Source organism: Eulemur rufifrons, chromosome 12 (genome assembly GCF_041146395.1).
Source record: "Eulemur rufifrons isolate Redbay chromosome 12, OSU_ERuf_1, whole genome shotgun sequence".
Taxonomy (NCBI): Eukaryota; Metazoa; Chordata; class Mammalia; order Primates; family Lemuridae; genus Eulemur; species Eulemur rufifrons.
The window spans coordinates 16,867,735-17,011,913 of NC_090994.1; the positions used below are offsets into that span (position 1 = coordinate 16,867,735).

The following is a 144,179-nucleotide window of genomic DNA, read 5'->3' on the forward strand; positions in this document are numbered from 1 at the left end:
ATTCCACATTTTTGTTCACATATTTTTATATATATTTTCATAACCAGTTTTTCCAAATTCTAAGAATTTATTATTTCCATTATTTCATCTTTGACCCTTGAGTTACTCAGTTTTTAAAATTTCAAAATGAATAGATATTTTTCTGTTTTTTTTTTGAGACAGAGTCTCACTCTGTTGCCTGGGCTAGAGTGCCCTGGCGTCAGCCTAGCTCAAAGCAACCTCAAACTCCTGGGCTCAAGCAATCTTTCTGCCTCCACCTCCCGAGTAGCTGGGATTACAGGCATGCGCCACCATGGCCGGCTAATTTTTTCTATGTATTTTTAGTTGTCCAGCTAATTTCTTTCTATTTTTAGTAGAGACGGGGTCTCGCTCTTGCTCAGGTTGGACTCGAACTCCTGAGCTCAAATGATCCACCCGCCTCGGCCTCCCAGAGTGCTAGGATTTACAGGCGTGAGCCACCACGCCCAGCCTGCTACATTTTTTTGATTTACTTAAATACAGAAATGAGTTGAAATCACTCACTGTAATAAAAATTTACTAATTTTTTTGTATTTCTAAGAACTTGTTTTTAACATAATTGAGGCTATTTTGGTAGGTGCGTGTAAGTTTAGAATTGTGAGTTAACTTAAATTTTATATGTATTGATCCGTCTTTAAATTTTGTCTCAAATATTAAATTTTAAGATACTTACTTCAGATTTCTTTTGTTTAGCTCTTTGTCTATTTTTTCCATCTTTTAATCGCCAATTCATGCAAGTCACTTTGCTTTCAACGTTTTAGTCAGTAGATAGCTGGATTAAAGGAAAATCTGACTCTTTGAACTGACATTCAGTCTATTTATAATACATTGTCATTTTGAGATTTCTTTTTTTTCTTTTTAAGAGACAAGGTGCTCTCTTGGTGAGGCTGGAGTACAGTGGTATCATCATAGCTCACTGCAGCCTCAAACTCCTAGGCGCCAGCAATCCTCCTGTCTCAGCCTCCCAAGTAGCTGGAGGGCCACCATGCTCAGCTAATTAAAAAAAAAAAAATTTGTAGAGATGGGGTCTTGCTATGTTGCCCAGGTTGGTCTTGAACTCCTGGCCTCAAGCGATCCTCCCGTCTCAGCCTCCCAAAGTGCTAGGATTATAGGCGTGAGCCACCGTGCCCAGCCAATTGTGAGATATGTATTTCTACCATCTTGTTTTCTTCTTAAAAGATATTTTCTTCTGAAAATAAGCTGTATACAGAGATCATTACTTTTAATTTTCAATATAGCTGTTTATCATATCAAGAAATTTTATATCAAATTTCAAATTAGTGAAGCTTTCCTTTAAAGCACACCACAGTAAATCAGTGTTTTTGTTTAAAATGGAAAGTTTATTTGCTTAGTACACCAAATAGGATGCAAGCACTGTCATGACAAATATACAGAAATCTGCAGATCAACATAAAACAGTAATTTAGTTTAAATGAAGGGAAATCTCTTTGAATGTTATGACAACATACTCCCCGAAAGAATCTTGTCTTCAGTTAAGTTAATTATACATTTCAATAAAATAAAGGGTAATGGATTAGTGGAAGTTAGCTTGTGAATTTTTCTTAAAAATAAAACTCCAACTCTATTAATCCATGCTAAACACTATATAACTAAAATTTCCAAGTAAGTGCAAAAGGAGATGAAGCAGTTAGTTACCTTTTTTGCTTGAACAGTCCAGAGGAAAATGGTTACTACAAATACAGCAGGCAAACTGTTAGACTGACCGATCTAGAACATAGCGTACTCAACTTCAGTCTCGAATAGTGCTCAATGCTCATCATCAGTGTGGCACATTTTGGTCCATGATGTGGTTTAATGTCAAGACAGATCCCGGTTTGTTACAGAAACACATAGATTACTGTTGCTTTTTTTGTTTGTTTTTAAATATATATATTTTAAAAAGCCAGGTATATACTTCCACATACAAAGGCGGGTTTCCCCAAGAGGAATTTACAGGAAGTAGTCTGGGGTGCGCCGTGTAACGTGAGGCTCTCCACGACGAGGCGCTGGGTCAAACTGAAGGCTACAAATGGCAAAAAAGGAACCACAGAGTTAAAGGATTTGACTTTGCAAGCAAACAAATAAAGAACAAGACATTGTAGTAGGAACAGGAGTCCTGGTTTCCCACCAGTACTTTGTCACTTACGGCTGGAATGACCCTGGGCACATCACTGCAGGTTTTCCCACCCATTCTCTACCACTCCACAGAGCTATGGTGAAAATTTAAGCAGACAAAATATCTGGTCTGGTGCCTGGCGTAAAATATTTTTAACACTATTATCAGTTGAATGGAAGTGGTAAGAATGGACATACTTCTCTTGTTCCCGATTTTAGCAAGGAAGGATTCAGACTTTCATCAGTAAGTATGATGTTAGCTGTGGATTTTTCGTAACTACCCTCTATCACACTGAGGAAGCTTCCTCTATGACTAACTTGTTGAATGTTTTATTCCGAAAAGCTGCTGGGTTCTGTCAAATGCTCTTTCTGCCTATTAGTAAAACTAATATTTAATACTAAAATAGTTTATTACATTGATTTGCATGTGTTGAACCAACTTTGCGTACCTGGGACAAATCCTACTAGGTCATGGTGTATAATCCTTTTTATATGCTGGATTCGTTTGCTGGTATGTATTTTGCTGAAGCTTTTTGTGTCTATATTCATAAAGGTTATTGGTCTGTGTTTTCTTCTTCTTTTTTTTTTTTTTTTGAGACAAGAGTCTCACTCTGTTGCCTGGGCCAGAGTGCCGTGGCGTCAGCCTAGCTCACAGCAACCTCAAGCTCCTGACCTCAAGCTATCCTCCTGCCTCAGCCTCCCGAGTAGCTGGGACTACAGGCATGCACCACCATGCCCAGCTAATTTTTCTCTATATATTTTTAGCTGTCCATATAATTTCTTTCTATTTTTAGTAGAGATGGGGTCTCGCTCTTGCTCAGGCTGGTCTCAAACTCCTGAGCTCAAACAATCCGCCCGCCTCGGCCCCCCAGAGCGCTAGGATTACAGGCGTGAGCCACTGCGCCCGGCTGGTCCTGTGTTTTGTTATCCTTGTCTAGTCTTGGCATCAGGGTAATAATGTAGGTCTCACAGAATGAGCAGGGACGTGATCCCTCCTCTCCCGTTCTTTGGAAGTGTTTGTGAAGGACTGGTGTTAATTCCTTTTTATATGTTTTGTGGAATTCACTGGTGAAGCCAGCTGGGCCCAGGCTTTTCTTTGTGGGAAGTTTTAAAATTACTGATTCAATTTCCTCACTTGCTAAAGGTCTGTTCAGATCTTTTATTTCTTCTTGAATCGGTTTCAATAGTTTTCATTTTTCTAGGAATTTGTCCAGTTATTTAATTTGATGCCACATAGTTATTTATTGTATTTCCTTATGATCTTTTTATTTCATAAGATCTGGAGTGATTTTGGCAATGTGAATCTTTACTCTTTTACTCCAGTTAATACTTTTCAATTTTGTTGATCTTTCAAAGAACCAACCTTTATTTTCACTGGTTTTTCTGTATTGTTTTTCTCCTCTTTATTTCATTTATTTCCATTCTACACAGTGCTTTCACTGTATCCTATACATTTTGGTACACCGTGTTTTTGTTTTCATTTATCTTAAAGTATTTTCCAGTTTCCCTCATGTTTTCTTTTTTGACCCACTGGTTATTTAAGTGTGTGTTAATTTCCACATATTTTCCAGTTTTCCTTCTGTTACTGACTTCTGGTTTTATTCTGTTGTGTCTAGAGAACATATTTTGTATGATTTCATCTTCTTAAATTTACTGAGGCTTGTTTTAAAGTCGAGCAAACTGTCTCTGTCCCATGTTCATTTGAGAAGAATGTGTGTTCTGCTGCTGTTGGGTATTGTTTTACAGATGTTAGCTATACAGTTACAGTGTTGCTCAAGCCTTCTATTTCCTTGATCTTTTGCCTAGTTGTTCTATCCAACAGAAATAATTTTTTTTTTAAATAATTTCCTCTATTGCCTACTTTTCCCCTTGTGTATAGGTCACACTTTCTTGTTCCTTTTCGTGTCTTAGAATTTGTCGTTGGAAAACTGGACGTTATAGATAATATATTGTAGTAACTCTGGATGTTAATCTCCTTGGGGATTGCTCTTGTTGTTTACTTTGTAGTTTATTATTTTTGTTTAGTAACTTGGCTGAACTAACTCTGTGAAGTCTATTTCAGTCTCTGTGGCTATGCTCAGATTTTTTTTTTTTTTTTTTTACTTGTTTTAATCTTTCAGCCTGGTTACTGAGAGGTCACTTCTGGGTGGACATAAGCCACTTACTGATCGAAGGTTGTAACTTAAGCCCCGTGGCCCTAGATTTTAAAGCTCACTCTAACGACCACTGGAAATGTTAAGTGGCTTGGAGGTTGCTATCAAAGCTGAAGGAGTTTACGTTTTGGCTTACCATTCAGCCAGGGACTATGGCTTGGATTTTCCTTTTCCAATCAGTCCTGAGAAGGTGTAATGGGCATGCAGAGTCTACCAGATCGTCAGAGATGAGTGTGATTTTATTCTTAAGTGCGGTTTACCAGGAGTTGTTCCTGGATCAGAGTAATTTACGGTTCAGCCAATGTTTGATCAGAGCTTGTATTTAAAGCCTCTCAGACCAGAGAGGGTTACAGGGTTACACCCTTTCTTGATGAATCTATTCAGTTTCCTAGAGCTGCTGTGACAAATTACCACAAATTGGATGGCTCATACAGCAGGAATTTATTCTCTCAGAGTTCGCGAGGCTAGCAGGCTGAAATCAAGGGTTGGCAGCGCCATCCTCCCTCTGAAGGCTCTAGAGAAAAATCCTTCCTTGCCCCTCTAGCTCCCGGTGGCTTTGGCAATCCTTGGTTTGTAGATGCAGCACTCCACTCCGTGTTCTCGTGGTGTTCTCTCCTGTGTTTATGTTTCTTTTCCTCTCACAGAAACACCAGCCAGACTGGATTAGGTCTTCCTCTAATTCAATGACTTCATCTTGAATAATTACATCTACAAGGACCCTATTTCCAAAAACATCCCATTCTGAGTGGACACGAATTTTTGGGAGGACACTATTCAATTTGGTACAATCTGGGCGTGGCTTGGGGATGTTATTAGGAATACCCCACATCCTGCTCATTGCTCAGTGGGGTACAGCGAGTAGATGTGCACAGCCTTCTTGTCCCCCGTGTTGAAGGTGGTCCCAGGAGCACTTTTCTTGGCTACTTCTTTCCCTGGTGTTATCTATTAAGCTCCTTGTTGCTCTGCTCTTTTGCTTGTTGCCACCAGTATCATGGGAGCTATCAGAGCCCTCTTAATTGGTCTCCACTGTGATATCCACTGTTTTTGGTGAAGTACTCAGGCTTGGAATTCTCTACCTTCTGTTCTAAGTAAGGTAAGTCCCCTGAGGTAAGAGCTGAGGAACTTCTCTGTGACCTGCCTCTCCTCTAAGTAGAACTTCTGTGCCACTGTTGCGGGCTCGGTGACACCCTGTGTTCTGAGCAGGCAGTGGGGAAAGAGCACTCGGGGCACCCAGCGGTGTCAGCCTGCCACTCTCGCCTGGAGTTGAGCTTCCACCCTAGGAGAGGGACAGCGAAGGGGGCCTCAGCCTGCTTGACTGTGTCCACCAGGGAAAGAGCTTCTGTAACCCAGGACTAGGGGAGGTGAGGTATGTGGTGCCTGATCTCTGGGAGTGAAACAACAGCCCTAAGACTGGGAGCTGGGGAAGGGCTGGGAAGCCCCCATCTTTTTGACCAAACCCAGTCAGAGTAAAGCACCTGGAGTAGCTTGTGCAAGAGAAGGAGGAGAGGAGGAGGAAGAGAGGAGGGACCAAGTCATAGCTTAAATGCTACAGAGGACACCGATTACTACTTGTAATAGATTTTCTTGAGTGTTTCACCATTTGCTGTATGCCCTTAGCACAGTTTTTAAAAACGGAAAATATATTTTTAAAAATAATTTTCTCCAGTTAATGTTGTTTTGTTAGGGAGAGGATTTGCCACACTCCTTATCTCACCATTCCAGAAGCAGATATCTACCTCTGTTTTTTAATATCTACATTTAAATTTCTTCCTTCTGAAAGTGATTATATATAACTAAAATTTAAGGGCCGGGCACGGTGGCTCACGCCTGTAATCTTAGCACTCAGGGAGCCTGAGGCGGGAGGATCTCTCAAGGTCATGAGTTCAAAACCAGCCTGAGCAAGAGCAAGACCCTGTCTCTACGAAAAAACAGAAAGAAATTAGCCAGACAACTAAAAAAAAATAAAGAAAAAAATTAGCCGGGCATGGTGGCCCATGCCTGTAGTCCCAGCTACTCGGGAGGCTGAGGCAGGAGGATCGCTTGAGCCCAGGAGTTTGAAGTTGCTGTGAGCTAGGCTGATGCCACGGCACTCTAGCCGGGGCAACAGAGCGAGACTCTGTCTCGAAAATAAAAAATAAATAAATAAATAAAGTTACTTACAAGGAATATTTTAAAGTGTCATCTAACTCCATGATAGCAGCCTGGTTCCCACAACGATAACAGTAATTGGGTGCACTGAAAATGGTAACCACATTCCGATCATGACACCAATTGTATCCCTGCAGTATTAAAAAAAAAAAATTCAACATTTCATTATAAAATTATTATATTGATATAGAGAAGAAAAACTAAACTACCAAATTACAAAATTACAAGTATTCGCTGTGGCAATGTAGTCATCTATACTATCTTATAAGGTCTCTTTAAGTTTGTGTACCTGCAGACTACTATATAACTCTTGCACGCACGGTTCCATTACATGGAGTTCAGTAATTGTGCTGTTTTCCTTACTCTATGCTTGAGATCTTGGCTAGGATGTGTACTGAAATTTCTCCCACAGTCATAATAAATTTCTCAATTTTCCCTCATAAACTGTGCCAGTTTTTGCTTTATATATTAATCTTTTGAAGCTATTATTAGGTAAATACAAATTTAGAATACTTTCTTCCCAGAGAACTGGACCAGTTTTCTTCAGTAATGCCCTCTTTGTATTTCTAATGATACCTTTTATCTTAGAGCCTATTCTGATTCACATTAGCTGTATTTTGGATAATTATCTACTGGATATACCAATATATCATTTTCCATCCCTTACCTCTAATTTGTGGTATCACTATGTTTTAGATATGTCCAAAATAATAGCTGAATTTTGATTATTTATCTGAGAGCTGCAGTCTTTCAGGCAAGTAAAAATTTTAGTCCACTTTCATTTCTTATGATTCTTGCTACAGATTTATTTTTATAGTATGAATTGGAATTCTTTATTTATTGTACTCCCACTCCTCTCCTTGCCTCCACTGGGCTGGTGAAGTTTTCCCTAACATTTTGAAGCTACTCCCCACTGGTCTGGAGAAATTATCTTCTACTTATGTTCCCTTAGTAGTTATAAAAAAATAACATTATAGTGGAGAAATCTGGCAGACACCACCTTCACTAAGTGATCAAAGTTAACACCAGCAGTCGTGAGACAGTCAGATTTCCCACCCCTTGATGTGATGCACTGAGGAGGATACAACATCACTGGATGGCATGCCTGCTCAAAATGCATATCCTGAGTCTAAAATCGTAAGGAAACATCAGTTAAACCCCAACCGATGGATATAGTTCTACAAAATAAAATGCTTATACTCTTCTAAAATGTCAAGATCATGGAAAACAAGGAAAATCTGAGGAATTATTTCCATATCAAAGAAGAGTGAATGCAACCTGATCCTGCATTAGATTTTGTACAGTGTACACAAAATCAAAATTGTGCTATCAAAGATTAGTGAAATAATTCGCAAAATTTGAATAAAGTGTTTTAGATTAAGTAACAGTATTATATCAATGTGAATTTCCTGACTGTGATAACTACACTGTGGTTATAAAAGAGAATGTCCTTAATTTTACAAAATATACATGGAAATTTGGGGGTAAGGGAGCATTTGTCTGTAACTGATATTCAACTGGCTCAGAAGTAAGTGGAGGGAGAGGGGAAGACAGTCCTTTCCCTACTTGCTAAGATCAGCAAGCCTTTCTCTCTACCATCTAGATAATGGGGAAGTATGTTTTTTGTATTGTAAGTCATGAAGCCTGATTACAGAAATATATACTAACCTGAAATAAAGATCACCCTACAAGAAAAGTACATACCTCCATTACAAGCTGGTGAGCACGAGAAACCAGTGTGAGACCATTGGCATGGTTAAATGTTTCAGAAATGTCCTGTCCAAAGGTGTAGCCAGCACCACGTGGTGAGATACCCCATCCACCACGATCATCTGGATCTGACCATAACAGATCACACATTGGGCCCTGGACAAGAAAATCAAGCACATGTTACAAATTATTACCAGTCACATTTAAATAATTTTTATCTTACTCATAATGTGGTTATAGTTCGTGTTCTTTTTTTTTTAAACTCAAGTTTACCTCATGTGGAACTTCTTGTAAACGATCCAGGGCTCTTATATGATCCAGTGTGTCTATGGATGGAGAGAGGCCACCATGGAGGCAGAATATCTATTTGTGAATTTAAAAAGAAAATGTATTTGTTTTACTAATTGCTAAAAGTTAATGAAAACTAAATAATGGTTATAAACGTCAGTCCTTTTCTTTTCAAAATAAAATTTAATAATATTCACTGGAAAATGTCTACAATATAGTGGAAAACAAAAAGATCACATCATCAGAGAAAATGCTAACATTTAGATCTGTTTCTTTTATTTTTTCCTTCATAATGCTAGGTATTTTATATAGTGTTTCTCCCCTTTCTCTGGTGAATGGGATCCCCATCCTTATGACCTACCACTACATTTTCTTTTTTTCTTTGTTCTTTTTTTTTTTTTTTTTTAGAGATGGTCTTGCTATACTGCCCAGGCTGGAGAGTAGTGGCTATTCCTAGGTGCTGATCATAGTATACCATAGCCTCAAACTCATGGGCCCAAGACATTCTCCCACTTCAACCTCCTGAGTAGCTGGGACTACATATGTGTACCTCATCACTGGTGCATAAAATTTTTTGTTTCTCTTATAGCAAACACCCACTGATTCCTATTGTTGGTTATAATAATTTTTCAGTTTGCTCAGATTTTGAGTACATAATCATGCCTACTTACAAAAATATTTTTGTTTTTTCCTTAAAAAAGAGACGGAGTCTTGCTCTGTCACTTAGGCTGGAGTGGTGCAGTGGTGCCATCACAGCTCACTGCAGCCTTGAAGTCCTGGGCTCAAGTGATTCTCCTACCCCAGCCTTCCAAGTAGTTGGGACTACAGGTGTGCACCATCACACAGCTATGTTTTTTCTTCTCAATGTTTATATCTTTTAATTCTTTTTATTGCTCAGTGCATTGTCTAGGACTTTTTTTTTGAGACAGAGTCTTGCTCTGTTGCCTGGGCTAGAGTGCCATGGCGTCAGCCCAGCTCACAGCAACCTCAAACTCCTGGGCTCAAGTGATCCTACTGCCTCAGCCCCCGAGTAGCTGGGACTACAGGCATGCACCACCATGCCCAGCTAATTTTTTCTATATATATTTTTAGCTGTCCAAATCATTTCTTTCTATTTTTAGTAGAGACGGGGTCTCGCTCTTGCTCAGGCTGGTCTCAAACTCCTGACCTCGAGCGATCCTCCCGCCTCGGCCTCCCAGAGTGCTAGGATTACAGGCGTGAGTCACTTAGCCAGGCCTGTCTAGGACTTCTAAAACAAAACTGAGTAATACAAGTGTTTTTTGCCAAGTACCTATTTTTAGGTCCATTCTGTGGGGATTCTGAATCAAAGAGAATAATACAAGTTTTAGTTAAGCATTTTTCTCCAGATTTTGAAGAGAAGGTTTCTAATGTTTTACTGGTAAGTGCAGTCAGTGTTTCTTTATCCAATTAATGTTACTATACTTCATCTCTTAATAACAATTCTAAGTCATAAACAGATACAGGATTTTTTCCCCAAATGATTTTGGTCTGATTTTATTTTTCTGTGCTTGCCATGTCTGGTTTGGTATTGGGTTATATTAGGTGTACGGTGTGAGTTTTGAAGTTCTCCACCTTTTTCCAAGTTCTAGAACACAGAAATTTTAAGTTCCTTAAAGGTCTGGTAGAATTAGACTATAGAACTATTTAGACCTGGTTACTTTTCCAATTTCTTCTAAGTGTAGTATTCTATTTATACTGAACTAATTTCTGCAAAAGAATTTTAATAATTAGCATTTTGCTATGATAAATTTCACTCAGCTTTTCAAATTTATTGGAATAAAGCTATACCTGTTATTGTGATATATAAGCCCCTTTGTATTTACAGTTATGCTTTATTTAAATAAATGTTCATGAAATTTATCTAATTCTCTGCTCTACAGTTTTAACTATAAGGGGAAAAGGCAGAAAAGGCCAAAGAGATGCACAAATACATGTCATGTAAATCTAGACCCTAATATACCAATAGTAAATCTTTTCTTTTGTTTACCACCTCCCTCCCCTGGCAAGACACAAGCACACATATACACACCTGTCCATCTACTAAAGCTGTAAGTGGAAGATAATCAAATAGATCTGTAAAATATTTCCAAACATTGGCATTCCCATACTTTCGCAGACATTCATCATAAAAGCCATACACTTGGGTAATTTGTCGGCTTTCGTGATTTCCTCTCAATATTGTAATGCGTTCTGGATAACGCACCTGGAAGAAAAGAAAAAGAAACCCAGGGTATAAACACATTGTTACTAGCATCGTGTTAAGCACATTACCTCTGACCCACTTCTTTAAATGGCCCTTTTGGCCACTAGTAAATGGCATGTTAATTCTTTTTCAGAGTAAAAATCTTTCTCACTCATAATCAGGTTTTACGGATTAACATTTGAATCTTTAACTGATACCGATATTACTCTAAAAACCTTGTATCTGATTCTTTGTTTCTAGTATCTTCATCATCATCAAACTATCACTGGTCTTCTAAATTTTTACAGAACATTATGACTTCTTACTGGTGAATGTAGTAAGATCAGTGGTTTGAAACAAACTCCTTTACAGACTAACTTCTCCCCTTCTCAACTTTTATTTCCCACAGGAAGACTGGATTTGCCAATAAAAATAAACAAACAGGCACTTGCCAAATCTGGGCAAGATTTCAAATATATTAATAGTTTCCTTTCTATGCTAAAAGAAAAATGTAAGCATACTACTTTGTTAGGAACATGTCTGATAAGAAATACGAAAAAGTATCAGAGTCTGTAAATTAAGCAAAAAAGCTGCACATACCTACTTCAATTCATACATGTTTACTAAGCACCAACATTAAGTTCAGTGCTGTAAAGTCAGGTGCCAGGCCCACACAAGTACAGTCATGTACCACATAATGACATTTTGGTGAACAACGAACTGCATATATGAAGGTGATCAGAGCAACTGGCTGTACCGTACAGCCTAGGTGTGCAGTCGGCTACACCATCTAGGTTGTGCAAGTGCACTCTGTGATGTACACAGTGATGAAATTGCCTAACAACACATTTCTCAGAACATACTCCTGTTGTGAAGGAACACATGACTATATAATTTTTGGCTTCTGCTGTTTAGGGACTAATCGTACTAAGAGACACATAAAATAAATAAGACAAGGCAATAAATGAGCCACCTTGTAGCATAAATATGGCGTGGGAGGCTAAGTTTCATCATGGTAACATAGAGCAGAAGGAATACGGCTAACATGGTTGAAAGCTACACAGAAGTGAGATGAGCTGAGTCTTGGCAGAACAGGTAAGAAATCAGGGACGGAGTAATCTCATGGGAAATCAGATAAGGAGACAAATGGAGATAGTCTAGAGCATTGAATAATAAGGGGACTCTTTGATTTGATGTAGAGTTTATGCTACCAACTACTGGCAGGCAAATTAAGACTAAAGAGGGCCAGTCAAGGAGTTTGAGTTTGATTCTGTAGGCGACATGCAATCACTGAAGAGTTTGAGAGCAGAGAATGAACACGATACAAGTGTTCAATAAAAGAGATTTCATCTGGCAGCATAAACCAGGTGAGTTTGGAACAATCAGATCTTGGAGGCAGAAGCACATTAGTTACCAAGCTATTGCAACAATCAAAGTGTTTTACTGCAGACAATGAAACTGGGAAAAAAAACTCAATCAAAGTGTAAAGTGATAAATTGTGTGGTGATAGTAAAAACAGAAAAACACAGGAATGACATACTTTTCAAGGCAAGAATTAAAACAGACTTGTTGGCTGAGAACAGTGGCTCATGCCTGTAATCCCAGCACTGTTTGAGGCCGAGGTGGGAGGATGGTGGCTCACGTCTGTGATACCAGCACTTTTTCAGGCCAAGAGTTCGAGACCAGCCTGAGCAATGTAGCGAGACACGGTCTGTACAAAAAAAAAAAAAAAAAAGCCGGGCATGGTGGCATGTGCCTATAGTCCCAGCTACTTGGGTAGCTGAGGCAGGAAGACTGGTTGAGCCCCAAAGTTTAAGGTTGCAGTGAACTACAATGATGTCACTGCACTCCAGTCTAGCCTGGGGGACAGAGTAAGATCCTATTTCAAAAAAAAAGAAAAAAGAAAAAGACGACTTATTTATGACCCAATATGAATGATAGGTGACTAAGTCAAATATGATCCCGAGACTTCAACTACGGACTACCCAAGAGAATGATACATTTAACAGAAGTAGGCAGAAGTTTATGTATCATTTTCACCTCTCTTTTTTAAAAGATGTAAAACCAACTGCTATTTTAAGGGATTATAAACTGAATGGACCATAAAACATAACAGATGATATGCAATACTGACATTCTTGCCTTGAGCCTGGCTTAAAGCTTGAAAAAAAGAAAACTGAATTTCATTAATCATACCTTTAATGCTACAAGAAGAGTCACAGTCTCCACTGAATAATAACCTCTGTCTACGTAGTCGCCCATGAATAAATAGTTTGTATCTGGAGATTTTCCACCAATTCTAAAGAGTTCCATAAGATCGTGAAATTGACCGTGTACATCTCCACAGACAGTAACAGGACAGCGGACCTCTTGCACATTGGATTCTTTTGTTAAAATTTCTTTAGCCTGTTAGAAAATGAAATCAACAATTAAAAAAATGATTCTAATTACAAATTTAAAAGTATCACTTATCTATTAAAAGAAGATCTGAAGAAAAAATACTTCTGTGCCTCGTAAAAGCATAAACAAAACCCACAATGAGATACCAGTTTACTAGAATGGCTATACTAAAAAAGACAGATAACAAGTGTTTGCAAGGAAGTGGAGAAACTGGAACCCTCATACGCTGCTGATGGCACATAAAATGGTACAGCTGCTGTGCAAAACAGCCTGGCAGCTCCTGAGAAAGTTAAACACGGAGTTACCATATGATCCAGCAATTACACTTCTAAGAATATACTGAAGAGAAATGAAAACTTGTTTACACATGTTCATGGAGGCATTGTTTGTAATAGCTAAAAAGTGTAAACCACCCCAATGTTCACTAACTGATGAATGGATAAAATACAGCATATGCATACAATGGAATATTATTCAGCAATAAAGAAATGAAGTATTGATACAAGCTACAATTTTGAAAACATTATGCTAAGAAGCCAGTCACAAATGATCACATAATGTACAATTCCATTTACACAAAATGTCCAGAATAGGCAAATCTCCAGAGGCACAAAGTATAAGATTGGTGGTTGCTTAGAGTTTGGGAGAGGACGGGAGGACTAGAGGGACTGGGCGGGTTCAAGGTTACTCTTGGGGGTAATGAAAATGTTCTAAAATTGTGACGGATGCACATGTATGTGAGTGTACTCTTTTTTTGAAACAGAGTCTCGGCCGGGCGCGGTGGCTCACGCCTGTAATCCTAGCACTCTGGGAGGCCGAGGTGGGCGGATCGTTTGAGCTCAGGAGTTCGAGACCAGCCTGAGCAAGAGCGAGACCCCACCTCTACTAAAAATAGAAAGAAATTATATGGACAGCTAAAAATATATATATAGAAAAAAATTAGCCGGGCATGGTGGTGCATGCCTGTAGTCCCAGCTACTCGGGAGGCTGAGACAGGAGGATCGCTTGAGCTCAGGAGTTTGAGGTTGCTGTGAGCTAGGCTGACGCCACGGCACTCACTCTAGCCTGGGCAACAGAGTGAGACTCTGTTTCAAAAAAAAAAAAAAAAAAAGAAACAGAGTCTCGCTTTGTTGCCCGGGCTAGAGTGAGTGCCATGGCGTCAGCCTAGCTCACAGCAACCTCAAACTCCTGGGCTCAAGCGATCCTTCTGCCTCAGCCGCCCACATAGCTGGGACTATAGGCATGCGCCACCATGCCCGGCTAATTTTTTCTATATATATATTTTAGTTGGCCAGATAATTTCTTTCTATTTTTTTTAGTAGAGACGGGGTCTCGCTCTTGCTCAGGCTGGTCTCTAACTCCTGACCTTGAACCATCCACCCGCCTCAGCCTCCCAGAGTGCTAGGATTACAGGCGTGAGCCACTGCGCCCGGCCTCAGCCACTCCTTTTACAGCTCACTGGCCTGCTGAGACACATGCTCTCCCCTGCCCCAGCCAATCACTGGGATGTGACTAGAACGAAGGTGGAGTCATTAGAAGATGTAATTCCAATTAGAACTGAAGGGAACTTTAGAGATTATAAAGCACCTCCTACAGGGTCTAAAAAATGGCTCAGAAATGTCTAAGATGAGAAATGAAACAATAATTTCACCAGAAATAAAGTTTATTCCATAATTCAGCTTCTAATATTGTTCATTAAAAAAAAAAAAAACGCTCAGCTGAGAGTTTCAACTGTAAAAAGGAAGTCTGCTTCATTTATGACTACTATCATTTACCCTCTTACTTTCAGATACAGCAATAAAAAGTACCAAAATGTCATTATCCAACTCAATTGTTCTTTTAAGGGTACATAGTTATCTTAATCCAGCACAGGTTCTACAAAACTATGCAGATGGGTTAAGATATGTGATACAGAGCTGGGTGTGGTGGCCCATGCCTGTAGTCCCAGCTTCTAGGGAGGCTGAGGTGGGAGGATTGCTTGAACCCAGGAGTTCGAGGACAGCCTGGGCAACATAACAAGACCCTGCTGCTAAAAAAAGTAAAAAATTAAGAAAAAAATATATAATATGGGAAAAAATGTGTGTACTTTACAATACTTCCTTAGCTTTTATCTATAAAATAATGAAGAGAGTACTGTCAGGCCAGTGTGAGCTACTTCCCATCTCCCCAGACTATTTTACCTCCACTATACAAATTCCCTAATGTTTCTATTAATAAACACTTGATTTATAACTAACACTCTTCATTTAGATTCTTATAAGAAGATTACTTCGGCTATCATTCAGGGAAAGAATATGTTAGACTGCCAGAGGTGTACAGTTCACCTGATATTTATTTTCTTTCTCTCTCTCTCTCTCTCTAATAGATGGGGTCTTGATATGTTGCCCAGGTTGCGCTCAAACTCCTGGCAGCAAGCAATCCTCCTTCCTCAGACTCCCAAGTAGCTGGGACTACAGGCATGTGCTACTATGCCTGTTTTGACATTGATAATTTCTAATGTAAAAACTCTTGTGTGCTGAGGGTCCCCAAGACCACCTCCAGGTTCAGTGATTCAACAGGAAGATTCACAGAGCTCAGCGTACAGTCATACCCACGGCTGTGATTTATTACAATGAAAGAATACAAAGCAAAACTGGCAAAGGAAAAGGCACATGGGCAAAGTCCTGAGGAAACCGGATGCAAGCTTCCAAGAGTCCTCTCCCAATGGAGTCACACATACATTTGAAGTGGTGTCTATCAGGGGAGCATGTTAAACAATAAAGACTTAATGCCCAAGATTTGTAATTGAGGGCTGGTCACATACGGTATCCTCTGCCTAGCACATATGAAAATTCCAGACTCTCAGAAAGAAAGCATATGTTCAATATAAATTATATCGCTTGCATAAACAGTTTAGGCACAGTGAGCCATTCTTAACAGGGAATGGTAGGACCCGTCCCCAAATCTACGTTTCCAGACACCAGGCAAGGGGAACCTTGCAAGAAGATCTTTCTACAGATAGCAGTTCCAGTACTGCTCTGTTAACTCTTTTTTGCATATCTTATGATTCTATATGTTATTCTCAGGAGTGATTTTTAATGTGACTTTGCACCTGAAGTTTTATTATATCTGGGACACAGATAAGACCAAGTTTAAACCTGTAAAGTATATAGCAGTGATAGTAAATGCCATTTGGCAGGCATCAAGCTGTTGTCGCCGCATGCATTGCCGTATGCCTGTCCATTCAATCTTGCTTCCCTTCTCAACCATTTAAGAAATATTCTTTCTTGTTATAAAATCAAGTCGATCTTAGGAAGAGAATTGAGAAAATGAAGGTTAGGGAATGACATTCACATGTAACAGGAAGAACAAAATACTTTCTTTTCCCTTTCACCCATGTTTCAGGAATGCAGAATAGCCATGTTAACAAAAAGCTACTATATTAGTTTTGGACAGAGTCAGTATCCAAATTTTTCTTTCCCTCTATTTACACAAAAATAGATCTTCTTTAAGACATTATAGGTTATCTTTTACTCTCTAGGCAAATTCATCTAAAGAAAGCCATAGAATAGATTTATCTCTGAAACAGATGAGATTAACTGAAGTTAAAAAGTCCCACAGAATTATGTTAATACAAGCAGGGTGCCTGCCTCCTACAGTCATAAGGTTCTTCCATAAGTGACAACTGACCCTTTATCTCCTAATACAAGGAAATTAACCCCTCCTTTCAGTTTAACAGCCAAGTGTCTGTGTGCCCAAAAGACACAATCCTGAATGCCATAATCCCGAATACTGAAATCCTGAAAGATTAAAATCCCCAAAGTCTAAAGTCCTGAAAATCAAAATGCTAAAAGATCAAAGGTCCAAAAATATAATTCCAGACAAAATAAAAAAGTCTTTAGAAGATATTCATTTACATTTTTAAAAAGGGAATTGAGAAACATAAAAATACAACAGAAACACAACACAGGCCACTTTGTACAATAAAATAAGCAATAATAACATGCATATTTTTGCAAGCATTAACACTCAGGTATATTAAAGAGAGCTGCACAGGTATAATAGGAGATGAACTATATTCATAAAGAAATAGTCCAAAAAGGGAAACGTATAAACATGTATCACTATGGTTGGTAGCGGTGTTGTGCGTCCAGCTTTGTAACCACGGTCCTCTGGAATACCCTGATGAACAACTTACGTTTTTTCATGAGAGTGATGAAAAACTGCGACAGGTCACCACCGCATATGCAGACGCCTATAGAGCTGAGATCTCAAGAAATTTATCTTTCACAAATGCAGATGTACACAAAGGACATCTCTACATTTACTGAGGAAGTTTCAGCATTTTTACATACATGGACAATGCTTACAAAGTCAATGTTGTGTTAAAGCACTTTCATGGCGTCAAATTTGCAAAAAATGCATAAAATGAGTTAGAACTCTATAAAAGTTTCTGCACAATTTATACCTCCAGTATTAGAAATGATGTAAAGATGAAATACATGGTGTAGTGTATTGTAAAAATGCGACAATTTAAAATAGTGAAAAAAAAAACTAAGAAAAGAAAAAAAAAGAAAATTCAACACATGAAAAAAATGTATTATAGGGATAGATTATAGGCATTTGAATGGAGGTAGTTCATAAGCATTGGCCTAACATGATGCAAACTACCTGTGACTATGATTTTCAGGATTTCAGATGTTAGGGATTCTGATCTTCAGGGATTTCAATATTCAGGATGATGGCATTTGAGACTGTGTCTTTCAGGATTTTGATCTGAACCCCTGTATGGGAAGCAATGCCAAACTTTGGAAATACAAATAAGGATAAATCATATACTTTGTCAAAATTAAAAAAACGAGGTATGTGAATGTACATATTTCAAGATACACTGCTAGGTAAGAAAAGTTTTAGAATGTTATACCTATGGTTCCACTTTAATAAAAATAATACAATATATCACAAATATCGCCCCCACCTGTTTTTTGCATATGGAGAAGAATAAGGCCCAGAAGATTATATACAGAGATGCAACAATGGTTGTCTTTGAGGTGGGAGGGCAGTGTGGATAGGCAAGGTGGGTGCCAAAGGTGGAGAGCATGTGCTTTCTTTCCTACATTTCTGAGATGGTTGAAATTTTTAAAAAACAATTCTATTATTACTTCTTCAATTTGAAAAAAAATAAATAAATAACTTTTTTCCCTTTTTTTTTGAGACAAGGTCTTGCTCTGTTTCCGGCGCTAGAGAGCAGTGGCATCATCATAGCTCACTGCAGCCTTCAATTCCTGTGCTCAAGTGATCCTCCCCCCTTAGTCTCACAATAGCTGGGACTACAGGGACATGCCACCACACCCAGCTGATTTTTCTATTTTTTTTTTTTTTTTCGTAGAGACAGGGTCTTGCCATTATTGCCCAGGCTGGTCTCAAACTCCTGGCCTGGAGCAGTCCTCTCGCCTTGGCCTCCCAAAATGCTAGGATCATAGGCATGAGCCATCAGGCTCAGCCTGAAAAAAATGACTTTTTAAACTTCAAAACAAATTCCAGGCTGGGTGCAATGGCTCACACCTGTAATCCCAGTACTTTGGGAGGCTGCCAAGGCAGGAGGATCACTTGAGGCCAAGAGTTTGAGACTAGCCTGGGCAACACAGCAAGGCTGTCTCTACAAAAAAAAAAAAAAGAAAAATTGGTTGGGTGTGACGGTACATGCCTGTAGTCCCAGCTTCTCGGGAGGCTAACAGCTAGCTGGAGGAGTGCTTGAGCCCAGGAGTTCAAGTGTGAGGCTGAAGTGAGAGCTATGATGACATCACTGTACTCCAGCCTGGGCAACAGAACAAGACTGCCTCAACCAAAAAAAAAAAATCATCCAGATAGTAATAAGTTAATTACAAAAACAATTTTATTCAGTCATAAAAAGGAATGAAGCACTGACACATGCTAAAACATGGAAGAATCTTGGAAATATGCTAAATGAAAGAAGCCAAACACAAAACCACACACTGCATGATTCCACGTTTATGAAATATCCAGAACAGGGAAATCCACAGGCACAGAAAGTAGATTAGCGGTTGTCAGAGCTGAGGGGAAGAAAAGCATGGGGAGTGACTGCTAATGGGCACGGGGCTTCTTTTTTGGAGTGATGAAAATGGTCTGGAATTAGTGGTCAGAGTTGCAAAACTCTATTGAATATACTGAAAACTACTCAATTATACGTTTTTTTTTTTTAAGGTGACTTTTGTAGTAGGTGAATTACTACCTCAAAAAAAAAAAAAAAAAAAAAAAAAAAGAAAAAAACCCTCCACCAAAACCATACGTGAAATACTGTTGCAGCCCAATGAAGTTACAACAAAATTATTTAGTGGATTTGAATTCTACTCAATCATTTCTCTTTAATATCAACAGTTCTCACTTTGTATAGTTCCCATATGCATGAATTTCAGTTACCACAGTTAATTAAATAGCTCTAGGCCCCCACCAACATGGTTTAAATTTTAGTTACCACAGTAACTGAGTAATGACATAGAGTAAAAATTCTGCCGCTGGTTTATAAATTATTACATAAATAGGTGTGCATCATGATCAATGCTCAATCATGACACGTCTTTCAAAGTCTGTACTGGTTACTGCACATCCGTTATTAAGTTCATATACAAACAGCAAAATGTGTAGCTATGTTGCCTCCACGTGACATTTTACAAAAATGGAAAGTCAAAGGAAGGATTTGGCCAACAATGACACTGCAGCAAAGAAATGAAAAGTGCCAATGCTGGAAATGAAATTCAAATCAGAAGTGCACAGAATAGCTAGAATAGCTGACTGTGGGAATGCTGACACCGCTGCATCTGAACTAGATAGGCAGCCAGGTACTTAGCAACATAAATAAATAAACTTTGTAACATAAATAAGTGAAAAAGCAGACAGCGACATAAATGAGGAATGAGGAAAGCGGTGTGATGAAAGCATCAAGATATCCCACAGGAAGTGACGCTGGCAAAAATCTTGCTCATGGAATTCTCAGAGATATTTCATGACACTGAAAGCACAAAGAAAATGCTGGAACCGGATCCAAGTTAAGAGCATAGTAATTCACCAATGCATAGAAATGCATTCTCTACCTCATACATCATATGATGAGAAGGCAAGCACTGTTTAAGTTACTCTTGGTAAGTTTCTTAACAATGAAATACTACTTTAACATTAAAAAACCCCTAACTAATGAAATAAAACATGGGTAAATTTATCAGAATCTTATTGTACATCATAAAGTAGCATTTCTCAAACTGCAATCTGGAATTTCTACATCAGAATATCTGTGATGCTCTTTAAAAATGCAGCTTCTTGGATATACCCAAGACATAAAAAGAACCTGAATTTTTAGTTTCCTTCCCAAGTGACTCTTTTGCACACTTAAAGCTTAAGGAAAAGAGACAAGCTGACTACATAAAAATGTTAAAACTTGGGTAGTAAAAATTACACACACACACACAAAAACTAGGAAAGAATATTTTAAACACTAAAAATGAATAGCTTTCAATTTTCAAAGAATTTATAGAATCAAGACAATACAGCCGGGCGCGGTGGCTCACGCCTGTAATCCTAGCACTCTGGGAGGCCGAGGTGGGCGGATGGTTTGAGCTCAGGAGTTCGAGACCAGCCTGAGCAAGAGCGAGACCCCATCTCTACTAAAAATAGAAAGAAATTATATGGACAGCTAAAAATATATATAGAAAAAATTAGCCAGGCATGGTGGTGCATGCCTGTAGTCCCAGCTACTCGGGAGGCTGAGACAGGAGTATCCCTTGAGCTCAGGAGTTTGAGGTTGCTGTGAGCTAGGCTGACGCCACGGCACTCACTCTAGCCTGGGCAACAGAGTGAGACTCTGTCTCAAAAAAAAAAAAAAAAAAAAAAAAAAAAAAGATAATACAAAATTAAAACAAAAAAATCAACTCAATTAGGAAAAAAAAACCCATATTGTATACACTCTGTAAGTCTGATGAATCTACCCATGTTTTCTTCATGTATTTTGATATTATTTGTCATTTATTTTTATTAAAGTTCTTGTCACTTAGAATTTGTTATGGAATAAAAATCTATATAGTGAGGAATTAACCTCACTCAAAGAGAGGTCTGGCCTTCGCCCTTGAGATGTCCTGCCTGATAAAGAGTGTTTGTCTGGAGGCTTTGACCTGTGGACAGTCAACAACGTGATTTATGATGGGGGCTTTGGGTGAGCGGGTAACAGTTCAGCCACTGGAGGACAGGAAAGCAAAGACTCAGCACCTCCTGGACTCTGCCCTTGGCTGACTCTGAATTGTATTCTTTCCCTGTAATAAAACAGAATCACAAGTATGACAGCTTTTAGTGAGTTCTGTGAGTCCTTCCTGTGAAGTATAATACCTAAGAATGATTTTGAGAACCCACTGACCTTGCAGTTAGTGTCAGCAGTGAGGGCAGTCTTGGGGAGTGTTCCCTCTAATTCACAGGTGACTCAACTCTTAAAGTTGGTGCCAGAGGTGAGGACAGTGTTGGGAACTAACTCTAACTCTTGCAGAATTCTTTTTGATTACAAAAAGAAATTATACTATGAAGGTTTTCTCTGACTACCCTATTAAAAGAGCCTCTCAGCTTAAGCCCATCGCTCTCCCCTATCCTCTGCTTTTTCTTCCCAGCAAGAGTCACTCACTGCCTGGCACTCTATCACATCTGTTGATCATGTCCCCTCTTCTGTTCACAGCTGAACCTCCAGCACCTTGAACAGGGCCTGGCCCAGAAGGGCACAACTAAAGTTTGTTGAACGTATGGGTTAAATATATAGCAGCAGCATTTCTTCCACCACTCCTCTCTTTTCTTCCTCATTTCCCATAGGAACAAGTACCTCTTTTGCCATCGAAGCCAAGGCAAGACCGCACTGAACCAATTGTGAGTGCTCCTTATCTAGGACATAAATACCACGTGGAAATCTTTCAAAGGAAGATGAAACTTCATAATTATTTTCCTCTCTACAAAATGGGAATGAGAGCAAAATTAAACTATAGCCTACACATTATATTTTGCACACTGAAAAAAATCCAATTCTATGCTAAAAAGTTCAAATAAAGTTTCTCTTAAGAATGAACAGGCGGGGACACTTAATTTCATTTTCCCCACACATCCTCAAAATAAAATTACCTTTGTATAACATAGTCATTTAACAGATCTCCAACAGAGTTTTTGTACATTTTTGCTGTAATACAGCATAGCGCTTCTATAGTACAAGTCAGTAATCTCATGTTGCACCTCAGGATTTTTAAAAATTCTTTTCAACACAAAAGTATCTCAAAGGGTAGTTTACAAGGAATGACATGTACTAAATTAGGAAGGACAAAACAGCAAACCAAGTCTAAGCTTCAGCTCTCCTATTCCCTAGAAAGGAAATTGAGTCCGCAATGTACACATCTCCTTTTGAGGGTTAATAGGATTATTAAAGAAATTCAGACTTGGAAGGTAGCGTATACAAGTATCAGATAACATTTGGTCATTTATAAAGAGATAGCATGGAAGGAAGAAAAGATGTCTTCATGCAAGTTACTTTAAACAACCTAGATTAGGTTTACATTTCACTACATTTACTTGAAGGACAACTTAGAAGAAAATCAGTTTAAAACAAGTAAAAATTGCTATTTAATCTAACGTAGACTCATACATATTACATTATGTCTGTGCTTTTAATACCTTTCTTCTTAGAAAAAACTAAATTCAGAAAATAGTCAGAATTTAGGAAAATAAACTGGGCATTAATTTTATTGTCAATTTCTGGCATTTTGGTTTCCTTTCACCAAAGGACTTCATTCATGAAGTCCTTCATAGCACTTGTCCTGAAGAAAAGACTGTGAAGGAAAAACTTCTGCAAGATTATTAAATTAGAACAAAAGGCATAAGCTGCAAATAACTCTATTCAGTGAAATCACATAATGTATACATCTTCATTTTATCAATCTAGGTATATGACTTTACACGCATATAAAGTTAAGAAATGACGATTTAACAAAGTCTATTTTCTAGGCAACAGCAATAGTTCATGGCTGTCTAGTTGAGTTTAGTTTCTTACCTGTCCACTAAGAGAAGGTGGCTTAGATAAACATGGAAAACAACTGTTTGTTCAGTCAGTAGAACTGGGTCTTGACCTTATGTTCCACTGGAATCATGTCATTCTTTGTTATAGTAAGAAAGAAAGGAGCTATTTTCCACATCACTGCATTTCAGACTATTATCAGCGGACCTCCAAGGCTGGCACTAATCCTTACCAAGGGAAACTGAAAGCACCAGTTAGGGTTACTATAGGCTTTTTGGCTTTAAGGCCACTATTTTTTCCCCCCAGCTGCAATCTATCAGAGAGAATAACGTAAAAGATTTTTCTCAGCTCACAAAATCACTCATTTTTACCATGATCTGATCTTCATTAAGATGGTTTTGGGCATACAGGAATTTAAGCATGCTATGTCATATCAAGAATGAAGTAATATCCTGAAGATACTCCTGCTTCTTTCAAGGCTAACACCAGGACCCAGAAACATTTCCATCAGCTGAATATAAAATTTACATATTTATACTCCTACACATGCCTCAAAATTTTTCTCCATAGGCACTTTATTATAATCATCAGAATAAAGATCTGCCAGCATACAAATTGGCTAAATTTCCCTCTGCACCTAAAGTATCATCACCGAGATTCTTCAGTTACGAAATACAATTAATTAGGTCAAAGAGCTTAAAATTTTTACTCTTTCCGAGACAAGAGTTAAATATAGTTCTGGTCACATAGTGTCCTGAGCAGCACCAGACTAGCTCTCTAGGCACGCTATCTTTTTTTTTCCTTTTCCATTAAGCCCCTTCCATTCTAGGATAGGCATACTATCTTAAAATAACTGAGCTTACTGCTGATGCAGGAATGAATCACAGAAGCAATTTCTCTGCACACATAACGAGTCAAATTCACAATTAGCTTCAAAAGCTAGATTGCTAATTTAAGTTAGTGTTAAGAGCTACTCTTCTCAGAATACATGCCTTACTATTTTATTTAAACAACTTTTCACTAGGCAGAAATTAACCTCAGAAGCCAGACAGATCGTATCATTCATACACTTATTTTCTGCAGTCATTCACCCGCTGGCACTAGGATGGATTTTATTTTTGCCAATACCTCAAAATAGGCCTTTACTAGTACTACTTTGGTCTTGATTTCAGCTGACTCCTTCAGTTTTTAGGCAATCTGAATTAAAATAGAAATTTAATTTTAAGGGAAAAACCATCTTCATGTAATGTAACTTTCTATAGAGTATTATATCCAATAGAATAAAAAAATCATGTTATTTAAAAAATTAAACAAAATTCCAGCCCAAAGGAGCTTTTTAAAACGATGATTTATGTAATTAGGTTTGATTTTGTGCTTCATATCACAGGGACTGCTATTTTTCAGGGTTCTATAGCCACTATATAATATCTCAGAGAAGTCATATCAACACATCTATTTTTTTTGCATTTCTTCCCAAAAGAAAATAGGGTGACATTTAATACAAGATAAAAATTTTACCCTTTTTTTTTTGCCCTCCTTTTCAGAGATGGGGTCTTGCTCTGTGCCCAGGCTGGAGTGTAGTGGTGCAATCACAGCTAACTGCAGCCTGGAACTCCCGGGCTCAAGCCACCTTCCCCACTGAGCCTCCTAAGTAGTTGGGGACTGCCAGGCCTGGCTAATTTTTTTTTTTTGTAGAAAAGAGGTCTCATTATGTTGCACAGGCTGGACTCAAACTCCTAGCCTCAAGCAATCCTCCCACCTCAGCCTCCCAAACTTGTTGAGATTACAGGTGTGAGCCACCACACCCAGCTTAGCCTTTTTTCATTTAACATTCACTGAGCATTTATTTCTCGTAAGGACTTTTCGTGGGCAGTATCTTACTACTCACAATCAACCCAGGAGATTCGTAAACATTATCCCTGTGTCAGGGGCACTAGCAAGTGTGGAGCAGGATTTAAATCCAGACAAGCTGAACCCTACCCTTGCCATAAACAAGGAGGATAGGGGTAGGGATGTAAAATGCAACTAGGGACTAAGATTAGAATGCAAAAAATAGGCCGGGCGTGGTGGCTCACGACTGTAATCCTAGCACTCCGGGAGGCTGAGGCGGGCGGATTGTTTGAGCTCAGGAGTTTGAGACCAGCCTGAGCAAGAGCGAGACCCTATCTCTACTAAAAATAGAAACAAACTATCTAGACAACTAAAAATATATAGAAAAAAATTAGCCCGGCATGGTGGCACATGCCTGTAGTCCCAGCTACTCGGGAGCCTGAGGCAGGAGGATCACTTGAGCCCAGGAGTTTGAGGTTGCTGTGAGCTAGACTGACGCTAGGGCATTCTACTCAGGGCAACAGAGTGAGACTCTGTCTCAAAAAAAAAAAAAAAAAAAAATGTAAAAAATACATAGCTCACAAAGATATGCCTAAGTTTGCTGGCTATAAAACTAAGCATGGCCCAGAACAGTAGAGAGAAAAAGGAATACTATCTCAGTTCTCCATCGCATTGAAAACGCCTTCAAAGGGGTAGAGGATAAAGATAAAAGAATTTCACTTGCAAATTCATGTTTTGTGGATAAGTACAAATACTCTAAGAAAAAATGAGTAAGATATAAGTGCAAGATATAAACAAAGATACCAATAAAGACCTAGGAATTGTCAGTCTAAATTATTTAGGAGCTGAAGTAAAAATAATCTCTCCTGACAAATACAGAAAGCTTCCTTGAGTGATTGATAAAACTCAAGTGTGATTATTTCGAAGGACAGTAGTGGTACAATATTCTTCTTCAGGAATGCATTTTAAAATTAGTAGAAAGGCAAAAGGAAAAACTGATTTAACTACCACTCTGTCCATACTTCAAGTCTGTATCTAATGCTCATGGTGAGGTTAACTGACTCAGCTATTTCAAAACTGCACATTTCACTTGATGCTAGAGCTTGAGAGATATTTAAAGCATAAATTTTAAGACTCATGAAATTATAGGTTATCACAAGGAAAATGAATGTGGATTGAAGCTATCAGTAAACAGTTTATTTCAAAAAGAGAAAAATACCACTTGCTTGGCAGTTCTATTTACAGAAATAAATCCCCCTGTGTTAACAAACAGATATTTAATACATAAAGGCCCCACGCAACATTACACTTGTTAAAAATACTATTTTAATTTAACACTGGCTGTTACTCCTCCATCCTTAAGTAAGCTGCATAATTTTAAAAGTGTCCTAGTCATAAGACTGACAAGATCGTTCCTTCTCCAGGGCACATCTGGGGCACCATGACTTCCAAACATTATGATTGAGAAAATTTTTATAGACTATGGCATAAAATACCTCATTACTCCTTCACGGACTTCAAATGGGACTTTTTAACATAAAAATACATGAAAATTATTTAGTCCATATTATAAAAGATGAGAGACTCTAGACTTTAAGATGGAGCCAGAGGCCGGGCGCGGTGGCTCACGCCTGTAATCCTAGCACTCTGGGAGGCCGAGGTGGGCGGATCGTTTGAGCTCAGGAGTTCGAGACCAGCCTGAGCAAGAGCGAGACCCCATCTCTACTAAAAATAGAAAGAAATTATATGGACAGCTAAAAATATATATAGAAAAAATTAGCCGGACATGGTGGCGCATGCCTGTAGTCCCAGCTACTCGGGAGGCTGAGACAGGAGGATCCCTTGAGCTCAGGAGGTTGAGGTTGCTGTGAGCTAGGCTGACGCCACGGCACTCTAGCCTGGGCAACAGAGTGAGACTCTGTCTCAAAAAAAAAAAAAAAAGAAAAGAAAAGATGGAGCGAGCAAAACAATTAAGAAAACAAAGGATACACAATTCAGAAAGCTATGACCATACAATTATGACTTACACAATTAGTCATCTGCATGTTTTATTATACTTTGGAAAAGAACTTTACATATACTAAAAAAAATAACTTTCTGAAAAGTGCTATCCTGCACGAAAACACATACTCCCATTTATCATTTCAATCAGGCACTGTTACCAAACTTCAGACTTGCTCTGTCATTTCTTGAAAATTAACACTTTCCTTCCAAGAGCCACTCAACATGAAGACTGGTCACCATCTGTTTCCACCAAAGTCAACCTCTATTTTAAACATCACAGTCTGCCATCACGCCCACCTCACTACAAACAAATGCTTGCTGCAATCCGAGCCAGTGATTTCGGAAGGGCCCCATTCACCTGAGAAAGATTCTACGTTTATTAACAAGTTCATTAATACCAACGTCATCCGGGTTAATTTTCAGCGCATTTTCAAAAAGATTGCATTAGGACCAATTTTCGGGCTGTCTAGCGCCGCTGTGGCTAGTCCACACATGCAGAGGCAGAGTGACGTGAACTCCCCCGGAGACTGCAGGCGACCCGGACCAAACTTCGGGCGCGGGTGCCGGGGCCCCGTTCCTCCGCCCAGCTACACCGGACCCCGAGACCAGCGGTCTGAGGTGGAGCCGGAGGCGGCCGGCGAGGGCAGCTCAGCGCCCCGGGTCGTGGAGAGGCTCGGCCCCGCACACGGGTGGACGCCGGAGCCGCAGCCACAGCCCGCCAGGCCCTCGACCCGCTGCGCCGGGTACCCGGGGGACAGACCCGGGGAGGGGAGCCGCGGCCCGCCCCCACCCCGCCCAACGCTCCGCATTTGTTCTCTTTTCGCTCTTACCTTTTCGCACAGCGTCCGCACTTGGTTTTCGTTAAGCTGTTTACATTCGTTCAGCTGCTCGACCCACTGGTCCAGGTCCTTGGTGAACGCCTTGTCGTCCATGGCGGCCGATCCCCTTCCCTTGCCCCACCGCCTCCCTCCCCCCTCCCCGCCCCCACTCGCCCCCGCCCCGGGCGCCGCTCCCCTCTCCCGCCGCCGCCCGCTCCCAGCGGGACAGGAGGGAGTCGGGGAGCGCGGCCGCTAGCCCCGCGCCCCGCCCAAGCCCAGCGGGCGCCTCCGAGCGCGCGGCCTCGAGGAGACCCCCGCCCGGCCGCGCGCCCCGGGAGTCGGTGAAGGGTGCGGGGAGGTTGGGCGGAGCGGGACGCGGGGCTTCGGCGCAGCTCCCGCCGGACGCTAACTGCCCGCCGCCTCCGCCGCCTCCCTCCCGCCGGCCTCTCTCAGCTCTCGTCCCTCTTCTCTCCAGCTCTTTCTCTCCCCTCTCTCGGGGCTTCCGTCATCGCCCGGGCATTTCCGCCGGGAAGAGGCGAGCAGGTGGCGCAGCCGGGCGCGGCACGCGAGGAGTAAAACAGCGCCCCCGCGTGGCTCGGCGGAGAAACGGCCCCTGGGGCCAAGGGTCGTGCCTTTTTCCCTCTTCCCTTTTCCGTCTCCTTTCCCACTCCGGACCCCAGACCAAGCTCTCTTGGCTCTCGCTTCATATCCTGCTCTCTGGAGGAACTTTGCCCTCACTTGAGCGTCCTGCAGTGCTTCTTCAGCACTCTGGACGGGGAGTGGGGACCAATTGGGCTTTCTCTGGACAACGTTGTCTTCCCAGAGTCCTAGCACTCTCCCATAGCAGGCATTCAGTATTTATTGAGTAAAGATATTATTTCTAGCCTTGCCTTTAGCTGGGGGGCCCTAACATCTCGAATCCTCCCTTTCAACACTAGAAAGATGAAACGATTGTTCTGCTTGATAATCTGTGTCCCGTCCCGCTCCAGCATTCTCAACTGTTTTCTGCAATGTTTACTGAGTTGTAATGATTCATTCATTCCAGAAATATTTATCAAGCAGCTGCCAGCTGCCAGATACCTGGTAGAACACGTGCTAAACGACCATTCTGCCACTATTTGAGGTGCACATGATTGCGGCTGAACCCAAGTGGGGGGCAGCATCCTGCACCAGAAGGCAAGGGTTCCTGTGTTGGCTTTGCCAACTTCCTGCCTCCTTGGACAATCACCAACCTTCCTCAAGCCTCAAATTCTTCATCTGGGCCGGGCGCGGTGGCTCACGCCTGTAATCCTAGCACTCTGGGAGGCTGAGGCAGGAGGATCGCTCGAGATCAGGAGTTCGAGACCAGCCTGAGCAAGAGCGAGACCTCCGTCTCTACTAAAAATAGAAATTATCTGGACAACTAAAAATATACATATAGAAAAAATTAGCCGGGCATGGTGGCGCATGACTGTAGTCCCAGCTACTTGGGAGGCTGAGGCAGGAGGATTGCTTGAGCCCAGGAGTTTGAGGTTGCTGTGAGCTAGCCTGATGGCACGGCACCTCTAGCCTGGGCAACAGAGCCAGACTCTGTCTCAAAAAAAAATAAATAAATAAATAAAAATCTTCATCTGTTAAAAGCAATAAAGCCTACCTTTTCAGCTTGTGAAGATTACGTTTTAAAACTGCCTGTTGAATAGTACAGTATGGGGGCCACGTGATAGTTGCCTTATCCCTCCTAAGGAATAACTATAGAAAGCTCTAGATAGGTGGCATTTGGACTGAATTTTAAACTTTCTCCCCAGGCAAAGCCTTGGAGTGGCCTGGAGAAAAGGAAACGAGTTTTAAGGAATATTTGTGTGTGTGTGTGCGCGCCAGAGGACAAATGTGTGAAAGACCTTTGTTTCCAAAGCTGTAAAGACTCCTAGCAACAGAAATAGATGGTGGGAAATGAGGCTGGAAGAGCTTCCACTCTCAAGCAACTTGTAAATAGAAGCAAACCAATTGAACAGGACAAAAATAGGTGGTTCTACACTACTGGAGAGAAGGGGTACCTGTATCATTGCCACGGCAATTGCATTCTTGTCTATAAAGGCTTAAAGGAGGCTGGATTTCAGCTAACCCTGAAAAGCTCAGAATGAAGGTGAGAATGAGAATGATGTTTTGGGGGTTCCTAGAGAAGATGGACTGGGAACAGAAAATATACCTTGAGGAGAAATGGCAATTATGCATGATGGTTAGTGAGGAAGGTCCGTGAAACAGAAGCAAATGTGTTTGGAATTAATGTGAGAGCACGTTCTTAGAGCTGGTGAGTAGGGGAGTTTGTGAAAGCAGTCCTTCTGAAAATTTTAGTCAAGTAGTGCTATAGAATAAGAATCTTTTGAGTGCTTCCTATATAATAAGTATTTTACATATAACTTCCCCTTTAATCCTCCAATAACCCCAGGAGGTAGGTGTTATTATTACCCTCCATTTTACAGGTAAAGATAAAAGACACGCAGAGGTTTAGAAACACCTGCCTCTGCTGTCTGGAAGAGGGAAAGCCAAGAATTGTAGACCGGCCAAGGGGCTAGGTGATTGTGGTATCAGTTTTTGTTATTTTAGTTGTGAAGGCATTTTAATTAAAAATAAAAACTATAGGCCGGGCGCGGTGGCTCATGCCTGTAATCCTAGCACTCTGGGAGGCCAAGGCGGGTGGATTGCTCAAGGTCAGGAGTTCGAGACCAGCCTGAGCAAGAGCGAGACCCTGTCTCTACTAAAAATAGAAAGAAATTATATGGACAACTAAAAATATATATAGAAAAATTAGCCGGGCATAGTGGCGCATGCCTGTAGTCCCAGCTCCTCGGGAGGCTGAGACAGGAGGATCGCTTGAGCCCAGGAGTTTGAGGTTGCTGTGAGCTAGGCTGACGCCATGGCACTCACTCCAGCCTGGGCAACAAAGTGAGACTCTCTCTCAAAAAAAAAAAAAAGAAAAAAGAAAAAAAAAAAAACTATAATGTATAAACTTTTTTCTTTCTTTGCTCTTTGCCTCTGTCACGTTTGTATGTGTGCATATGTGTGTTTTCTCCTGCAGAACATAATGACCAATCTCCAATCCTTGCTAATTACTTGTCATGTCAAACTGCATTTAATATTAGGTTTGTAGGCCACTTCCAAATTTTGTTTGCCAGAAGTATTCTTATTTTTATTCTTTCTCCTTTGGGTCAGAGAATTTTAAAATTGTTAACTTCAGCTCCTTTGCCTTAAAAGTACATGTTAGGTTTTGTTCCTAAGAAATTGACTAGGCTTTTTAAAAATATATAAACATTGATATTTTTCTTGTTTTATACCATTTAAAATATGAAATATGAATCATTTATGTCTTGTAATGTATCCAGAGTTATATGCTACGTTAAAATTATACATTGTATTGTGCCCAGTGCAGTGGCTTGAGCTTGTAGTCTCAACTGCTAAGGAGGCTGAGGTGGGAGGATCTCTTTTTTATTTATTTATTTATTTATTTATTTTTTTTCTTTTTCTTTACACTCCTGGGAGGATCTCTTGAGGCCAGGAATTCCTGACCAGCCTGGGTGATACAGTGAGAACCCCATCTCAAAAAAACCCCATATATATATATATATATATATATATATAAAAATTATATTAGTCTAAATAAGATTCTTCTATACCATTGTAGTCCTCAAAAGATTAAAAAAAATTGACTTCTAGTTCAAATAGCTTCTGATATATGTAATATGAGTATAATATTATTGAAATTGCCACAGGGAGTTCTACATAAGAATCTCTACGGATTAAAAAATTAAAGTCAAATTGGAAATGCTTTCTCTGACTTTAAAAACAACAAACCACAATTAATAAAAAGATCATAGTTCTTGGCCTCTCTGCCCAAAAATGTGGTTTTAAAAAGCCTTTTCAAATGTATCAACCAAGAGATGAAATTATTTAAACATAAAGGAATCAGAGCAGATGCTATATTTAACATTTAGTCCTTCTTTGTTGACCTCAGGAGAAAGGTCAGTTCAAATTCCTTAGTACAACACCTTTATATCTTTATGTTTTATTTATTTGAGACAGAGTCTTGCTCTGTTGCCCGGGCTAGAGTGCCATGGCGTCAGCCTAGTTCACAGCAACCTCAAACTCCTGGGCTCAAGCCATCCTTCCTGCCTCAGCCTCCCAAGTAGCTGGAGCTACAGGCATGTGCCACCACGCCTGGCTAATTTTTTCTATTTTTAGTAGATACTGGGTCTCGGTCTTGCCCAGGCTGGTCTCGAACTCCTGGCCTCAAGCGGTGTCAGCCTCCCAAAGTCCTAAGATTACAAGCATGAGCTACCGAACCTGACTTTTTTCTTTCTCTCAATACACATATAAACCTTCCCCAATCTTCGAGAACAAGTGCCAAGACTATCTTTTTCCATGAAGCCCTTTCTCGTACTGACACCAAAAGGAACTCATCTCTGTGCACCTTAAAATTTCATACCTTTGGACCAATCCTTTTTTCATACTACATACTTTCTCCCTCATGTTAGTAATTTGTATGCATTTCTCATTTTTCCTATTTGACTATACAGTCCTCGACCACAAATGCATAGGTATATCACATTTGCAAAACCAAAAACACATAGTACAAGCCCTTTAGAGAGTGGGTGCTCAGTAAATATTTTCTGAGTAAATTTGAAGAAAGCAGCAGTGACCGTAAGAATGAAAGGGAACTGGTGGTATGAATAAAAGGATCGTTTTCAGCATTTAGGATTGGCCCAACATTGTATGTATTCAACACATACAATGTCAATGGAATGCTTTAAATATTCACATACACATCCTCCACCTAAATACCTTATTCTCACCTTTTCTTTTTTTTTTTCTTTTTTTTGAGACAGAGTCTCTCTCTGTTGCCCAGGCTAGAGTGAGTGCCGTGGCGTCAGCCTAGCTCACAGCAACCTCAAACTCCTGAGCTCAAGGGATCCTCCTGTCTCAGCCTCCCGAGTAGCTAGGACTACAGGCATGCACCACCATGCCCGGCTAATTTTTTCTATATATATTTTTAGCTGTCCATATAATTTCTTTCTATTTTTAGTAGAGATGGGGTCTTGCTCTTGCTCAGGCTGGTCTCGAACTCCTGAGCTCAAACGATCCGCCCACCTCGGCCTCCCAGAGTGCTAGGATTACAGGCGTGAGCCACCGCGCCCGGCCCTTATTCTCACCTTTTCAGCATGTTTAACTCATATATATTTTTGAAGACCTAGCTTAGGTTTGTCTCACTCTTAGAAATATTCCTAAATTCATTATGATGAGTTATATGGTCTTCCTCCTAAGACCTGTAACACAAGGCATAAGCACCTATCACACTTTTTGCTTCAATTTATTTTAATGGTTGGATTCTTGCATGCCTCTCCCACTCCACAGACTGTAGGTTCCTTTCAGATCAGAAATCTCATTGATTTTTCTGTCACAAATGCCTATCATACTACTGAGCTTAGCAATACAAGATGTTAAATAAACATTTGTTGCTGCTAACTTGGTAGTGTATTTACATTGCATTAATAAATTTTGTCTTTAAGACAGCAAGCATTGTTATTCCCAACCCAAATCATTTTGTGGATTGTTTTTCACTCTGAAATATCCAAAACAAACCCTTATGATGAAATATTATTCACTGATTTTTTCTACTTTGCCATTTGATACATAGGTTATAGGAGAAATGTTTTCATTACCGCAGGTTCTTGGATCAAGAACATAGAAGGCTGGGTAAAAAAAATTAATTTTTAGTCTGTCCTAACATTTTGCCGTGAAAAACTGGTGGAAGATTACAAAAGGAACATAGCTGCCTCAGCAGGTTCTGTGTGTGCATTTCCAATAGATGGCAGATTTGAAACATTGCTTTATTGTTCATAGTTTACTGTAAGACAGGTTAAGAGAGTAGGTATGAGTTCTAGGAAACTGCCACAGAAGTGAGTGGTCTTGGGATAGTTTTGCAAATAAGCGGGGAGGGAAGGAGGGCAGAAAGAGAGCTTCTCATAAGGGGTCTTGGGGAGATTCAGCTTCAGGGTATCATTTGAAGAGGTAACATGGCGGCAGAGTCGATTTTGAGGAAAATCATGTTTCCATTATATAATCAGACTTGGTTTCAAAACACCTCAGTTGGGAAGCAGTGAACGAGGAGTCATTAACTATTTATCATAACTCCCAATGTACAAAATACAGTCAATAATGATCTTAACCAAAAGAGAATCATTGTATGCACACAAACAACTGTTTGTCAAACGTGCAGAAACAGCAAATTACTGGATTGCACTTTTGCATTCTATATTTAAAAATATTTTTGCTTGAGACAGGGTTTTGCTCTGTCACCCAGGCTGGAGTTAAGTAGCCTCAAACTCCTGGGTTCAAGCGATCCTTCCACCTCAGCTCGAGCAGCTGGACTACAGGTGCTCAACACTATGCCTGGATAATTTTTTTTTTAAATTTTTCGTAAAGGTGGGGGTCTTGCTATGTTGCTCAGGCTAGTCTTGAACTCCTGGCCTCAAGTGATCCTCCTGCCTCAGCCTCCCAAAGTGCTGACATTACAGGCGGGAGCCAACACGTCTGGCTGTGGAGATTTAAATCTGACCTTGTATTCTTTTCCAACCAATGATACTGAAAGTTATTAAACGATGTTCACAAAGATGACTTGAGGTGCAGAAATATCTTGATGGGACTTCCAAATAAATGAACTTACAAAATAAGCAAAATACTTCCTTTTTTTTTTTTTTTTTGAGACAGAGTCTTTCTAGAGTGCAGTGGCATCAGCCTAGCTCACAGCGACCTCAAACTCCTGGGCTCAAGCAATCCTCCTGCCTCAGCCTCCAGACTAGCTGGGATTACAAGTGCACAGCACCATGCCCGGCTAGTTTTTCTATTTTAAGTAGAGACAAGGTCTTGCTCTTGCTCAGGCTGGTCTTGAACTCCTGACCTCAAGGGATCCTCACACCTTGGCCTCCCACAGTGCTAGGATTACAGGCACGAGCCACCGTGCCCAGCCCAAAATACTTCCTTTTTATAGGGTTGACGTAAAGATTAATACACACTCAAGTTAAACAGCATACTTTTAGCATGAATCAGATGTTCAATGATTGCTGTCAGCTAATCTTTAACCAAACATGCTCAGTTGACTAGACCATCTTCTCTACACAGATTCACAGCAAAAAAAAAAAAAAAAAAAAAAAAAAAAAATCTGTCATAGCCTAAATTATTTAATAAAAGCAAAAAGTCTTTAAAAGGAGTCACAAATCTGAATGCTGTTGCTGTTTCTCATGATAATAAAATGCAGTATTTTGAGATGAATGGTTGTACAGGATATTTCAAAGGAGACTTCTTATAAATAAAACAGAGGAATTCTTGACAATAAAGCAGAAAGCAGAACTTACCCAAGATATGAGGATCTATATCCTTACAAAATTTTCCTGTCCACATTGCATTAGTAATCAACAACCCCTTCATTTCCCAGTTTATTCTCATTAGCTAGCAATTGCTAACTAGGAATCTGCAGTTATTGCTCTTAGAATTCGATTAATCAATTTAAAAAATACTGGTCTACCCAGAGACTCAGGAGGCTTAGGTGGGTGAAACTGCTTGAGGTCAGGAGTTTGAGACCACTCTGAGCAAGACCCCATCTTTACTAAAAAAATAGAAAAATTAGGCGGGTGTCATGGCACCTGCCTGTAGTCCCAGCTACTCGGGAGGCTGAGGCAGGAGGATCGCTTGTACCCAGAAGTTTGAGGTTGCAGCGAGTTATGATGATGCCTGGGCAACAGAGTGAGACTCTGTCTCAAAAAAGGGTACAGAGCCTTATTCTTATCTTAAAGCCTTATGTCATTACTCTGGTAATGTCTTTGGGGAAGACATTAGCTTGAAATGACCTCAATCAGTAGTTTTGGATATATACACACATTTAAAAAGCATATTCCCAAACAGCTTAGAAGTGAGGTTGGCACACTTTGGAAAACCATGGCTCAAAATGGCTCTGATGACCAAAACATTGACATCAAAGATGCATTAAAATGTTCTTATATATGATTTTTAAATATTTAATCTATATTCCTAAAGGTTTATATAGGTTTACCAAAATACTTTTTTGGAAGAATTTTCTTATTGGGAAAATGGGGTGCAACCTCCCATTTGGCTATCTTCATTGATGATTACCTCCTCAAAGAGGCCTTCCCTGAACATCTTGGCTTATGTATCATTCAGTCACTCCCTATTAGTTCTTAACGTATCAATTCTCATGATATGAAATTATTTATTCACATTTATTACTTGTCTCCTTTGACCGGAATGAGAATTTCATGAGGGCAGGGACTTTGGCTTATCATATGAAACTACAGGCAGTAATGAAGTCTGTAAGAGTGAGGGGGAAAAAAGGGATGGAGGTGAGAGCAAAAGCAGCTTGAGTGGAAAAAGAGGAAACTGTGCCAGCAGTTTCTTTAGTTATCTAATTGTTGTGGTTTTAATGTGTCCCCCAAAGTTCCTATGTTGGAAACTTAATCCCCAACGCAACAGTGTTGAGAGGTAGGACCATTAAGAAGTGATTAGGTCGAGGGCTCTGCCTTCCTGAATGGATTAACACTGTTATCACCGAAGTGGGTTTGCCACTACAGGAGTGGCATCCTTATAAAGGACGAGTTCTATATCGTGCTCTTTTCTCGCCATGTGATGCCTTCTGCCACGTTACGTCCTCACCAGATGCAGCTCTGATCTTGGACTTTCCAGACTCCAGAACTGTGAGCCAAATACGTTTCTATTCTTCATAAGTTACCCAGTCTGTGGTGTTCTCTTATAGCAACGCAAAATGAACTAAGACACTAATGAAGTCAGTTTTTTGTAGATTACTCTTCATGTAATGGGTATGTGTAAACCAAGAAACGTCCATATTTATGCTTACTTTACAAAAACACAAACAAAAAAACCTCTGAAATTAGAGGGAATCCAGTTTATTCAGATAATTCTTTTAAGTTCCAAAACAATATTTACAAACAGGGTTTTTTGCTTATAATGTTTGCTCAATTTAAATCTGTTTTATTTTTATTTTCACAATCGGAACACATACTTGAGGGGAAAAATACTCCATTTTTACATATTCTGTCAAAGTGCAGGTTTTTAAATGCAACTGAATGTTATAATAAGGTTTTTTTTGAAGAAATTAAAACCCATGAAATAAAAATATCACAAATACAATGTTAACAGAATCTGAAAGTTGTTTAAAAAGTGAGTCTTTAACAAATGGATGGCATATTTGACTGCTTCCCAATCAAGGTGTTTTGAAACCAAATATGAATATTAATGAAATATCACTTTCCTCAAAATTGGCTTTGTCCTGACTTTACCTCTTCAGACAATACTGTGAAGCTGAATCTGCCCCAGACTCCTTATGAGAAGCTCTCTTTCTACTTCCTTCCCCATCCCCTCTTTATTTTCAAAACTATCTCAAGACCACTCATTTCTGTGGCAGTTTCCTAGAACTCACACCTATCCTCTTAACCTGCCTTACAGTAAACTATAAACAACAAAACAATGCTTCAAATATGCCACTTCTTTGGAGGCCTGTGCCACACAACATAAAAAGTTTGCAAAAACACTGAAGCTTTGCTATCTGTTTCAGCCAAAGCAAATCTCTTTTCAAATTTTAGGATCAACTAGCACTTGAGAAAGGTCTATCCGATTGTGAGGGCTTTTTCTGACTGGGGTCTTAGAAAAAACAGAAATAGTTATTGAGTAAGAAAGGTAATGTATGAGTAGAGATGTTGCTCAAGACAACAGTGACATACTACATCCTGTTGTCTTAAGATAGTTATTACTGAGAGATTTTTCACTTTTGCAGAATGTTAAAAAAAAATATGACTAGAACATTAAAAAACTTGTATTTGTGTCATATTAAATTACTGTAATAAGACTATAAACATTATTCTCTATTATTTGCTATAAAATCATTAAAAGGAACCACTAAAATTGTGAAATACAAAAAATAATCTTGTAGAAATGGCTTGTTCAAAAAGGTGTTAAAAGTGCTTCGAATTCCAATATAATGAATTAAACAACTGTTTTTAACATAAAATTAAAAACAATCTCTAGGAAACACTGAAAGTATGCAAACTAATTTTTTTTATTCAAAGTATTTGACAAGTAAAAATTATAAAATACTGAAATTAAAGGAACTCACCATGTTAGACATAGAATTGTAAATTATATGAATAAAGTATTAAGAATGATAAAGTTATTGTTCTCATGACAAATAAAAAAAAATTCCTACTTTCAGCTCAATCAAATGGCACACCGCCATAAACAATGTATTGAAAAATATAAAAAAAAAATCAAAAACAAAAATCTTATTTTAAAGATTTTACCACTACTGCTTAACCTTAATATGAAATGTTGTATTAACTCCCTTTACAATTGCATGGAAATAATTTTGGTATTTAAGATGTTAGAAACTGATTTATTACCTTATGTGATACACTGTTGCATTTATACATTTTATAGAGGACTACATAATTTATATTTTCTACCACATTTATACATATTTAAAACTTGTTAAATGTTAAAACAAAAAAATACATAAGTAAAAAGTAGTTGGAAAAACTTGTTACATCTCCTTTATTTCAGTAGACAGAAGACTATTTTCAACGTCCTGGCTGAAACGGTTCTTGTTGCCATGGAGCTGGAAGAAAAAACCCACAAAGATTTATATGAATTAATGATATAGACTACTCGTACATTATAGTATAGTGGAAAGAGCCATTAAGTTAGAGCCAAGGAGGTCAGAATTCAAAGTGCACATCTGCCCCTTAGTAGCCATAGGAGCCTGAGAAAGTTATTTAAGGCTCTCTGATGAGTAGTTTCCTTATCTGTAAAAGAACAGTATCTCTATCTCTCTCTCAGGTATCCTGTGAAAATTAAATGTAATAAAGAACAAAATGTGCCTGACTGGGCTCATTTAAGTACCACCTTCCTTTAGTTGCATTTTCTGGTGACGAATACAAGCATCATGAGCAAAACAGTGACATCTTTTTAAGGATGCAGTTCCTGTAAGTGTGAGAAGTGATCTCTATGGATTATTTGCACTCATGAAAACTCAAAGATGTGCAGACTGGGTGCAGTGGCTCATGCCTCTAATCCCAACACTGTCAGAGGCTGAGACGGGAGGATCACTTGAGGTTGCGGCTGGGAGTTTGAGTCTAGTCTGGGCAATAGTGATACCCTGTCTCTACAAAAAAACCCAGAAAAATTAGCCTGGCATGGTAGTTCATGCCTATAGTCCCAGCTACTCGGGAGGCTAAGGCAGGAGAATCGCTGGAGCCCAGGAGTTTGAGAGGTTGCAGTAAGCCATGATGGAGCTACTGCACTCTAGCTTGGGCAACAGAGAAAGACCCTGTTTTTAAAAAACAAAACAAAAAAGATGTGCTTATGACATTGCAATTGCCTCAATTTTTTAAGAGTAACTTTTGGACACTATAATAAGCAAAACTGTTTCTTTTTATTTTCACTGGACTAATTAGGGAGGTAACAGTATTTTTGAGAATCATAGCTGGACTTGATTCTGTAGCTATATACACAGATATATATATATATTTTTTAAGAGTCAAGAGTCTTGCTCTGTCACCCAGGCTGGAATGCAGTGGCATGATCATAGCTCACTGCAGCCTAACAGAGAAAAATTTTCAACTTCCAGAGCAAACTACCAAGTTCTTCTACTAATACCTTTCAAATAACTCCATTCACTTACACCAAGATATTGTATTAGAAAACAGAGACAAAGAGAAAAGTTGCTTTATCTGATTGAAGTTTCTTTTCCTACCTTGGTCTCTTACTCTGTTTTCTTCCAATTATCAAAATAATGTATGCTTCACCGGGTGTGGTGGCACACACCTGTAATCCTAGCACTCTGGGAGGCCCAGGCCAGAGGATTGCTTGAGCTCAGGAATTCAAGACCAGCCTGAGCCAAGAGTGAGACCCCATCTCTACTAAAAATAGAAAAAATTAGCCAGGTGCGATGGTGTGAGCCTGTAGTACCAGCTCCTTGGGAGGCCAAAGCTTGAGCCCAGGAATTTGAGGTTGCTGTGAGGTCATGGCACTCTAGCCAGGACAACAGAGTGAGACTCTGTCTTAAAAAAAAAAAAAAGTACGCTTCACAGTAGAAAATATAAAAAATACAGAAAAAGATTCTCCACACACCCCAAATTTTACTACCTGGAGATAAGTCAAAATGTTGGTGTATTGCATTTCAGTATGTCTATGCATTTCTAGTCACATACTTAAATTTTTATAATATAGTTTTTAAAACTGTCATGTCATTAAAAACTACTAACTCTTTCACGGCTCCATTATATTTCACTGTATGCATTAACTATAATTTACTTAATGATTCCCTACAGTTTGGTTTTACTGAAGGACATGTTAGTGATATTACCAGGTCTTTTTAATTTTTGACAACTAGATTTCCACCTGACAACACAATGCAACTCTGCTCGACCTACAGACAATTCTACAAATCTGCATAGAAAAATGACTGCTCTCTGTGTATATTTATGCATCTCACTTATTGTGAATACCATTTACATAAATGTACAAAGTAAAAATTCAATGAACAAAACATTAAAACTTGTGAAACTCACTATACATCCAAGAAACTTCTGGAAGCACAGCTGGATTAGGAGGGTAAGAGTCTGCAGCTTCTAATGGTTGATGAGAAGCATACTGTGAAGAAATCGGCTGCTGAAAACTGTAAGAAATAGGCATCTGAGATTGAAAATACCCATTCACTGGCACAGAGCCATATGCTTGAGGCCCACCAGCAAAATAACTAAAACATTCAGAGTACAGAAGATTAGAATGTGTGCTTTGGACAGTACTTGCAACTGCAGTCAACATCCCAGAAGGAGGTGGTTGTACTTCGTATGATGTTATCCCTTGGTACATCTGGGTAATAGTGCTGCCACTGCTGCTGCTGTAATGATAAACACACCAAGCATAGTATGGATGTGAAGTTCCAAATGAATGCTCTGAAGAATTATGTATTGGGGTGCATGCAGACTGTGGAAGTTCCTCCCAACATGTGGCAGCATTCTGAGTTAGGATTTTTGAATTTTCATCATTTTGTTGTTCAGAAAAAGAGTACTCTGCTGTTTGATTCACATTAAGGGTTATGTGTCCAGATGCTTCAAAAGAAATAGTACTGGGATTCAATGTATCCTTCATATATTTCTCTTCTGCCTCAGATTTTGCAGACTGTGTTTTACTTATTTCCAGAACAGGTATTTTTTTCTGGATAAATACAGGTTCTGGAGCAGTCATGCATGTGGAATTTTTAACAGATGAATTTACTATTTCGTTATCTTGAAGTTCAAGGACTGTGTTCTTCATTTCTAGATTGGTATGGATATCTTTCACAAAATGGAAAACAGGCTTTGAGAGCACTGATGCATTAGACACAAGAGAAGCATCAGCTCCTGGTTTTATGTCTAAAAGACAAGTTTGCTGTGTGAAATCTGGAGAATTTTTAAGAAATTTCTGTGAAAATGTCTCATGGTCCTTTGAAAATATGCCATCTATACTTTTTTGGTCACAAGCTGCAAAAGCAGTGCAATCTTTCTTATCACTTTTTGTTTCAGCAGCACAAAAATTCTTATTTTTCTTCTTCATGCTATTTAAACTTCCCTGTTGTCCAGTGAAGTGTTGTGAAGTATCAGATGAAATATTACTTAAATCTATTTTGCTTTCTGCCTTTAACGAGCAAGTGTCTTTCAGGTTCTTTAAAGGTAAAAGTGATCCAGGTAGTAATCTTTGCATTTCAGTCTTTTCTGGTGATATGTGGTTTCTTTTCAAATTGTCAGAGGAACTCAATTCTATTTTGTCTTCATTTTTGGGATGAGATTCTGTAGTCCTATTAAGTGTAACAACACATACATACAAGCAACTTTAAATACACAGTGTCACAAAATCTTAACACAAATATTTGAAATTTCTATTCAGGAGAAGAGTTCTTAAGATTCACATTTTTTCATTCTATTGGCAGTAAACAAGTAACATTTTACCAATTTTATTGCCTTCGTTTGAATTTAGATATTTTTCCTGAAGATGATATCCTTCACATTTTTTAATTTTTATTAATTTTTTTTTTGAGACAGAGTCTCACTCTGTTGCCCAGGCTAGAGTGAGTGCCATGGAGTCAGTCTGGCTCACAGCAACCTCAAACTCCTGGGATCAAGTGATCCTCCTGCCTCAGCCTCCCGAGTAGCTGGGACGACAGGCATGCGCCACCATGCCCGGCTAATATTTTCTATATATTTTTAGTTGTCCAGATAATCTTTTTCTATTTTTAGTAGAGATGGGGTCTCACTCTTGCTCAGGCTGGTCTCGAACTCCTGACCTCGAGTGATCCTCCCGCCTCGGCCTCCCAGGGTGCTAAGGATTACAGGCGTGAGCCACTGTGCCCAGCCTCCTCCACATTTTAAATGTATTTCTAATACTGTAAAATAAACTATTTTATCCTTTAGACATTTCCCGATAGAGGCTTTTTAAAAGTAGGAAACTATCACTACTGAATTCTACAGTATAGTTTCTAATTGTATATACCTCCAACCCATTGACAATCTTCATTACTTATTATAACTAATAAAACTACCAGCTGTTCCCCACCCCAAAAGATCTCTTCCCTCTGTTATAACAGACTAAGATGTTTTTGTCTGTTCATCGGTAAGACTAGGAAAAGCAGACTTCCAAAATTTCCTGCCAATTTAATATCCTTGGCAATCTTACCTAAATTTAGACAGCCTCAAGCCGGCTGAAAGCAGCATTCATATGGGAATGTTTAGAGCTGGACAGTTAATACAGGTTCCCAAGGTAATTCTCACTAGAGTCTTGAACTCCTGGGCTCAAGGGATCCTCCTGCCTCAGCCTCCTGAGTAAGCTGGAACTACAAGTGCATGCTATCATGTCCAGCTATTTTTTTAAATTTATTTTTATTTTTCTAGAGATGGGGGGGTCTCATTAGAAGTAATATTTCTCTATAGACAAGAGAAATTCATCTTTGGCCTGGAATTTGTATCTCCCACTTAGGAACAAAAGCCCCATATTTTACTGAATCCAGACTCTTCAGAAGGCATTTTAATAATAACTTATTAATATGTGGTCATCCAATCCCACATAATACTTTGCGATCCCATAAAGTATTAATTTTGATTTTATTGCATTTCCAATGTTTCAGTGGCATCTTGAACTTGAGACTGGCAGTTGCCACGATGCTCTGTCCATTTATGTCACCCTCTTGGGGAATATTTATTTCTATGAAGATAGCCACCCTACCTTACCTTATACTAGAATTCATTTTTCTCCAGTCAGTTTATTGTTTGAGAAACAAATAATTCCTGTACTTAGTTAACGAAGCTAAGATGATTATAAAACTGTTCTTATATTATCTAATTAAGCCTACTCATTTTTATGTCACTACACAACTATTCAGTCACATATGCCAGGAAAAGGATTCTAGAAATGAAGTAAATGTTATATTTAAAAAGGCAAAACCGGCCGGGCGTGGTGGCTCACGCCTGTAATCCTAGCACTCTGGAAGGCCGAGGCAGGTGGATCACTCGAGGTCAGGAGTTCGAGACCAGCCTGAGCAATGTGCAAGACCCCGTCTCTACTAAAAATAGAAAGAAATTATCTGGCCAACTAAAAAATATATATAGAAAAAATTAGCCAGGCATGGTGGCGCATGCCTGTAGTCCCAGCTACTTGGGAGGCTGAGGCAGCAGGATCGCTTGAGCCCAGGAGTTTGAGGTTGCTGTGAGCTAGGCTGACGCCACGGCACTCACTCTAGCCTGGGCAACAGAGTGAGACTCTATCTCAAAAAAAAAAAAAAAATAAATAAAGAGGCAAAACCAAATAAGACAGAAATGAGGTTGCATATTTCTTTTTATTTTATATTATTCATTATCCTTCACAAAATGGAAAAAAAAAAAAACCCCAAGCTAATCACAAATTCAAAATCTTACAGAGCTGAATGACACAAGAAATGGTCTAGTGGTGCCACTTCATATCAAAATATAAAGATAATTTATTCAGTTTAAATAATCAGTCTTTGAGATCGTTTTCTTCCCATTTTACGGTATTAAAACATCCTTTTATGAAATAGTCTATTTATTTATTTATTTATTTTTGAGGCAGAGTCCCGCTCTGTCACCCTGGCTAGAGTGCTGTGGCGTCAGCCTAGCTCACAGCAACCTCAAACTCCTGGGCTCAAGCGATCCTTCTGCCTCAGCCGCCCACGTAGCTGGGACTACAGGCAGGCGCCACCATGCCTGGCTAATTTTTTCTATATATTTTTAGTTGTCCAGCTAATTTCTTTCTATTTTTTTTTTTAGTAGAGACAGGGTGTCACTCTTGCTCAGGTTGGTTTCGAACTCCTGAGCTCAAACGATCCGCCTGCCTCGGCCTCCCAGACTGCTAGGATTACAGGCGTGAGCCACCGCACCCGGCCAGTAGTCTACTTAATATGTGTGTCTATGACACATACACTATTTATATTAACATTCCCACTTATGAGTTGGCAATTTCATACCCCTTTAACAAATTCTGAAATTTGCTGGTATGTGAAATCCCTAAGTTTATAATAGTAAATCATCTAATCACCTGTTCTATTCTTTTATGCTTTTTAGTAAACCAGTTGCTAAGCCCCATCAATTCTTTAAGTAATGTCTATCAAATATGAACTTTCCTTTCCCATGCTGTGAAACAATCACCCTCTTCTAAGCCTTGGCTAACTTACTTCTTTCTTCTAATTAGACTCTCCTTAACCTTAAATCACTGAATCACTGAAAAAACACATTTCACATGACATTAGCCTTTAATATTTACAGAATGAAGTTCACACTCCTTAGACCTAACTCAAGACGTTGTATAATTTGAAACAAACTTCTCTTTCCTTAGCTTCCTCTTGTTCCACAAGTTAAATATATGAGCCACTAGACTTAAATAGTTGTTTTATTCTAATTCTTTAACATTTGCCCAATTTTGTTTAGTTTTTCTTCAAACAGGGCTGATGGCAACTCCTACCTTGGATGCTTAAATGTTGTCGTTTCTCTGATTTTTGTGACTTCTTTCATGTTCACCTATGTTTAAAAGATACAAAGAAAATCTACATTGGTGATGACAAAATATAAATATTCATTATTTCAATATTAGGTATCTGCAACTGCTTGCTCTGTAATCACCTAAAATTAAACTCAATAATCACTTCCCCCTCAAGAAACCAGTGATTCTGCTGGACTTCCCGTATTTTGCATGTATTTGGAATAATTTTTATTTTTAAAGAAATCTGCAATATTCTTCTTATCCCCACATCCTAAAACTGATCTTTGCAGTCCTTTCATGACTGTTCCCTCTTTTATGCCTTTAGTAAACCAGGTGCTAAGCCCCACTGATTCTTCAAGTAGTCTGTCAAATATGCAATTTTCCTTTCTTATTCTGTAAAACAGCACTCTTTTCTAAGCCATGATTGACTTACTATTCTGTACTTCTACAGAAAAAGTATATGACTTACTACTTACATAACTCCTATACTCAGAATGTCATCACCCTTTAAATCATTGAAAAACCACATTTCACATGACATTACACTTCAGTATGTACAGAATGAAGTTTAAACTCCTTAGGCCTATATTTAAGACATCTTATAATTTGAAATGACCTTCTCCATCCTTAGCTTACTCTTACCCACTAAGCTCAATTGTTCCAGACTTATTTTTTTAATTTTTAAAAATTGTCTTATTGTTTCTTTTCCCCCTCTAGTCCTTGACTCAGGACCAGACTTAATTTTATATTATGCCAAAAAATACAGAACACTTCATGAATTTGTATTATCATCCTTGCACAGGTACCACACTAATCTTGTTTTGTCCAATTTTAGTGTATATGCCGAAGTGAGCATCAGACTTAATTTTTTAAACTAATTTCTCAAATGATGCCAATAAGGATTCTGTCTGTGCTAACATTATTTTCCATAACTTAAAGACCCTCTTCATTTTTACCTTCATCTGATAGTGCTTTTTTCCTTTAAGGCAAAGCTTTGGTCTGCATTCTTTCATGAAATAAAGAAATCTTTCCTAACAATGTAAGTTTTGTTTTGTTTTGTTTTTTTTTGCTTTTCTCATCAATACCTACAAAACTTTTTTTAGTATCATCCTGACTTTACACTTTTTTTTTTGGAGATGGGGTCTTGCTATGTTGCCCAGGCTGGACTCCAACTCCTGGGCACAAGGGATCCTACTGCTTCAGCCTCCCAAGTAGCTGGGACTACAGGTGTGTGCCACCACACCTGGCTCCTCAATTTACTCTTGATGTGAATACACTTGTGTTCTTGCTGTGTTTTTGGAAGTATGTTCATAAGCTGGTTATTAAGCATTTTCTAATAAATATAGTGTAATAGATGGAGATTAGATGTCCTAGTCTATAGAACTAGTTTAACAGATACAATTAAGAGAGCAGAAAAAGAATCCTACTTTTCATTTTGTATATATGTTTATTTCTTTACTTCTGAACTAAGTAATTCTTGAGAAGTTGTAAGAGAAGCCTTTGAGTGGAGAGCAGGGGCAACTGTCAGTATGGGTTCTGGAGCCAGATCGCCTGGTTTTAGGTCTGGGTGCTCCCATTTACTAACTCTGTGACCTTGGGATAATCATTTCATCTTTCTATGCCTCGGTTTCCTTATCTTCAAGTATGATAATAAGTAGTGGATACATCATAAATATTTTTGTGAAAAATAAATGAATTAATAGTTGTACAATCCTTACAACAGTGCCAAGTACATATTAAATGCTATATAAAATTTGTTTATATAGGATTTCTTCTAACTCCTTGATAATCATCTATAGAAAAATATCTGTCCTCCTTTCTCCATCTGGATAACGGCCAAGAAGATAGGCTTCATTAGCCAGTTTTTAAAATTCCCTACATTGGGCGTAGGCCTGTTTTATAGATAGAGGCTATTCAATAAATTCTGGTCACTCACTTAGCTCACATTCATATTAAACTTTCCCTTAAGAAGCTATTAAAATTCATACCTTTGCGAAAAATCTTTCTAAATTTAAAAATTTAATTTTCATGTTTAAAAGGTAGACATTTTAGAAGTCTCCCATATATAGTATCAACTGTATAATTTTATAGATAATATGAATTACTTAATCCAGTATTTTAGTTAAATAACTTGTATTATTCCGCAAACTGTTTGCTGAAAGAACACTTGTTTTAAAAAATACACACATTTAAAAACATTTGTACCTTTTGCTTCTTACAACTGGAAACAGTAGTACTTTTCTCTTGTTCCTCAGAATCCTCACACTTGTCTACAGTGATAGGTCGTTTTTTAGAGCAATTTGGAACATTTTTAACGATACACTCTGGAATTAAGGGCACCTTCATAGACATACTGGATTTACTGACATTTTCCCCAGGTTTTATAACATGAACATTCATCTTTTCTTTTCTCTTTGGCTGGAAAGTCTTCCTTCTGTTACATAGCATTTGGCATAGAATAAAGGAAATGGCTAATTTAGGATTTTTAGTACATATAATCTTCATATGTTCAATCGTTTTCATGACTTTCATAATATGGGCCACTTTTCCTAAGTCTTTTTGAGGGGCAGACATTGTATTTTTGAGCAATGTAGAAAACTGACTATAGTTGTATTCTAACTCTGTCACAGTGCTTCCGTAATTGATAGATGCTATGCATGGCACAAAGTCAATATATGTGGAAATGGAATACTTAGACTTCTTTAGGAGCTTTTTTATTTCTGAAAGTTCTTCAAGTTCTCTTGAGAACAAGCGAAGAGCATATGAGCAATTAACAGCTTCACTGTATTTGTAGATAATATCCACATCTTTCTGAAGTTCAGAAATAGCAGTCTCTATCACTTTCCAAAGGCAAACATCCGTTGAGTCATTATCTTTAAGAAATGAAAAAGAAGCCATTTTTTCTTGGCAGTGAATCAGCTCAGGAAGAAGTGACAAATCGAACCACAGCATACCTCGGAACCTCTGTTTGTCCAGTTTCTTTGCTATTGAGTTTTTAAGAAAGTGAACTGTTTCTGAGACCATGACAATTTCAACATATGTTTCAATTGCTTCAGGTTTTAAAATTACAGTCCTACAGTTGTGGTTTTTCATGTCCAAAACGTTTTCTTCTGTGATAAAAATATTATCTATATTATCTTCTTGTAGTATCTGGAACTGTTTTTTTAAAATTTCTAAATGATCTGTACATCTCAAGGTGAGTTCCTGTAATTTTTTAAGGTCTGCAAATTCAGCTTGATCCAGTATTTCACTAATACCACAAATATCTGGGTGTGAAAGCCAAGTACCATTAAATCTATAATTTTCTATGCTAATTGTTGCTTTGTTTAGATCATCTGACTTTCTGGAAGCAACCACAGTATTCTTCTCAAGCCCAATATTGGAAATTGGTTCACTGTTTAAATCTTTAGACAAAGTACCATGTATCTTCTGCAACTTTGAAAAAGCACACTGATTCATTTTGAGTAGCATTTCTGTATTTTTTCGTGAGTATTTTTTGCTGAAAGATCGTCTTTTCTCTTTCCAAACAAGACTTTTTGCAGCATCAAAAAAGATATGCTCCAGACCATAAAGAGATATTTTAATACTTACTGCCTCATTGTTCTTGATAAAATTAACTTTTGAAGAGATCATTTCTATGATAATCCACAGATGGTCTTGCTTTCCTGGATATGAATGAACTTTAGGAGAGTCTCCATATATACCGATCAGCTTTAAAGTACTTTTTCTCAAGGTTTCTAGGTCTCCTAAACTGTCTCCAAGGTTAACTCCACAGGTAAATGGCACAGAAAGAGAAAAGTCAAAGCAATCAGCACAATGCTTCATTATGGCTTCACATTCATTAATCTGTCGTTTATATTTTAAGAATGCATAGTATGAATTATCTCCCCTTTTCGTTTCTTCAAACAATTCAATTAATTGACCATGGTAAGTCTGTAACTCACAGAAGGCATTATATTTTAACCTTCCTTGAAAAGCAGGATAGAAATTGGACTGCTGTTGATATCCACGTGGTCTGCCAAGCAGCTCACCGTACAATGTCTCATCATACCAAAGCAAGCTTCGGAATGTTGGTTCACCTCCTAAAAGTCTTTTTTTGTTTTCAATGAATTGAATAGTTTCCATCATCATCTGAAGTTCTACCCAAGTGTCAACAGCACATGGTTTTAATTTGCACTTGCAATTACTCCACAGGTTTTGTTCTACCAACAGTTCTCTTGAAATCACAATTTCTTCAAATGAGCATTCTTGCTTTCTTTCAAAAGCTTCAACAAATAAAGGGAGAATATTTTGACAAACCAGAGTTTCTTCCTGTAGAACTTGCAAAGATGATGCTTCATCTGCCCTTTGCAAAATTTGAGATAGCTTAGGTATAAGGGCCGTATGATTAGCTGAGCAATGTTTTTCATCTAATTCATTCACGTATGATGTAGGTTTCTTCTGCTGAGTAGTGACTTTAGAAGTTTCAGAGTGAGCATGCAAAATAGGTATATGATTAACTCCTACAATATCTGGTTTGGAAATATAGGCTGTTTCTGCATGTAACATCGAGTCAGACTGAGAGTCATTACTAATTTTAATTTCCCCCTTCTTTTCTCTTTTGTTAAGCTGACTAAAAACTATGTTATTCAAAGAAACTGCCTTGGTAGTATTTTTAGTGCTTAGATGAGAATCAATTGAATCAATTAAGTTATTTTTAAGTGTTCCCTCATTTAAGTGGGAGGGTTCTTCTTTTAAGATATCATTCTTTTGATTTTTGTACTCACTGACAGTTGATCCTTCAATGATGCTTCTCTTGTAAGCTGAATCTTTGGCTTTTTCTGCTTGTTTAACTTTGCACATTTTCCTGTCCTGAATGTCCTTCTTTACAATACATTTTGAAGAAGACCCCTTTATGTTATCTTTTAAGGGCAGAGAACTGTCATTGGAAGATAGTTTCTTCATTGTATTTTTGCCGTAACTTTTACTTTCTTCAGTTGCTGATGTTAGATCCAACTCAGACTTCTTAGTAACATTTGTTTCATTCCCATCTACATGGAAGCAATTACCTGAAGAGCATTGCTCTGTCTTTAGAATCTCCTTTCCACTACATATCTGCTGGTAGTGGGATGTTGCACAAGAATCTGTAGCAAAAATTCTCTGTTTATCCAGTTTCAAAGATTCTCCCTTACTATCTGTCACTGAAGTGGTTGAAAACAATTGAGGAATATTGTATTTTTTGCTTGCTCTCAAATTCAGGTGTAATGGGTCCATAAAGAAGTTTTCTGTAACAATGCTTCGTTCGCAGCTCTCAATAGGAGCTGTCCATTTTTCTACAGGAAAATTTACTTCCATGTTCCTGTTACAACCAGATAAAATAAGGTTATCTTGCTTGCACGTATCAACATTTAAAAAGTGCTCCACATTTGATTCTAAGACTGAAATAAGTATGTCAGTTTTCACCTTTGTGTGAGCTATACAAGGTGCATCATAATTTTGGTCTGTGCTATAACTTATGTTTTCTTTTGTGCAACTTAAAGATACTGAATTACTTTCATTTATTATTTCACTAGCCTCACAATTGTGTTCTTTAGTTGCATCCTTAGTATTATCATGGGCTGAATGGCTCTTAAGCTTTTCATATTTACTAATGTTAGATAGAAACTTGGTATCACTCTGATTTTCTTTTTCAGTTAGTTTCTCATCTGAGTGGTCTGAGGAAGAGAGATGTCCAGTCTTTCCAGAAAAAGGCTGAAGTTCTGATAATCCTGGATTTCTCATGTTATTACTATAAACTGGCTGATTTGTACTTTGGGAAATGGGGGATAGGGACAACTGTGATTCAGGATGTTGTTCTTGATCACAAAATTCTCTCACATGAATAGTAGTGTGACTTCTGGAGACACTGCTGGCCACATTTTTCTTGGAAAGGCACTGTGTGATTTTCTCTTCACTTAGTTTGTAAGACTTGTGCTTTGACCCATGGGTTAATGATTTATCAACATCAAATCCTAAAGCTCTTTTCTCTCCCTGTTTGTCATATTTTCTTTTTGACAAAAAATGCTTAGTAGAATAGTATCTTCTTTCAGACACAGAACTATAACCTTGAAGGTCACAACTTTCCCAGAAACTATTGCATATTATTGCATATGATTTTGGTAACGGACCCTTTCTTTTCTCCCCCACTTTAGCTATAATCTGCAAAGATGTGTGAACTCTTCTATGAGCCTTCTTTAAGTGAACAACAGCTCTGTCTAGTTTTCTGGAAAGACATTTACTTTTACATAAAGATGCTTCACTATTTAGAATATCCAGCACACTCCTAATGTGCTTTTCTGACTGTGAAAATGTTTTAATTCGTCCTTGGGATAATAAAAAAAAACACTCAGATGGGTCTGAACTGGTTAGCCTCCTTTTCTTTCCACAAATTTCATGCAGTCTTAAATCTTTAGATGATATGCTCTCATCTCTAGAAGATGTATATAGCTTCCTCTTGCTAGTTCTTAATTCCACTTCCTTTTTACTTCTAGTATCGTTACAGTCAGTTTTTGATTTTGTAAAGCAACACCTGCTTCCATCATTTATTGTGGCAGAAGGTTCAGTAAACAAAGATTCACTGTTTTGTCTTTCAGACGTATGATTCACATGTGTATTTTGACTCAAGTCAAAAGAAAGGGAGATTTCAGATTTACTCACTAGTCCTGATGCTTGCAGTACATTATCAACTTTATCTTCACCTGGATAACCTGAATTTTTACCAGAAGGCTGAGAGTAAATTTCAAATTCTAGAGCTTCTCCTCCTTCCTTATTTATTTCTGGTTTTGTGGCTTCAGTTACACATTTCCAAAAATTATCTTTCAATTCAAGGGAGTCAGCAGTGGGGCTGAATGCTGGCCTAACTATGTTAGTAATTATAATTTGTAGATCTGGAAGTAAAATTGGGTTGAGGAGCTCTGTTTTGTTTTTCTGTGTGGAGGAATAAAAACAATTACTTTTCTTAGAAAAATGCTGATCATTATTCTCCCTTTTTATGGTGCTTTTCAAAATTTCTTTCTCCCCATTGTTGCTTCCTAATAGACCTTCCCAATCAATACGGGACTTCAGAGCCTCATATAAGGCCTCAAATTCCTCATAAAGTGCATTTTCATGGCTATTTGTATCTTGCTGAAATAGACAAGCATCATCACACTGTTCTGATCCTACTTCAATCTCATTTTCCAATTCCAAATTTTGAAGAACTGAGTTCTCACTTTTTGACTGATGAAATGAGTCCTGTAATTTATTTTTATCTATATCAATTTCACAATTAGAAACCTTATGTTTTACTAATGAACCAAAATCTGGACCCTCAGAAGAACAAGTTTCTTTAAATTGGTATCTGTGGAGATCTTCAGGATCTGTGCTTAAGGTAGGCATAGTAGTACTAGCTATCTGCATTGAAGCATTGGAGGATATACAAACTGAAGAACTTGAAATTTCAGGAAATGTTGTGGCAGCCAAATGCTCTACACTTCTTCCAGTATTTTGAGTATCTTTTTGTTTTGCAGCATTAATGGTATCTTCACTCTCCAACAATGCAGTTTCTGTTCGTACATATTTTCCTCCCCAAATCAAGTTAACTGTAGTAGAAAATTCTTCAGAACTCAGAATCTCTACATTGTGGTAATTTTTGTTCTCCCTCCTTTCATCTATATTGGTGAAATTTTTGTTTGTATGAAAACTCTGTTTCTCATCTCCATATATACTCTCTATGTTATTTTCTGGAGATGAAGCACTACCTGTCTCTTTTGCCTCATTTTGGTTTTCTTTACCATTATCTCCTTGTTCTCTGAAATTAACGTTCAGGCATGTATCATTGTTCAACTGTGCAATAAAAAACACAGTGTGATCTTGACCTTCAGTATGATGAGTTTCTTTGCAGTCTCTTTGAATATTCTCTAATGACAGAGGCTCATTTTCATTTTTTCTATGGACACATACATGTTCTTTAGTTATGTTACAATTTGAATTTTCATGAGCTGTTTCTATGTCATGAGATGAAATAACTGTATCAATGTGCATTTCTGTGGCCTGAGGAATGTCTTTTGCTTCTTGGAAAGCATCAGTCATAACGTTAACACAATTTTGAGTTGTTTTTTCCAATTTCAGTTCCATAAGCTTTTGAGCAATGGCCAAATTTGTGTGAATATTATCTTCACATTCCAAAGAATATTGAAGATGCTTTTGTGAAAAGCTCCCTACACCTGGAGTAATACTTTGTAATTCCAATGCTAGATGTTGTAGTTTATCCTTATCCTTTGTGGCAGGTGTGGAAGATTTCTGTATTTCTAACTCTTGAGTAATTAATGTTTTATCACGGTTTTTCCCCAAAGAGTCAAGACTCTCACTGTCTTTGTATTCTTGGAGCAAAGAAACATAATTATCTACTGGATGGATTTTTGTTTCATCAGTGAAATAATCAATTTTTTTCCCCAAAGTTTGCTTTTCTCCATGTTTGAAACTGTCTTCCAGGTCAGTGAAGTTTCCCATCTTTCCAATATTTTGAATGTATTCATTTATGTTTTCTTTCTTTTGGAATGGAAAAACTGTAGACATTTCATGATCAGTGTGATATACAGTTTTCAAATCCAAAGACTGTGATTCCTGAGAGACTTGACTACTGTACTCTTTTGCACAAGTATTCATTGACTCGTAAGAGTTACGTGGCTCACTGTGTTGTTTAAATAAAAGTGGGATGTTACTTTTCTGTTGGGCTCTCTGGGCTTCTATCCCATTACGTTTTTGGTTTTCAACTTCTGAAATTACATTTGACAAAGAAACTGGGAAAGAAAAATTCTCTTGGTTCTTACATTGTCCCGTTATGGTAATTTTATTGGGAGTTGTAAAGCCATAGTCCTTGGAGCCCATGTTAGGAGCCTGAGATTGTGAGTCATCCAAAGAAATTTTAAAGGCAGGGGCATCAAAACAATTAGTAAGAAGAGAACAATCACTAGTGATGACTTCTGATGAGGCAGAACTAGTTGGCATAGATGACAGGTTTAGTTCTGAATTAACATAACTTAAACTCTTCTCAAATGGCAAAATTTCATTTAAACCTGCAGTATTCTGTTTTCCCATGCTTTCTTCTCTCCTCATCAGTCTTGGGTCTTTGATGAGTTTTGACGTAGTAACTGTGCTTGAGCCAATATTGTTTTGAAGAGGAAAAGCAGCAGAAACACCACTTAAAACATCTTTAAGACACGTCAAATTTAATAAATGGTCACCATTAACATTTTCTTTGGTATCACTGGAAATAAACGAAAGACCTGAATCATGTGCATGTACTTGAGAAGTGTCTTTAATTTCTCCTAAGTTGTGCTCTGTCTGTCCATGGTATGTTTCAAGTGTAGAAATGGTTCCATTTTGTACATTTCCACAGGAGTTAGAAATATTTGAGTTGGAAGAATTTATTTCTGAATTTAGTGTACTGCATGAACAGTTTTTCTGAACAAATGGGTCTACAGGTTTCCTGAAATGCTCAAAGATGACAGTAGCATCTTTTCCTTTTCCAATTCTTTTGGCCACTGTACAGTTATTCAGAGAGCATGCTCTTTCTGTGGAAATAAGAAAGAAAAATTCAAAGAAAAAGTGTTTCTGTAGACAACTGTTAATACAAGTAAACTATGTCAAGAGTGATTTCATTTGAAAATTATCTAAAAACCTAATGATGGTTAAAATGTACTCTCAGGGCCGGGCGTGGTGGCTCATGCCTGTAATCCTAGCACTTTGGGAGGCCGAGGCGGGCATATCGTTTGAGCTCAGGAGTTCGAGACCAGCCTGAGCAAGAGCGAGACCCCATCTCTACTAAAAGTAGAAAGAAATTACATGGACAGCTAAAAACATATAGAGAAAAAATTAGCCGGGCATGGTGGGGCATGCCTGTAGTCCCAGCTACTCGGGAGGCTGAGGCAGGAGGATCGCTTGAGCCCAGGAGTTTGAGGTTGCTGTGAGCTAGGCTGACGCCACGGCACTCTAGCCCGGGCAACAGAGTGAGACACTGTCTCAAAAAAAAAAAAAAAAAAACCCCCCAAAAAATGTACTCTCAGAAAAATGCAAACAGAAGTAGGTAAGTAACAAACCAATAAAGTATAAATGATGTACCATGAAACTGTCCTAATCTAGGAACCTTAATAAAAAAAAAAGACTATGTGCTATAAAAAATTTAAATTCTTACAAGAAAAAGAAAAATTAAATAGGAATAAAAACATTTTCCCCATAGAACTTTTTCATATTAATCTGAAATATAGCATCTACATGCTAGTAGGCAAAATTGTCTACCTCTACCTATTGTTACACCTTGCTTCTTTCTCCTCCACCAAGGCAGAACAAGCAAGAAAAGAAAAGAGGAATGGGGGGAGGAGAGAACCCAAAAAGTTCTTTCCAGGAGCCAAAGCAAACCATTGTCACTTTCCCATAGTGAAATAAATATTCTTGCAAATAATATACATAAAAAAAAAAAAAAAACCCTGGAAAGTGTAAGCAAATTTCCTTTTACCATGTGTAAAAATTATATTCCTAAAATTTCATAAAATGAATCTCAAATAATGAAGGAACTTACAAAAATGCATTATTTAACAAGTAAATAATTTCTCATAAAATGTTCACAAAACATTTACAGGTAACACTACAAAATATCCTTACTATAACAGAAATTAATGATGAAAAATTGCTTATGAAATCTATGAGATATGTGAATCTGTTAGATCATTGAAAAGTACTATAGACACAAATTCAAATATACTAGCAACACATATAAATGAACCAAGATCCAATATATAAAAGAATTCCAATAAATTAATAAAATAAAAAATTAGTCTAATTACAAAAAGTAGGTAAAAGATTTGACCAGAAACTTCAGAAAGGGAAAATCTAATGCTCAATACACCCATCAAAAGATCCAAAGTATTTGGGGAAAAGCAAAAGATAAAAGCAATGAAATGCCACACCTAACTAGAGAAGCAAAAACCGTAAAAAAAAAAAGTCTGACAATAGTAAGTTTCTCCATTAAAAATTAGAGAAATGCAAATTAAAACTACAATGAGATACATATAATCATTAGACTGGCAGAAACAAACCACCTGACAACACTGTCTTGGGTTTAAATTGCACATTCCTACTGTAAATATATACTCTATAGAAAAATTCCTGCACATACGCACTGAGACACTGACGTGAGGGTTTAAAATAGCAATGATTGGAATAAGAAGAAAACTGGAAAGTGCTCAAATACTCCCAGTAGAATAGTGTATACTCATGCAATGGAATACTCCATCCATCTATAAAAATTAATAAGCTATAGTTATACATATCAACATGGAAAAATCATATGAACATAACACCAAGCAAAAGTCATCACAAAAATACCTGCACTATGATTCTGAATCTGTAAAATGGAATACAGGTAAAACGTAACTATTTTCCCTAGTGATTCACAATGCATTAGAAAACAACAGCCAGAAATATTAACACCAGCACAAAGGCCCCTGAAATACAATACATGCATCTTACCAGTCTTCTTAGGAAATCCTGTTGAGAGGAATCTCAATGATGTCACAAGGTGTCCATTATCTACTTTTTGACCAATAAATTTTACTGTTAGTACTGCATATGGAAGACACTGCCTAGGCTTATCTACTGGCTTTGAAAGGACATCATATTCATAGAAGTATGCCTGAAAGATAAAGAAGAAGAAAAAGAACAAGTTTGTGCTGATGAATTTTGGTAATCAGACTTGAGTAGTAAGCTCATAAATTAAAAATCTCTGTATAATGGCATGATGTGATTTATCTACTTCCACATACTCCCTCCTGATGCCTTCTTCAACCCTAGTTTTTCTTTTGAAGATGTATAAAATTCCCGTTTACTCCCCACCACATATTTTTCTTCTTGGTAGACTACCAATGTTGGCAGAAGCAGACACAAAATCTGTTGTTAAATAAAAAATATTTTTCCATTAAAATTTAAACACCTTGCATATTCTCTGAATCACTGTATTTTATTTGGTAGGAAAAGTTAATTAAGAAAATAACAATAATACATTTTATATGAGGGAGCATGTATGTATTTATGGGGTACAATGTGACATTTTGATATACGTATACAATGAGGAATAATTAACTCAAGCAAACAAACGTACCTATTACCTTGCCCATCATTTTTTATGGTGAGACATTTGAAATTTACTCAGTAATTTTGAAATATGCATAATTATTACCTATTGTCACCCTACTGTGCTGCTTTGTTCAAAAGAGAAGTTGGTTTGTTTTGCAAGTTAGGAATTTACGGAACATCTAAATAAAAGAAGCCACTGTACTTTGAACAGAGTTAAAGGCAAATTTTCAACCTTCTTTACATGACTACAAATACTAAAACAGCTTTCACCGTTTGTTAAGATTGTATTATAATAAATGAAGGAAGAGATTTTCTCTAATTTTTGGGAATTTGTTTTATGTCTTCTATCATACAATGTGAAGTATGTGACTTTCAAGTAATCAAATGAACCGTAACATTAACATACTGCTGAACTATAGGCTTGTAGCTCAATGGCATCTTTCAGAGAAGGTATACTTCTTGACATATGGCAATCAAATTTAGGAGAAGGATCCAAAGAAACTTTGTTTTTATCCACAGAAGGCTGAATTTTCTTCACTTTTCCAAAGAGAACCTAAAAACAAAACAAAACAAAACAGTCCGTAAGAATACATCTAAGTACTTCTAAACTCTCACATTTCAAACAAAAAAGACTAACACTGATTTTTTAAAGTAGAAAGATGAATGGAAAGATAATCCATTTTCCAGATGAATGAGAAGACTTAACATGGTAATTATGTCAGTTCTCCCCAAATTAAACTCTTAAGAGTGTAGAAAATGCCAATACAATTTTCAGCAAATTTACTTTTATAAATGAGTTTTAGTCTAAAAACTTATCTGGAAAACTAAACAAACAACAGCACAGGAAACTTTTTGAAAAATGTGGGTTAGAAATACAGAATGATGGAACAGGACAGGTTAACTTGCAATTGCAGATATAAAAACATTTTTTAAAAGGATGGTACAAGAAAAGGCAGAGGAATGAACAAAAAACAGAACAAAAAGCCTAGAAGTCAGTCCACATATATGTAAAAAATATTTAAAATATAGTATATTATTAAAGGTACCATTTGAAATAAGTGAAGCAAGGATAGATAATTCAATTCATGGTGTGTGACAACAGGAAAAAACTAAATTCCTTTTTTTAATGTATAATGAAAGTAAGTATCAAACAAGTTAAATATTTAAGTATTAAAAACACAATGAGGCTGGGCTGGATGGCTCACACCTGTAAGCCCAGCACTTTGGGCACTTTGGGAGGCTGAGATGGGAGAACTGCTTGAGGAAAGGATTTTAAGACCAGCCTGAGCAACAAACTGAGACCCTGTCTCTACAGAAAATAAGAAAAATTAGCCAGGAGTATGATGGCACATGCCTGTAATCCTAGCTACTCCGGAGGCTGGGGCAAGAGGATCACTTAAGTCCAGGAGTTCGAGGCTGCAGTGAGATATGATCACCACTGCACTCCAGCCTGTGTGACAGAGTGAGACCCTGTATCAAAAAAAAAAAAAAAAAGAAAAAGAAACCCCACAAAAAACCAAAACAAAAATCCCCCAAACATAAGGAAAATACTGTAGAAAGAAATACAAGGAAAGAGTTATCTAATCTGAAAGTGAGAAATCTTTTCTCAGAATACATGCCAAGAAATCATGAACCAAAAACATACAATATACACATATATACAATATACACATACACAATATACACATACATTTTTTAGAGACAAGATCTCTGTCGCCCAGGCTGGAGTACAGTGGTGTGATTATAACTCACTGTAACCTTGAACTCCTGTGCTCAAGTGATCACAATATTCTAAAATTTCTGTATATCACAAATGAGTACAAAAATTTAAAAAAACAAAAAACCACGGACATAATCAAGTGAAACTCGAGGAGCCAGAAAGAAGTATAATGAATATTACCAAAAGGTACACATTTTGAATAAAATCAGCGATTCTATAACTATTTATTCATTTGACACAGAGTCTTGCTCTGTCTCCTGGGCTAGAGTACAGTGGCATCATGGCTCACTGCAACTTCAAACTCCTGGGCTCCAGTGATCCTCCCGCCTCAGCCTCCCAAGTAGCTGGGACTACAGGTGCACAACACCATGCCAGGCTAATTTTTTTTTTATTTTTTGCACAGATGGGGTCTTACTCTTGCTCAGGCTGGTCTTGAACTCCTGGCCTCAAGCAATCCTCCCACCTTGGCCTCCCAGAGTGCTAAGTACAGGTGTGAGCCACCATGCTCAGCCAACTGCTATTTTTAATAGGTTAATACATTAGTTCAAAAGTCAAAACAATAATAAACATAATGTGGTATCCTGGACTAGAAAGAAACATTACTAGAAAGATTGGCAGAAGCCAAATACAGTCTCTATTTAATTGTGTTGTACCCACGTTAATTGCTTAGTTTTGACAAATGTGCCATGGTTATGTAAAATGTCAACAGGGAAAACTGGGTGAACTGTATATAAGAACTCTTTGTACCAGCTTTGTAACTTTTCCGTAACTCTAAAGTTATTTGAAAAAATAAAAACATAAAATAATAAACCATATAGAGGAAAACTGAGCTCTCAAGGTGTGTTTTAATCAATTGACAATGCTCACAAATCAATCAAAAAAGGGAGGCAAACCCAAGAAACTGGCAAAAACCATTAATAGGCAATTCACTAAATATAGTCAACAAATACATTTAACAGAAGGCTTAAACTCAGGAACAATCATAATAAACAAAAAAACTAATAATGAGGAACTAATTATCACATATTAGACTGGGAAACATTTAAAAAATAGTACAAGTTTAGTAAATGTGTGAAGTAGCAGGTATTCTCACACACTGTGGATACAACTGTCAATTAGTACGATCTTTCTCAGGGCAACTAGGCATTACATCCCAAATGTGTATAAACGTCCATACTTCTGACTCCTAGGAATAAACCAATTAATTCTTAGCAAATGATCATTTGTGTGTGTAAAAAAAAAAAACCTACAAGTATGATCAAAATATTATTTAAGAGTGTAAAAACAAACCCAAAATCAAACAATATACAGAATGTGCTGGGCAAATTTATGGTAGAGGTATATGGTGGAATACTATGCAGCTGTTCAAAAGGATATTACAGAATACTTATTTAATGGCATGGAAAATTTTTATTTGATCAGTGAAAAATCAAGTTATATAGTATATAAAGCAAGAACATACTTTAATTATAATTATATATGCATATCTATATACATGAATAGATGACTAAGTATATAGATATAAGGAAAAAACAGGGCTTTTTGGAAATTTTTCAGTATGTTACTTTTCTAAAATCAGTATCTATTACTTTTTAAAAAGTTAATTATGTTTAATAAATTTGATATTTGAGGTAAAAAAAATTTAAAGACTCATATGATACTTGGGAGGCTCAGGCAGGAGGACTGCTTGAGTCCAGGAGTTTGAGGCTATGGTGAGCTATGATCCTGCCATACTCCAGCCTGAGTGACAAAGTGAGATCCTGTTTCTAAAAAGAATAAAAAAGAGGCCGGGCGCAGTGGCTCACACCTGTAATCCCAGCACTCTGGGAGGCTGAGGCGGGCAGATTGTTTGAGCTCAGGAGTTCGAGACCAGCCTGAGCAAGAACGAGACCCCCGTCTCTACTAAAAATAGAAAGAAATTATATGGACAGCTAAAAATATACATAGAAAAATTAGCCGGGCATGGTGGCGCATGCCTATAGTCCCAGCTACTTGGGAGGCTAAGGCAGAAGGATCGTTTGAGCCCTGGAGTTTGAGGTTGCTGTGAGCTAGGCTGATGCCATGGCACTCTAGCCTGGGCAACAGAGTGAGACTTTGTCTCTAAAAAAAAAAAATCATAGATATGAACCACTGATTTTATATGGATGTACAGACATCCTAAGTTGTCTTTACATAAGTGCGAATGCCTTACTATGATTTTAATAGTCCTGACAAAGCTATTAACTAACTAAAGAGTAAATCTTAACCAATTTATCTGTTAATGCTTGAAATTCAGGCATGAGACTTACTTTTAAAATTTTTATTAGTTTTAGAATTTTAGAAAAGTTGCAAAAATAGTTCAGACGTCAATTCTAGGAAAACAGTGGAGTAGGAAGCACAAGAAATCTGTGCTATTATCCCCCTAGATAATAACTATGCTAGCAAAATCTGTCTGATTTTGGAACTCTGGAGGCTACTGAAGGCTTGCAACTTTCACGGTGGGGTTTAGATCGTGTATAGATTGAGTATCCCTTATCTGAAATGCTTGAGACCAAAGGATTTCAGGTGTAGAATACTTTTCTGGAGTATTTGCATTATACTTACCAGCTGAACATCCTAATCAGAAAATCTGAAACCCAAAATGTTCCAACAACCATTTCCTTTGAACATCACACTGGCTCTCAAAAAATTTTGAAATTTTGGGTTTCAAATTTTTGGATTAGCAATGCTCAACCTGTATTGTGGTTGATTTCAGTCAATTTCAGTTCTTAGCACAAGAGTAGCTATCCTTCAGCCACCCCAGTGGCCCCATGGCAGGCAGCTGTGCATGTGTTCCCTGAGCAGCCTGCACACTGCTTGTGGGTGCTAGACTGGGTGATAACAAGCATAGAGGATATGTGCTATGATCACTTCGTTACTGCTTCTGATAACAGAGGTGGTCAGCATTGTTCTTGCATCTCTCTCCATTGTTGAAAGCCATTCTCTCTCTGGCTGAAGTGATCTCTAAAGATTAAAAAGCCAATGCCTTTTTTTCTCCTCTTCATTTTTGTCTTTTTCCCCTTTTGGAAGCCATATCCTGAAGATGATGACATTCAAAAGCAACCACATATATGACAGAAAATAGAAAGTCATTACACCAATAGACAGGTAGGTGCAGGCTCAGAAAAGACCTGAGAAATTTACACATTAGGCTTATCATTGGCACAGAGGCAGCCTACAACAACAAACGCAGAACACAGAACAAAAAGAAAAACAGCAAGCCTTGGGAGGAGTTCTGATTTCCAGAGTTATTACATTGTTAGAGTCAAATGTCTAGTTTTCAACCAAAAAAAAAAAAGAAAGAAAAAATCCAAAAGGCATACAAAGAAATAGGAAATTATGGCCCAAAGGAAACTGTCCCTTAAAAAGACAGTCCCTTAAAAAGACCTAATATGATAGCAGATATACTAGACAAAGACTTCAAAACAACTGTTTTAAAGATATTAAAAAAACTAAATATGTGGAGAAGTCAAGAAAACAATGTATGAACAAAATGGAAACAGCATTAAAGAGACAGAAAATGTAAAAAAAAAAACAAACCCAAAAATATATTCTGGAACTAAAAGGTACAATAACAAATGAAAATTCACTAGAGGGGTTCAAAGGCAGATTTGAGCAGGCAGAAGAATCAATCAGCAAACTTGAAGATTGGAAAATGAAAATTATTGAGTCTGAAGAACACAAAGAAAGAAGACTGAGGAAAAGTGAACACTGCCTAAGTAAGGGACCTGCGGTGCAACATCAAGTGGACTAGTATGTGCTTTGTGGGAGTCCAAAAAGGGAGATGTTGAAAAGGTCAGAGAATATTTGATGAAATAAACGCTGAAAACTTTCCAAATCTGATGAAAGACATGAATATAAACATTCAAGAAGCTCTATGAACTCCAAGAAAGACAAACTCAAAGAGACCCACAGTGAGACACATTATAATCCAACTGTCAAAAGCCAAGAGAAAAAAATTTCAAAGCACAATAGAAGCAATTCATAATATATAAAGGATCCTCAATAAGACAACAGGCAGATTTCTGATCAGAAACTTTGGAGGCCAGATGGCAGTGGGCTGGTATGTATTCAAAGTGCTAAAATGAAAAAAAAAAAACCAAAAACAAAAACAAAAACAACCCTGTCAACCAAGAATCCTGTATCTGATAAAACCATCTATTAAAGGTTGGGGGGAAACTGAAACACTCACAGACAAATGGAAGCTGAGGGAGAGTTCGTTCCCACTAGACCTGCTCTACAAGAAAGTTTGTTATCAATAGACTGTCCTGCCAAAGGGAATCCTAGAGGTTCAAATAAAGGACACCAGACATTAACCTGAAGCTCTAAAGATCTCAGTAAAGATAAATACATTGGCAATTGTAAAAGGCAGCACAGTAGTCCCCCCTTATCTGTGAGGGATAGGTTTTAAGACCCCCAGTGAATGCCTGAAACTGAGGATAGTACCAAATCCTATATATACAGTCATGTGCTGCAGAAATGACTTTTCAATGACAAACCACATACATAACACTGGTCCAATAAGATTACAATATATTTTTACTGTATCTTTTCTATGCTTAGATACCTTTACAAACAAAGTATTTATCACTGTGTTACAACTGCCTACAGTATTTGGTACAGTAACATGCTGTACAGGTTTATAGCCTAGGAGCAACAGGCTACACCATTTGGGTTTTTGTAAGTACACATTATGTGACACATTTCACAGAACATAGATATATTGATAAGCAACATATAACTATACTCTGTTTTTTCTTATACACATGTACCTATATGATAAAGTTTAATTTATGAATCAGGCACAGTAAGGGATTAACAATAAATAATAAAACAATTATAAAAATACACTGTAATAAAAGTTATGTGAATGTGGTCTTGGTCTATCTCTCTCTCAAAACATCTTATTCTTCTGTATGATGGGTAACTGAAACTGCCAAAAGTGAAACTGTAGGTAAAAGGGGATTAGTGTACTCTTTTAATAACAGTGCACAACTCTTTTTGTTTTTTATGTGATTTAAGAGAATAATGCATTAAAAAATTAAGTCTAAAAGCTAGTATTATTATAATTTTGGTTTGTAACTCCACATTTGTTTTCTATATAATTTAGGAGATTAATGCATTAAAATCATTAGTTTTTGTTTCTGGATACAAAATGTATAAAGATGTAATTCTGTGACATCAACAACTAAAAGCAGAAAAAAGCTATTGAAGAAGCAGAGTTTTTGAATGTTATCGAAGTTAAAATGGTATAAATTCAAATTTAAGTGTTACAACTTTAGAATGTTAAATGTAATTCCCATGGTAACCACAAAGAAAATAGCTAAAGAATATAAACAAAAGAAATGAGAAAGAACTTTAAATATTTCACTACAAAAAAATCAGCTAAACACTAAAGAAAAGAGTAATACTGAAAATGAGGGACAAAAAGCGGCCATACGCGGTGGCTCACGCAGGTAATCCTAGCACTCTGGGAGGCCGAGGCAGGCGGATCATTTGAGCTCAGGAGTTCAAGACCAGCCTGAGCAAGAGCGAGATCCCGTCTCTACTAAAAATAGAAATAAATTATATGGACAGCTAAAAATATACATATAGAAAAAATTAGCCGGGCATGGTGGCGCAAGTCTGTAGTCCCAGCTACTTGGGAGGCTGAGGCAGGAGGATTGCTCGAGCCCAAGGAGTTTGAGGTTGCTATGAGCTATGCTGACGCCATGGCACTCTAGCCGGGGTAACAGAGTGAGACTCTGTCTAAAAAAAAAAGGAAAGAAAATGAGGGACAAAAAGCTATAAGACCCATAGAAAACAAATAATAAAATGACAGAATTTCCCCCTTAACAGTAATTATTAATACTTTAAATGGAACTAAACTCTCCAATCAAAAGATAGAGACTTGCAGAGTAGATTAAAAAAAGGAACATGATTCACCTACAAGCTTTCTATAAGAGACTCATTTTAGATGTAAAGACACAAATAAGTTGAAAGTGAAAGGACAGAAAAGGATATTTCATACAAATATGAAGTAAAAGAGAGCAGGGACAGCTATACTAATACAGATAAAATAGACATTAAATCAGAAAAGGTTACGAGAGCACAGAAGGATATTACATATTAATAAAAGGTTCAATACATCAAGAAGATATAACAATTATAAACCTTTACAAGCCCAATAGACTATCAAAATATATGAAGCAAAAATTAACAGAAATGAAGGGAGAAATAAACAGTCCTACAAGAACAACTACTGACCTCAATACTCCACTCTCAATAATTAAGAACAAAAAACAAAAAGGAAAAAAAAATTTAACACACACACAAGAAAAAAGAAAAAAAATAATTCATATAGAAGACCAGGAAGGAAACAGAGGACTTGAAGAACACAATAAACCAACTCGATCTAACAGGCATATACAGAACATCCTACTCAACAACAATTAAATAGTATGCATATGCTGCCTATGAGAAACTCACTTCACCTATAAAGACACACAAGACATGGAAAAAGATATTCCATGCAAATGTAAACCAAAAAGGAGCGAGAAAAGCTGTTCTTGGATCAGATAAATGTAAAATCAAGAACTGTAGGCCGGGCGCGGTGGCTCACGCCTGTAATCCTAGCACTCTGGGAGGCCGAGGTGGGCGGATCGTTTGAGCTCAGGAGTTCGAGACCAGCCTGAGCAAGAGCGAGACCCCATCTCTACTAAAAAATAGAAAGAAATTATATGGACAGTTAAAAATATATATAGAAAAAATTAGCCGGGCATGGTGGTGCATGCCTATAGTCCCAACTACTCGGGAGGCTGAGACAGGAGGATCCCTTGAGCTCAGGAGTTTGAGGTTGCTGTGAGCTGGGCTGACGCCATGGCACTCACTCTAGCCTGGGCAACAAAGTGAGACTCTGTCTCAAAAAAAAAAAAAAAAAAAAGAACTGTAAAAAGAGGCAGAGAAGGTCATTATATAAAGATAAAGGGGTCAATTCAGCAAGAGGCTATAACAAAAAAATGTATTCAACACTGGAGCACCCAAATATATAAAGCAAATATTAATAGATCTGAAGAGAGACACAGACTGCAATAATAGTAGGGGACTTCCAACACTCCACTTTTAGTAATGGATAGATCATCCAGTCAGAAAAATCAACAAAGAAATATCAGAGCTAAACCACACTCTAGACCAAATGGACCTAACATTTATAGAACATTTCCATCCAACTGCTGCACAATACACATTTGACTCATCAGCACATGGAACGTTCTCCAGGTTGAATCATATTAATGTCAGGTCACACAAGTCTCAAGAAATTAAAAAAAACCCAGATTATATCAAATAACTTTTCTGATCACAATGGAACAAAGTTAAAAATAACAAGAGAAACTTTAGAAAGTATATATACATATGGAAATTGGAAACAGTACACATACATGGAAATTATACAACAAGCTCTTGAATGACCAATGGGTCAATGAAGAAATTAAGAGGGAAATTTAAAAATTTCTTAAAACAAATGAAAATGGAAACAACATAACAAAACCTATGGGACACAACAAAAGCAGTACCAAGAATGTAGTTTATAGCAATAAACATCATAAAAATAGAAAAATTTCAAATACACAACCTAATGATGTACCTCAAGGAACTAGAAAAGTGATAAGCCAAATACAAATTAACAGAAGGAATCACATAACAGAAATCAGAGCAAAAAAAAATAAAATTGAGACTAAAAAAATATCAAAACAATGAAAAATTGGATTTTTAAAAAGATAAAATTGACAAGCCATTAGCTAGACAAAGAAAAAAAGAGATGACCCAAATAAATAAAATGAAATACCAAAAGGAAACATTATAATTGATACTCACAGAAATACAAAGGATCATTATAAACTATTAAACAAATGGATTAATTCATAGACTTATAACCAACCAAGACTAAGCCATGTGAAGAAACAGAAAACCTGAAGAGACCAATAACAAGTTCAAAGCATGAATGAAAAGCAGAGCTTGAGTCCATCCTTCGAAGTGAGGTATCACAAGAATGGGAAAACAAGCACCGTGTGTACTGGCCATCAAATTGTTACTAACTGATCGACACTAAGGTACTCACATAGTAGTAATATTCATTGAGTGCTGGTTAGATGAGAGGGGGGTCGTGGGGGTGGGGGTGGGGGTGGGTAAACTCACAACAAATGAATGTGAGTGCACTGTACGGGGGAAGGGCACACTTGTAGCCCTGGCTTGGGTGAAGCTAAAGCATTACATGTGGCCAAAATTTTTGTATCCATATAATATTCTGGGGGGAAAAAAAAAAGTATCACAACAAAGAAAAGACCCAGGACCAGATCTGGCTTCACTGATGAATTCTACCCAAGCATTTAAAGAAGAATACCAATTCTACTCGAACTATTCCAAAAAATTGAAGAGGAGGGAATACTTCCAAACTCATTCCATGAGGCCAGCATTACTCTAATGCTAAAATGAGATCCAAACACAACAACAAAAAACCTACGGGCCAATATCCCTAAATGAAGGTGGAAACAAAAAACCTCAACAAAATACTAGCAAACTGAATTCACCAACACAATAAAGAGATCATTCATCACGATCAAGTGGAATTCATCCCAGGGATGCAAGAATGGTTCAACATTATGCAAACCAATAAATGTGATACATCACATCAACACAATCAAGAACATAAACCATATGATCATTTCAACAGATGCTGAAACAGCATTCAGTTAAAATCCGAGATTTCTGATAAAAACTCTCAAGAAATTGGGTACAGAAGAAACATACTATGACAAACTCTCAGCTAGTATCATACTGAACAGGAAAAACCTTAAAGCTTTTCACTGAGATTTGAAACAAAACAAGGATGCTCACATTTTCACTGCTTCTATTCAACATAGTTCTGGAAATACAAGGCCAGAGCAATCAGGCAAGAGAAAAGAATTAAAGGCCATCCAAATTACAAAGGAAGAAGTCAAATTATCCTTATTTGCAGATGACATGATCTTATATTTAGAGAAACCTAAAGATTTCATCAAAAAACTCTTAGAACTGATAAATTCAATAAAGTTACAGGACATAAAATAAACATACAAAATTAGTAGCATTTCTATATGCTAATAGTGATCATTCTAAAAAGGAAATCAAGAAAGCAATTCCACTTACAACAGGTATAAAAAAATAAAATCCCCGGTAATAAATTTAAGCAAAGAAGTGAAAGATCTCTACAAGGACAACTATAGAACACTGATGAAAGAAACTGAAAAGGACACACACACAGAATGGAAAGATATTCCATGCTCACGGATTGAAAGAATTAATAATGCCCATACTACCCAAAGTCAACTACAGATTCAATGCAATCTCTATAAAATACTAATGACATCCTTAACAATCCTAAAATTCCTATGGAACTACAGAAGACCCCAAACAGCTAAAGGAATCCTGAGAAAAAGAAAAAAGCTGGAGGCATCATACTACATGACTTCTAATTATACTACAAAGCTATAGCAACCAAAACAGCATGGTACTGGCATAAAAACAGACACACAAACAAATAGAACAGAATAGAGAACCCAGAAATAAATACACACACTTACAGCTAACTCATTTTCAACAAGGGTGCCAAGAACATACACTGGGGAAAGGACAGTCTCTTTAATAAATGATGTTGGGAAAACTGGATATCCATATGCAGAAGAACACAATTAGATCCCTATCTTTCACCACATAAAAAAATCAACTCAAAATGGATTAGAGACTTAAATGTAAGACCTGAAACTATGAAACTACTAGAAGAAAACACTGGAGGAAATGCTAAGGGATACTGGTCTTTGTAAAGATTTTTTGGGGTAACACCTCAAAAGCACAGGCAACAAAAGCAAAAATAGACAATGGATTACATCAAGCTAAAAAGCTTCTGCACAGTAAAGGAAACAATCAGCAAAGTGAAAAGACAACCCACAGCATGGGAGAAAATATATACCAACTATCCATCCAACAAAAGACTAATTACCAGAATATATAAGGATCTCTACTGGTCTTTTACCCATTTTCAAATTGGATTATTTGGGTTTGTTTGTTTTTGCTATTGAGGTCAAAATAATGTCAACAAAACCAAATAACCCAAAAGTAAAACAAACAAAACACATACACACACAAAACCCAATTAAAAAATAAGCAAAAGACCTAAAGAGAAACTTTCCAAAGGAAGACATACAAATGGAGAACTGGTATATAAAACAATGCTCATTACTACTAATCATCATGGAAGTGCAAATCAAAACAATGAGATATCTCACCTCAGTTAAAACGGCTATTATCCAAAAGACAAAAAATAACGGATGCTGGTGAGGATGTGGAGAAAGGGGAACACTCAAACGTTGGTGGAAATGTGTAGTAGTATAGCCACTGTGGAAAACAGTATGGAAGGTCCTCAAAAACTCAAAATAGAACTACCACATGATCACACAAGCTCACTGCTGGATATACATCCAAAACAAAGAAAAAAAGTGACAAAGCAGACCACCACATATACTGGGGAAAGAAAACCCTATTTAAGAAATGGTGGGGGGAGGCCGGGCACGGTGGCTCACGCCTGTAATCCTAGCACTCTGGGAGGCCGAGGTGGGTGGATCACTCAAGGTCAGGAGTTCGAGACCAGCCTGAGCAAGAGCGAGACCCTGTCTCTACTAAAAATAGAAAGACATTATCTGGCCAACTAAAAATATATACAGAAAAAATTAGCCAGTCATGGTGGCACATGCCTGTAGTCCCAGCTACTCGGGAGGCTGAGGCAGTAGGATTGCTTAAGCCCAGGAGTTTGAGGTTGCTGTGAGCTAGGCTGACGCCACGGCACTTACTCTAACCCGGGCAACAGAGCAAGACTCTGTATCAAAAAAAAAAAAAAAAAAAAAAAAAATGGGGGGAAAACTGGAGAGCCACATGCAGAAGAATGAAACAGGACCCCTATCTCTTGCCATACATAACTATTAATTCAAGATGGATAAAAAACTTAAATGTAAGGCATGGAACCATAAAAATTCTAGAAGTAGGAAAACTCTTTTGGACATCAGCCTAGGTAATGAATTTATGACTAAGATCCCAAAGGCAAATATGGCAATAAAAAAATAAATGGGTCTTAATTAAATTAAAAAGCTTCTGTATAGCAATGGAAATAATCAGAGTACACAGACAACCTACAAAAATGGGAGAAAATATTCACAAACTATATATCCAATAAAGGGCTACCATCTACAATCTACAAATAACTCAAAAGTCAGCAAGAAAAAAGCACTTTTGTCCATCAAACAGTGGACCAAAGAAATGAACAGAAGTTTTTCAGAAGAAGATGCACAACTGCCCAACAAACATGAAAAAACGTTCAACATTTTGTTCAGGGAAATGCAAATTAAAACCACAATGAGATGCCACCTCTTCCCTGTCAGAATGGCCATTATTAAAGTCAAAAAACAATAGATGCTGGCATGGATGCAGAGAGAGAAAGGAACACTTATACACTGTTGGAGGGACTGCAAATTAGTACAACCTCTATGGAAAACATTATGGAGATTCCTCAAAGAAATTAATGTAGACTTACTATTCGATCCCACAATTCCACAACTGGCTGTCTACCCAAAAGAAAAGAACTAATTTTATCAAAAAGACACCTGCACTTGAATGTTCATCGCAGCACAATTCACAACTGCAAAGATGTGGAACTGAGCTAAGTGCTCATCAATTCATGAGTAGATAAAGAAAATGTGTATACATATGCACCTCCATTAATTACTATTCATGCATAAAAAGGAATAAAACATGTCTTTTGCAGCAACCTGGACAGCACTGGAGACCATTATCCTAATAAAGTATCTCAGGAATGGAAAAAGAACCACCACATGTACTCACTAATAACTGGGAACTGAACGATGGACACACTTGGCCATACAGAGATGCAAAAAACATTGGAAACCAAGAAGGGGCAAAGATGGGAAGGACATGAGGGTGAAAACTTACCTACTGGGTAAGATGAATACCATTATGGTGATGGACGCACTAAAAGCCCCAACTTAAATATTATAAAAAGTATCCATGTTAACAAAAGCATTTGTACCTCCTTAATATTTTGAAATACAAAAAACAAAATCAGTGTATCAAAGAGATATCTGTACTCTTGTTTACTGCAGCACTATTCACAGTAGCTAAGGTATGGAATTAACCCAAGTGCCTATCACTGGATGAATCGATAAGCAAAATGTGGCATATACGTATGATGGAATATTAGTCAACTTTTAGGAGGAAATTTTGACATATGCTGCACCATGGATGAACACTGAAGACATCAGGCTAAGTGAAATAAGCCAGTTACAAAAAGACAAATACCGTATGATACCCTAAGTATATGAGACACTTAGAGTAATGAAAATCAGAGAGACAGGAAGTAAAATGGTGGTTGTCAGGGACTGGAGGAAAAAGGGGAACGGCAGTTGTTTAACGGGTATAGAGTTTCAGTTTGCAAGACGAAAAAGAGTTCCGGAGATGGACGGTTGGTGATGCCTGCATAATATGAATGGACTTAAAATCATCGAAGTTTACACTTAACTGCTAAAATAGTAAATTCTGTTATGTGTATTTTACCACAATAAAAAAATTGCAAAGAAATATGTACTTATTATAGGATATCTGGAAAATGCTAATTTAGAAAACTAGAAAGAACAGAAAACTACATTGTCATGATCCAAAGATTTATCACTGACAATTGAGTACATTTCTTTTGGCCTCTTCTTAATCTGTAAAGTTTACATCATCTTGATGATACCCATATTTTAAATTTTAATATTTAAAACAATTAACATGATTGCATAAGCATTTTCTCATGTCTTTAAAAACTCTGTAAACCTAATTGCAATTGGTGCATATTATTCTAGAGAAAGGATGTACAATAAATTCATGATGCACTATTGTTGGACATCTTCATGATGACTACTTTTTTCTACTATGAACAACACATATGAAAAAGTTCGGTGGTTCTGTATACCCTGCACCCAGCTTTTCCTAAAGTTAACATCTTACATAATCATGGCATAATTATCAAAATTAAGAAATTAACATTGCTGTATTAACTAAAATAAACTGTAAGAGTTTAATAACATTAAACCAAAATTGTTATAATACAATGTTTTAAAGGAGAGCACTTAAAACATTATGTGTTAATTATGATATGAACAAATGAGTGAAAGAAAAGAGGGTCAATCAGGAGAGAAAAAAATATATACTGGGAAGACAAAGATGATGAAGGCAGCCTTTGCTTACTTGGAGTTTTGCTTTGTGCTGCACACCCAATTAAAGAGTCAGGAATATGGAAAATTTTTGAATTATGATGACAAAATAATAATTACTTATTTTATAAAACGTAAAAACTAATAATTTATATTGAAAAGGAAATATGTTCAGGTCACTTTAAAGCAAACCCTTTACATATATGTAATGTATTTGTTTTATGCTACCTACCTTAAAAATTATAATGCTTTCTACAGTAATGCTTTGACTATGAGCATAATTCAAGGCAACATCCACATGTCTAAATATATAAATTCCAAGAAGAGGATTTCCTAATATCTTCAACGTAGATGCTTTAGTACTTATCCCATTCTGACATATCTCTGTCACATCACTTTGTGGAAGTGCTAAAAAGCAGAAATGTTCTTCAAGTTCTCTGCCATGTCTTCCACTGTCACGCATCTCTGACCTAAAAGAAAACAAATAATGTATGCAGTTAAAGGCAAATACCAACAGAATTTTCAAGAAGATAATTATTTCAGCTTACCACAGTTAGAAAGCAAGAATTCGTAATATTCAGAGGTATCACTACCCTATGATGATAAGTTAGACTGAAAATCATCTAAGGAACAAATTCAAGATTACTTGTCCAGGATTTATGAACATTGTTATCACTGGCCTGTAACAATAAGGGCTAATATTTTGTGAATGCTGCAAATATAACCAGTAGAAAGTCTTTAGCTTTACATGCATTTTGTCATTTTGTTCTCAACTCCTCACAAAAAATTTATTATTATTGTTGTTGCTATATACATTTTAAAAATAACGAAAATGAGGTTCACATGGTTAAATCTTGCCAAAGTAGCAAAGTGACAGAGTTGGAATTATATAGGCCAACTCTTGTCAGGTTCCAGAGCTCAACTTCTTGCTAATCGTGTTACGGAGGGAAGAATGTATATTTCCTAAATGACATCTGTTTCTATCTACATACTGCCCTGTATCTTTACCTACATAGGTGTGTGCATGCGTGCACACACACACAATTATTAGGGACATTCTCCATTCTTCAGGGATCTAGACAATCTGGAGAAACAAACTAATATTTGATTACAGGCTCCTATCTTAGCAGTAAGAAAATTATGAATCATCCTCAGAAAAGGTTATAATCTGAAATAAAGATACTCCCGATTCTACTACTTCCATAAGAAGACCCATTTATACATATAAAATATACATCCATCTCCCCTAACTGACAGACTAGATACGGTGTTCTATATGGCTGTTTCAGGAGTAAGAAGTAACAGGAATTGCCACATCAGGTGGTACAACAGAGGTTCAGACACTAGGGCAGAAATCTAGTTCCAAATGATTATTTGCAATGATGAACCTACAGAACCCAGCAAAGGAATGTATATACCACAAAAGGAAAATTGTTCTTGAAACCCACATGCTTCTAAAATTTATTTCCTGGAACACCACTCACAGAATTCGTATAAAGTGTATCATGCATGTAAGTGTATTAATATTTATTTTATTTGCAAGAATAACTTACCGTTAACAGTAGACAGAATCAGAAAACAAATGGTAACATTTACAAAGCAAGACTGGCTTATTAGATCATGACCACTTCTCTCCTAGCACCCAGAAATGTCAACCTGAACTTTTAGCTCCACAAGTCTGCATTTCTAGCTCTTGCTTTCAACTTCGTATCAGCAGATTCTATGAACCACTAAGATTGTTGACTGTTAAACTTTAATTCCTTAAATTAAACTGCTAAAATTTAAAACTTTTCCCCATATTTGACTTCTTCATTGGTTTTTCTTGGAATGTGGAAAAACATTAACTTTCTGAGCAATGCCTATAAGGAATTCCCACATAGAAACACTAACAATACAACAGAGGATGGGAGGGAGGGAAGAAACTGAAGTATAAAGGTTCTTACTCTACAAATGAATATTATATTATCTGAAGATACACCACGATAAATTAAAGATATATAATGTAAACCCTACAGCAGGGTTTTTCAGGAGTGTGCGGCACCACTGACATTTTGGGCCAATTTTTTTTTTTTTTTTTACCTAGTCATCTTGCTGGTCATTACATCACCTTAAGGGAGTTAGGGGAATGAAAAAAATATAACAAAAATCTGATCCAGGGCTACAAAAACCACTGTAAATTAAAGTAGAAAATATTCCTTGGAATTTTATATTGTTAATAATACTGATAAATACTTTTAATTTCAAATATGCTTTCAGAATTACATTTGAAAAACATTTAGGCCTAAATATGACTCAGATAATAAAAATGACCAATAAAAATAGCTTTTATTAAATAGAACTATTTCTGGATGTCACACTGTTAAATGACAGAAACTCTAAGTCTTAAGACTTCCATATCAGAGAAAATAGATAAAATGAGCCTGAACAGTCTTTTGAATACAGTAACACGTATTCACCTAGGAATATGAGGAACTAGCATAAATAAACTGCTGTATTACCAAGAGGCAATACACATCAGATTCAATGCTAGTAGGATATTTTTATTATCTTAAATATAATACGTGAGAGTTAAGAATAACTTTCCAGACATGTCTTCCCAGGTTTTTTATGTAGCAGTAACAATGAGGAATAGGTGTCAAAACTTGTCAAACCCTGAACTTCACACATAGCTTAAACTCTGGAGTACAAAGCTGAAAATCTACCAAGCACTCCAAGTGTTAAAATTTGTAGTTATACTCTTGCTTGTGGGTTTGTCATTTTGGTCATTTTAACTATTTTATTAAATATTAAGTAAATAAATATAAAAGACTTAGATGAGGAAACTCATATTGATATGAAAATCATAAAGTTAGTATAGCACAACTATCGTGGTAGAAATAGGATTGGAATCTTGCATATCTTTCTGAAGACTTTTAATTAACTCTGTCTCCCGACTGAAACCAACTACAACAGAGTAAAGGTGTTAAGTGCCTCAGATGGAATGCCTCTGTCATAGTTAATTATTAATACATCATCCACAGTAGGTTCCAAGACAACCTGCACATAGTAATCAATAATTTTTTATTGTGTAAATGAAAAACTGGAGAGTTCTAACTGAAAACAAACATACACAAGAGGCATTTAGTTACTGGGGGTGTCTAAAGGACAGAATGCAAGTATTCAAGTAAGTGTGATTTTTAGAAAAGAGTTAAAGAAAATGAGGTTATTTCTTTGGAGAGCTTGAAAGGGAACTTAATAGTTTCCAAATCCATCAGATTACTAGTGTTAAGTACCCACTGTCCAGGTGGCCCAAAGTGTAATACATAAAATGAAAATAAGACAGCTAAGGAGAAAATGGAATTCAACAAAACCTAAGCACGAAGGCAATGTGAGAAATGCGCTAATTCACACAAGTCTAGAGATGAGTGTACTCATTTTCTGCAGCTGCTATAGCAAATTACCACAAACTCAGTGGATCAAAAAGCATAAATTTATTATCTTACAGTTATGTAGGCAGTAAGCCAGATGTGGATCTCACTGCGCTAAAATCAAGGTGTCATCTGGACTGTGTTCCTTTCTGAGCTTCTGCGGGAAGATCCATTTTCCTGTTGTCAATTCAATTACTAGCACTTGTAGGACTGAGGTCCCCCTTTCCTTCCTGGCAGTTAGCTAAGGGGCCTTCTCAGTTTCTAAAAGCTACCGACATTCCTTGGCTCATAATCCCCTTCCTCCATTTTCAAAGCCAACAAAGGCAGGCTGAGAGTCTCGCTCAAATCTTTTTTTCTTGTATCTCCTTTCTCTGGTCCACTTTTCTGTCTCCCTCTTCTGTTTTTAAAAATTCATGCGCCACTATACAATATAAACATGTAATGGAAAAATAAAATAAAAATGGAAATTGCAAAAACAGAAACTCTCATGTGATTAAGCTGGGCCCACACAGATAACCCAGGATAATCACTCACCTACACTTCTGTGACCTCAATCATATCTGCAAAGTCCTTTCTACCACATAACACATTCACATGTAGACATCTTTGGGGGAGCATTATGCTACTTACCACAGTAACAACTAGGCCTACAGGCTTCCTTGCTCACAGCCACCAAGAAAGACAAAGACTTCATCTTCTCAGGATTTGCAAACAAGTCTCATGCTGTGTTCTACTGAACTATAATCACTACACCTGTACATCAGTAAACCAATAAAGCAAGGGGAACTGGACAAAGAATGGTTTAGACTAATTATGTAAGACAATCTAGAATTGTTTGGAAAACTGCAGTCTAATATAGTCTACTCATTTGGCTACCCTTTATTTATAGAAACCACTCTTCCAACACACACGGTTTCAAAAATACTCATGCCTACAACAAAGCACTTTTAATCCACCTCACAGAAGGGAACAACCCAAAGTTTCATCTAATTACATCTAACTCCAGATCCACACGATGTGAGTGATATGCCTTCATTCCCAACAGGTCTGGATATAGATCTATATAATCAAGATCTATTTAGGCAACATATGGTTAAAAGCTCAAATTACCTATACTCAAAACACACTGGGGGAGAAAAAAGAGGATAACTACAATTAAATAAACAAACATGAAAAATGACAACAATGGTCAGTGTTAACTGGCCCTTAGCATAGAGTATATCCTTCCTATATAGTAGTAGCTGGCATTCCTCGCTCTCAAAATTCCAAAGGCTAGTAACAGTAACCATAGCGTAAGAGCTTGTTTAGACAATGGTTGAAACTAAGAATTTCTGTCTCCTGGCAATAAGCTTCTGAGAGCTTCCCATCACCTGAGGCCCTAAAACTACTATGGCCTTTACCTACTGGATTTCAATTTGAAACTGTTTCTTCCCCCCAGAATGCACTTAAAATACAGTCATCCATTGCATAAGATGTTTTGGTCCATAATGGACTGAATTTACAACAGTGGTCCCATAAGATTATAATGGAGCTGAACAATTCCTGTGGCCAGTGACGATACAGCCATCATAATGTCTTCGCACAATGCGTTAGTAACATTTGTGGTGATGCTGCTGTAAAAAACCTACTGTACTGCCAGCTGTATAAAAATATTGCATATATAATTATGTATGGTACATATACCTTGATAAACAGCCATGTTACTGGTTTGTATATTTACTAACTATACTTTTTATTGTGAGAGTATACTCCTTCTACTTGTTTTTTTTTTAAAAAAAAAGTCAACTGCAGAACAGCCTCAGGCAGGTCCTTCAGGAGGTACTCCAGAGGCGGCACTGTCATCATAGAAGACGACAGCTCCATGCACATTATTGCCCTTGAAGACCTTCTAGTGGGACAAGATGTGGAGGCAGAAGGCAGTGATATTGATTATCCTGACTTTGTAGGCCTAGGCTAATGTGTGTGCTTGTGTCTTAATGTTTAAAGGGAGGGATATATACCTACATGATGGGTGCAACGCGCACTATCTGGGGATCAGACACGCCTGGAGCTCTGACTTGGGGGGAAGTGCAGTACATGGACAACGTATGTAACCTCCAATTCTGTATCCCCCATAACAATAAGATGAAATAAAAAAAAAAAAAAAAGAAACTAGAAAAAGAAGAGTAGTTAAATCTAAAAGTAGACAAAAGAAACAAAACAATAAAGATAAAAGCAAAAATCAACGAAAGAGAAAAGAAGAAAAAATAGAGAAAAATCAATAAAACCAAAAGCGGGTTCATTGAGAACAAAAACTTCTGACCAGACTGATTAGCTATTGATCAACCTCTCTCCAGACTGATCAAGGACAAAAGAGAGAAGACATACATTACACCAATAACAGAAATGAGAGAAGTGATGTTACAATGGGTGATGATTCTGATCTGCAGCAGAATTTAAGAATCTCTGTTCTAGTTCATGAACCCCAGACTGACTGAAAAACTCTCACCTAAATTAATGCCTACAGTTGCCAGGGAACCATGTTGAAAAATATGCGCAGACAATGTAAATCCATCATCACTTCCAGACAACAACCCGAAGCACCTAATACTGATGGCTAATCTGTAGTATCATTTTCATAAAATGAAGGATAACTTTATTTTAAAAATGTGAGCTGCTAAAAATTCAGCACAATTTCTAACAACTGCAAAATCTGTAACCATAGTTGCAGTATATAAGAAATAAGTAACTCAGAAAATGAAGCTTTCTGAAATGCCCTGATGAACAGGGAAAGGTGAAAGGTACAAGAGAAGTAAAAAAAAAAAAAAATTTAGAAAGGAAAAATTTCAGAAGTTCTGGGCAATGGATCAGGAAGTAAAGGAAGTTAAAGACACCTTGGATCATCACTCTTAAAGGCATTCTCTGTCAATAAAAGCTTGTGTTTACCTTCAAAAAAAAAAAAAGTTTAAGAAGTAAAAAAAGAAAATTTTAAATAGAAAAAAGCTTACAGAATAAAGACATAAAGAAAATGTTTTTGTACAGCTGCGTAATGTGTTTGTCTTTTAAGCTAAGTGTTACTAAAAAAGTCAAAATGAAAAACAATTTAAAGTTTATAAAGTAAAAGTTACGGTAAGCTAAGGTTAATTTATTATTGAAGAAAAATTTTTTTATGGATTTAGTGTAGCCTAAAGTGTACGTTTATAAAGTCTACAGTACTGTAACGTCTTAGGCCTTCACATTTACTCACTGACTCACCCAGAGCAACTTACAGTCCTGCAAGTTCCATTCATGGTAAGTGCCCATACAGGTATACCATTTTAAAAATATTTTATACAGTATTTTTCCTGTACCCCTTCTATGTTTAGATCTACAAATACTTACCACTGTGTTACAACTGCTAATATAATAGTATTCAGTACAGTAACTTTCTGTACAGAGGTTTATAGCCTAGAAGCAGGAAGCTGTACCATACAGCCTATGTGTGGCGGTACATCTAGGTTTGTGTAAATACACTTTATGATGTGTTTATACAACAACAAAATCACCTAACGATGCATTTCTCAGAACATATCCCTGATGTTGAACAATGCATGACTGTGTATTTTCACTATATAAAGTTGAGTAGTTCCACTTACCAGACTGAAAATATTTAAAAGGAGGTATCTGGGAAAGACCTAAGGCAACATATTTGTGTTTTACCACATACTTATCTCCTGCTAAATCTCGTTCCCTATAAAACCATATTTCACACTAACTTCTAAAAAATGAATTCTCTACTTCAAGCTCATCTTGCCAAGCTGAACTATGAAACTAGGCCACAAACAGAAAGGATCTTTTTCATTTAATGTGAATTTTCTATGATTTAAAAAAAATGATCTTTCCTGGGTCTTAGCAAGGTACTCTAATATGTTCAGGTTTTTTTTGTATAATTAAACTACAGCCACATGAAATATATGGTCTTTGCCCCAAGTAGAGATAATCACCAACCTCCCATCTGGGAACAGTAAGGATACTTACTGCCTTCTTCCCCTGAATTAAATCCATATTTTAGAATCTCTTACCTGAATGTGCTTCTTTCCCCTATACCAAGTTCAGTTCCAATTGAGATATCACTGTCTTCAAGTACAGAAACACATTCAAAATGGCTTAAAAATACACTACCTTCTCAAAACAAGAAGTTCAGAAATCAGGCAGTCTTCATCAGGGTTGACTGATTCTGGGACTCCAGATATCATCAGGGATCCAGGTTTTTCCCATCTCTGACTGTCCTTAGCTTTAGAGTCATCCTAACACTAGTCTTACTACTATCCCAAGAGTGCCACTACCAGTAGCTGGTTGGCTTCTCTTTCCCAGAGACCACAGCCAATCTTTCCTCAGCAGCGTGTCAGTAGTCCAAAGTGGTTTAGTTCTTACCATTCTTGGAACCAATAATTGATAACATGGCTAAAATTAAACATGAGTGACTCAGACTACTCATCTGGGATGGAAAGTAAATTCAACCAAAGACATCAAGCTGAATACTGACAATGTTTAAAATGACATCCTTTCACATTAATTTGAAATGTTTAAAAGTTATCTTAAAACAAAAAAGGGCCAAACTGATACAAATACGGCAAAAGAATTAAGGAGAACTGAATTCAGATTCTCTCTTACCCATTAAAGGCCAGCTCAAGTTTCTTAACTCCTCAAAACATGTCTCAAAATTCTTCGGAAGAATAATCAATCTCTTGCCAATGTACTTGTATCTTTATCATGACATTATTTTATATTTAGCTGTATATCTTCTGTACTAGAATGTAAGCTCTTTAGGGCTGAGGAGAAAACTTTATTCATTTTCTCTAAGGGTATCAAATATAATGTCTGACACAGTAGGCACGCAAGTGTTCAATGAAAGATCAAATACACACGTTTAGATTATAAATGTGTTTGTGCTGACTTCACATGTAAGGGGTAGATAGACTACAGATAACAAGTGGAGATTAGTATCTTTTTGGAGCTATTGCTTTTCCTGAGACTGCAGATTTATGACGTTGTTATTTCCTCTAAGAGAAGTGATGACAATAAAAGCCAGAGGTAGTCAATGTTATTTATACTTTCTCTTTTCTTCCTATTCTATTAGTCTCTTCTGCTAACCAATCTGTTTACTTTCCTTTTATTTTTGTTTCCACCTGTGCTGTAAGGCCACTTAAGGATACTTCCTAGCATCATTTCCTAGCATCATTTTTAAAAATGAGATAAAATGGCCGGGCGTGGTGGCTCACGCCTGTAATCCTAGCACTCTGGGAGGCCGAGGCGGGTGGATCGCTCGAGGTCAGGAGTTCAAGACCAGCCTGAGCAAGAGTGAGACCCCGTCTCTACTAAAAATAGAAAGAAATTATATGGACAACTAAAATATATATATACAAAAAATTAGCCGGGCATGGTGGCGCATGCCTGTAGTCCCAGCTACTCGGGAGGCTGAGGCAGTAGGATCGCTTGAGCCCAGGAGTTTGAGGTTGCTGTGAGCTAGACTGATGCCACGGCACTCACTCTAGCCCCGGCAACAGAGTGAGACTCTGTCTCAAAAAAAAAAAAAAAAAAAAAGAAAAGAAAAAAAAAATGAGATAAAAGTTTAACTTAATTTGACACTGAAGCACCCACTGTGTTGCCAGACTCCATCTTACACTGTGGACACAAAAACAAGTAAAAAACAATACATTAGGGGAATAAGACACAAAACTAATATATTGTGGTAAGTCTTACAAAAAGATTATAAAGTACTATCGGAAACAAATGAGTTTTTGTCTATTTGGGCAAATACCTAAGAAAACAGTAAATCCTATACCTGTTGGTCATTTAGAACATTGTAACATGTCTTAGACCATTGAGTAGTTGTTCTAACTTTTCTGTAACACTAGTAAGGAGAAATAACTGGTTGAAAGGACAAAATTTCAAATGCCTAAAGGAACCAAAATCAAAGAACAGTGCCAGGAATTCATTTTTGATGAAACCGTTCTTTCACTCTAGATAGATCGAGGATATATCCAGTCCTTTCCACTGTGAGAGCTGTGTTTTTTAGAGGGAAGATAATGTGCCACAATGAACTGTCATTCCCACCAATTCCAAATCTCCAAACTGACACCAGTGTGGCAGCATGTCTGAATCAAGAGGAACTGATTCTAAAAAACACAGAAACCAAAACATTCCTAAGTAAGTTTCACGTGTGGGTCTATCAAGCTATACTTAAGTTCTAAGTTAAAAGTGTGAAATGGTAAAGGAGACAAATTCAGAAGAAAATGAAAATGCTAAAATAAATTGTGCTCACACAAGATCTATAAATATAAAATGCTTACTTATAATGAGAACTTTACATATGCTCTTACTCTTTCTCATGAAATAACAATAATGTAATGTACTTTCCCAAAAAGCTGAAGAGGAACTTTAAAAAATTAAGTGTCAGAAATAGTGACATCAACCCAGAAAGAGTGGTTCTGGTGGAATAGCTGCAAACAGCCAGATACAATCCTCTCAAATTAAAACATCAATTCAGTCTCTCAAGGGTTGGGTTCAAAAGGGAAAAAAAAGTTATTTTCTGATTACTTTAACTGCTGTTTTACCTGTGCGGTGAGGTAGGGATCCACAAAATGGCTGCTTAATACATGTGTTCATGCATACTGCTTAAAAATTTATCAGGATTAAAAAGTTGGAAGAGGGTGTTTGATATCTGACTTCATTAACGTATAAAACTTACTAATCAAAGCTCATATTTAGCTTTCAATGTTATGAAGGGCAACACTGAAGGTAACAATAATGATCTGCACTTATTATCTCAGTAATACTTATTAAATCACAAATGGTGGAAATAAATTAGCATAAGACTCCACACTAAAAAACAAACAAAACAAAATCTCAAACTTGTTTATTAGATCATAGCTTACCTCTTAGCTCTAAAATTTTTTTCCAGTTGCTCATTGTGAACCAGTTTTGTATCCCCAAACTGCCATGATGACTGTAGGTCACAGGTTACATCAAGCCTGCACTGGTTAAGAGTATCGTGTATGAAACTATACTCTCTAGTATTGGTGCAACAAGGTGACAAGTAAACTAAAGAAAAAAAAAGGGAGAAAGTAATTATTTGTGTTTAAAATGACATTATTGTACATCCATACAATATCAAACCCAGCAAAATAACATTGGTACAATCCACAGATCTTATTAAGACTTTACCAGTTTTATACCCACTCGTGTAAGTTCTATGTAATTTTATCGCACACAGATTCATGTAACAACCACTAGAAGATACACAACTGTTTCATCACCACAGACCTCCCTGATGCTACTCCTTTATATATGTATGTTCACACTGAAACTCCCCACCATCTCTATTCCCCTCCCCTGTCCTTAAATCCTGGAAATTACTCATGTTTTCCATCTCCAGACTTGTCATTTTAAGAATGTTTTGTAAATGCAATTTTGTAGTACGTGACCTGTGGAGATCTTTTTTTTTTTTTGAGACAGAGTCTCACTTTGTTGCCCGGGCTAGAGTGAGTGCCATGGCGTCAGCCTAGCTCACAGCAACCTCAAACTCCTGGGCTCAAGCGATCCTACTGCCTCAGCCTCCCGAGTAGCTAGGACTACAGGCATGCGCCACCATGCCCGGCTAATTTTTTCTATATATATTTTAGTTGTCCATATAATTTCTTTCTATTTTTAGTAGAGACGGGGTCTCACTCTTGCTCAGGCTGGTCTCGAACTCCTGACCTTGAGCGATCCACCCGCCTCGGCCTCCCAGAGTGCTAGGATTACAGGCGTGAGCCACCGCGCCCGGCCGAGATCTCATTTTTTTCACTTAACACATTGCTCCTGAGAGCCAATTAAATTGTTGTGTGTATCAGGAGGTCATTTCTTTTCATTGTTTAGTGGTATTCCATGGATAGTTTTAACTATTCACTCACTGGAAATCTGGGTGGTTGTCAATTTTTGGCTACTACAAATAAAGCTGCTACGTACATTCATGTACAGGTTTTTGTGTGGACATAAGGATTCACTTCAAGGATAAATGCCCAAGAATATGCTTGCTGGGTCATAAGGTAGCTGCATATTTAGTTTTTGTTTTTTATTTAGAGATGGGGTTTTGCTGTATTGCCCAGGCTGGACTCGAACTCTTGGGCTCAAGCATTCTCTGGCTTCAGCTTCCCGAGTAGCTGGGTCTAAAGGAAGTGCTACTGCACCACGTTGCATGTTTAGTTTTTAAAGAAACTGGCAAATTGTTTTCCAGAGTGGCTGTGCTATCTTACATTCCCACCAACAATATATGAGTGATGTGGTTTTTCCACATGCACACCAGCATTTGGCATTGTTAGTCTTTTCTTTTTTAGCCATTCCAACAGGTGTGTGGTTATTGCTCATTGTGGTTTTCACTCATTGTGGTTTTCGTACGCAGTTTCTTAATGGCTATGATGTTGAGTATCTTTTTATATGCTTATTTTCCACCTGTATATTCTCTCTGGTGAAAAATCTGTTCATGTTTTTCCTGTTTCCTCATTGATTGTCATCTGTACAGTGACAAGCGTATGTCTGAGAGGAGGCACAAAATAAATGAGTACTTGGAATTTCCATTAACAACCAAGGGCAACAATTTATATTTAAGTTTCTACAATACTAATGTGGACCTCCTACACTTAATATTGTAGTTATATAGTAAGGCTTAATATTTGATAAAACAAGTTCACTTTATTCTTCTATTTCAAAATTGTTTTAACTATTATATAGTTTCTTTGTCCTCCCACATAAATGTCAGAATAAGCCTATGTACAAAATGTCTCGCTGGGATTTTGACAAGAACTGCAATAAATATACAGATATATTTGTGGGGATTTGACACCATTATTTTAAGGCTTTTAATTCATAAACACAGCTCATCTCTTCATTTATACAGTTTTTGTTTGATTTTTTATCAGCATTTCGTACTTCAAAGCACAAAAATTCTTTACATTTTGTTAGATTTACATCTAAGCATTTCATTTTATGAATTATTGTAAATGGTATTGTTTTTCATTTTGATTTCCAGTTGTTCTCTGCTAGTATATAGAAATACAATTGGCCCTTGAACAATACGGGCTTGAACTATGCAGGTCCACTTATATGCAGATTTTCTTCCTCCTTTGCCATCCCTGAGGCAGCAAGACCAACCCCTCCTCTTCTTCGGCCTACTCAACGTGAAGACAAGGATGGAGATGATCTCCCACTATGCTGATCTACTTTCACTTAAAGAATAAATATATTTTATCTTCCTAAGGCTTAACATTTTTTTTCTCTAGCTTATTTTATAACACAGTGTTTAATACATATAACATACAGAAAGTGTTAATCAACTATGTTACCAATAAGGCCTCTGGTCAAAACAGTAGGCCACTAAGTTTTGGGGTATCAAAAGTTTTACGTGGATTTTTCACTGTGGGCGGGGGGGTTGGTACCCCAATCTCCATGCTGTTCAAGGGTCAACTGTGCAGTTTGTTTCTTGCAATTTGATCTTGTATCCAATGACCTTGCTGAACTTACTAAGTTCTACGTTTTCCTCTTTTCTTGGTAAATTCTTTGGGATTTTCTACATAGACCATCTGTCCTCTTCAAATAGGGATGATTTCATTTCTTCTTTTCCAATCTATATGCCTATTAATTGCTTTCTTTGTGTGTGCTGGATAGAACTTCCAGTATTATTTTGAGTAATAGTGGTGAAAGACAATATTCACCACTGGGTTTTAGTGTAATAATTCATTTTACATACTGAATTCAATTTGCTTATATTTTATTTAAGGTATCTGCATCAGTGATCACTGGACACTGGTCTGTGGTTTTTCGGTATATTTGTCTGGTTTGGGAAACAGTAATACTGACCTCATAAAATTATTCTCTCCACTTCTATCTTCTGTAGAATTTGCATTCTTCTTTAAGTGTTTAGTAGAATTCTGTCAGTGAAACCATCTGGGCCTTAACATTTTTTTTCCAACAATGAATTAAATTTAATAGACATAAAGGTTATTTAAATAATCTATTTAGCATTTCAAGTGTTTTGGTAGTTTGTACTTTTCCACAAAGCCTATAGATTGGTTAAGGATAGCCCATTTCATTCTTGATAGAAGTAATTTGTGGCTTATACCTGTTTTTCTTTGTCAGTCTTGCTAGAGGTTTGTCAATTTTAATTATCTTTCCAAACAATCAGCTTTTTCTGTTTCACTGATTTTTCTTTCATCTGCTAACTTTGGGCCTACCTTGCTATTCTTTCTCAGGTTTCTTAAGGTGGAAGGCTAGATCACTGACCTGAAACCCTTCCTCTTTTCTAATGTAAGCATTTTGTGATATAAATTTTTTCTTTTTTCTTTGAGACAGAGTCTTACTTTGTTGCCCAGGCTAGAGTGCTGTGGCGTCAGCCTAGCTCACAGCAACCTCAAACTCCTGGGCTCAAGCAATCCCTCTGCCTCAGCCTCTCGAGTAGCTGGGACTACAAGCATGTGCCACCATGCCCAGCTAATTTTTTCTATGTATTTTTAGTTGTCCATATAATTTCTTTCTATTTTCAGTAGAGATGGTGTCTCGCTCTTGCTCAGGCTGGTCTCCAACTCCCGAGCTCAAATGATCCACCCCGCCTAGGCCTCCCAGAGTGCTAGGATTACAGGCATGAGCCACCACACCTGGCCCCTAAATTTTCTTGTTAGCAATGCTTTAACTATGTCCCTCAAATTTTGATAATGTTGCACTTTCATGTTTATTCAGTTTATGTATTCATTCCCTTTGAAGCATCATGAATGTTTAGAAATGTGATATTTACTTTCCAAGTATCTGGACATTTACTTATTTTTCTGTTAAATTGATTTCTACTTTTCATGTGGTCAGAGGACAAACACATTTTGTATGATTTTGATTAAGTATGTTGAGATGTGTTTCATGGCCCAACATATTATCTATCTTGTTAGTGTTCCCAGTATGCTTGAAAGAAACTTACTGATTTTAGATATTTTCTGTTCTCTAATATATGCACTCAGTGCTATAAATTTCCCCCAAAACACTGCTTTCACTGCATCCTACAAAATTTTTCATTTCATTCAAGGTATTTTAAAATTTCTCTTCAGATTTTTTCTTTGATCCATTTATTATTTAGAAGTGTGTTGTTTGAACTCCAAGTATTTTGAGATTTTCCAGTTATCTCTTACTGATTTCTAGTTTAATTCTACCATGGTCTGAGAGCAAAAATTGTATGATTTCTATCATTTCAAGTTTCTTAAGGCGTGTATTTTGGCCCAGATGTGGTCTATATTGGTGAATGTCTCATGTGAACTTGAGAAGACTGTCTGTTTTGCTGCTGTTGGATGAAATAGTCCATGGACGTCCATTATATCCAGTTGTGTGATGGTGCCGAGTTCAACTATGCCTTTACTGATTTTCTGTCTGCTGGGTATGTCTATTTCTAATAAAGAGGTATTGAAGTCTCCAACTATCATAATGGATTCATTTATTTCTCCTTGCAGTTCTATTAGTTTTTTGCCTCACGGAGTTTTTATTTCAAATATTTTATTTTTCAGTTCCAAATCTTCTATTTGGTTCTTTATCATATATTTCATTTCTTTGATGAGATTTTCCATTTTTCATTTGTTTCAAAAGTGTAATTTCTGTACAAACATCTTTATGACGGCAGCTTTAAAAGTCTTGTCAGATAATTCTAACACCTGTGTCATCTTGGCATTGGCATCTACTGAGCATCTTTTGTCATTGAAGTTGAGATTTTCCTGGCTGGTGGTTTAAGATGAGTGATTTTTATTATATCCTGGTCATTTGGGGTATTGTTATAAGACTCACGATCATATTTAATTCTGTACTTTAGCAAGCCTTTACTAAAACCATGCTGTCAGGCAAAGAGAGGCACTGACTCTTTATTACTATGCAGGGCTGAAATCCTGGCTCTCCACAGGGCCTCTACTGACACCCTCAGGGTTATCCTGTTACCACTGAAAAGGGGTGGAAGTTCACACTCCTCACTTATCCTCCACTGCCACCGTGGGAAGGGACAGATGCCGTGTTACTGCTGGATGTGGCTGAAGTCCAGGGTCTCCACTTTGTATTCAATGACTCTACTCCTAGTGGAAAGGGGGCAACTCATCACCACAGAACAGGGGTGGAAAGCCACTGACACTGCAGGAACAGGGGATGGGAAGCAGAAGAATACATTACTGCCATGTGGTAAGCTCCCTATTTGATCACTATTGGCACCACAAGGAAGGAGAAGGGTACCTTGTTCCTGCTTGGTCAGGGTAACTAAGAGTCCATGCTTCCCACTTACCCTTTTCTGACACCACCCCAACAGGAAAAGGGAGCAGCACGTTTAATGTCAAATAAGTTTCCGTCTTTCTAGGCCGCCCATTTTTCAGTCCTTTAGAAAAAGAGAACAGGCTTTTGGGGGGGCTTTTTTGAGGGGGTGGTCTGTGTCAGCTGGCATTTCTGGATTGGAGGCATCCAGTCTGAGATATGGAGGAAACAAAAAGAAAATCCAGGGAACTTACTTCTATGTCATTCCCTGAGTTCCAGGGTCATAGCTGGTCTTTTTATTCTCCATCTTTCAAAGTCTTCGGACATTTGTCTCGTATATAGTGTCCAAAGTTTTTAGGTGAACTTAGTGAGAGGGAAGAGAGATTTGTCTACTCCATTCTGTGCAGAGCCAGAAGTACATGCATGTTTAAGGAATTAAAGATCTGCCTTAACCTAATTTTATATAGAGTCAAAATGAAAGATGAACATGAACTAAGAATCAGAGAGATGCAGTAATAGTTTAAAAAAATCCTATCTTCCATAGACATATTACCTTTCCCAGCTGTCCTCCTGATCTTGGGAATAGTGAATTTCTTCAAAGGATTGACTTCTACACCAGTAATTAACAAAGGTTCACTGGTTGAACTCATTTTCCATAGTGTCTTATGTTTAGCAATCTCTTTCATTTCCATTTTGTTGGTGGCCTAAAAATCAACCCAAAGTTATTAAGCAAAAGGTCAATAAATACATAAAAGGCAATGGCAGTAAAATCATTTAAAAATTCTTCAGAGGAACTGAATAAAGATATATTCTTGGTCACACTGTCAACATGTTTCCATCTAAATTTTCCACATTACCCAAAATAGAAAATAAATTAACAACTTTGGTTTCTACATAATATTAAAAATATTTAAATTTTAGTTTCTAACAAGACCTTTTTCTTGTAATTCGTGTAATTATAATTGGGTAACCAAAAGCCTCTGTGTTCCTGAAAAGCTTAAAGACTTCCAGACTTAATTTTTATTAAACATTTGGTAAAATTCTTAATATTCCATTTTTAAAAAGTATTTTTCATATATACTTCTGTGACTAGAATAAGTCAGAATCTCTCTCCCTTTTCTTTCTCCCTTTTTTTCTTTCTTCCCCCTTCTCTCTCTCCCCAATCTCCACAACCCCCTATACAAACATTGATTCTTAACCTCTCAAATAGAACTCAAATTGGATACCAAAGGAAAGCTATGAAACCCACAGAGAAATATATGTAAGTAGGTATTTTTCATACCATTTCATAATATGCTTGATGAGCCTCCTCATACCTACCAACTGCTTAGTTCAAACATTAGATCACAATCCAATTTAAAATATGCCAAAATTCTACAGAAGGATCACTAAGGATAAGATTCTATAGGAGGCTCACAAAGGATGTTGTTGAGCCTAAGAAATACTGACTTATAGAAATGCCCCATATATTTTGAGAGACAGATATGATTTCAGAAGTCAAGCAAGGCTTTGCCCTAAAGGGAAATGTAAACGTGTTAGTTCGCATATCAAAAGCTGCCTTGCCTCAGGAGGGCGTCTCAATGGTCAGTAGCAGCTGCTTTCCAGGGCAATGCTGCAATCTGGGCCTATGGCTCTCACCTGTTTTGAAAGACAAACCAGGTCTTGCCTAAAGCCAAGGGATGCCGGAGCTGATCAACAAAGACAGGCCACTGGAGATGAGAGCTGATAATAAGATATGCTGCCCGAGCCAGGCCCAGACGGAACCACGCAGTTAAAGTAAATAGCATAGGAGACAGTTCATGTTTGACTTCTGAAATCTCTGTTCTAATACACAATAACCAGAGCCACGATGTCTGTTTTTGCTAAAGTAATAACCTTATCATAAAACTTAGAAGTTTGCCCTAAGAAGATTTTATAACTCATTGTTCACCTAGATAGAGTTAGTTGAAGGATCTGTAGTAGCCTTATAGAAGACTTTGACCCTAAACCAAACTACCTATTATTATGTAAATCCCATTACCCATGGCAACCAAAAACCTGTACCTGCCCTATAAGTATCTGTGTAAAACTTCAGTCTGGGTTGCATTTCTGCGGGAAGAGATGTAGCCTTCCGGGCACCCTGCTTTATCTATCTTCATAAATCTTTACTTTATAAACTGTATCTTTGGCTCTGTGTATTATTTTTATTTGTTTCCTACTATTTTTTCATCCTTTGCGACGAACCCTGTCTGAGGGACCCAAACTTTTGCGGGGAGCGTAGCTAACTCCCCGTAGGATTTCTCCCCCCAATCCTCTCCTCCGCCCTTTATGAAAGGGGATCTTGAAATCGAACATGGATTAGAATAGAAAATGAAAGAAGAAAGGAAAACCAGTCTTTCATCTAGCCACACTGACAGACACTAGTGGGGTTCTGCATTCTCACAAGAATACCCAAAGAATACCCAGCTCCAAAAATAGTTGTCAAGACTGTCATGTTCACCTGGCAATTTACTGAAGGGAAGAAGGGAGAACAATTTATTTTAGAATGACTGATACTTCAAAAACTCCTGAAATAGTCATGATGTGTATCATTAGCACATAAAGGTATAAAATAATCAGTTAACTACAGTTAAATTACACATTCAGGAAAGCTGTATGGTTTCTTAAAAAATATTTCTACAGTAGAATTTACTAATATAAGAAAGACTTATGAAATTCACTGATTTTGTTCCTCAATGCTTAGGAAAATACTTTGCCACAGAAAGGTAAGTTTACAACTGAAGAAGAATAAATATTCAGGGAACAAAAGTATTCAATATCCTCCATTAAATAAGTTGCTACCAGTAGTTTTTCAATTATTACCATTCAAGTAGGAATAATTCCCCTTTAACTTCAGCCCAAACAACTCAGCCATGTTAAAGTGATAACAAATTCATACATTTCTTTACACTTATTACCACAGACCTGTAACTGTTATATTATTTATTTTATATATATGAAAAAATACGTTATATATTATAAAATATACAATAGTTCTAAACCGTTACATATGTGTTTTTATGTATGTAAAAATAAAATGAAAAAGTTTGACTCCTGAGGATTCGTGCTGACGCTGTCTTCTGGAGTCCTAGTCTAGGTAAGTAACAGGGAGTAGAGGGAAAAAATCAATTCTAAAAACTTCAGGAATAATGTAAAGGGAAACACACACAGGAGGTCCTTAGTAGATATCCAAATGAATAAAAACAAAAGAACAAAAAACAGAAAACATCCATTCATATAGGTTTTAAGAATATATATATCATGGCCGGGCACAGTGGCTCACGCCTGTAATCCTAGCACTCTGGGAGGCCGAGGCAGGAGGATTGCTCTAGGTCAGGAGTTTGAGACCAGCCTGAGCAACAGCGAGACTCCTCTCTCTACTAAAAATAGAAAGAAATTAACCAGACAACTAAAAATATATAGAAAAAATTAGCGAGGCATGGTGGCGCATGTCTGTAGTCCCAGCTATTCAGGAGGCTGAGGCAGAAGGATTGCTTGAGCCCAGGAGTTTGAGGTTGCTGTGAGCTAGGCTGGTGCCACGCCACTTTAGCCCAGGCAACAGAGTGAGACTCTGCCTAAAAAAAAAATACATATATTATATATATTTATATATATATAATATATATATTTACACACACATATCATGAACTTTAGGCCAATATGTTTAAAGACCAAAGAATTCTTGGAAAAACATAACCTACCAAAACTGATTCAAGAAGAAATAAAAAGAATAAACCTATTATTAAAAAGAAATTAAATCAGTAATTACAAATTGATTGTAAAAGTGAATGAAGATAATAACACATAATAAGCTTAGTTAATCCCAGATTTGCAAGTGATTTAGCAATAGAAAATATTTACATTTTATTTACTACATAAACTCATTAAAGGAAAAAATCAAGTGATTATCTCAATACATGCAGAAAAAGTATCTAATCAAATTCAAAATCCATTCAGTATTTTTAAAAAAGCTTTAGCAAACAGGAATTGACAGAAACTTTCCTAACTTGATGACAGGGGTCTACTGAATATTTACAGAAAATTAGTAAATGTCAGAAGCACTCCCTTTAACATTAAGAATAAAATAAGGATACCCACTATCACTGCTTAATGTACGGGAGGTGCTCACAAGGCCAGAAGACAAGAAATAAAAGGTATAAAATGAACTAAAAAGCTGAAAGGGGAAAAAAGAGACTGGGTTCTATGGGCTTGAGAATTTCTAAGAATGAGAGTGAGTCTCAATTTCTAAGAGGAAATCTAGATTCAAATACCAGAAAGATTACAAAGGAAATGTCTCTTAGAAAGGCAGAATGTCACAATGGTTCAAATTTTGGTGGTATCATGAAGTAACAAGGTTATGCAGGGCAAAGTGCCTAACTTGTCTGAGGGCATTAATAGTATCTATAGGATATATGGATACAAAACCTGGTACACAATAACTGCACACAATTAACTGATAACATAATCCTGAAGCCTGTGCTACAGAACCAAGTTCTGGAGTTTGTCTGCAAGCACAGTATTGCAAAGACAAATAGGTTAGAAGTGATGTTCTAATTCTAGCTCTACATTAACCACGGACTGAACCTTGGGCAAGTCACTAACAACTTTCAGTGCATTTCTCTGTACATTATGAGTGATAATACCTTTTCAGATACAAGTTGGTGGCAAAGGAAATAAACCCCTTTTATGTAAAATTGCCAGTCTAAAGACTTAATCCTTTCAAGGTCTATTTTAAAGGGACATTTGTACCATTTCCTAAGACCATTATTAAAAATTAGGAACTTGAATACTTGAGACCATTGGTTATAGATAGAGATTACAAAAAAAAAAAAAAACCCTGCAAAATCTTTTACCTAATCATTACTGAAGTCTCTTTAATAATAGAACTTGGTGTTTCAACTGAACAACTTAGAGTCTCAGAGTTCTCTTAAGAATCAACTGCTATCAGTTATGAAAGTTTCCTAATAAAAGGCAACTCAAGATGATTTTATATATACAAAACATTAGAATGTTTTTCTCAGTTATCTTTCCAATGTTCAAATAAATCATCTTTTTAATTTGCCTTCAACATCTCTAAAAGTTTGCTAATATCCCTTAACAAAAAGAACGCATCAGTTTTAAGATCTTCTGACAAATAACATTGTTCTGTTTTCATTTATTTTTATAATTACCTTTTATTTGTGCCAAGTAATACTAATTTGAATACTGAATTTTGGGCTCTATCCAAAAATGTACTTTAGTTTTAAAAAGTTTATTTTAAGATATTAAAGAAATTATAATGATGGTATGTAGATAATGGAAAAAAAATCATCCCTCTTCTGGTAATCTCGGCAAAGAGATCCTGATAAATACTCCTAGAACTTTAGTCACAAACACAAATTCCGAGTTCTTCTGTAGAGTTCTAAATGGCTGATACATAGGATTATTTCTGATAAAGTTAAATCAGATCACATATATGATAAACTACATATACGCTTAGATTACATCAACAAGAATTCCTGCTAAGACTATACAACAAAGAGATGAAATATACCTTAGCCCAACTTTTCATTTTATAGATTAGAGGTTGGCAAACTACAGCCTGGGGGCCAAATCCAGCTCTCTACCTATTTTTGTAGGACCTACAAGGTTAAGAAATGGTTTTTACACTTTTAAATGATGGGGGGAAAAGTAAAAAATATTTCATGTCACATAATATGAAATTCAAATTTCAGTGACTATAGTAAGTTTAATGGAACACAAGCCACAACCAGTCCACTCATTATCTATTATCTAAGGCTGCTTTCCTGTTATAAGAGCATAGTTGACCAAGTGTGTCATAGAACCTATGGGCCACAAAGATCATAATATTTGTGATCTAGCGGCTTCTAGCCCTTTACAAGAAAAAGTTTGCCAACCCTGTTATACATGAAGCAACTTAAGTATCAAAGAGTTGGTATTAAATACAATCTAGGTCTCATGATCTCCATGTCAGGGTTCTTTCTTCTGCACTCCATTGTCTCAATCATCTCTCCACTGTATTCTGAATTTCACCTCTACCCACTTTGCTTCTCTGTATTCTTCCCAACAACATTTAAACAGGCCTAAACGATAATTTAAAAAACAAAGTAAAATTTACCAGAATCATACTTGCTCTTGACCAGTTCACCTCCCTCTCCCTCCTCAATCTATTTTAATTTTCCCCTCCACTACTCTACCTAAACAGTAATCTTCAAAGTCACCAATGATTTCCACATCAGTCTCTTACTCTCCTAAGTACATTTCCGGCTCACAACTTACTTGGCCTCTCTCTGATACTCCTGACCAATCTCCGCTCTTCAAATACACTTCACCAGACTTCTATGACTTCACAATCCTGATTTTACAGCTACCTCTCAGGTGATACTTTCTTAGTCTCTCAATAACTCATTTTTCTGTCTGGCCTTTATTATTGTTTTGACCAATTTTTACTTGTAAGAAAAAATAAAATATTCTCTTTAAAATTTTATTTTTTAATATTTCATCAAGCTATAACCATTTAATCTCGATAAATACAAACAGAAATTTGTGGTTTTAATTTGCATTTCTTTAACTATCAGTGAGGTTGAGCTATTTTTTCTGTGCATCATTTGTTTCTATATTTTTGTCCCATTTTTTTCTTCCAGACTGTCTTTTAGTTAATGATTTGTCAGGACTCTATATACAAAGAAATTAGTTTTGTCTGTCACATGTATTTCAATATTTTTGTATTTTAATTTTGTTTATGGCATCTTCCTCCCATCAAAAAACTTTAGTTTTTGTGTAGCCTAATTTTTGAATCTTTTATTACACATTATGAGACTGTATGACAGTTCCAGGTTCTCCATATTTTTACCAATGCTTGATGTCAGCAGACTACTTTTTGCCACCCTGAAAGGCACAAATGTTATCTCATGTTTCACTTCCATTTCCCCAATTTTTGATAAGACTAATCATCTACTGAATATACTGTATTCTCACATCTGTGAAATGCCAGTTCAAATTTGTTGGTTTTTTTTTTTTTTTTTTTTTTTTGACACTGTCTCGCTTTGTCACCCTGTGGAGTGGAATAGTGCAATCAGAACTCATTGCAACCTCAAACTCCTGGGCTCAAAAGATCATTCTGCCTCTGTCTCCCAAGTACCTAGGACTACAGGTTCCCAGGACCACATTCTACTAACTTTTTTTGTAGAGCAGGGTCTGACTATGTTACCCAGGCTGGTCTTGAATTTCTGGTCTCAAGCGATTCTCCTTCCTCTGCCTCCTGAGTAGCAGGGACTACAGGTGTGTGCTACTACACACAGCTAATTTTTCTATTTTTTGCAGAGACGTGGTCTGACTCTTGCTCAGGCTAGTCTCGAACTCCCGAGCTCAAGCAATCCTCCCTGCTGAGCCTCCCAGAGTGCTAGGATTACAAGTGTGAACCACTGCGCCTGGCCTGCTTTTCATCTTTAAGTATTCACTGTCTTAAATTCATTTTTGTCTAACAAATTAAGGCTCAATTTTTCCATGTGAATATCCAATATTTATTTTAACAACCTTTCCTGTTTCTATTTATCTGTAATGCCATCTCTGACGTAAATCAACTTTCTATATATACATGAACTTTGGAGACTCTGCTCACTTTCACTGGTGTCTTTTTGCATTCCTGTAAAAACACCAACATTGTATCATATCCTGACACACATTTCGGCACATGAGAAGAAAAGAAAAAAAAAATCTTGTTCTTCCATAACATCTTTGTGCTTACAAACACATTTTAAATCTCTCACCTAACAACAGATCTTGTTTAGGTTTAACTGCAATTTCACTGAACATAGACATCACTTTTGGGGAGGAGTGACATTTTTATATCAGTTTTCCTATCTATAAACGTGGTATATTTCTCCACTTATTTATGTCATCTTTTTTTTTTGAGACAGAGTCTCACTCTGTTGCCTGGGCTAGAGTGCCGTGGTGTCAGTCTAGCTCACAGCAACCTCAAACTCCTGGGCTCAAACGATCCTACTGCCTCAGCCTCCCGAGTAGCTGGGACTACAGGCATGCACCACCATGCCCGGCTAATTTCATATATATATATATATATATATGTATGTATGTTTTAGCCATCCAAATCATTTTTATTTTTAGTAGAGACAGGGGTCTCACTCTTGCTCAGGCTGGTCTCGAACTCCTGACCTAGAGCGATCCTCCTGCCTCAGCCTCCCAGAGTGCTAGGATTACAGGCGTGAGTCACCGCGCCCGGCCTATTCATGTCATTAATGTCTTTCAATAAAGTTTTGTAATTTTTTTTCTACTGAGACTTTTACAAATATTTTAAAGTATTCATTCTAAGGTACTTCATAATTTTGACATTACTATATATGGTATGTTTAGAAATTATATTTTCACTATTAAAATGTTTAAAATAATGTTGATAATAATAAAAATGGCTCTCACATAACAGTAGGTACCACTTTTGTAAGTGCTTTAGATATGTATTGATCCATTTAATCCTCACAATCTATGAGATACTCTTACTGTTCGTTCACTGTCATTTTAGCTTGTGATGTGAATAAATAAAATAGTGAACATAAGAGCATTTACAAAATAGATCAAGTTCCACAAAAAGGTCAAAGTCACCCTCACTACAGAGATTGGTGAGAAAACAGTTCAATTCTTCACTGAATCAATTCTCTAGTTCTAGTCCTTCCCCCAACTTTCTCAAATGCATGAGTTCTGATGGGCTGGACTGAAACAGAACCATTCTACCATGGAGTAAATTAGCACAGGACAACTTGCAACCTATTCCTCAACAAGGATGATTACCTGCATTACCTATCCTTACATATTAGTGGTGTTTTGTTTTTGGGCCCCCAAATTAAATATAACTAATGCCTTCCTCTAAGTTTTTGCATTAAGAACATAGTGAAAAACAAATGAGAATGGCAAAAACGTAACCACTTGGCCTGCTTAAAGCCACTTGTCTTCCCTATGCAGATATAAACAGGGTTAAGGCCCTGGAAATTAGATGTGTTGCTAAAAGGGTATGAAATATGGAAGTTAATTGTGCTACCAGGCTGTGAAAGATGAGGAATAGATCAATCAATCAATATAGCCCCAAACTGAGTGCATTTTCGGCGCAAGCAGATGGAAATTATATGCAAAAGGAATTGGGAATTGTTGGGAAAGCACAGGGGTAAGATTAATCACTAATCATTATGGTTATGAGACTTTTTAAAAGACATCTGGGAAATACAAAGGAATAATAAGATGATTAAAGATAATGACACAATTTTCAAGGGAATTAATAACATAAAAATCTTTGAAGAGAAAGAATAATATGACCCCATTTAATCCATGTAGAAAACGCTAGTTACTTGCCCCAACAAAGTAATCTCTGAAATTAGTCACATGTAAAAAATCCACACAATTCATTTTGGTTAATGTAGGAAAATAACTATACATATAAATTTCTAATTAGAAACTGATAAATTTCTAACTAGGATTGGCCAACACTGAATCAACTTTTCCTCCCTCACTGGGTTGTTTCCTGGATAAAAAGCAAAAGTATTCCTCTGATTCTCTTTTAGTGTCAATGAAGTGTGTCATTTTTGCCATTCAGATGTTCCCCTCATTTTAAAATATTAAGTGTTCTGTGTTAGTCCAAAGAGGTCAATTGTAGCTTCTTTTTCTACATCTTGGCGTGGAAAGTACAACCACTGATCATTATTCACCTTTTATGGTCTGCGGAACCTACAATTAAAAAATGTGTTGCTAAGGTCAGCAAGGTAAGGTTTTTAAAAAACAAAAAAAGGTTAACCATTTGATACTGTAATGGAGTTATGCAAAAAAAACACTAATACAGTTATAATTTTTAAATAAATGTATGTAATTATATATCCTCATAAAAGCAGAATGTTCATTTTGAAATTAATCTTTATTTAAATTTGAGAAGGTAACTAGCAATTAACCAATCTTTCATACCAGCACAGCAACAAGCTAATAATTTGCATTCTTACTAACGTTCCTATAAAGAATGGATTTTAATATAATTTACTTCTAACATTTAAAATTCTACCTGATTTTAATAACAAACAGGCTTCTCAAAAATTCTTCAGGAAATGTTTAATCACACAATCAGTATTTTGTCTAAAATACTGAAATAAAGCTGACAGTGATTACACAAAGCAGACCAAATGGAGGCTTAAGGATTTAAAAAACCATGTGGGCAAAACTTGTATATTACCGAGTCCCCAGGAGAAAAGAAACTGGAATACTGGTCATAGTACCCTAAGCAGAGAAATAAACTTGGATCATTTTTCTTGACTCCTGGGATGCTATGCTTTGTCAGACTAAAAATTTTAGTTTTACTTTTGGATTGTCACATTAAATATAAGATGACAAAAACAGAATAATTTTCAGACTCAGCAAATTTGTAATAAGTGAAATAATTTTCCTCTAAAAAATTAGCATGTGTAATTCAGCTGAATTGTTTTTAAAAGAAAATTATTTGAGTATTCATGCCATAGATAAGAGTAATATTTTTGGTGGCAGTTTGGTGAAGTCAGACTACCTGGTTCCAAATTCTGTCTGCCCCTTACTGACTCTGCGTGCAACTCTGGACCAGTACCTAATCTTTCTGTGTCTTGGTTTCTTCATAGGTAAAATGAGAAAAAAAATCAGTATCTATTTATAGGTTAATTCAGTTAACAGACACTCTCTTGCTATGTTGATTAACTGAATTAATAGAAACATTACATAGAACAATGACTGATTTATTTAAAGTGTTGGCTGTTATTACTAGTGCATGTGGTGTGTGTTTGTTCTTTGAGACAGAATCTTGCTCTGTCGTCTGGGGCTAGAGTGCCTGGCTCACAGCAACCTCAAACTCCTGGGCTCAAGCGATCCTCCTGCTTCAGTCTCCCAAGTACAGGGACTACAGGCACGTGCCACCATGCCTGGCTAATTTTTTCTATTTTTAGTAGAGACGGGGTTTCGCTCTTGCTCAGGTTGGTCTCGAACTCCTGACCTCAAGCAATCCTCCCGCCTGGGCCTCCCAGAGAGCTAGGATTACAGGTGTGAGCCACCATGCCTTGCCTCTAGCACATTTTATCAAATAAAGAGCTGTAATGTTTTAATCCTTACAGTTTAACGGGAATCATCTAACACTCCTCCATTCTTTTTTAAATAGTTGTATTTTTTATTGACCTGTGAAGCCCACTTCTCTATTTTAGCCTTAAGACAAAACAAACACATATAAAGTCCTTGTATTTGTATGGGCTGAATATCTCAGATAAGCAAACACATAAAAAAATTGGAAAAACTAAAATACTACGTTTAATTGCTGGGAATGGGCTTGAAAAACATGAAAAACAGTTAATTCAGCAGGAGAATGTCAATTAACTGAATTAATCTGTAAGTTATAGGTCAAAACTTTTAGTCTGACAAAAGCAAAGCATCAGAAGAGTCAAGAAAAATGACCGGTTTATTTCTCTGCCTAGGGTGCCATGACTAGTATACACACTGTTAATTTTCCCATTTTATACATGAAGAAACAGAGGCACAGAAAGACACCAGGTTTACCTATTAGCATGGGCTTGAAAGACACAAAAATTATGTTTCCTAGAGAAACAGAAAGGATTTGTGAAACTTTTCTCTAAAATTTGTTCTTTTGCTGTTCACTTGTTTTCTACTCCTTGGCCAAATGTGACTTCATACAAAACACACTACGCTGGATGTAAAGGATGTGTAAAATTTAGGAATATCATTCTAAGCTCAAAGGGTTTATAGATTTTCCTGACCACCATACTCTGTAATTATACCAGCAAAGAATGTGTAATATTGATTTTATAAAAGTTTACTCCCTTTTTGATTTGCTCTATTAGTGGCAAAAATTTAGAGTAATGTTTTCATCTCTACATATTTAGAAAATATTTGCCAAATCTCTCTTTTACAGATGACAATTTGTTTTTTTGCTCATAATTCTTCCTAAGACCCTACATTAAATTAAAATGCTTATGTGAGCTTGAAATCTCTCTCTAAACAAAGCTTCGGTTGTAAGCCACAGAGTGGAGAACACTGCCCCTACCCAAAAGAGGTCACTATAAGGTACAATAAATGTGGCCTACTGGAGAAAGCAAAGGATTGGCAGTCAAAAACCTAGGTTTGAGTCCTAGCTCTACCACTATCTGTAATGGCTATTTCAGTTTATAAAACTCTCTCAATTTTATTACTGCTAACTTTGTTTTTGGTGGGAGAGGTGTCTTACGCTCTTTAAAAGAATGTGATGAAGCCATGTATCTTTTCTCCAACAAAAATTAATGCAAATCACACATTTTTGCTAAAAATTAGCGGCTTCAAATAATCACTGAAGTCCATGTATCTCATGTTAAGAACCCTACTAAAGGATTATAGATGTCCCTGATGATTTAATATAAAAATGCCATTTACTCATATTCTCTCTCATGTACTTGTCTTGCTGTTCAACTGTAAATGTGTCAGTACTAAGGAGCTTACACTTTTAAAAATGTAAAAAAATAAAGTTTTATTTTCATTGGCAAAAGGAAAGGATTTTTCCCCATTGAGGTGTGTTAAGAGTGTTGTGTGTAGTTTTAGATTGGTATCCTGACAAGCTAAATACTCAAATCAGTGACTCTTCATTGTCCTCAAAAATCCTATGAGTACAGAAGTCTTAAAAAACAAAAACAAAAAACCAAACAAAAAAAATACTTCTTCTGTGTATGGAGTCTAATAAGGCACTAACAAAGCTACCTAAAACAAAAATTAGGTTTGGGTAAGAATTTAATTGTCCAAATATATTCAGTCACACTGATTAAAGCAGTAGCAGGGTCTGTGCCAAAGTCTCAGCTGTTGTAATTAAAGACAGACCCCCCTCAGGAGCAGCTCGCTATCATTAATTTCAAAGGGCAATAATTACAAAGGCTTGGCATTATGTGGATTATACATTCCAAGGATATAGAATTGCTACCAGACTTCAGGGGGCTGTCCTAACAAGCAAAGTTGCTCATTAAAGCAATCATCAAATTTACACTACATATGACTTTAAAGTTTTCTGAACTTTGCTTAGTTTATTATGCACTTTTTCCTTTACCTTATAAAATATAGAGCTACTTCTAAAAAGTTAATTTCTGACAATCTACCCCTACTACTGGACTAACTTTATAAAGCTGAAAGTATTACAAAGAAAACAAACTACCCTAGAATATCACTGTTATATTTTCAATTAAACATGAATGTAATTCATATTTAACTGAACCAAAAAAAGTTCTTTTTTGATAAAGGATAAATAACAAAACATAAATGGAAAAAGGATAAGGCTATTTTTCCACCTCTGGATTGGTGAAAACGTATTGAGATTTTATAGATTTAGAGGAAAACCTAATTGCCACTGTGCAACACCTTCAGGAGTTGGAGAGTTAATCAGATTCCATTGAGACCTAACAGGATAACATGCAGGCACTTCAAATCCCCTAAATCTGCAGTCCCCAACCCCCTGGGCCTGGGGTCTGTTAGGGACCGGGCACAGAACTCAGCGGTCCTCTCTCCCCTCCCAGAAAAAACTATCTTCCATGAAACTTACAAATCGGCGGGCAAGAGAAGCCTCAACTGTATTTACCGCAGCTCCCAATCCCACCCATCATCGCCTGAGCTCCGCCTCCGCCTCCCCTTTTCTCCCCTCCCCACAGCACGTGGAAAAATTGTCTTGCGTGAAACTGCTCCCTGGTGCCAAAAAAGTTGAGAACCACTGCCATAAATCATCATTCATGAAGGCAAACATATTTTGAAACAAATGAAAAAGGCAATTAAGAACAAAGCAGAAACAGAACATTTACCAAAAATCTTAATTGCCAATTTTCTAAAATTAATCTTTAAGTATTTGAACACCATGGTTATTTCCACTAATTAAAAAATTTGGCAGTATGCCCTCCTTCAGTAGCACAATAAAACCTAACTTTACAATTTAAACATGCCCAAGTGCACTAGTTGGTGTGCTGAGAGAAAAAGTGGTCCTCGGGTCTCTTGAAACTGAGTAGAAATACTATAATTATATTTTACTGGCTGTGTAAAAGATTTTTAACATATTAAACTACAAAAATAAAATATTACTGACATATATACTAAAACTGAAATTATGACTAATCAGTAGGGTTAAAATTTCAAAGTGTAAACTTAAGTTATTATGCTATTCTCCCTATTGGTCAACAGGACGATTACAGATAATTTCTTATGCTTGCCTAGTTCTATGAATTCTTTAATACATTTTAAAAAAAAAAGGAAATATGAGTGAGTATTCAAGACACTTAGGCACTCTCCCCCAAACTTTGACATCTTTATGATCAGTTTAGGTTCATATTTTTAAATATGTATGCAATAAGGTAAAGAGAGGGTTTGGTTTTGTTTTCTAATGAAAAGCTTTTAAGAAGGTGACCAAGTAACAAAGCATTAATCTCTCTAAATATTGATTTCACTCTCCCAGTTCCCTTAACCTCAGATGTTAAAATGTACTCTCCTTTCCAAGCAGCAATGATATTTTGAATGAAGCCTAAAAAAGCTTTTTAGAATATGCAATATATAAATTTAACTATTTTCTAAATGTAAACTCACTCCCACTTAAAGCTTATACTATTCTACTCCTCCACATACACATGTAGTTGTCAGAAAGGAAATTCAAAAATTTAAATAACCAAATTATAATTCTGTCTCACTTCTTTATACTTTGAAAGAGTCCCATATTCACCTGTCAGCCCCAAAATCAAACAACGCACTTACGGTGTTGGGGTGCTTCACATTGCACTTGGAGCCCACGGTTTTCAGTAAAACTTGATAGGATCTGTGGTATCTTTCAAAGCCTTAGAGTTACCAATAACCTCAACCTTTCCCCTTTCTGTAACATCATTACTTCATTTTTTTCCCCGCATACAGCCACCACGGCGGGCCGCGTCTTTCAAACTGAGCATTCCAAATGGGGAAATTCAACCACAAGCGTGGAAAAGATGGAAACTACCTTAAAAGATCTGGGCAGGCATGGGCTTAGGAAGCGGCTCATATTAAACTACCTGACAGTCAGGAGACTTTTTCTGCACCCATACCACGCGGGGACCGGGAAAGTTTCAGTATGTTCCAAGAGTTCAATCGCGAGGTGAACGACCACCAAGGCGAAGCAGTCTCGCAAGACCTCCACTCAGCCCTCACAACGGCCAGAGCGCCGGGGACTCGCGGCAGCCGCATCCCCGGGCGCCGAGGTCTTCCCGCCCGCGGGTTCAGCCGTCGGGGGACGCCCAGCTCGGGCACCAGGGTCGGAGCCTGACGGCCCCCCGCGACTCCCCCGCGCCGCCCTCACCTACCGGAGCTCCCCCACGTCCACCGGCTCCAGCAGCGCGACGGCGGGCGGCCGGCGCCGGCGGGCATCATCCGAGCGGAGCGCGGGCCCTGGCGGCGAGGACGCGGCGCGCGGACAGCCCGGGTGGCCCGGGGCCTCGCGGCGCCCGCGGCAGCTGCGGTCACCCGGGCAGCATTCCCGGTCTCCGCGTTCCGGAGTCGCGAGGCCCGCCGCGGGGGGCCGAACTTTCGGTCCCGGAGCGGGCGGGGACGCCCGGCAAGCCCCGCCCCGCCCCGCCCCCACGGCCCCGCAGGTTGGCATCCGCGGCCCGGAACGAACGCGGGGGAACGACACACGCCACCTGCGCCGAGCGGGGGTCGGCTGCACTCGTCCCCCCGCGGCCATCTGAGCGCTGAGGCTCAAGGGGGCCGGGGTCCAGGCCGCGTCCGAGCTGCGGGGCTTCCCCCCTGCCTCGGCGTCCCCAGCTGCAAACGAGGGCGTCGGGCGCGGGCACGCGCTCCTCTGCCAGCAGCTCAGCGTCACGGCGCGCGGACCCCTGCGAGGCCCACCTCTGGACCCACCAGTCCCCGAAAGTAGCGACAACTCACGTTCCTCCCTCTTCTGAATCCCCTGGAGCCCCCGCCCCCCAAGTGTCTAAGCCTCCCCGCCTCCTGTGCCTCCTTCCCCACAAACCTTGAGCGGCCTTCTTTGCCTGGTCACTTCACCAGAATCTGAATCTCAGCACAGAACTTCTCCCGCAGGCGTCTGAGAAAACTTCGGGAACACAGCGGCGTTCCCCGAGCTTCTCCCGGTGGCGTCTGAGGAAACTTCGGGAACACAGCGGCGTTCCCCGAGCTTCTCCCGGTGGCGTCTGAGGAAACTTCGGGAACACAGCGGCGTTCCCCGAGCTTCTCCCGGTGGCGTCTGAGGAAACTTCGGGAACACAGCGGCGTTCCCCGAGCTTCTCCCCGAGGCGTCTGAGGAAACTTCGGGAACACAGCGGCGTTCCCCGAGCTTCTCCCCGTGGCGTCTAGGAAACTTCGGGAACACAGCGGCGTTCCCCGAGCTTCTCTCCGTGGCGTCTAGGAAACTTCGGGAACACAGCGGCGTTCCCCAGCTTCTCCCCGAGGCGTCTGAGGAAACTTTGGGAACACAGCGGCGTTCCCGAGCTTCTCCCCGTGGCGTCTGAGGAAACTTCGGGAACACAATGGCGTTCCCCGAACTTCTCCCCTTGGCGTCTAGGAAACTTGGGGAACACAGCGGTGTTCCCCGAACTTCTCCCCTTGGCGTCTGAGGAAACTTCGGAAACACAGCGGCGTTGCCCGAGCTTCTCCCCTTGGCGTCTAGGAAACTTCGGGAACACAGCGCCGTTCCCGAGCTTCTCCCCGAGGCGTCTGAGGAAACTTCGGGAACACAGCGGCGTTCCCCGAACTTCTCCCCTTGGCGTCTAGGAAACTTCGGGAACACAGCGGCGTTCCCCGAACTTCTCCCCTTGGCGTCTGAGGAAACTTCGGAAACACAGCGGCGTTGCCCGAGCCTCTCCCCTTGGCGTCTAGGAAACTTAGGGAACACAGCGGCGTTCCCCGAGCTTCTTCCCGTGGCGTCTGAGGAAACTTCGGGAACAAAGCTGCACCCTCCCAGCCACGTGCGCACGTGGACGGGGCGGGGCCAGGAGGAGGGTGGGCCTGCGCCTGCGCAGTGGGCCCTGCGAGGGGCGACCCGAAGCCCGGGGGGTGGGGGCCGGCTACGAACACACTTCGTGATGTTCTGTGTTCCAAGGTAAACTGTGTGTTCAGTGTTTACTCCGTTTACGCATAGTAGGACTTCAGGAGAACAATCCTTTTCTGAAAACTTTGTAATGTAAAATAAAAAGACTTGGAAGTTTGGGGAAGACTTTATATTTTCCTCAATTTAATGGCCCACACCTTTAGCTAAGGCTTCAGATTGGGGGTGGCGATCGCATCCAAGTTTAAAAGACTCCTAGAATGAAGAAAATTATTTCTACTTTATACCACCTCTTATTAAAGCCCATTTCAAGGGCTGCATAGATTACATAACCCAGGTCCTCTAGGCCAGTCACTTAGGTTAAATTTTGCAATTACAAGCCTGAGAGTCGCTGTATTCTTCACTATTCGTGGGTCTAGATGTTGGGACAGGGAGCCCAAAAGTCCATTTTCCAATGACTTCTTATAAGGCAAGTTTTAAGTGTACAACTGGATTGGAAGAGGCGCTTCAGAGATCTGTGAACAGCCTGAATCTGTATGAAAAAAGTTCAGTTGGATGGGAGGTTCTGTAACTTTCATTAGATTCTAACATTTGTGACACCTCCCTCAAAGAAATCCCAGTAAGAAATTCTGCCTTAGGTTTATACTCTTAAGGATCACTGGTATTTTTAAAAATTGTTTTATGTTCTAGTTTTACTGTGCGTGTGAAATAAAATTTTGTTATTTCTCTTAATCTATTTTTGATGATAAATAAAAGCTCAAAATTTATTTCTCATTTTCTTCTTCATTGACCGTTATCTCTCTCCTTTTTTCTGTTTTGTATTTCTTAATTTGGATTACATGGCTTCCAGGAATACTGTGTTGAGAAATCTCTATTTTTAAACTTAAGAGTTAGGGTACCCAGCAATTGTACTTCTAGGAATTTACACCCAAAGGACATGTGTAAGAATTTCATAGCAACACTATTCATACTAGCAAAATACTAGGAACAACTGAAATGTCCATCAACAAAAATTGTGGCATATTTATAGACTAGAATATTTAACAACAATGAAAATAGAATAAATTACAGTTATATGCAACAACATATATGAATTTCCCAAACAATATTGTGGGAAAGAAGGCATAAAAGAATGCATATTGAAAGCTTCCATTTATATATAGTTTAAAAATAAGCAAAACTAAGCTCATATTTAGGGATGCATACTTACATGGCTAAAGTATAGAGAAAAGCAAGGAAGCTTTTTCATGAAAGTTAGGATAGTGTTTACCTTAAAGAGGGCGAAAGTTATCATTAGTGTGTCATAAGATTTTAGGTGTTCTTTATTTTCTTTTCTGTGCTTTTCTATAACTTCTAAATTTTCTGCAATGAACGTGTGCTGCTTTGTAACCATCCGGGAAAAATTAGATGTTATTTTCAAAACTAAGTTAAAAGGACCAAGGTCAAATGCCACAACAAAACTGAGAAAAAAAAAAATAAGTTATTCGTGAACAGTACTAGAAAACTATGCCAAACCTACCACTTCAGTTTGCTCCTATTTCCTTTATCACCTTTGGAATTTCTTTTTGAAATTCCAAAAGAGACAAAAAATATACTAATCTGCCATTTATTTTCTAAAACATTAATTTTTTATCCCTTATTGTTTTCTTAGATTTACTTTATTCTTTCATTACCCTCTTGAATTGAATCTTGTTCAGCTTCTTTCACTCTTGAATTGGTTAGTTTATGTTCCTTTTCTTTTTCATTTTATTTCTTAAAAAGAAAATATTTTTAAGACTGGCTCTGGTTGCTGTGAGCTAGGCTGAAGCCACGGCACTCACTCTAGCCCGGGCAACAGAGTGAGACTCTATCTCAAAAAAAAAAAAGAAAAAAAAAAAAAAAAGACTGGCTCTGCCTCTGAGGTCATATATTAGTTTCATGATATGAGTTTTCATAAATAGTATTTTTGTTATTGTTATTTTAAAATAATTTATATTTGCATTTTTAATTTCTTCTTTATGTTAAGAGTTATCTTGGAAAAGGCTTTGCCATTTCCACGTGATTCAGAAGGTTTTTTCCTCCTAGTTCTTATCTCCCAGTTTAATTACAACATGGTCAGAATCTGTGTAATCTGTGAAGTTTTGCTTTTTGTAATTTATTTGTTTTCTTAATGTGGCCTAAAATGTGCTAGTATTTATATAAAGTTCCCATGGCTGCTTTCTATAGCATGTCGAGTTTAGCATATGCACATTTTATCTAATTGACCATATTAATCAGATAACTCAAATCTTGATTTTTTTGCATACTTAATATTTTTGTCTTTTGATCTTTCTAAGACTTAGGGAAGTGTGTTTTCGTCCATTTCTCCTTGAATTTGTAGCTACTTTTTTCACATATGTAGGGCTATGTTATTTAGTATGTAAAGCTTTATGAATATTATATTTTTGTGTATATTGGATCTTTTATTAATATAAAATGAATTTTACATGTTTTGTCTGTTGAGTTCTACTTTAACTAGTATTATTATTGTTACCTCCTTCTTTCTGGTTGCATTTGCTTCCTGTTTCTTTGCCAACGTTTTGTAATAAACATTGTATAATTAGATTTTTTTAAAAAGGAATGCAAAACATTTATAGGTATAACTGGCATTAATCATCTTGGGTTTTTTTTTTTTTTGAGACAGAGTCTCACTCTGTTGCCCCGGCTAGAGTGAGTGCCGTGGCATCAGCCTAGCTCACAGCAACCTCAAACTCCTGGGCTCAAGCGATCCTACTGCCTCAGCCTCCCGAGTAGCTGGGACTACAGGCATGCACCACCATGCCCGGCTAATTTTTTCTATATATATTTTTAGCTGTCCATATAATTTCTTTCTATTTTTAGTAGAGATGGGGTCTCGCTCTTGCTCAGGCTGGTCTCGAACTCCTGAGCTCAAATGATCCGCCCACCTCGGCCTCCCAGAGTGCTAGGATTACAGGCGTGAGCCACCGCGCCCGGCCCATCTTGGGTTTTTTTTTTAGAGACAGGGTCTCACTCTGTCACCCAGGCTGGAGTGCAGTAACATGATCATAGTTCTCTACAGCCTGAAACTCCTGGCCTCAAGCGGTCCTCCTGCCTTGGCCTCCCAAAGTGCTGGGATTATAGGTGTGAGCCACTGGACCTGGAATTTTAGACCCAAACTTTATATTAAATTATTATATTTCTCTTTTTTTCAATAGTTATTACTTTCTTCTGTTTTTAATTATAGTTCAAGCTGTAATTTCAGAATTAATTTTATATTTTTATATATTTCAAAATTATTTGAATGTTGGGTCTCTTTTTTGTTAATTTTGCGTGGTAATTGATGGACCCTTTTGTCTACAGTTAAGAATTTTTCTGTAATCAAAGTTTCATTCTATGACAGTATTCATTATAGTATACATACATACTGTTAGTTCTTGCTTCTTCAGTAAAACAGATATGCAAATGTGTTTTGTTCTGTGTTCTTCATTTCTATTAGCTTCCTGTTTATCATTTTCCTCTCTTTGTTCTTTTTTTATTTGCAATCTGTGAGATCTTTTCAAGTTTGTTCTACATACCCCTAATTCAGTTTTTATTTTATTTTCAAGTTTCTATTTGGAAAAGCAGTTTTCAAAACTCAAAAAGTCTCAAGAAAAATACCATGACCGTCCATGTACTTTCACTTGAACTCACCAATTGTTAACATTTTGACACATTTGCTTTATCAGGATATCTACATAGATAAATAAATTTTTTTCTAATGCAGGAGCCAATCCATAACTGCACATTACATTTGGTCATCGTGTCTCTTTAGTTTCCTTAAACCTAGAACACTTTCTCAACTTTTCTTTGTTTTTCATGACCTTGACATTTTTTAATATCTACAAAAAACTAGATATGGTATATGTATACAATGGAATACTAATCAATTACAAAAAACAATGATGATCTAGCACCTCTTAAATTTTCCTGGATAGAGCTTGAGCCATCCTCCAAAGTGAGGTATCACAAGAATGGAAGAATAAGCACCACATGTACTTGCCATCAAATTGGCATTAACTGATCAACATTCAGGTGCTTACACAGTAGTAATATTCATTGGGGGTTGGAGGGATGGGGATGGGTAAACTCACAACTAATGGACACAGTGAGCATTGTCTGGGGGAAGGGCACGCCTCTAATCCTGGCTTGGGTGAGGCAAAGTCATAACATGTAAGCAAAATGTTTGTGCCCCCATAATATCCTGAAATAAAAAGAAAACCTTACAGCTAATATCATGCTTAATGGTGAGAAATTTGAAGCTTTCCAACTAAGATCAGCACAAATACAAGGACGTGTCCTACATGGTGGTGGCAGGCTTAGCTAGTGCAGTTAGAGTTGGTATGCTGATTGGTATCTAGTCTGGCTAGAAGCTCATCGAACGTTGTCAACTCATTCTTCTTCCCATGTTATTGAGATGGCAACGTTTCTTTATTCCATACCCTTAATTTTAATGTGGAAATCTTGCTGTATTCTAAAATTCTATTCTAACCTTAAATATGGAATTAAAAAAATAATTTCCAAAGTTAACTCTGATTCTTTTCCCCAGGTATGACTAGCCCCCAGATGTCAGCAATGTAAATGAAATTTTTTTTAATCAAAATTTTGTAGGGTCAGCAATAACAGCAGGATTTTAGTATGGTAATGGCAAACTGTAATCTATAACCTAGACATTAAAAGTTTCATGTTTAGATTTGGTAAGAACCTCTAGAAATTGAGGTCCACAGATGTTAAGTAACTTACCCACACAGCTATATTACTTGATTTATTTATAATTAATTCATATTCCTTTCTTCCTATTAAGAAATCCCTTACTCCCTACACAATGTACTCCATTTGAAATGAGATGGAAGGGGAATGTGGTATAGAAAAACCCAATGCCTTTCTGTGCAGAAAGACAAGGGTCAATCTCTGGACATATTTCATGATTAATTTGTTTATCTAACTGGGTTTTAACCCCAAATGTCCTTACATCAAGACATATTGGTCTGTTCTTACTCTGACTCTGCTTCTATCTCTCACTGTCTCTTTCTCTCCCTCTCCCACTTCTTTAGAGACAAGACTAATCTAACTTATGATACTTTGAAAAGGTTGGATCAAATTGATTTTCCATTGAAAACTTTCTAGACCTTTAGGACTTCAGAATATGTTTTTGGAGGGACACTACCGCTTTGTATATGTTATAGACACTGTGCCCTCCACCTAAATTATCTCATTTAATCCTCACAATAATTCTGAAGAATGACATTAATCTCATTTTACAGTTGAAGAATCTGAGGCACAGATACAATAATTTCCTAAGCATATGCAGATAATAAGTGATAGAGCAAGAACTTAAACCTAAGGGCTTTGGCTCTAAATCCCACTTTTTCCCCACAGTACTACACTAAGTGAGCCTTTGAAAAGAGTAAGTAATTTTCTTACCAATCTACAAAAGTATCATTTGTCAAAGTTTTAAGTTCCTGGTCACGTTATAACCTTCATAAGTTCAGTTCTTCAACATTTTTTGAGCTAATCACTATAGTTACAAGGCACTTGGGCACGTAAAAAGTACCGCTCAATAAATGCTGTTGACGGAAATCCAAATAAATGATATCTTCAGTTGAGTGGTTAATTATTCATTTATTGACAAGTTGACCATTTAAAAGTTTCCAGCATCTTTTCTGTGTAGTAAGTGATGTATCATTGAAAGGCAACTATGTACCCAATTCACTAGTGAAAGGGTGTAATAGCACCTTTTCTGTGACTTGAAAATAGCTTCATCTCCCAATGCCTTCTTGGCGTGAAAACCTTGACATTGAAGAGAAAATATGCAAATTTACTCCAGAACCGATGTGCTTCCTGGGAGCAAAGAGAGGGAGACCTTTACCTACTTTAGGGTCAACATAATTAGAACTTCTCCGATGAACTGAGATGGTCTCCACTGAAATATGCCGGCAGGATATCTCCCTGAAGGACCACCAAGAGTGAGCACACTATGCAGGCGGGGAAAGAGTGTGGCCATGTTGGTCAGCCCCCTGGGCTGAGTCTGCAAGCTCTTCCCAAACGAGCCACTGCAGTGTGGGACATCCACGGTGTTGTAACTTCAGGAGCACAAGCTTGGAATACAAGACTTGGGGGAAAGACTCTTCTCTCATGAAGAATCTCTGTGGCCTCTGCGGGAAGCTGGATGATCAGTGGCTGAGTCACAAACATAATTGAGGGTGCACAGGTAATGCAGGAACTGCTGTTTCAATGGTAAAACAAAGTAACAGGAGTGGAAGTGGCAGTAATAGACACATTGGCTGCTGAAGAGAACAGTACATTAATGGACTGATCACTCCCATTTTTTCCCCCCTTAGCCTTTGGAAAGCACAACTGACCCCTTGGTACTTACTAAGCCCACCTGGAGTTGTTAGACAATTCAGGGTTGGGGAAACAGACTTCAAATAGGCCTGCCTGATTGAGCAATAAATAAACAAAGATACAGTTTTTCACTTTAAGTATGTTCCGTGTAATACTGATCTGAAATTCAAATGTAACTGAGTGCTTGTATATTTATCTGTCAACCTCACCTCCAAGGTAAAATTACTAAATTCCGTGATCATTTTGTCAAGTGAGGTCTCAAATAGGGCTCATACCAGTTAATAAGCCAAAGTAGCCTTTAAATAGTATTTTCTCCATACTCTGTGCCTGCCACTATTATAGCATTTAACACTCGATATTGCAGTGATTTTCTTATGAGTATCCCTTAATTTTCTGCTAGAGAATCGAGAGTAGGCAGTACGTTTCCCCCATCTCTTTATCCCTGAAGCTCAACACAATTCCTGAGATAGTCATAAATATTTGTTGAAAGCCAAGTGAATGCCTGAGTAAGTTAATTCCAGTTCCAATGAACTTGGGCAAATTGTGATTTCATCCAGTAGAGGGCAGCTGTGCACCCAGTACTGTAGACAGCAATCTGGACAGCAGAACTGAGTAAAGCTCTGATTTTTTGAACTTGAAAAAAATCTATACTTCCAGCAGAGACTTGACAGCAGTGGTGTCCACCCCCCACCCCCACCCCAATGCCTGTGCCAATATGTGCAGAATCAAGGCCAGCCAGTGTGAAAGATTCTTATTGTTCTATTGAAAAGCTCAAATTTTAATCCATCCTTTCTTCTCTTTAGGAATGCAGAACTCTATTATCTGAAAACATTTGAAAAAACAGATCCATCCAGGTGATCTCTTTTTTTTTAAATAATAGTGGATAATTTGATACATTTATACATAATGCATATAATTTATGCATTATTCTAGGAAGTACCATTATCTTTTAATATATTCCATTGATAAAATCTTTTAAAATTTGTTTCCAGCAGGGCGGGTGGCTCACGCCTGTAAGTAATCCTAGCACTCTGGAAGGCTGAGTTGAGAGGATTGCTTGCAGTCAGGAGTTTGAGACTAGCCTGAGCAAGAGCGAGACCCCCCCTCTACTAAAAATAGAAAAAATTAGCCGGGCATGGTAGCATGTGCCTGTAGTCCCAGCTGCTCGGGAGGCTGAGGTAGGAGGATCGCTTGAGCCCGGGAGTTTGAGGTTGCTGTGAGTTAGGCTGATACCATGGCACTCTAGCCTGGGCAACAGAGCAAGACTGTCTAAAAAAAAAAACAGGTAGTAGCTCAGAACCATCTACAAAAGCAGACTTTTTAGATTAACTTGGCTCTCTCTACGATTTCCAGAGGCAGAGAGATTGTCCGTAAGATAGACTGCCAGAGCTCTTATTGCCCACTCTGCTCTCTTCCCAGCCCCTCACTCCACTTTAGCAATGCTTAGAGGGTTTAAAGGAATACAGAGCTAGACGGAATGAAAGGTGATTTCTAGTTCAGAGTGGATGGAAGAACGAAAGAGATTGTGGTGGGTGTCCTAAGCAAGGAAAACTGAATAAAAGGTCAGAGGTGAGGCAGAAATCACTTAGGGGAAACCTGGGCCTAGAATTAAGACGAGGTTGACTGAGAGGGGTGGGGAAGGAATATTGACTCTGTTAGTCGTGATGGGAGGAGAAATACATTTCTTGGGATTGGGATGGAAGAACTGAAGGTGGTTGGAGTGTTCAATATGTTGCCCAGAGAAGAGTTCTTTGAAGAAACACAAACAATGGACCCTTGGGTGTTTTCTCTCTTGTTTTCACGTGGCCTTACATATGTTCTCTTACTTTCACTAGTGTTTAGTAAAATGCCATTACTTTTCCTGTTTCTGCTTACTGGGAAGATTGAGCTGTATAGGTTTTCTTTTGCTTTCAATTAGGAACATTTAGAAGAATAGGAATTTTCCTTTTCATACGCTGTAGAGACTTTATGTGAATATTTGTAAGTTTTCAGTCTGTTCTTGTTTCTGCTAAAATTATGTCCTTAAAAATTTAATTTGAATAACTTGGTCTTGTCAGACTCTGAAAACCTTGGAAGTTGTTGTTTTCATGGATAAATAATCTACCCAAAACTTGTGGCTCTGATTGTCTTACTTGATAATTTATCCTGGTAACAACTGAGTAATTAATGTGTTTCTTCTCTTTTCCTAAACATCAGAAATACTTGTCGATTGCTTTGTGAAATTGGATGTGTACCATTGGCATACTTGTGTTTTATTATGTGAATGAACGATGGTAAAATAAAAGCATGTCACTTTGAAAAAACAAAAACAACAACAACAAAAAGAAAACGGTAGTACCTTTATGATACACAAAAATGCATTCAGACAGTGTGCAGCCTAAAACATGGAGAAAAATTGAAGGGTATCAGGCAGTTAATGAAATAGCATGTTCTTTTTCCTGGGTTTTATTATGTTGTATTATTTGTTAACTTATTTAAATCTGTACTTTGTTATGATATCTTTTCTCATTTGTTATGGACTGAATGTTTGTGTCCCACCAAAATTCATGTCTTGAAGCCCTCACTTTCAATGAGATGGCATTTAAAGGTAGGGCCTTTGGAAGGTAATTAGGTTTAGATGAGGTCATGAAGGTGGGCCCCCCATGGTGGAATTGGTGCCCTTATAGGAAGAGGAAGAGACACCAGAGTGCTCCGTTTCTCTGCCATGTGAGGACACAGTGAGAAGGCAACTGTCTACAAGCCAGGAACAGGGCCCTCACCAGAAGCTGACCATGCTGGCTCCCTGAACCCATACATTGGTGGCTGGAATGCAAAATGGTGCAGGTGCTATGGAAAATAGTCTGGAAGTTCCTGAGAAGTTAAACACAGAGTTATCATATGACCGACCCAACAATGTATACCCACTATGTATCTAAGAGAATTGGAATTACATGTCCACACAAAAACTTGTACATGAATGTTCATAGCAGTATTATTCATAATAGCCCAAAAGTGGAAACAATCCAAATGTCCATCACCTGATAAATGGATAAACAAAATGTGGTATATCCACCCAATGGGATAGTATTCAAGCATAAACAGGAATGAAGTTCTGATACATTGCTACAATATGGATGAATCTGGAAAATACTATGCTAAGTGAAAGAATTCAGACACAAAAGGCCATGATTCCATTTATCTGGAATGTCCAGAATAGACAAATCCATAGAGACAGAAAGTAGACGAGAGGGTACCAGAGGCTGGGAAGAGGAGAGGATGGTGAATCACTGCTAAGGGATAGAAGATTCTTTTCAGGGTGATAAAAATGTTCTGGAATTAGGTCGTGTTGCTAGTTGCACAACATAACGAATACACTAAAATCCACTGAAGTGTACAATTTAAAAGGGCGAATTTTATGATATGTGAATTTTATCTCAAAAAAAGGTTAAAAAAGTTATATTTCTTAGTCTTAAAGGCATATTATTCTTTTATCTACAAAACCATGATAAAGTAATACGGAAGACTTACTGAAGTTTCAGCACAGATTTCTTTTTCCCTGGGGTTGTTTGGAAAGAGGCACTTGTACTGGTGCCGCTAGTGGAATAAATCTTTTTTTATACAGAGTTCTGAGCATATATATGCACTCAATAAATATTTTGATTTATTGATTGATTTTCCAATCTCTAGTCCAACCCATAAGTTGTTGAAAAATGTATCAGACCTTAGACCTAAGAAAAAAGGGATTTGACAAATAAATGTCAGCCTAAGAAGAAGGTAATGGATACACTTAATGATGTAGTCTCTACAGTGAGCATTATCTAGCTCTATTGTGGTACAAATTCTTCAAGTTAAGGGTGAAACTCGGGGGTCGATCTCACACTGAAATCCTTCAGAAAACACGTTATTCACAGAATGCTCTAGGTGTATGTCTTTAGGAGTTATTTCTGTTCCTTTCCCAAAAAGAAATTCTGTTTGTCCCAGCTCCAGTTCCTCTCACTCAGAGTTTAGATTCTTACCCTTAAACTTGGATTAACATATTCTGATTTCATTTACACCCAGTTCTTATTAAATGGATAAAGTGGGTGTGCCTCATCTTCTTATCTCCTCAGAGATTTTTTCTATGTTAGTGACAATGACTGCTATGAAATATATGTGTGTGGGGGTATTTGAATATATATATATACATGTATTTCATTTTAAGGATGGAAAAACCAAAAATATAAAGAATTAATTTGGGGTTATACTTACGCAGCATCTTCATAGGTCCACGTAACTGTAATCCAACCTAGAATTCTCTGAGCCTTCCACAGGATGCCATGCAAGACATGTATTTGAAGGAATTCAGGTCCCCTATAATGACATCATTCCCTGACTTTCCTTTCTAGTAAACCTGTTAAAAATGACAGTGCTATGAATTACATCTCAATTGTTAAAAACACTAAAAATTAGACAGTGACTTTCTGTTTGTATATATGTACTGTATTCAAATAATATAGAAGAGGTCAAACTCTGTAATATCACACCACAGAAAAAAGCATTGTTTAGACTTTAATAGAGAGAGGTGCATACTAATCTCTACATCTATATTAGTGGTTCTCAACCTAGAGCAGTTTTGCCGCATGTAGGACACGTGACAATGTCTGGAGACATTTTGGGTTGTTACAACCTGAGGGAAGGGGGCACTACTGAGGGTACTAATTGACATCTAATGGGTTGGTGCCAGGGATAGCGTTAAACATCCTACAACACGCAGGACAGCCCCTGCAACAAAGAATTATCCAGCCTCAAATGTCAGCGGTGCTGAGGTTGAGGAACTCCCACCTATACGACCATATTCAGTTTTGTAATCTTACTTAACAATGGATCGTGGACATTTTCTCATGTCAAAGCTTAGAGTTTTACCTTATCTCTTTGTATGCTTAATTCAATACATTTTTTGCAAGAAGTGAGTTTTGAATTTCATCGAAATATTTTCCATCTATTGAAATAAAGCATGTTTCTTTCTCTGAATCTATAAATAGTGTACAATATGAAGAGGTTTTCTAATGTCAAATCATTCTTATAATTCTCAGATAAACCTTAATGTGATAAATATTATTTAATTTCTGAGAACTTTTTCCTTTCTCAACTCTCCTCCCCCCTTTTTTAATAGCAGCTTGAATCTTTTGCAGATTCTTTGTGTTTTCAAATCTCTCCTAGGGCAATAATTAGAAGTTTTTAGAAGGTCTTTTCTCTTCCTAAAATATCTCTTTCTTCTAGAGAGGGTTATTCTGCTTGTTTGTCCTTAAGGTTTTCTTCATGGTCTTGTTTTCTTTTGAATGTCCAGGGACTCTAGGTTGTTCATGCATATATTTCAATGACAGAAGAAATAGTACAGCACACAAGCTGGTCTGGAGGATCTTCGAAACAGTGAAGGTCTGTTCCATGATAGTTTTTCTCGTGACTAGGAGGGCAGACAGTACTCTATAGGAGAGTGTGAATTTCCCCATTCCCATGCCAGCTCTGGTTGAAATCTCTGCTTTAAATCTTTCTCAGCTTTATAGATTAAAAAATGTTATTTTTATTTATATTTCTTTGCATGTTAGCAGGGATTTGCTGACAGGATTCCTTTTATACCTGTGCAGATTGCAGATTGCACAGTATAAAAAGGCCAGCTAAGCTCAGGACCCTCATTTGCTGCAGTAAGACAGATTCAATATGGAGACAGAGTGTAGAGTGTATTCACCTTGTAATGTTGCATCACTTCCTTTTTTCCTTTGTGTCTGTGTGGAGTTGCAAAGCCACGTTGGGCTTTGCTTCTCTTCCTTCTTGGACTCTAATGCATTCCCTATTGGTTTTCCCATTCATTTAGAAATTTGTTCTCATCATACCTAACTTGGGTGCAAATGTCTCAACCAGCTATTCTGTACACAAACAGTACAATTAATTGTCTTATTTCATGACTCCAGCTCTAACTCGCTATGAACTTGGAATTCCTCCTAGAAACACTTGGTGGAGAATGGTGCGCAGCTGTGCTTCGGGCCTTTAATTGGGGCTGCAGGTTGCTTAGTTATAGCTTCTCCATCAGGCAGGGAACTTCCTTTTATGTATTTTCTATCATTTCAGTGAGATTTTGACAGATACGAGAGATAAACACATTTGCTTAAGCCACCATCTTGAATGAGTTAATATGCAAGTTTTAAATTTTAAAACATATTGTCAAAATCAACCTTCCAAAATAAAATTTGCATTGGTTTACACTTTTATCAACAGCAGAGGAGAGTGCCAATTTCCCCATTCCCCTGCCAGCTCTGGTTGAAATCTCTCCTTTAACTCTTTCTCGGCTTTATAGGTTAAAAAAGATGTTATTTTTATTTATGTTTCTTTGATTGTTAATGAAGTTAAGTATGTTTTCATCTGTGTTATTGCTTCTTAGTGTCTGATCCTGTAAATTTTGTTTAATCCCCATTCATTGTTCTATTGAAGTATTTGTTCATTTTTATTGATTTGAAAGCTATTTGTACATACTAACTGTATCATTATATTTATGCCATATGTTGCACGCTTTTTTCCCAGTTTTTCATTTGTATTTTATTTTTATTTATCACATATTTTGCTCTAGAATTTAAAAATAAGTTTTGTAGTTAAACTTGTCAATATTTTCCTTCATGGTTTCTTATTTTAGTATAATACTTACAACATTCCTTTATTCTACTTTCTTTAGTTTTTTTGTTTCTTGAGATAAATGCTTAATTGATCAATTTTCAATTTCTTGTTTATTAATATAAATAAAGCTTTCAGTTTTTCTCTGAATATGGTTTTAGCTATAACCCCAAAATGTAGATAAGTACAGCATCATTGTTGCTATTCTAGATAACTTTTAATTTCAGTTTTAATTTGTCTTTTATCCAAGAGCTAGAGGTGTCATTTAGTATTTCCAGGAAGTTATTATTATTATTATTATTATTATTGAGACAAGGTCTTCCTCTGTCATCTAGGCTTAAGTGCAGCAGTGTCATCACAGCTCACTGCAACCTCAAACTCCTGGGCTCAAGTTACCCTCCTGCCTCAGCCTCATGAGTAGCGGGGACTATAGATGCACATCACCACACCTGGCCAATTTCTGTATTTTTCATAGAGATGGGATCTTGCTACATTGCTCAGACTGGTTTCACACTCCTGGCCTCAAGCTATCCTCCTGCCTTGGCCTCCCAAAGTGCTGGGATTACAGGCATGAGCCACTGCACCCTGCCACAATCACTTTTTAAAAAAGCTATCTTTTTAAGTTTTATTTTGGTCAGAGATTTCTACTTTGTAGAATTTATTATTTATTAACAACATGATCCCTTAATCTCTATGCAATCACAGTTATTCTGGAAAACTCATCTTTAACCACCCTCATGAGATCGCTCACATCTGTCATTATCTCTGTTTACCGATCAGGTCTTTCCCAACCTCACCTGAAATACCATAATTTGATTCTTACTGGTGTCTCTCTCTTTAGAATGTCTCTTCTTTTACATTTTCTTTCCATTTCTAGAAACATGAATGACATTTTTTAAGGTACGTAGTAAATGATCTTTTGAGCATCTGTAGAGTCTTTTTATGGATCTAGACCTCAGCTAGGTGACAGGTTGTGCAGACCTAGAACTAGACCTGCGAGGTAGTACAGGCCCTGCAAGAACAGCTGCAACAGCATCGCGGGGAAGGTGGGAGGAAGTCCAGACCAGTAGGCAGAACAGGGTTTTTAAGGGATTTAAGAGATCTGGAAAATCCAGCAGGATTGATCTCAGGGTAGTCCAAAAGCAGGCTAGTCTGTGCTTTAAGAGGCTTGTGGGGCCAGGCACAGCGGCTCACGCCTATATTCCCAGCACTTGGGGAGGCTAAGGCGGGAGGAGTGCTCGAGGCCAGGAGTGTCATGGCACAGTGCCCACAGTACACTCTGTGCCCAAGTATGCCTGGGCTTTTCACCCATTCAATGTGAATGTTTTCTCAGTTACCAGGTGGGTAGGAGTCTTTCAACTTGTCTCGGACTTTCCCCCAGTGGGAATTGATCCATGAACAGATGTTTATTTGGAATGTCTGTGGGTGGAGGGAGAGTCAGGATCTTGCTATTCTGCCACGTTCTTGACATCACCTGGAATTTTTTTTTTTTAAAGACATCACGTATTGCCTTTCCAGCTGTTGAGAAGGCAAAACTTTACCTCTGCCCTCTTAGAGTCTTCGGTCAGGACAGAGAATTAAGTTGACATAAGACAGATTAACAGGGGAAAAGTACACAGGTTTTATGTTACATGTACATGGAACGTCCCACAAGAAAATGAGAACACAAAGAAGTGGCAAAACCCAAATGCTTATAAATATATATAGATAGATAGATAGATTGGACAAAGAGTGGCAATTGTGGAAAAGGAACTAAAATGAGTGGGGAGGCAAAGTTATTCTGGCCAGATGCAGTGGCTCACACCTGTAATTCTAGCACTTTGGGAGGCCGAGGCGGGAGGATCTGAGGCTAGGAGTTCAAGATCAGCCTGAGCAACATAAGGAGACCCCCCCCCCCTACAAAAAATTTTTAATAGAAAAATTGACTGGGCATGGTGGTGCACGCTTGTAGTCTCAGCTGCTTGAGAGGCTGAGGCAGAAGGATCATTTGAGCCCAGGAATTTGAGGTTGCAGTGAGCTATGATGATGCCATTGCACTCTAGCCTGGATGACAGAGCAAGACCCTGTCTCAAAAAAAGTGTTATTTTAACAAGGTCTGTTTGTACAAATTTTTCTTGGCCTCGAGGCTTCCTCTCTGGTGATAACAATGTTTCTTTTTTCCTGGTACAAGGGGAAAAAAGAAGAGGTCAGAGTGTCCCTTTTGTATCTGCTGTTTTTCAAGTGTCTTTAGCTCAAAATAATTCTTATACCTTAGTGGCATATTTTGAGGTGACATATTCTGCCACCCTTCACAACTAAAATTTTTAACGAAAAAGAAGAAAAATACTTTCTGTAAACAGCTTAATGAAATTAACTAACATAATTGTTGCTACTAACTTCAGTATCCAAAGGAGAAATTTAGTCCAGCATTTATGAATGACCTTCATAATATTTTTCATTTTTCTCTTATGTTGGATATCAACCATCCATTGCTCTAGGTTTAATATATATGCTGTCAGTGTAACCATATGCAGAAAACTTGTGGTATTGCCAAAAAAGAGAATAAAAACCAATCTATCCAGTGACAGCAAGACCTGAACAAAATTATGAGTGGAGTTGGGAGTTGTTAATAATTGATTTGGTCAATGCGGAGTGAGTTGTCACAGAAGATGAAGAGTGCCCAGATCCTCCGCATTGCATTTTATATAGAACTGGAGGTGAATTCAGGTACTTCGGGCTCTCAGGAGGCTGAAAAGCTCATTACTTACACGATACACATTGTATCACAGTGGCACAGCTGTTGCCCTGACAAACACTAATTCTTTTTTGTCTCTCTTCTGTGAACACGCAAGACAACTTTCAAGCAAAGAAGTGCAGATAGTGCATAATATGAAAAAAAGCAGAGGGAAATGCCTGTTGAGGGGCTGAATTACCTGCCCCCCCCCCCCCCGGCCCCCCATTCATATGTGGGAACCCTAACCCCACATGTGACTGTATTTGGAGATAGGGCCTTTAAGGAGGTAAATAAAGCTAAATGAGGTCATAAGAGTGGGATCCTAATCCAATAGGACTGGTGTTCTTATAGACAGAGAAAGAGACACTAGAGATCTCTTTCTTTCCATGTGAGCACAGAGGAAAGGCCACGTGAGAAAGGCCAGTGAGAAGGTGGTCATCTACAAGGCAGAAAGAGAGGCCTCACCAGAAAGCAACCCTGAAGGCGCCCTGATCTTGGATTTTTAGCATCCAGAACTGTGAGAAAATCAATTTCTGTTGTTAAGCAACCCAGTCTGTGATATTTTTTTATAGCAGCCCTGGTAGACTAATACAGTGCCCTAGCATCTTTCTTTGAAACCCTCCTTTTTTTTTTTTTTTTTTTTTTGAGACAGGGTCTCATTCTGTCACTGGGGCTGGAGTGCAATGGCATCATCATAGCTCACAGCAACCTCGAACTCCTGGGCTCGAGTGATCCTCCTTCCTCAGCCTCCTGAGTAGCTGGGACTACAGGCACGAGCCACCACATCTAGCTAACTTGTCTATTTTTAGTAGAGATGGGGGTCTCCCTCTTGCTCAGGCTGGTCTCAAACTGCTGACCTCGAGCAATCCTCCCACCTCTGTGTCCCAAGGACCTCTTTGTATTCAACTGAGATCCCCTGTTATCTTTTTTCAAGGAATTCTCAACCTTCCAGTCTCACCTTACTTTCTCAGTCTTGCTCTCTTTCAATAATTTCTGGTCATTTTGCATTGGTAGCTTTTAGTAAAATAGAATCTTGTGCTCATTAGGTAAGAAACTGAGGAAAATGTACTACAATGTGGTTTTGTTCTTTGAAAAGGCTGCCTAAGAAAAATACAGCTTATTACTCTGGTTTAGATCCAAATTGCCAAAATGTCTTGGTTTCCATACACACTTGCATTATTTTCTTTATGTTCTATATGTTAATCTAAGTTAACAGAAAAAAGATCCAAATATGACTATTAATGATACACAAAATGCTACATTATATGTCATATAATTAGATTTTATTTTATTTTATTTTGAAACAGGGTATCACTTTGTTGCTTGGGCCAGAGTGCAGTGGCATCATCATAGCTCACAGCAACCTCAAACTCTGGGGCTCAAAAGATCCTTCTGCCTCAGCCTTTCAAGCAGCTGAGACTACAGGGACACACCACCAGGCCCAGCTAATTTTTCTATTAAATATTTTTTGTAGAGATGGGGGTCTTTTTATATTGCTCAGGTTGATTTTGAACTCCAAGCCTCAAGTGATCCTCCCACCTCAGCCTCCCAAAGTGCTAGGGTGACAAGCGTGAGCCACCACGCCCAGTTTAATTAGTTTTTAATCATAACTTGCTGTAGGATCTTTGGCAGGACACTTAGCCTCTGGATTTGTTTTCTTGTCTTACTCTAGAAAGAAGGTATTCCCTGTTTGTGTTTTTCCTTGAGATGTGCGGTTGAGAGAAAAAGTTGAAAACCACTGGATAAGATGGTCGTTAAGATTCCTTCAAGTCCTAACATTCTGTCACTCATATCTCATAACTCACAATCTGGGCCGCATGGCATGCTGGGACATTCCAACGAGCAGGGTCTGTGAGCCGGGCCAGAGGGTGGCAGTGCTCACGAGGAACCTTCTCCCGGTGGGGAAAAGGTGTGCAGACCATGAGCAAGTCCTTGGGGATGCAGCAAACTCCAGGTGAATCTGGGTCAGCTGTACTCCCCAAGAGGGGACTCTTGATTCTAAGAGCAGTGCACACAGCATGGTGTGTGGGATTCCCGGGCAGCGGTGGTGCTCAGCGTCAGATGGGTTTCCAGGATCATAAGTCAGGGAGGACTGTCGGGGTAAAGTCATTGCTAGGAATACCAGCAGTCATAGAGGGAAGAGGGTGGGAAACGTTTGGTAAAGGGAATTTGGAAAATTCCACAAAGCTGGAATTGAGGACCAAGCTTTGTTACCTGTGGGGAAGCCACCTGGGGACAGAGCACCCTGCTGGCCGCATCAGACAGACTGGCTGTCCCCGGAAGTGGTCAGTGCATGAGTGTGAGCGAGTGTGTCTGTTCCCTGGGGGAGAGGAACACAGGCAGCTTCTCCCCAGAGCTCGCGTAGACATCCAGGGCTCTCTTCGCCTTTGGTGTATCAGCTGTTTCCAAAGTCCGCTCATCAGTGGGGAGAGCTTCTCGTTTCTTGCCAGACTGGGTTTCAGAAACGGGCAAGGCTGAGCTGGCAGTGACTCGGCAATGACTGCCACTCAGCAAGTGGAAGAGGGAACAGACTTCTCTGTGGCCATTTCAGAGACCAGAACGAGGGCTAAATGGCAGTCATAGAAGGAAGACTTGCCTCACGACACACAACAAGGGTCTGCTACTTTGAGCGGCTCCAAAGTGAATTATTCATCACTTACATATTGAATTAGAGTTGTCCGAAGATCTACGAAGGATGCTGTGGAGGGAATTCCTGTGTTGAGTGGGAAATTGGACTAGAACATTCGAGTCAGGTCAACTGTGTTTTTACTTTTTATCCCATATGGCTTCTTTTAATGACTTGAACTAACCAACATAGGATACACCAGGAGTGGGGAAAAACCAGCTTCAGGTGTTGGCCTCTACCACAAATATAATGTGCTCAGATTCCTTCCTTTTTGCTTGGCCAATGTTGATTTGATGTTCCTTAAGCTCCCCTTCGGTGGTTTCTGCTTTCTTTGCTCAGTTCCTTGAACTCTGATTTTTGCCACAAGGATCAGTGATTTGATGTCCTATTTTAGATGTAAAACAGCCCAGGCCGAAAGTTTCCCTGGACATAAACAGACTAAATGGGCCTCTTTTCTTTTCTTTCTTTTATTTTTTTAGAGATGGGGTCTTGTCCTATTGCCCAGGCTGGACTCGACCTCCTGGACTCAAGGGATTCTCCTGCCTCAGCCTCCTGAGTAGCTGGGACAGCAGGCATGTGCTATTGTGCCTGGCTCAGATGGGCCTGTCTTCAATTCAGCCTTACTGCTGGGAGAGAGGAACTGGACAGAGTTCTCCATTGTCATGTCCTTCTTTTATGCAGATTCTAAATGAGGCTGGAAGTGTCCTGGGCTAACTGTGCTTCCAAAGCTACGCTTGTCAAGAAGAGAGCATCTGAGGACAAAAATTAAATTAAAGGAATGGAGAGAGGAAAATGAGATGAGGCTATTTTTGAGCAGTGGCTGAGGTTAGACGTGGGAAGGGAGGTGACTGTCACAGGTTTGAGTTCCCAGCAGTAGACCCTGTGTCAAGGATTCATGTGCAATGATTTATTATAGAAGTGCTTCCAGAAGAAACTGGAATAAGAGAGTGGGGGACGCAGGACAAGGAAAGGAAAAGAGCTGAGCAAAGGTGAGAATTCAGGGACTTTGTTCTTATTGCTGTGTGCTTCACACTTAGTGGCTTGTACAGTGATTTATGATGTCACAGTCTCTGAAGGTCAGAAGTCCAGGCTCACTCTCACTGAGTCCCCTGCACAGGGCCTCACAAGGCTGCAATCAAGGTGCCATCTGGGGCGGTGGTCTCATCTGAGGCTTGGAGTCCTCTTCTAAACTCACATGGCCATTGGTAGAATTCATTTCCTTGTAGCTGCAGGACTCACAGTGGCTTCCTTCTTCAAGGCCACAGGAGAGCATCTCTTTGATCTCAGGAAAGGCCTAAGCCCTCTTATAAAGACTCACCTGAATAGGTCAGGCCCATTCTAGATAGTCTTCTTTTTTATGAACTCAAAGTCAACTGATTAGGGACCTTAATTACATCTCAAAATCTTTTCACTTTTGCCATAGAATGCAACATAATCACAGGAGTGATATTCCATCATATTCACAGATCTTGCATCTGCTTAAGGGAAGGGATTATACAAAGGTGTGGTCATTGGTTGCCATCTTAGAATGCTGCTTCCCCTGGAGATATTACTGGCCTCAGTGTGGTCCTCTACGAAGCTCCAAGAATGTGTGGAATATGAGGCAAGGTTGGATTTCATGTTCTCTCACCAGTCGATCACTGGTTAAATGCCTCTTCGGGAGATGTGCCAGATGCCCAGATTGGCTCTGGCAGCCCGTGGGCAGTGCTCTGAAGGAGTTGCTGGTGTGGCATTCCAAAACAAAGGACACCGAAGCCCGGGGGGAATGTCCTTAGAAATGGTAAAAGGAATCTAAAGGGCTCTGGGAGGAGTCCCCCCAGATTTCCACTACCCTGACCAAAAAACATGATTATCATAGTGGCAGTGCACACCTGTAGTCCCAGGGGGCTGAGGCAGAAGAATCGCTTGAGCCCAGGAGTTTGAGGCTGCAGTGAGCGCTATGATCGTGCCACTGCACTCCAGCCTGGCCAACAGAGGGAGACCCTTTTAAAAAAAAGAGAGAGAAGTTCAAAGTAAGGCTGCTTAGAGGGCGCCTGGCTGCAGCCTCAGGAATACTTGGTAAAAATATGGTTAAAAACTAACTACAGACCCAGGGCTGAGTGTAGTGGCTCACGCCTGTAATCCTAGCGCTGTGGGAAGTCGAGGCAGGAGGATCGCTTGAGGTCAGGAGTTTGAGACCAGCATAAGCAAGAGCGAAACCCAGTCTCTACCAAAAATAGAAAAATTAGTTGGGTGTGGTGGTACACGCCTGTAGTGCCAGCTACGTGGGAGGCTGTGACAGGAGGATTGCTTGAGCCCAGGAGTCTGATGGTGCAGCGAACTATGATGATGCCACTGCACTCCAGCCAGGGCAACAGAGTGAGACTCTGTAAAAAAAAAAAAATTACAGAGTCACTGAGCTGTCCCCATCCAGAGATGAGGTGGAAGGATTATGTTGTATCTGCTTCTGACTGCCTCCCAAGGCCTGATTATGACAGAGGAGAAGACAGCTTAACCACAGCACCTGTCAAGTTATTGTTAACTCTTAAAGGGGCCGTCACCATCACCACCAACAAATATTTGCTCCCACCACGACAGATACCGTGAGGGGATAGGGACTTAAAGGCCACCTGGGTTACAAAGATTTTCCTAGTTTCTCCAGCTAAATTTTTTCCTGCATGTTCTACCTCCTTTATGGCATTTATTACATTATATATTATATTAAATTTGTGCTTTCTCTGTAACTCCAGTCTCAGATTTCTGATTGTAAGAGACATGGCTCATGTATCCTTGTCTCTCTAATAGTAGCTAGTACTGTAGTTTATATATAAGTGGTTTTTACTAAATGTTTGTGGATGAATGAGTGAGTGAATGAAATGCCAAGACCTTACAGAGGAGTTGGGGTGATAAATTATGTATTCATAATATATTATGCATTCATGAAAAAGTAATTACAAGATTACAGGTCCAGGTCAGCAGTAATATATTAATAGTTGGAATAATAAGGAAATGCTTTGTGGCTATGTTGTCAAGGATGGGTAGAATTGGAAAAAAAATGAAGAAAGACATTTGAAAATAATAAATGAATGAATGATTGAGCATCTAATATATGCAAGGCATTGTGTCAGGGCTTGAAGATGCACTAGTGCACAAGACTGGTGGTACATAGTCCTGTCCCTCACGGGAGGTAGCTACAAAAGAAGCACACAAGTAATTATAAAAGGAAAATTATTGTAATAATACTGTGATATTGTGAAATACATATTTGGTCTTTGTCCCATTTCCTGACATACAGTTCCTAAAAACCCTTGTAGATAGGGGTGCTAGGGGTATCTTTTGTTCTGATATTTGGTCTTTGACCCCAGTTCCTGACACAGAACTCCTAAGACCTTTGTCATTTCCTGAGTGATAGAAGTGTCTGACACAAAGCTCCTAAATCCCCTGGAAATTCCTAGTTGATGGGAGCATTTTTTGTTCTAAGGAGGTGACTCTTGGCAGACTCCAGGATGGTGGCTGGTTGCCGGGGGAACCAACCATGTAATAAGAGGGTTGGAACTTTCAGTTCCACCCCTGAGTTGATACCAGTGGCCAATGATGTAATGGATCACACCAACATAACGAAGCCTCCATAAATACTCAAGGACTGGGTTCAGAGAGCCTTCTGGGTAGCTCGAGACATGGAGGTTACTGGAGGGTGGTGTGCCCAGAAAGGCGTGGAAGCTCTGCGCATACCTTGCCCTATGCCTCTCTTCCATCTGGCTGTTCCTTTGTGTCCTTTGTAATATCCTTTGTAACAATTAACTGATACAGGTAAGGAAAGTGTTCCCCTCAGTTCTGTGAGCCACTCTAGCAAATTGGCGGAACCGAGGAGGGTGTCATAGGAACCCTGATGCATAGCAGGCCACAACTGGGGGCTTGCGATTGCCATTTGAAGTGGGGGCAGTTTGGTGGGACTGAGCCCTCACCCTGTGGGATCTGACGCTATCTCCAGGCAGATAGTGTCAGAATTGAATTGCATTATAGGACACCCAGCTGGTGTCTGCTAGAGAACTGATTGCTCGATTGGAGTGTGGGAAAAAACTCCCCCATGTATCTGGTGTCAGCAGTGTTGATGTGATGTGTAAGCATAGAGGGGAGAAAAACCTTTGGTTACTTCCTCTATCCACTCAGATCTATAAAGGACAAACAGTGTGTAGTGAGGTGGTATACCAGGGGGACTTAATTTGGGGGCCCTACCTTGGGGTGACATTAGTCAGAAACCTGCTGAATGAGTTGTGATTATCTAGGCACATCCATTTCCTAAAGCTGCTGCAACAAATGACACAGACTTGGTGTCATAAAACAGTATAAATTTATTCTCTTACAGTTCTAGAGGCCAGAAGGGCAAAATTAAGGTGTTGGCAGGGCCATGCTCCCTCTGAAGCCTCCAGGGGAGGATCCTTCCTTGTCTCTTCCAGCTTCCAGTGGCTCCTGGAGTTCCTTGGCTTGTGGCTGCACCATTGAATCTCTGCCTCAGGCTTCATATGGCCTTTGTCCCCTCTGGGTCCTCTCCTTTGGGTCTGTGTGTCTCAAAGCTTCCTATCCTTTCTCTTATAAGAACATCAGTCATTGGATTTAGGGTCTTCCCTAAATCCAGGATGATCTCATCTCGGGATCTTTTACTTAAATATATCTACCTATCTATCCATTAATACAAAGACCTTATTTCCAAATTAGGTCACATTTCGCAGGTACTGGGAGTTCGGACTTGAACCTATCTTTTGGGGGACACAGTTCAATCTACTACATGGAGTGAATGGATACCCCGGAGGAAGGGAAGGCGGCAGAGCCTCCTATAAGAGAGGAAGGAGCGTGTCTGAAGACCCTGCTACGGAAAGTAACATGACATTGTTATTCAGGAAATAGAGAGGAGTTCTTCCATCTAAGCATACATCCCATAGGTATGTTTATAACCGCTTCCTCCTAAGGCCCCATTAAAAGCACAGAAGATGAACTTGAAATGTATAAATTCACAAGGATAAAGAAAACACAGAGACAACAATGGACGACTGATGTCAAATTTTTGGAATATAGTAACAGATAAAGGAGTGATAACTGATGTTAACAGAGCAGAGAGAGCTGAAATCTTTCTGTATCAGAGGATGGTGAAAACCACAAAACCACAGAGAGGGTCAGTGACTGAAGGCCCAGAGCACAGGGAGGTAAGTGTGCTTGATGGGGCTGAAACCGATGATGAGTCAAAATCTGCATATAAAACAGATTCCCAAGTCCCTTTCCCCATGTTGCTAGGCAATCTTCCATCCTCTAGCCCAGCGATCCCCAACCTTTTTGTCACCAGGAACTGTTTTTATGGAAGACAATTTTTCCACAGACCGGGGAGGGCGGGGATGGTTTGGGGATGAATCAAGCACATCACATTTATTGTGCACTTTATTTCTATTAATATTACATTGTAATATATAATGAAATAATCACACAACTCACCGTAGGTTGGGGACCCCTGCTCTAGCTCCTCTAGCCCCTGCAGGACACCAGAGGTTCATAATTTGGAAAAATTGAATCAGAGAAGTTCTATGCTTGAGGACACCAGGCAGAATGGAAGGTGGGAGTGAGGTGTAGGACTGCTCGAGGCAGAATTAGTGAGAGTCCTCACACTGGAAAGCAGAGCCCCCTGAGCTGCCAGCAATCTTTCCCTGTTCACCTCTCAGAATGGTGACAAGCAAAGTTATACCTTCCAGTCAAAAAAACAGAGGATTCTGGCCGGGCACAGTGGCTCACACCTGTAATCCCAGGATTTTGGGAGGCCAACGAAGCAGGGTTGCTTGATGCCAGAAGTTTGAGACCAGCCTGAGCAAGACCCCGTCTCTACAAAAAATAGAAAAATTAGCTGGGTGTGATTGCATGCACCTATAGTCCCAGCTACTCAGGAGGCTGATGTGGGAGGACCAGGAGTTGGAGGTTGCAGTGAGCTATGAAGACGCCAATGCACTCTAGCTGGTGCGACAGAGCAAGACCTGGTCTCAAAAACAAAAACAAAAACAAAAACAAAAACAAAACAAAACCAAAAAACAAAAACCAAAACCAAAAAGGACAATCAAGGGTCCCCCATCCATTGGAAAAAAGCCAGTATCATGAAATACAGAGACTAAAATAGAGAAAAGCAACTCGGAGAAAGTAGATACTACAAAAAGCAGATGAAAACTTTATAACTATAATTAGTATCCTCAGAGAAATCACAGAAGAAAGATACTCCACATACTCCACCCATGAAATAACAGCTTCATTTAAAGTCAAAGACAAGAAAGAGTAGAAATTAAAAATGCGAGAGATGAAATAAAAACCATATAGGGTTGGAAGATAAAGTCAGGAAAATCTCCTAAAACAAATAATAGAAAGGCAAAGAGAACATAAGAGTAAATCTGACATACAGGAGTTTCAGAAAGAGAAAAAATTTTTTTAAAGAAATAATGCAAAAAAAAAAAAAAATTCTCTGGACTAAGTTTGCAGAATGCAACTGTCCTCTAAGTTCCTAGGGTAATGAATACAGAAACACTGACTCCAAGCATAGCATCAGAATATCTGACTCCACAAACACTCCTTCTGTCTGGATCTCTCTAGTTATGTTGGCTGTTTGAAGTTTGTTCCACTGTAAATTCTGTTCCCATGGGAACAACAGGCAAGAAACTGATTTTTTTGTGTGTTAATAATGCGTTGCTTTTGCCCCTTTATACTTGAAAGTCAGCTTTATTGCAGATAAAATCTTTGACTCATGTTTTCTTTCCTTGAGTATCTTAAATATGTTATTCCATTTTCTTTTGGTGCAAACCATTGCTGACAAAAGTTTGATGATCATCTAATTTTCTTTCCTTTATATGCTTTGCCTTTTTTTTTTTTTGCTTAGGAGCCCAGAGATTTTTATCTTTAAAGACTGGTACTTTTTCTAGAATGTTCCTTGACATTGGTGATTCTCATATTGATATATTATAGGTACATGGTGTGTTCTTTCAACATATAGTTTTACATTGTTTTTTAAAATTTTAGACAAAGTTTCTTAAATTATAGTTTTTAATATTTGTTCTGTCCAGCTTGGCTTACAGGGGCAGGCCTCTTGTTTGCGCCCGAGGCTGGACTGGACAAAACCCTTTCCCAGCTTCAGAAGCTGTTGTAAATTTGATCCCCTGGGAATACCTGTTAGCTACTGAGGTTCTCTTATTTCAAGGCCTGGGGGAGCCCTGTTGCTTCTCTTTGCCTTTCTCCTGCATAAATGCAGATACTACACAGGTCTTAGGGCTGCTGGTAGTTTATCCTACCTGATGTCCTTTGGGCTTCGTGGGGATATCTCGTTACCTAGTTTTGTTTTTGATTTTGCTATATAATTACTTTAACTGTTTATAGAAGGGGATTTGGGGGGATTCAAAAGCTATGCTGCTGCTGTTGTCTTCCCAGAATCCCCTTCACTGGAAGAAAAGAAAACCCTAAAATTTTCAGAATGGATCAAGAAATGTGTCATAGGTAGAAGCAATAATGCTGGAAGCAAGAAAGCAGAGCAGAAATGTCTTTGAATATTAAGGGAAAATATTTTTAACCTAGATATTCTCTGCCCAAGTAAACTCCCAGAAAAGTAGAAGAGAACTGACTGTAGGGTGCATTGGGAACTTTTGTGTTTTTTTTTTTTTTTAAACTTTTTAAAGACAGGGTCTTGCTCTGTTGCCCAGGCTGGAGTGCAATGGTGCAATCATAGCTCACTGCAGCCTCAAACTCCTGGGCTCAGGAGGCTGAGGCAGGAGGATCGCTTGAGCCCAGGAGTTTGAGGTTGTCATGAGCAATGATGATGGCACTGCACTCTAGCTCAGATGACAGAGACTCTGTCTCAAAAAAAAAAAAAAAAGCCACCAGTTTCTCTCCCATGATAACCCATTAATCCATTAACCCATTAATCCATGAATCTATGAGGGCAGAGCCCTTATTCATTTATGAGGGCAGAGCCCTCAGGATCCGATCACCTCTTAAAGTCCCCACCTTTCAAAACTGTCTCGTTGGGGATTCACTTTCTAACACATGAAATTTAGGGGACACATCAAAACCACAGCATTCAGAGGAGAGAGGGAAGGGGAAAGTGGCACAAAAATGAGACTGGAGAATTAAGGATAGGCTAAATCATGCAGGGTCATGGGGGATGTAATTAGGATGCTGTCCTTTTTCTAATAGAAATAGAAATATTGAGCAGTTTTACACAGGGAGTGATGAAATTGGATTTGTTTCCAAAAGCTCACTTGATGATACCATTTCTGTTATTTTTAATAATATGTACATAGTTGCTCTAAGCAAACTAGGAACAGAGGAGAATCTCCTCAACTTGATAAAGAACATCTACAAAAAAACCTAACATCATGTTGAAGTTCTAATCCCTAGTACCTCTGAATGGGACTGTATTTGGGAATAGAGTCTTTGAAGAGATAATTAAGTTAAAATGAAGTCATTCAAATGGACCCTAATCCAATATGACTGGTGTCATAAGAAAAGGAAATTAGGACACAGAAAGGCACAGAAGAAAGACCATATGAAGACACAGGGAGAAGACAGCCATCCACAAGCCAAGTATAGTGGCCTCAGAAGAAACCAACCTGCTGACACCTTTATTTCAATGTCTTACCTCCGGAATTGGGAGGCAATAGATTTCTGTTGTTTAAGCCACTCAGTTTGTTACGGCAGCCCTACACACTAATACACTGAGAGACTAGATCAGGATCAAGGCAAGGATGTCCCCTTTCGCCACTCCTATTCAATATCCCACTGAAAGTCTTAGCTAATGCAATAAGACAAGAAAAGGAAATACAATTATACAGATTTAGAAGGAAGAAATGAAACTGTCTTTGTTTGCAGGTAAAAGGATTGTCTATGTAGAAAATTCCAAAGACTCAAAAACAACCACCAAAAAAACCAAAAAAACAAACAAACAAAAAAAACCCCACAAGGAAACCAAAACTCCTGTAGCTGTAATAAGTGATTATAGCAAGGTTTCTGGATACAAAGTTGATATAAAATGTTAATTGCTTTCATATATACCAGCAATTGGAATTTGAAATTTAAAATACAATGCATTTACATTAGCACCAAAAAAGTGAAGCACTTAAGTATAAATCTAACAAAATATGTATAAGATCTATATGAGGAAAACTATAAAACTCTGATGAAAGAAATCAAATATGCAAATAAATGAGAAAATATCCCATGTATATAGATAGAAATATTGTCTCAGTATTGTCAAGATGTCAGTTCTTGCCCAACTGATTCAATTCCCAATGGATCAATTTCCCAATGATTTATAGATTCAATGCAATCCCAATAAAAATCCCAGCAAGTTATTTTATGGATATACATACAGGCTTTTGTATATGCATGGACTGTATCTAGAAAGATTCATTAGAAACTGCTGACTCTGGGGGCTGGCCGTAGAAGAAAGGATGGATGGATGGAAAGAATGTGAGCAGGTGAATGAAGGGTCAGGTGAAAACGCCTGCCCAAAGCTGCTTGTTTGCTGAGAGCTGAAAACAGCTGACCTGTATGAAAGTTGTTCAAGAAATTAGCAAAGGGCCCTGACCCTTTGCACGTGTCCTTGGAAATAAACCGGAGGGGGGGGGGGGGAATTAGCCAAGGAGGCCATTTTCTCCTTCAGATTTTGCCCTCTTCCCTTCTCTCTAAACACTGTGTGTTTCGAGTAATTATTCATTATTTCGCTACCGAGCTCAGGAGTGAAAAGCAGCCACAACACTAACAATGATTGCCCCTAGGGTGAGGAGCAGGGGGTCTGTTGGGAGACTTGCCTTTACACATTTTGTACCGTGTGCATGTACGTGGACAAAAAAATTTAGGCTAGAAAAGAATTTATACTAGGTTCACAGAGCTAGTAAGAAATAAAAAGAGACTAAATCCAGGTCTTCTGAACTGTAAGCCCAAAGCTTTTTTTTCCACTCTCCCACTCTGTGATGGTGGATCAGAGAATGGGGTTGTGTGGCATGGTAGGTGTGAGAAAGAGGGATGGAGAGAGCCCGTGGTTGGACTGGGAACGGGCTGGGCGGAGTGCCGCGCTGGGGAGTGTGGACATCATCCTGTAGATCAGGAGGGGATTTGATCAAAGTAATAGGGGCTTCACTCCTCTTCTCTTTGACCACTGCCCAGAAATCCTCCCAGTTGGGCTTCAAAGCAGTGATTCAGGAAAAAGAGAAAGTCGTATTCTGTTTGTGTTGCTATAACAGATGACCACAGACTGGGTCATTTATAAACAACAGACATGTGTTTCTCATAGTTTGGAGGCTGGGAAGCCTAAAATCTAGGCAGCAGCAGATTCGCCAGTGGAGTTGGTGTCTGATGAGGGCTCTGTGCTTCAAAGATGGCTCATTTTTGCTGTGTCCCCACAGGGCAGAAGGGCACAAGGGAGTTCGCTTGAGCCTCCTTTTTAAGGGCACTAATCCCATTCACTAGGATGGAGCAAGCCCCGGTGACTTAATCACTTCCCACAGGCCCCACCTCTTAATACTACTACATTGGGAATTAGGTTCCAACGTAGGAATTTTGAGGGACACCAACATTCAGACCATAGCAGAGGGATTCTGCAAGGATTGAAAACGTAAGATATAGACGATTCTCTTTTAGCAGAAGCTCATTTGAATAAGCCTCAAAGGGCTCCAGGGGTCCCGGGGAACACATAGTAGCACAGAAAGTGACAGAGGGACGACTTGTGGTAGCTGAGGAGAGAGCGTATGTGTAACCAATGCGCAATTAAGAGCCAGGGACAAGGTCTGCGAAAACGCGTCAGGAACAATTGCAATGTTCCTGACTACCCTTTCGTACTGATGGCTTTTTCTCTTGTACAAAAAATTAAGGAAGTTGCTTTCGAATTAGAATTACTTTTCAGTGTTATGAAAGAATCCAGGATCTCAGAGTCACTGCATTGCTACATGTAAGCCCGGCGTAATGCGATCATTTGCATTTATATAGCAGCATTTATCTGAGGCAGAAACGTACTTCTCCAGCATTAACTCATTAATCCTCACGATGTCTTTGGGAAAGAGCTGGTAAGCCTGATTATCTCCATTTCACAAATAAGAAAAATGGAGCCACTGAGAAGACAAGTGATTTGGGTGAGAATAGGTTGAGGCTATGTGGGGAATTAATACTGGCACTAAAAGTCTCTTGGAAGTGAGTTATGGATGATTGGTTCAACACAATTTGGTGTTCAGATGCCTCAAAAATGTTTAATAAATGAATATCTTACTTTGGCTTTCTAACCAATAGGATATGATGATTATTCAGGTTTTATTCACCCTGACTGATGAATAACAAAAATTGTCCCATGAGATTTAAAGCCACATTTCTCCCTGAACTAATAACTTTAGAGCCCGGGACCCTATGAAAGGAATTACAAATAGATCAGGGTAATAATAAGACAAAGTTCCTTGGTTTAAATAGGTTATTTGCAATTTGCTTTGGTTTTTGCACTCCTCAATTGTCCAATTTTAAGATAAGGATTTGGGCGTGAGTAGTTTATTCAGAGGTTATCCCAGGGAGCACATGGGGGAAGTGGGGAAACAAGGGAAGAGAGGACCTCAAACTCCTGGGCTAAAGCGATCCTCCTGCCTTAGCCTCCCAAATAGCTGGGACTACAGCCATATGCCACCATGCCTGGCTAATTTTTTTCTATTTTTAGTAGAGATGGGATCTCAAACCCCTGACCTCAAGCGATCCTCCCACCTGGCCCTCCCAGAATGCTAGGATTACAGGCATGAGCCAATGAGCCTCAAGATCCTCATTTTAACATGGAGGCAAAGGTGATATGCTATCTAGACATAGGGCTATTTTCTGCTTGGTGCTTAAATCATATGGATTATATCAGATAGTTTTGTGAAGAAGGGAAATAAAGTCATTTGGGGAGGTGAGGTGGATTCATGTCATACCTCTGTTAACTTTTGGGTGGTGTCTGCTTACTGTTGTACCACACTCTTCCTGGGCATCTATGTGCTTTCTAGTCGGGGTCGGACATTAAGAAGTATTAAGAGCTCTCTGTGTGTGTGTGTGTGTGTGTGTGTGTGTGTGTTCAGTGATAATCCAAAGGCAACGTCAAACGAGTGTGTTAGCCATCTTGCATTATCCGTGCTATGTTTACTCCAAAAGCCAAGCGTTCATGCCATATCTGCTTGGTTTGGTAGCCTTCCTCATAGGTGAACAGAGGGTACCAAGAAAGACATAGAAGGTATAATTATGTCATTCTAACCAGTGGAAGTCGGCTTCCTCCTTTACCCAGAGAAACAATCTGAGGAGGTGGTGAAGCACAGAACCAATGACATAGACTCAATCACTATAATTCACATGCTGAATATTCTCATTTTGCAACATTTAGTAGTCCATTATGTTAGCTGCTGGGAGTGGAAGAAAGGAGAAAGGGAATGGAAATGTAGCCTTTTTATCCCTTCAGAAATCAATTCTAAATGGAAATCACAAGGGTATATTAGTCTCTCAAGAATGTTGGCCAAAAAGGGAAGAAGAAAGATAGAATGGGAGTATGAAAAGATGCAGGATCAAAAAACTAACATGCAAGCAAGCATTCTATCCTCATGGGATATTATCAAATGAAATTAGGATATTTTGTTTCTGCCGTTAGTCTTTAAATGTTTCCTTTGGTTTCGTTTTTTTGGCAAAAATGTCCCAGGCTGTCCCTGTCTGTCCCCTGTACCCCACACTCTCACTGATTGTGGGTTAGGTGGGGCTGACTCTGTCCTGCTCTAGGGGTGAGAACACATCCCACCCCCAGATAGTCAGAACGGTCCATCCCTCTAGCTATGGGAATGGGCTCTAATCCAAGTTAGGCCAATGAAATCAGTGCCAGAATTTTCACCGGAACTATTGGGAGAGAGTTACTCTCTTTCTGGTGTGGTTGCTAAGGTGACAGGAGGTAAGGCTGGAGCTGTGGTCACCATTTTTACCAGCATCTGTGGGACAACCTGCATGAGAATGAAATTAACATAGAGGAAGGCATGACCAAGAGGAAGAGACAGAAGTTATAATGACGTTGAATATCTGAATCCAGCCATACCTGAAATATAAAATTTATTACTTGACTTTTGAGTGATGTGAACCAGTACTTTTCTCTTTTTGTGTATGAACAAATTGAGTTTCTTTTCTTGTACTTGAGAACCAAAGAATTCTGATATAATCTGCTATTGATTAATGGCTGCTTCTTTCCATTGCTCTATTTGACTGATAAGTGTATTTTTAATATAAACTCAGCCTTTTTTCATTGTGGTAAAATATACAAACTATAAAATTTGCCATTTTTACTAGTTTTAAGTGTACAATTTAGTGACAACTACATTCACGATGTTGTACAATCATCATCGCTATCCCTTCAACTCAGCCTGTTTAAAGAAAGCAACGTTTCAGCTAAATTTTCTTCTTTGTAATCTACTTCCTAAGAGGTCTAGCCAATTACACTAATGCTGGATCAAAACCATTATGTGAAATTAACTTACAAAAACAATGCTTGTGGGGCAAAGAAATAAGCCATCCCCAGATCACAGAGGAGCTATTTCTCCTAGATACAGATTCAGTGGACACAATCTTGTTGCACCCTGAATACCTCTTAGACCAATATTAGAATTGTAGAAGGGCCCAGAACAAGGGAAGCCTTATTAAATAATGAGCTAGATTAAGACTCAAAATCAGATACAGCAATGGATGTCTAAACACCAGTGGATTCCCACTGGCAAGTCAAACCACTCTAAGTCCTAGATCCTATGATTTGCAGTACTCGTACCCTTTGGAATCTTTTAAAAAGAACTTTGAAAGCATTTAAAAACTCAGAGCAGTGGAGGGTACAAGGCACTGAAGTGAAATTGTTGCTGGGAAATACCTATTAGAATGTTGTACTAGAATGTTGGCCTCGTGGGGTGTGTTTGTGTGTGGGTGTCTATGTCTTTGTCTGTCTGGTGGAAGGATGGGGGAGCGGTGTTTAGAGAGACTGGATAAGGGGACCAGCTCAGGTTTCATCTGAGTAGACCAAGGTGGCCTTCATTTAGAATCCTAAAGGAATAGTTACAAGTGGTCTTTTACTTCCCAGCCTTCAAATATGCCTCTTTCCTTTTCTCTTTCTATTGTCGTATCCTCCCATCTCCTGACCGGTTTTCTCTCCAACATGTGCCCTTGTCTCTTTCTTTCTTCCTTTCTTTGGCCTCAGTCCTGTACTCAGTACCACAGACAGTGGTAGGCACCCCTGAAGCATGTCTCCAAAGCTCCTTAGAACTCCAAAGTCAATCCATTCAAGTCAAGAATCACTTTGGGTCGGGCGCGGTGGCTCATGCCTGTAATCCTAGCACTCTGGGAGGCCGAGGTGGGCGGATCGTTTGAGCTCAGGAGTTCGAGACCAGCCTGAGCAAGAGCGAGACCCCACCTCTACTAAAAATAGAAAGAAATTATATGGACAGCTAAAAATATATATAGAAAAAATTAGCCGGGCATGGTGGCGCATGCCTGTAGTCCCAGCTACTCGGGAGGCTGAGACAGGAGGATCACTTGAGCTCAGGAGTTTGAGGTTGCTGTGAGCTAGGCTGACGCCACGGCACTCACTCTAGCCTGGGCAACAGAGTAAGACTCTGTCTCAAAAAAAAAAAAAAAAAAAGAATCACTTTGGTTTCCCAAAGAAACTCAAGATTTACCCTGTTCTTATGACTAGTTGCAGGGGAATTTAGAAGTCATGTCTTGCGCTATTACATGTGCAAGAAATTTTCTTGTAGATATCAGATTATTATAATTTTAGGATTCTGATATTTCAAGCCCTCAGGCATCTTTCAGTGGAAGATGCGGGAGAAATGATAATGGTCAAGAGTTCTTACTAACAGTGAGTATAATGTAGGTATAATTTTTTTCAAGTCTTAATGGGCACTAGAAGGAACTGGCGATCAAAGGCTCTTGAGAGTAATTCACAATAATTAAAATATCTGTCCTACTTGCTACTCCTCATACAACTATTTTGTGCTGTTGGAGTTACCATGTTGAATCCTGATTTGGTTAATGTGTTGCGGATGTTGGGAAACACTGTACCACACCCCTGTGAAAAGAGTAAGAGTTTTCTCTGAAGGGATCAATTATTCCTGGTGTCATTTATCCAACTGGCCTTAACTCAATAAATCAGAACTTAGAAAATATAATAGGGAACATGTGTCCTATTTGGGGCCTTATTCTTTTTAGGGATAGATTGTTTTTTTCTTTTTCATTTTTTTTTTTTTTAGAATCTTAACAACAATCAAAAGAATAGATTTTTTAAAATTTCAGAATATTATGGGGGCACAAATGTTTTGATTACATGATTTGCTTTTGTGTAGTTTGAGTCAACGTTCTAAGTGTGCCCATCACCAAGGTAGTGTGCATTGTACCCATTAGGTGTAAATTTACCCATCCCCTCCTACCTCCTCCCACCTACTTGGTTTCTGTTACATTTTACTACCATATGTGCACATGGGTGTTGATCAATTAGTTCCAATTTATAGAGAGCACATGTGGTGTTTGTTTTACCATTCTTGTGACATTTCACTTAGAAGAAGGGTCTCTAGTTCCATCCAGGTTGTTACAAAAGGTACTAGTTCACCATTTTTATGGCTGGATAGTACTCCATAGTATATATATACCACATTTTATTAATCCACTCATGTATTGATGGGCACTTGGCTTGTTTCCACATCTTTGCAATTGTGAATTGTGCTGCAATAAACATTTGAATGCATGTGTCTTTTTGATAAAATGACTTTTTTTCCTTTGGGTAAATACCCCATAGTGGGATTGCTGGATCAAATGGTAGATCTACTTTAGTTCTTTGAGGTGTCTCCATACTATTTTCCATAGAGGTTGTACTAATTTTCAGTCCCACCAGCAGTGTATGAGTGTTCCCTTCTCTCCACATCCACACCAGCATCTGTTTTTTGGGACTTTTTGATAAAAGCCATTCTCACTGGGGTTGGGTGATATCTCATTGTGGTTTTCATTTGCATTTCCCTGATGATTAGAGATTTTGAGCATTTTTTCATGTTTCTTGGCCACTAGTCTATCTTATTTTGAAAAGGTTCTGTTCATGTCTTTTGCCCACCTTTTTATGGGGTTGTTTGATTTTTTTTCTTGCTGATTTGATTGAGTTCTTTATATTAATAGATTCTGGTTATCAGCCCTTTATCGGATGTATGGCATGCAAATATTTTCTCCCATTCTGTCTATTCCCTCTACTGATTGTTTCCTTGGCTGTACAGAAGCCCTTTAGTATAATCAAGTCCCGTTTGTTAATTTTTTAATTTTGATTCCCTTTGGGGTCTTCTTTATAAATTCTTGATTGTAAAGAGGGTTTTCAAAAGAAGCAGAAGTGTTCAATGTTAGGAGTGGAGAGTTTTCAGAGGGCAGCCATTTCCTGGAACATGTGATCAGTGGGGTGCATTTTTTTGGTCAAAGTGTCATGATGGTCCCCTGGAGGGAAACTGCCATGGCAGGCAGTTCCTCAATCAGTAGTTTGGTCCTTTTCTTTGCTGAATATTAATAGTGTTTCATTTTGCATAATATATATCATTCCATAGTAAACCATAGTTTGTTTATGTATTGATAAATTCTCTTGTAAGAAAACTCAGTATATAGCCAATAAATTTGCCAAACTGTTAAGTTAGGAGACTATTATTCATACCATAGAGGGATTTTTCGATTTCAAAGGGACTTTCATCAGAGATCCTTTAACTAGGAATGCCCCTAGCAGCCCTTAAAATGTAGATTCATTAAATATTTACAGAAAGTCAATTTATATTTTTTTAATGTAAAGATTTTATCCATATATTAGGGTTCTCTTCCAGAAGACCCTTGGTTAAATTTCTTTTTATGGTCCAGGACTCATAATATTAATACATTTAATGGCTTTTTCTCCTCTCTTGGGGAAAAAAATAGAAATATGAAACTCTGATTTTTAACTATTAATAGTTTCTCCAGCAAGTCTCATTAAGGTCCATCTGCACTTTTCTTGGGAAAAAAATTCACATTATCACCACAATTGGAACATATAAAGTTCACAAATTTTCTATGGGAAATTGTACTAATATTTGTACTAATTGTACTAATGTAAATACTGGTGTTAGTACGAAGGACTAGAGAGGGACCTACCTATTGAACCTTTCTTAACTCAGGTAATAGAGCTATGATTAAATGCCATGATTACCTGTCTTTTCTGCATCTGAATGTTTTTTAAAAGGATCAACATGCTTTACCCCTTTGAAGTAGGGGGAAACTCTTGCAGATAAGAACTACTGTATTTGTTTGTTAGATGGAATGTAGGAAGAGCTAGATCTAATTAAAAGTATGAAAATAGTAAGGATTCCCTTAGGCAGAAGGCTAAAACTAATGTGATAATACCCGAATGTTGTTTAACTTTGTTTTGGTAAGTGAAAAAATAGGTATTAACATTTTTTTTTTTTTGCTGGCCTCTGAGTCTTTTTGTATTTTAAAACTTTTTCCTATAATTTATTTAAATGCACCAAAATTAGGCCTTCTCCAAAAAAAAGGAGTCATCTCTGATTTTAGCAAGTGCTTAGCATAGGTATTAATTGATTTTCTTACATTTATCTTTCATAAATCATCACTTTTGAGCAAGCAGAAGAACAATAATTCGCAAGGTTGTATTATCTACTTACAAATACTCAAGTGATAGCTCTCTCAAAATTCTCCTTGGTCAAAAGCCTACATTTTACATATCTTTCTTTAAACAAACAATAAATTATTTAGCATTGTTATTTTCATGTAACCAATGCTTATGTGCTAGGTGTCAGGGATACAGTAGCGAAAAATCAACAAGCTTATCACAAAACAAGTTGAAAATACTGTAAATGAACAGTTTCCAAGTGAGAAATTCATCAAGTTGAGATTTTGCTTTTGGGAAAAAGATGCAGATAAGTGAGAAATAAAGATCTAAGGTGAGATTTCTTAAGAAAAGGCATTCACTCTGACCTCTACAAGCTTGAAAAGGAAGTTCTGTGGTTGAGAAGCTGGTATGTAAGATTAAAATAATCATCCTTTAGAATAATTCCTATTCCCTCACCCTAAGATGGAGACAACGCACAAAGAGTGGCATTCCTTAGATTTAAAAGCAAGATGGAAGATGTAGCCTGGTTTTTTGTGCAAGAAATTCAAAGAACATGTGGAGCAAAGGGCAAAACAAATTTGATTTATCTTCCTAGAAAAAGTGAATGTTGTTTGAAATTATCCTTTTGGGGGAAAATGGGCAAAAATTCAAGCTTGAAGAAATTTTTTTTTTAATGAATCAATTTTCTTCACTCCAACAACTTTCTACCATTTAATGATGAGAGGGTGAAAGTTAGCCTCAAATGCAAACACTAAGTCCTTCCACTGACCTGTTTCTACCGCCAGCTAATCAGCAGGCCAATAATGTCCAGGATGGGTGGGGATTGCCCTGAAAGACAAGAGCCATCCCTTGCTGTTTAAGTGACTGTTCATGCTGGCAGCAATTTTCACAACAGGGGAGAAACTCAAGTTGGAAGGAAAGAAAAGTTCCTTTCCATTGTTATTTGTTAGATTGTTACATCCTCTATAATGCCAAAAATAATCTGCTGAAAAGTAGTGGGGGAAAAAAATCTAACAGATAACTGGTGTTTGTTTTTAAAAAATATTTTGTAATGAATTGACTACAATGCATAATTATTTCTGCGTTCAGTGGAAACAATTTGAGATTTACTGATGAATAGACTGCTAGGCCCATTAGTTGATAAACCACATGATGGTCCATGTTGCGGTGATGGTGATAGAAGCTATTAATTATTGAGTGTTTACTATGTGCTGGGCATTATTCTGCATCTAACCCCATGTCAACCTAAAATAATCAGAAGGGTCAGAGTCTAGTTTAAAGAGAATTTATGCAAGGGCAAAAGTTTAAGGATAGCCACTCAGAAAGCACAGGGTTCAAAGAATAGAAGTGTAGAAGTTTGAGATTGTTTACATAGACAAAATTTAGGAAGCTTAACAGAATTTCAACATCTTTCTATAAAAGGTTTAATGCATAGTTACAATGAACTGATTAGTGAAGGTTGTCTTTTTCTTTTGGAAAAGGGGTATTTAACATTCCACACTGAAGATGTAACAGTCATGGGGTCATTTGCACCATTTGATCTGAGTTAGGTACAGAACAATAAAGGAGGCAGTTAATCGGTAACAAAGATCAGCGATTGGAAGGGGAAAGGCTGCCTCTGGTCTCTCCTAGTCATTTACTGCAGGGGTCTCCAACCTATGTCGAGTTGCATAATTATTTCATTATATATTACAATCTAATAATAATAATAGAAATCAAGTGCACAATAAATGTAATGCACTTGAATCATCTCCCTAAATTTGCCCCTCCCTGGTCCATGGAAAAATTGTCTTCCGTGAAAACAGTCCCTGGTGACAAAAAGGTTGGGGACCTCTGATTGACAGAATAAGAACAACGGAAAAGAGAGTTAATCTATAAGAAATAGAACTTGCAAACTTAACTTCCCCCCAGCATACTTTTATTTTCTTTTACAACCTCAATAACCTAATGAAGTAGACATTATTGTTGTCTTCATTATATTATGAGGAAATGAGGCAACGATAAGTTCTTTGTCCAACGTCACACAGCTAATATGCAGGCAGAGCTGGAATATGAACCTAGGTTGGTAAACTTCAAAGCCATGTATAAAACATGCCATAGAATAGCTCATCCTTGCCAAAACCTGAATTTGCAAATGCCTGGAAAAATATGTGACTTGATATTAAAAACCTAATAATAGCCTGGGTGAGATGGCTCATGCCTGTAATCCTAGCACTCTGGGAGGCTGAGGGGGGAGGATCGCTTGAGATCAGGAGTTCCAGACCAGCCTGAGCAAGAGTGAGACCTCTTCTCTACAAAAAATAGAAAAATTAGCTGGGCATGGTGGTGCACACCTGTAGCCCCAGCTACTTGGGAGGCTGAGGCAGGAGGATCGCTTGAGCCCAGGAGTTTGAGGTTGCTATGAGCTAGGCTGATGCCACTGCACTCTAGCTCTAGCCCAGGTGACAGAGCGAGACCCTGTCTCACAAAAAAAAAAAAAAAAGCCTTGGATTTAAATAATCCTTTTTTCCTGAATACTGTATTTTGTGATAGCAGCCAAGCCCACAATGATGTGATTGTCACTTTAGGCTTCTAGGGAAGAAAAAGTCACTTAGGTATTTTGTACCTGGCTACTTGTGTTATCTTTCCCCACGGAAGATGCATCTGTGATAAGAGAGCAGTTCAAGGTTAGGGAGAAACTGGCAACTGAAAGGCAAAGGAGGGGAAGAAGGAAGAATCCTCAAGGGATCTGTGAAAAATTGGGAAGAGTTAGGGGTGAACTGCTGAAAAATCTCACTGCCTGGTGCCCTACGGGCAGCTGCCAATTGGCATGATATTTTTCATGTTCCTTCTACGCAATGCAAAACCTATGACTTTGCTTTATTTATGAGACGGCTGAATATTTTTACTCTAAATGAGTTTTCAGACATCTGTTTGTTTGGTATTTGATTAAAGCAAAGTAATCTCTTCATCAGTCTTCCAGCACCTAATTTTTTCAGCACTTCAGATTTGTTTTCTTTGTGAATACATTACAACTTTTACCATCCATGTGTTAAATAAACATTCTAGAAGCCCATTGTTTTGGACTAAGCTCCTGCACTAAGCCCCAGTGGACTAGAGTAAAACTCAAAATGGAGTCACTTATGCTCCAAAACCAAACTATAATAAGTTGTTATCAGACCTTTCCGAAATCAGGAGAGGCAACAGCCTCATTTCCCAAACAGGCCAGTTTCAATCAGCATGATAATAAAGTTCCCTTTGCTTTAATTCTTACAACAAAGATAACCTGATGTCAATCAGTTATTTCTCTATTGTTCTATTTCCTTGTTCGCACCATGCAAGGCAAGTAACTTTCAAATGACCAATCCCCTTTTTCATTCCTTGTTTCTGTTTTCTTCAGCCTTTCTCTGTCTATAAAACCAAGCTCCTCTGCTTGGCTCATTTAATTATTTTATTTTACTTATTTTATTTAATGGAATGAAATGTTGCCAGATTCTAGAATCCCAAATAAAGCCAACCAAGATCTTTCAGCTAACTTGTGATTTTGTCTATTGACACATGGTATCTATGAATTTGCAGAA

At 38.2% G+C, this 144,179-nt stretch overlaps 2 protein-coding genes and 1 pseudogene across 2 annotated transcripts; all 3 read right to left on the reverse strand.

The window, feature by feature from the left end:
- Nucleotides 1–1,337: 1,337 nt before the first annotated feature.
- On the reverse strand, nt 1,338–28,187 carry PPP2CB (protein phosphatase 2 catalytic subunit beta). Its single transcript, XM_069485234.1, has 7 exons — nt 27,727–28,187; nt 12,832–13,041; nt 10,483–10,656; nt 8,418–8,507; nt 8,139–8,300; nt 6,447–6,565; nt 1,338–2,041 (listed from the first exon to the last, which is right to left on the reverse strand). The coding sequence occupies exons 1-7, from the start codon at nt 27,826–27,828 to the stop codon at nt 1,969–1,971; spliced, it is 930 nt and encodes a 309-aa protein (XP_069341335.1). The 5' UTR covers nt 27,829–28,187; the 3' UTR covers nt 1,338–1,968.
- On the reverse strand, nt 28,120–88,297 carry TEX15 (testis expressed 15, meiosis and synapsis associated). Its single transcript, XM_069485043.1, has 10 exons — nt 88,159–88,297; nt 82,244–82,409; nt 72,173–72,410; nt 57,332–57,478; nt 56,323–56,485; nt 47,002–54,368; nt 44,779–44,834; nt 40,346–41,608; nt 28,605–28,794; nt 28,120–28,482 (listed from the first exon to the last, which is right to left on the reverse strand). Exons 1-10 carry the CDS (start codon nt 88,295–88,297, stop codon nt 28,120–28,122), a joined length of 10,092 nt encoding a protein of 3,363 aa, XP_069341144.1.
- LOC138393850 (U6 spliceosomal RNA) lies at nt 45,553–45,652 on the reverse strand (annotated as a pseudogene).
- Nucleotides 88,298–144,179: the final 55,882 nt, after the last annotated feature.

Bases quoted from the DNA above. Each gene is read 5' to 3' on its own strand.
- TEX15 (XM_069485043.1), bottom strand. From the start codon at position 88,297: ATGGAAATGAAAGAGATTGCTAAACATAAGACACTATGGAAAATGAGT. The intron at 82,410-88,158 runs GTAATATGTCTA...TTTTTTCTTTAG, and splicing joins CAGGAGGACAGCTGGGAAAG to TTTACTTGTCACCTTGTTGC. The intron at 41,609-44,778 runs GTAGGAGTTGCC...TACACTTAATAG, and splicing joins ACAACATTTAAGCATCCAAG to GACTACAGAATCTCATCCCA.
- PPP2CB (XM_069485234.1), bottom strand. From the start codon at position 27,828: ATGGACGACAAGGCGTTCACCAAGGACCTGGACCAGTGGGTCGAGCAG. The intron at 13,042-27,726 runs GTAAGAGCGAAA...ATTTTCTAACAG, and splicing joins TGCGGACGCTGTGCGAAAAG to GCTAAAGAAATTTTAACAAA. The intron at 6,566-8,138 runs GTATGTACTTTT...TTAATACTGCAG, and splicing joins CTCACCAGCTTGTAATGGAG to GGATACAATTGGTGTCATGA.